This window comes from Colius striatus, chromosome 3 (genome assembly GCF_028858725.1).
Source record: "Colius striatus isolate bColStr4 chromosome 3, bColStr4.1.hap1, whole genome shotgun sequence".
In the NCBI taxonomy this organism is placed as follows: domain Eukaryota; kingdom Metazoa; phylum Chordata; class Aves; order Coliiformes; family Coliidae; genus Colius; species Colius striatus.
This window is the reverse complement of record NC_084761.1, coordinates 73,775,314-73,919,492: the sequence shown is the minus strand read 5'-3', so window position 1 is coordinate 73,919,492 and position 144,179 is coordinate 73,775,314. Positions and strand designations below refer to the sequence as shown.

The following is a 144,179-nucleotide window of genomic DNA, read 5'->3' as shown; positions in this document are numbered from 1 at the left end:
GCTCTGCTTCGCACTCACAGGGCCCGTGGGAAGCCACGAGCTGCTTTAACCCTTTCCCTACACCTTTCCACGTGGTCTTTTGCAAAGAGATAGAAATGCTGTTGGGCAGCTAGGCCACCTCCTCCCCACCCGGTTTTCTCCGACAAGGGCCAGCGAGAGGCCGGGGACCCTGCTTGCGTTCTGCACAAGGGGCTGGGTGTTCCGAGAGGGCGGCTGTGCCGCCGCAACGTGGATGCTTGTCGTTTCTCAGTTGTTTTAGTTGGGAACCTACTGCGCTCGAGTTACAAATGTAATTATTAGTTAAAGCAGCCTTTATCTGAGGAGTAGGAAGCAGCTGCACACTGCAGGTCATTATCCATTAGCAGGGAGTGTTCAGCACTTAGCAAGGCTGTCGTGATCAAGGAGAGGAGAGGAAAGGAAAGAGCTAATGCCTTATATCCTGCCCTACTGTTTCCACCTTCCTCTATCCGATGGCGGCAGGCTGCTGGGGGAGAGGGTGGGCTGGGCAGTGGCAGAGTGTGAGGATCTGGTCGTCTGCTCCATGCCCCCCACCCCGCTTAGGGCAAATCCCCGGGAAACTGGAGGAGTTCAAGCCTCCCAAATATCTATCACTCTCGCCTGCTCTCTTCACAGACAGGTCATTAGCTTCGCTTCGTAACGACGGGCAGGGTCTGGTGAAGTCTTCCCCCAGTCCCAGCCGTAGGAAAACGGCTCCGTGCCTCAGTTTCCCCATCCTGCAGCCTCAGGCCAATGCTTACTTTCCTAAACACTCTCCAGACTGATGCCCTGTGCTGATGATGCTAACGGTGTCTCCACACCTCCGCGGGCCTCCCCTACGACGTGAGCTCCCTTTCCCAAGCCCGCCCAGACATGCGGAGCACCCCACAGGTTGGACTTTCCTCCTGCGAGACATTCCTCCTCCCCTCTGCCGGGGGTGTGGGATTGAGGCAGGGAGCGGTCAGAAACCGGGGAGGCAGAAAATCCTCTCCCAGCCCCACAGCACAGGGTTCTGCCAGATGTGGGAGGTTGACATTATCCACTCAAATCTCAGCCCGAGACTCTGAGGGCTTCTCCCCCCTTAGATGAAAGGCCATTCTCCCAAGTTCAAGAACACTCTGAGAGAAATCCAACAGATCTGGCTAAAACCTCGCCCGGGCCGCTCGCCCATTACGGCACTCTGCAGAGTGGTGAGCTGGGCTGAATCACCTACCATCTGCTTAAGCCTCGGGGTAAGAAGAAGCAATCTATTGATTTCGTCTCTAAAAGAAAGAGAGGGAGGAGGGAAGAAACCCAAAAACAAAAAACATCAACCCCAAAGAACCCTTTTCTGTACTCTCGAAGGAAAAGGGGGGGGGGGGGGGGGGGAGAAAAAAAAAAAAGCACCTCTTCGTAGCTCAGTGGGGAAAAAGGTCAAGTTACTATTGACAAGTATGTAAAGACATCTTCTAACCATGGGAAAACATGTATAAATTGTTTCGACTCACTGCATTCAAAACCAATGGAAGTGAATTACAAAACTGCACTTCTTGCATTGTTGGAGTGAAAGGATATCTATTTATCATCTTATAAGACAGCTCGAACGATCTTTATCTGCTTTGCCCACTTTCTGACCCAAATTCAGGGTTTTTATGGAAAATTGCAGTCAGTTTGATTGATGAAATCCAAAGATGTCTAAAATGGCACCAAAGATCTCCAACTGTGCAGACTCCAACCGAGGGCTTCAATGTTGGCATTGTTCCTACGAAAAAAGTTGAGAAAACGAGCAAAAGTTAGGGAATTTCTGTTTAAAAACTTCAAATTTCAATGAGGATCCTGAACCTATTATCCCTATTCATCGGGTAAACTGTGTGAACATAAAAGTATTTCCCACACATTGCAAAACAACAACAACAAAAACCCCCTTCGTTTTAAGCCACGCCATAAACCTTCTTTGTAAAACGCTGAATAACCCTGCGTGGAAAATAAACCCAGTCGTTCCCGTTCAGAAATCAAATAAGTTTAAGTTTACATCGCATAAAAGGGAAACTCACAAGAAGAAGCGCTTCGAGACAGTGAAGGAACATGTATATACATATATATATATATATTTCATCTGTGAGTTTGAAATGAAGGAGAGCCTTAATCTAAAATTCGGAGGTGCAATGAAGGATGATTTTTTAACCCGATATATGTCTTCAAAGGGCTGAATCCAAGGTTGAGAGGAGGCAGTTCGGTGGAAGCAGCTCTTTCCTATCCCTTCTCGAAAGCGGGTAGAGCTGTGCCTGTCAGGATTTAGTTGGCAATGCCCTGTGCTGCGGGCTGGGAGCTTCGTAGGGAGAGGATCCCTCACTGCCCCCGGACCCACTCGGGACTGCTGGGCCATGGATGTGTTTGTTAACGGCTCCCTGTCTCTTTCGGGGCCACCCATTATTGTGGAATACTGTCACCTGCCTAACTGTGCTAAATGGCCATCTCCTATTATTAATAATAGCTGGAACGTGGCTCCTAGACACGTTACCAGGGCTGGGAAGCTGATGAATGAAACCCCTACTAGGGAAAATCTTGGTAGCTGTCTTCTGTCGCGTTACCCAAGGGGGCCGACTATAAATCTTCCTTCATTTTAACCACGTTTACCCTCATACTCCTCCAGGCTAGGGATGCTGTGTTAAGATTGCACTGATGTGCCAATGCTTTGGACCAGCTGCTCCTAAATACAGACAAGTCCTTGTCAATTAAGCCATTGAGGAGCAGGGCCTGGGAGCTCTGGGGCATTTTAGCAGGCAGCAGCATGCAGCCCCAACAATTAGCATCCATTTTGAAGGGACCTCCAGGGCACAACTGCACAGGCAGGGAAGAATCAAAACACCAGGCAACTTCAATTCTGAAAACCGGTCACATAATGATACTGAACAGACCGGCCTAGGAGAAGGGAGCCAATCTTTCTTGGGAAGGACGACTCCCAGCTCCCCTAGCCAAGCTGCAGGGCCGAGGCGCGCCGCGAACCGTGGAGTCAGAGGAGATAAATGAACACATTCATGTGCCTGTGTGAGCCGAAGTTTCCTTTGGCGGTTCTTCTTTGTAACTCGGTGTCACCTCAAGCAGCTGGTGGCATGCAATGCTCCCATGATCCTGGCCTTTGGCCCAGGCGGAGCTGGACAAGGCAGCCCGCTCCAAGGAGAAGAGCTGCGATGTCTCAGGTCAGAGAGGCCACGCTACCAGTGGGACAGGCAGAGCACCAGGAGTTCAGCTAAACAAAACCCCGAAGGGATCGGGGAGCCCGCGGGATCATTAGCGAAGGTGTTTGCTTAAGTCATTAGGAAGCCGGTAGCCAGGAGAAAAAAAGGCTTGTTCCTCAAGGTACCTCCCCAGAATCGCCCGGCTGGAAATGCGGAGGATATCACAGCACAAGACTATGTGACCCTACCAAGTTCAACAACAGAGCAAACAGCACATGCCATTAGGGACGGCAGTCAGCCGGGAGGTAACAAAGAGGAGAGAGCACAGGCAAAAAACGGTCCTGTATTAAATATGGAAAAGTATGGGGACAAGGGCAGGGGTCAATGAAAGTCAACAAGAGAGCAGGCTTAATGACAGAAAGAATTTCATATCAAAAATACATAAATCTGCGTGGGAGGCAGCCCCAGAATGAGCAGAAAGGAAGGTGGCCTTGGAGTCAACATTCGCTTGAAAATAGAGCCGGAATGGATGCCGGGTTGTTAACGCTGAACACAAAAGTTAGAGGGGAATAAAGGACGGAGGGCTGTCTCCTTTAACTATGGGTCCGATGAGATTTCCATATGTCACAGTGAATGGATAGCACCAGCTCCGCTCTGCGAGGCTTCTGCTGGGGAGTCACTTCCCCTTCTCTTCACCTTCCTCCCCGCTTATTTGTTGTGAATCCATCCCTCTCCGCCACCTCCGCGGATCTCCCGGGGAGGGAAGGAGGTGAGAGAAAAGTCTGGTCCTTGGCACCAGAGGAAGGGAGAGCAGAAAGGAGCGGGAGCGGTGGCTTGCGGGCAACCTCTGCCTTCCCAGGGCTTCCCTGCCGTCTCTCATCTAGATTGTCACGACATGAAATTTAACTCCTGCCGCGTCCTAACGTTAGGGAAGCACCCTAAGGGAATGATGAGGTCGGAGGAAAAAGGATCCCTATGCGTCCTGATTCAGCACAGCGGGGAGAACCGGCCGGGCCCTGCTGCCGCCCCTGCGCGGGGACCGGGCCAGGCCGGGCTCGGGGGAGCGGGAGGGCCCGGGGACGGAGTAACTGGGTCTTCAACGACCAGAAAAGAGGGAAAGAAAAAAAGAGACACCCCCTCGCGCCCCCGATCAATACGGCAGTGTTCCCGCGCTAGTTCAGGAGGTCAGGCGGGCGTAGACACAGCATGGAGAGTTATTTATGTCAAGTCGGGTTATTGTAAACGAAATCCAGCAAATTGCACATAAGCTCCTCGGGGCCGCCAGTGGGCTTGTGGGCAGAGGTCAGTGTCAGTCAGTCTGTCCATCCCTCTGGAGACAGTAATTGTCCGGGGGCTGACACCGCGTCGGGGGTGATAGGCGGCTTCATCCATCTCCATCCAGTTACCGCGGCGCCCGGGCCGTGGCCGCCCGCTGCTCCGCGGGTGCACGGCGCCCATCCACGGCCGGACTCGCTGCCGGGAGTGACACGGAGGGAATCTCACGGCTCCCACGGGCCATGCCAGGCCGTGCTGTGCTGGGCCGTGCCGGGCCTGGCCGTGCCGGGCGGCGGAGCCCCCTCCGCCATCCCCGTGCCTTGTGCCGCGCCGCCCTCCAGTATCCAGCTCCATCGCTCCCCCATAATCCTTTTATTAATAGGGAAATTCTTCCTTTCTGACAATTTAATAGTCCAAAGTAATCATCTGCGTGACATCGTCCATCCGTCTTCTCAAAAGAGAAAACAAAGGGGATGTTTTTTTCTCTGGGCCTCTCCAGATCCTTTTCTATTTTGAGAGGAGCTCCCCACAATGGGGTCCTTATGAACCATAATGGTTATGTTTATGAAGCCAGCGATACCAGTGTATGAAGACAATTTTATGCCTAATTAGAAAATGATGTAAGCAAGAGGGAGACAAAGAGGGCTTGTTTGCCGTGGCCGGGTCCCTGGTCGTCACTTCTGGGCGAATATATCGCCTCTTCTGTGCCTTACGTCCACTATTTTTATAACATCTCGTCCATTAGCTCCTCAAACTGTTTATGATATCTTGGACAGTTAGTAAAACAGCTCAATTTAGCGGTGGATTAAAGCAATTTTGAAACATGTTCCGAAGGGAATCGCACGGGAGGCGAGCAGCAGCCCTCCCCTCTTTTATCCAAGGGGACCTCACCTCTGGGAAGACTCCAATAACTGCAGCCCCAGCCCCACTCGATTAAGGGATAATTTTTAATATATATGCAATAAATGTTCACTTTGTTAGATTGAATGACAGACAATAATATCGGCAAATCTTCATATCCATCCATTACCGGCAAATGAGCCGCACAAAGAACATATTTGCTTTTGATTAATTTATTTGCAGACTCTGTTTGATAAAGCAATAACTATTTGGTTAAACTTGACATTCGGTCTTCGGGGGGTTATCAGACCAATTCCCTCTCGTTCGTGGGTGATAATAAAGCTGTTTAAATGGGATTAATTATTAATTGGTTGCAATTAATTTCCCCTTTCTCCGCTTCGACAAACAATGAGGATCACTCACTCCCAAACAAAAGCCTGCCGTAGGAGCATCCTCGCTCCATCCGTATCTATCTGTCTGTCCGTCCGTCTGTCTCTCTCCATTCCTCCTGCTTCCTCTATACGGTACCTCATCTTTCCTCTCCGAAGCCTTATATCTGTTCTGTGGCAGGCAGATCTCTCCCTCGGCGGGGAGGGGTGGGGTGGGGTAATGTGGGGGGCAGACGGTGCCGGTGCTCCCCGGCCCAGGGGTACCAGCCTCTCGGTGACGACCGTCCCTCCCCGAATTACGACGGGACTTCGGGGCAGCCCCAGCCTTTCGGGCTAGTCTGGGACGGAGGTGACCGAATGGGGCTCTCTTGACGGCGACCGGGGGAGCGGGTCGCTGGAGGACAAAACTCCCCGATTCAGACGCAGTGATGAATTGCTCTGGGGAAGAGGAACAGAGCTCCTCTCCCCCCCTCTCTCTGCCTCTGATGAATGGGCCCGGAGGATGGATAGTCCAGAGTGTGTTATATCTTCATCAAACTGTGAAACCCCTCCCTTTACTAATAATCTGTCACAACTTTACAGAACACACACTGAGACCAAAGGGAAGCCCCTGCCCTGCAGCCTGCCCCTTCCCTCCCCTGTCAGGAAGGGCTTTATCCGGGCAGGGAGCACGGGGGAGGGGTGCTCCCGTCACAGAAAGCTTCTCTCGGCTGCTGCCCGGCCTCTTCCCCTTGGCTGTCTCGAGAGTCCCCGGCCGCTGAGTCCGGTCCCTCCCGGCCGGCCGCGGGAGGCGAGACAGGTTGTACTCTGGCACAGCCGTAGTAAGGGTGAGCTGAAAGTTCCCCGGAAAAATTGGCGACTTCCTCGGCAAGATTTTTAGTGGTCGGAGCCATGACACTAGGAGCGGGGAAGCCACCCGTTTTCCCTGGGCAAACGGAGGAGACACAACTAAGGCGAGATCCAGTATCTTCCTCCAGCAAGAGACCGAGGTCTTTCTGCTGGCACTTCTCTCGGACATAGATAAATCTGCCTTTTCTGCTGGGCATTTACATTTCGAGCAGATGCATTTTCCAGCAGCGATGTCCGCCCGTTACTCTATACAGTTAAAAACAATAATCAAAACTAGTTGCTTTAGAGCCAGGAGCGCAGCGGGATACACGGTGGGTGACAGGCGGCAAACGCCCCCCGGCCGCCGTGTGCCCGCGCCCTGCGGCTCCCAGCCCTGGGCCTGCAGCCCCCCGGAGCTGCTCGCCGCCCTCTCCGGCTCCTCACCTACAGAAAGGGTCGTTCCGGATTATTCTACTGTTAGCGGTAGTCATTGCTCTGCCCGGGCATAGTTTAAGGCGTAAAAGTGAGGCAGTGAAAGACATTAGTCTAATGGGGTTTGTCGTGTAGAAGCTGTTGATATTATGTTGTCATTCATCTCATTTAAAGTCCGAAGAAACGCATTCATGAGATTGTTTCTTTATTTTTTTCCCCCCTTTCTCCCCCTTTCTTGCTGTTTTAAAAACATCGCTTTCTTTGCCTGTTTGCTTTAGGGGCTTTTCATCTGCGTGTTTCAGATAAGAAAAGAAATCAGATTCTTTTATTTTTCGATTGGATCCGAATTCCTTTTGATGTCCCCATTTAGTGCCTTTGACTTCTCCTGTGAATGGCAGCCTTTTGTTGCCGTCCCACATGCCCTTTAAGAAATTCTCCCTTAAACGCCTGGTACCCGCTGATGGATCCGTTTTCAAATGGACCAGAAGGAAAATGCAAGGAGCGAGAGGCCCGTTTCCTTAGTAATTGCTCGCGTTTGGGTGAAAATGCAGATATTTTTGTCTGATGCGGACTATCGGGAGCAAGAACATCAGCAGGGGTTTAAAACAAAGATTGTCAGCTGCGATCCCGCTGCACAAGACGGGCAGCTCGCTTGATTGCCTTTGGTGTCAAAGTTGGGGTATCCTCCAAAGTGGGGAGAGACGTGCCAAACCTCCCGATGGCCACGGCCGCGCCGGCGGAGCTGGGGAAGCTCCCAGAGCCGGACGGCCCCCGGCCGCCTGCCCCTACCTGGGCTTCCCTCCTGGCCACACATTTGTGCACAGTTATTTCAGCAGCACCCCTAGGAAAAACAGTTAATGTTTGTGACGTCCATACACATATATATATATCTCCATATATATATGCGGACTTATTAATATATATAGGAACGGATGGATGGACGGACGGATAGTTAGACGGATGGTTGCCCGTGTGTATACTCAAATATTGTTGTCACTAAAGAAAGATTTGCGCCTTCCAAATGACAGTTCGGAAGAAGGTACTGTAAAATAATATCGCCATCCGAGAGCGCAAAGGCTACCACGCTGCGCGGCTCGGCAAGTAACGAGGACTCCACGCCCAGCCGGAGGTGATCAACAGCTAAAAATCACAGGCATTCTCGAAATACATCTATATTTTCAGTTTTAAACACGGAACTTTCCCCCTATTGTGCCTCCTGTAGCTGCATATATCTTTGAAATAATGGGTAAGCAATAAGCAACCGTTTTCAAGAAACGACTTCAAGGTCCGTGGAGCAGAATCGGCCCCGCGTCCTGCAGCGATCCGTTCGCTAAACCTCAGCCCAATTCCTCCTGCGAGTACAGCATTTTTCCTTGTCACTCCCCAAGGCTACATCCTTGCAAAATCATTTCCCGAGCATTTGCCTTTTCCATCTTTCCTCGTTTAAGCATCTTCCCTTACACCATCAGATCTCTGGACACTGGAGGATAGCTAAGCGCTAACAGAAGTAGCAAAAGGTGGGATATCTGACTTAAGAGCAGAGAGATGGGTTCAGGGCTGTGACGGGAAAATGCTGGAGAGAGTCATTGCAGGGTCGAAGGGACGGCAAGGCTAGGTCCCCGGGTAGGTAGTGAAATCTCAGTCCCCCCTTTTCCCCTTCTTTCCTTTTTTTTTTTTTTTTCCCTTTTCCCCCCCCTTTTTTTTTTTTTTTTTTGGCGAGACACTGCAGCGGCCGATCTGAAAGCATCCCTGTTCTTGCGGGGACCTCTCCGGGACAGACACCTTCTCCCTGCAAGCTGCAAAAGCTAACCAAGTCCTGCAAGTCATCTATTCTCCAAGGAAAAAAAACCTCGCACTGAGACAGAGGGGGAGGGAAAAAAAAAAATCAAGCAAGATTTTCTTTAGAATACAAACGCGGGAGAAAAGGTTGTGTACATTTGCAAACAAATTTGTAGCCATACATAACATTTCGATTCTGCAAAGACAATGGCAATAAGAGCGGAGCGAAAGGTGCCTTACTTACGTTTTAGGCGAGCGCCTTCCCTTCCGCACTGACCTGCCTCCTGTGCTGTAGATTATTTTATACATTTCTCCCAGATACACTTATAAACAAGTGGAAATTTTGCATCCTACCCGCACCATTTTATACATGATGAGCCATCAGTAATAGGATTATTAAACAAAAACCGTCTGAGGCGCTGGCGTTAACCTTTTTTAAAACGGCTAATTAGGTTTTGCACAGAAAAATTAGATTTAACATTGCTTACATTGCCTACATTTTCAGTTGATGCTACAATAATTTGGGGGGGTAGGACGGGTAAAACAATCCGAAGACATAATAAAAAATTAACTATTTTAACATACATTATAGGTTCCCTACACTAGGATAAGGCAAAGAATATTTTCATGATCAAATATTATATACATAAAACTAATTATCTCTCGCTGCTGCCGCCATCAATTACGCGGGAGAACAGAGCGGCGCAGAGCGCCCTCTGGCGGATGACGGCCGCACCGCGCTTGGCGCAGCCACACCACCAGCTGCTTCCTCCTCTGCCCCTTCGTCATTTTGCGGGGGAAACGTCCGTCTCACTTCTTCTTCTAACAGCGAGACCAATATTCGTAACAGAACATAGGGACGACGCTGATTGTTTGGTCCGAGCTTCTGCACACATCCTAGACAGAGATCTTTCTTTCTTTCTCTTTCTTTCTTTCTTTCTTTCTTTCTTTCTTTCTTTCTTTCTTTCTTTCTTTCTTTCTTTTCTTTCTTTTCTTTCTTCCCTTCCTCCCTTCCTTCCTCTTTATTTGCCCTCCTCTATTTCTGGAGAAACCCATCAACAATTGCCCCAGAACCTTTTCCCTTGCGTGCGCTTCCGCGCACTCACGAGCCGGGCGCAGCGGGACGCGACGGTTTCACATCGCTTACAGTTTTCCCTTGCCCCCGGGGCCATGCTAGAGGCTGTTGGCAGCGGCCGTATTCCCGCCGCGCCCACCGCTGACCCTCCAGCCCCCACCGGCGGCTGCCACACGTTAGAGGGAGTGGACCGCTGTTCATGCTGCCGGGGCCACCGGGCTGTGTTTGGGTAGGTTTTGAGGAGAACAGAGTTTTCCAGAAAGCTCAGCGATGCCAGGAGAGGTAGGTCAGCAGCGTGTTCACCCGACTGTGAGTTTTCACGTTGTCCTTTTCTCCCACCGTTGTCAGGAACAGCGTTTGAATTTACTCCTGCCCTTGAAAACACTTGCAGGCAGCTGACATTACCAGCGTAACCTCAGAAGAATTTGCAGATAATCCGAAAGGAAGAAGCCCACCTTCAATGCCTGTTCTATCCCTTCCCCTTAGCTGTTTACCAGACATAGCTTGCTTTTCATGGTGGTTTAACGGGCAACACGTAGACCACTGGAAAAGGCCATGAGAGGAGGAACAGGCTTTCAGCTGAAACTGACTGAAAAATGTAGGCAGTTTCTTCTACACAGAAGCATTCATTGCTCAGTTGCCTGCCCGTTTCTCTCCAGTTTGCTGGGCTGTTTGGTTTACAGGACCTTTGCAGGGGAAGACAGTAAAATGGAGATGTTTGCCCTGTGCAACAGCAACAGAAAGCAAAATACATCAGAAGGCACCTGACTGAGGTTTTCTTAAATGGGAAAGATGACAGAATATTAGTCTGTCTTTTTTTTTTAACAAAAAAAATCTATCAGAATAGATAACAAAGTCAGCCAGTAATATGTGAAGGTGCAGTATTTATAACAAACAAAACATTATTCAACATTTAAAAAGCACCATTAAAAGCATTTCATCATCAATGTTAAATGCTTACTGGCTGAGCCTATTCTCGAGGCACCAGAGTGTCTATCCATTTTTACAGATTGCTCTTCCCCTATGAAGGTTTTACTAAAGCTCCCGATGTCACCATCCAGGCTCTTCATTGTGTCTTTAGCATTCAGTCTCTCTAGGACCATACTTCATGCTCCTCCTACAACCTTGTTTTTGGTTGTTTTGTTTTGTTTTTCAGGGAAGCCCCTGAGTTTTGCTGTTCTGAGCTGCAGGATGCACTCAGGGACTCCTGCACCAAAAGCAGCATTTAGTTGAAATTTGGGTCACAAAGGTGAGCAGTGAAATACTGTCTGCAAACACCTGAGCCAGCTGTAAATTATCACATTTTGCTTTGGCTAATTTAGTCTTCTCAGAGAGTTTTTGAGAATTGGAATTATCTTGTTTAGAGGTATCTTTTATGACACTGTACTGAGCTCTGTAGACATACCCTTAGGCAGGAGAGCAACCCTCAAGACTCTCCTCTGATCCATAGGCACCACAGCTTATGAGAAGGGAGAGAGAAAGCAGCTTCTCCCTATGTGGCCCAGAACACGTGTTGCCCTCCACAAAATCTGGTGAAGTACCTAACAGATACAGATAACTACATTTTCTCCACAGGCACATCAATCTCTTTACTATCATTTCATGACTTCCCTCCTCTGGCACATACCTCCCAGCTAACCACTACTGGCACTAACAAACCAGGTATCTCCCCACCTTGTTTTCCTAGGAGGCAGGTGCTGGTGTTGGAGCATAAAGCACACCTGCTTCACATCTCCAGCATATTGTATTGCAGATTCTTACCTGCAGGTTCCTTCCCCTAATTTCATCTTAGGCTGTTTTCAGGAACTCCATCAGGAGCAGCTAAAAGCTGATAATGTAGTCATTGGTCTTCTGTAGCACCCTTCTGGGCAGAGACAGATGGTACTTAATAGACTGTATATTCCCCAATTTGCAGGCTAATATTTGCTTAATCATCCAGGAGGGTAACAAACCTTTTTGTACTCAATCATTATCAATATACCAACAATAAATGGAAAAGGTGTATCATGCATACTTGCTACTAAAATACAGGTCTCCCTTACTTTCACCACACACAGCATTTATCTCAGCCACATTCAGCAATGTGTTACAGATGGACATTTTGAAGGGAACTATGCAAATATTTGGAATATAAGACAGAAATATCCTGTTTTTCTTTCAAATTTTGCTCTATTACATTATCTGCTGCTGCTAGAAGAGACTACAAATACATTGAGCTTAACAACTTTCTGTAAGGATCCTAAATCTTGATACACAATGCAGAAGGTTTTTTATTGAAAACAAACAACTGAAATGGCCCATTAGGACAGTTAGCCCAGAACCCTGCCTTGCCAGGTTCATTGCTTACAGTCAGGACCAGCAGTATAATGTAATTACGTGGCTGTGCACTGTGCAGCATCTTAGGAAAATGTATCTGATCATATGTCTGTTTTTCTCTGGCAAAAAGAGCTTGTGGACAGCTTGATGGCATTATATGGCTGGTCTTTGTGCGTGGCGATAGCCAGACTGATGGTAAGGATTAAGCACGAAACACTATAATTGCCTGTGATTTTATTTGGTTTTGAGTAACATTTTGAACAATTTTTTTGTCCAAGTGGTCTATATTTGCCTATACCTATTAAATTGTTACAGTGCTCATTGGCAGGTTTTTGGCCCATTCCCAGGGGTGGACATAATTTTTTGGGGAAAATATGTACCTGTGACTGTTCTCAGTAGGTAGTCCTGGCAGAGTATACCATCAGGCATTGTATATTTTATCTATACAACCAGAGAACAGACCCTGGCCCATTTCATTTGCTTATGTTGACAGTTGTTTTCTCATACAGTCTTTTATGAACACCTGAAAGAAGTAAGTTCTTCTTATCTTGATTGTCTCATTTTGAGTGGATCTTGAAAAGTTATTAGGTAAAAGCCTTGGACCACATTATTTCCTACCATGCAGTCAAACATCCAAGAGAAACTAATTCCATTCTCTGATGGAATCAGAGTTTAGAGTATGAATAAGATTTCAGTTGGTTAGAGCTTTCATAAAAAAAAAAAATCTTGCAGCAGAACAATCTTTAATTAGGACAACAATTACTAAGATATGAAGAGCAATTTGGATCTTGAGCAGGAAATTTCCCTTGTGCTGGGAAATTTCTTTCAAAACCAACAGGAGCTCTGTAGCGTTGATAGAGTTGATTTCCCCAGATAAAATGTCCCATCGATAAAGCCACTCTGAGTCCAGTGTGAGATATGGATGTTGAGAAAAGGGGCCAGAATACAGAGTTTGTATTATCTTTAAGGCTTCTTAGTGTCAGTAATAGGGAAGAGCCAAGTTTGCTCAGGATAAGTTAGAATGTGCCTGTATATTAGTGTCTTGGTGGTACAGGCTAGGTAGTCTGTACCGCTCAATCAAAAAGGACTAAGTAGTATGACTGAGTCCAAATGACCAAAACACTCACCTCCACATTGCTTTCTGGCTCCTCTACAAGTTTGTTTTGGAGAAAGTTAATGGGAGGAACCAAGGAGTGAAGTAGGAACTGGCAATGTGTATGACCTACCACAACTGCTCAATTTCACTTTCTGAGTATTTCTTGTTGAACAGCTCAAGTGCACCCAGCATCACCCTGACTACCCTGGCTTCCTGGTGCAATGAGAAATGATGGTGTGGAATCATCATGTGAATCTGTGTCATATTTATACTTTTTTTCCTAGTCCAAGGTGTACACAGTTATCTTCAACATAATCTTGTCTAGGGACTGCCAGGTGACTATGTGGAATGGATCACAGAGAGATCACAGAGATTTAGGGAAGTCTATGACTTCCCTAAATAGGCAGGAAAAGGATCTTTGCAGATAGGTCCTCAAATTAAGATTGTCATATGGATGTGTTTCATCAGCCTCATTACCAGTATGATACCAAGGCACAGGACTACTTTCATTGATGCTCATCTAATGGTGCAAGTCAGTAGCACAAAAGGATTGAAATCGAGCCTCCTTATCCATGGGTTCTTACTGTAGTTTAAAATGTAACTCAAAGTCTATTTCATCTTGAAAAAGATTTGTCTTTGCTAGTCGCTTTTACTTTTGGACTGATAAACACATGGAATTGTGTGGTGATTTTGTTACCTAGACAAATATCTACAAGGAAAAAGTATGAAACCACTAAAGTGATTTTCACTTATGATTTTAAAACAAGATTTCACAGTAGATCTCTAGAGGCAAGATCTAACAAAAGATTAATCCCAAATCATCTAACTGTTTGGTACTAGCCTGAGGAAGTGTATTCTTCATAAAATAAAGCTCTATTTTTATACAAGATGTTAATGCCTTTGCTCCAACTGATCTCATCTGATAGCATTACTGAAAAAGCTTTTAGCAACTGATTGAAATTGAAGAACTATCTCTATTTATGTATAACTAATACATATGATAGGCATCATTTAAAGTATTTCTCAAACTAGATAGCTTGATACTCAGTGCTCAATAGGAAAGAAAAACTATTCACACTGATCTCCAGAGCAGAGTGAAATCAGAGGACTAGTAACCCAACAAGCTAGGTTCATGAAAACAATCTTTGAATATTATGGGTTGAATATAAAGAACGCATAGAACAGATCGAATCCAAAATGCAATGCTGTATTTCTATTCACTGGGTATCAATGTGCCCCTTTTATTGGTCTTTCAGAATCCGAGGAAGTCGTGATTAGATGGCATGAGCGTTCCACTTTCAAAAGAATAGATAAATAGCATGAAAGTCCCCTTAACAGTTTAAGAAGAAATCCCCCCCCATACTATTTCTGGTTCCTAGTAAACTTCGCTGTTCTTTGAGCAAGATATCATGCAATTCTACATCTGCAAATGCCAGAAATACTTGGATGCCAACACCACTAACAAATCCCTTCAATATATTAAATGCTTCTCCGAACTACCCTTCTTGTCACAAATATTATTCACTATTCATTTCTAGTGACCTTTTTTTGCAGCGTTTGATTGATTTATACTTTAAACAAGAAGAATCTTAGTGTGAGGGTCTCCAATGAAATTTTGAGAGACAATTATGCAATAAATGATGAACAGAACTTAGCACTATTATTTGGCTATCATCATCGTTCTGTGCTTTACTGCTTTTGTTATCGCCACCTCTAAAGGCCTCAAATGAGGCTATTGAGACTTTGCTGAACACTGCACATACTCAAATGAGAAGAAATCTTGGGCTTTTTTCCTGCCTGGGCTTTTGCACTCTGAAGCCCTGGCTGAAGTAACTGGGGTCATATCAACCAACTTAAGAGCATCTGGAGGTGTTTACTGAAAAAAACCCCCCCATATATAGTGCCCTGTTTGGTTTTCAGGAACACTGAGCAGACATAACCCAGTTCCTGTATAATTAAAAATCTAGATTATCATGAACAAACTTACTTGAAAGCTATGGTAGGTTACTGTTCCAGTACATTTGGAATACAAATCAGCAGAGCATAATGCTCCAAATCCACACTAAATCAAACCCCAAGAAAACTGTAGAAAGAGGAAATCCACCCAAGTTTCTTCACCCATTTATCATGTAAGAGGTCTTAATAACTCCAGAATTTCAATACAAATTTACTAGTGATTTGCTATGCTACTGAGGTTGTGTTTCCCAGCTTGTTCATTCACTGGGGTTTAGTTAGAGGAAGGCTTCAACTGCATCTATATCTGATTATAACAGAATCAATGGTGAGGTTTTCCAGTGCTAGAGGGGACACAATGAAAACAGATCTGTTTTCTGACCTTGCTATTTCTTGCAGAGCAAGATGTGGCACCTTCAAAAGAGATGAGAAACCACAGCTCTTTCTTTTGGCATAACACAATACATTTGATCACTAACCATGTCTCTCCTTTTAGCTGCTATTTCATCCTCCATTTTCATTTTTATAAGTTTTGCAGTATTTCGTCTCTTCTCTGAGCCATGCACCAGTACATGGGATATCATCCTGATAAGAGGATATAAAAGACATTTTTATCCTAAGGATGGACATATATTTGACCAATTATATTCTAATTAGAAGTAAAAATACTTTAGGAATAAAAATGCACTACTTTGATGATTCATTTATAAAGTTAACATTAATCAGAAGCTAGAGTTAGAAGACAGATCTATGTATTCCTATTTATATTGGTTTTTAACTCATCTGCGTTTGATGTTTGGATGATTATTTCCAATTTTACTGTTAAGTGATAAATCCTCTCATAAGTACCACGCAAAGCCAAGACAAATACATATTTGATTGACACAAGTTTCATTTCATTTCATTTCATTTCATTTCATTTCATTTCATTTCATTTCATTTCATGCATTGATGCTCACAGGTGAAAATAATTACATTTTATGGTTTATGCCTGAAGCACCTCTAGTTTAAAACAGTTGTAAAATACCCTGATCATATTTAATAGTTAGAAATGTACACTGACACTATAGGATAGGAAGATCATTAGACTAACAAATGTTATCAATATTCTTATTTGTTCTGGAAAAACAGTTGTAATTCTTTCTTTTATGTTGCGGTCTTCATAAAAGCAGGTGCACTGGAAAATATTACTGAGGATTTTGGTTCTATATAGGACTGCAGTTAATTTGGGCAGTCAGACCTGTTGTGGTTACCATATTTTAAACTCTACAGTTCTGACAGCAACCTGATCTTGGCTATGGACAATTGCAGAAAGTTGGTATCTTGTTAACTGGGTGAATAATTGTCTTGGCCAAAACTGCCACATCCTTATTGTAGATCTCAAGAGGGCAAGCTCCATGACCCGCTCTCTGTTTTTATTTCAGGCTGTTAGCTTAGCTGTACCTTAGCTCAGAGCATCCATATGGTACTGAGAAAAGGCTTTGGGATTAAAGCTGATGAACAAGGCTCTGACTTTCTTGGCTTGGATAGTGTCAAAACCAGGTCCAAATGGAATGTCAAAGCCTAGGACTTGACCTTTGGAAAGATTCATAGAATCATAGAATAGTAGGGGTTGGAAGAGACCTTTAGAGATCATCTAATCCAACCCCCGTCTGCAGAAGCAGGTCAACCTAGATCAGGTCGCATAGGAACATGTCCAGGTGGGTCTTGAAGACCTCCAAGGAAGGAGACTCCACAACCCCTCTGGGCAGCCTGTGCCAGGGCTCCCTCACCCTCACAGTGAAATAGTTTTTCTTATATTTAAATGGAACTTCTTGTGTTCCAGCTTCATCCCATTACCCCTTGTCCTGTTGCCAGATACAATAGAAAAAAGGGGTGTCCCAACTTCCTGACACCCACCCTTTAGATATTTGTAAATATTAATGAGATCCCCCCTCAGTCTCCTCTTTTCTAGACTAAACAGCCCCAGTTCCAGCAGCCTTTCCTCATAAGGAAGATGCACCAGTCCCCTGATCATCTTGGTGGCCCTGTGCTGGACTCTCTCCAGAAGTTCCCTGTCCCTCTTGAGCTGAGGAGCCCAGAACTGGACACAGGACTCCAGATGAGGCCTCACCAGGGCAGAATAGAGGGGGAGAAGAACCTCCCTTGACCTACTGGCCACACTCTTCTTGATGCATCCTAAGATGCCATTGGCTTTCTTGGCCACGAGGGCATATTTCTGGCTTGGAAATTAAGATGAAAGCCAAGATTTTACCTTGTGCTCTGAGACAGCACTTGACAGACTGTTTTCCCACCTGGTAACTCATATTCTAGACTCTTCTAAGAGGGTCTTGTTTCCAGCTCCAAAGTGAGGGGCAAGTTTTTAGGGAAATGCTAATCATTTGACTATGGGAGCCACTATGGCATCTCATTTTAGTCACAGAATTCGAGAGATACTTTTTTCCATACATCCTGCAAAACTGTTTTCTCTCAGAAATTGCAGAGTATGTTTTTTGGTTTGAGATTATTTACCAGAAAAAAAAAAAATCACAAACTAATCTGTTTGAATAAAAATCCACATTGGAGAAACATTTGTGCTCTGAAAAAATAATCATTATACAGGATGTTAATATATCAGCACTACCAGCATTTTTTTTTTTCAAGTAAAAATGAAAATAGCAGCAAGTCTTGAAGGATGCACTAGCCACTGAATTTTTCTTCATTTTGCAGATATATTCATATTAAACAAAACCAGTAAAACCAGTCATGTCTGATGCTGTTCCATGCCTCTCAACAAATAGATATAATTAACTGAAACCCGTTAAGAACGTCTCAAAGAGAGTTTCTCATTAACATCCTGGGAGAAACCATCAGGGTTGTCAAGCTGTATAAACATACTAAACTCTAAATATTTTTAGAGTATTTAAGTGTTTTAATTCCACTGTTCTCACTGGAAAGCTGTTACAGATGCTGGTTGTTTGGTTAGGAGGCTTCTTCCTGTTTCTACTCTAAATGCATGAAGAGTAATTTATACCCATTTAATTTTGTATCCACTTCAATTTAACTAATTGCATGCCTGTCCTGTTGTTACCTGGCTAATACAAAGCAATTCTCTTCCACTGTCCTCTCATAAGATCAGCTATTCCCTTGACGAATACAACTCTCCATGCTTTTGTTTCAGTTCCTTATTGTTCAACTGATGTTGCCAGAACAGTACAGGATGTTCCAGGGGAGGTTTCATCTGTGCCACATACAATGGCAATCATGTTTCCCTATTTCTTCTTATTGCCCAGAGCTTCAGATTTAGTCCTCACATTGCCTATCATTTTTGCAGCCCGTATCTGTGCTGTGGTGATCTAGTAACTTCAGCTGCACCTAGGTGAATTACAGACAATGATTCTTTCCACTAGCAGTTTTCTTGAGACCACAAGGTAATGATTTTGCGTTTAGTACTGCTGAATTTGATCTTGTTTCTGTTTCTCAAGCCCTTGAAGCCATCCAGATTTTTATGCGTGGTAAAGCAATCTATTTGTCTTGAGGATGCTTCCTCTCTTTGCAACACTGCAGATAACCCTATCTCCATACTAATATCTATGCCATTATGCAATTATGAGCATAATGAACACAAACAGTCTTGCAATTTATCTCTAAGGAACTACATTAGTAAGTACCCATCAGTCTTCCCCTTTTAATCTTTGTCATCTTTGCTAGAGTAAGTTCCTTACTTAAGAGTAGTTCCTCCAGTACTCTTCTCCATTTCCACTAGCACTGCCATGCAGCATCATGCCTTTTTTTTTAACTGATGAAACAGCTTTCTTCTTTTTATAGAAAAAGAACTCAACTTGACACCTTTCATAAACTTGTATTGACATTTAGCTGATTTACAACTTAATTGTTTTATTTTTATTTGTTTATTACATTAAGAAATCTCATCCATTATGTTTATTTCCAGTATTTTTTTTTCTAGTACATACTAATTCAGATCTATGTGAGGGTGGTGGTATCAGCAGAAACCTCCCTCTCTTCCCTCCAGCAGCATACACTACCTAAAACTGAGATATCTTTTTAATTCCTGCACATTTTAAGATACTGGGGAAGGAATTACAGCCATCCTGCTATGGCATACATAACATTTATTTTCTTATTTCCCCTTTACTTGAAGTCCTCTCTACAAACTACCTCACTAACCATTTCCTTAATTTATCAGTGCGTATTTCTGCAAAATATAAAAAGCTTAGATAAACATCTTGTGTTTATTCTTCAATTTGTTTCAAACTGTGGCAACTTGTAATTGCTCAGTCCAAGGTTATTTTCAATAGATGGTTATCTTACAATATTTGAATTATTTCCAAAACCAAGATTGATGCAGCAGCTCAGCTTGTTGATGCAGTATTGATGAGGAAGTTTGTGAGCTATAACACTTCAGAATAGCTGCACCGCATGATTACAAATAACCTGCATTCTTTCATGTCTATCTTAGAAATCAACATTTTTCATAATGATGGAATTCCTGAGACCATCTATTATGTTATTAGCCTTCACTGTTACTCATCACTTTAATTTCTATGAATCCTTAAAAATCCTCATCCTTCAGTACCCCTTAACAACAATGCCTACTATTCCATCATGTGTTTGTTATCCTGACAATACCGACGTCACATCCATCTCTACTTGTTCCAATTTCTTGATTTTTGCTGCAGAAGACCCTCATTTTTCATAGGATGATACAAACATTGATTGGAAGGGATCTCAGGGGCCAGGTGGTTCAATCTCCTTTAAAATAGGAACATAGCTGAGCCTTGAAAATCTCCAAGGATACAGATTCTACTACCCCTGAGCCATATACTGTGGCATGTAAATTATTCTCTTGTTTCTTGTTGTTCATCTTCCATTTCTTAAGCACATTCCTGTCACTAGGCCTCACTACCTGCTACAGCTTTCTTCCTATGCTTCAACCTTCTGACTGATGTTCCTTTCCCTATTTTAGGACCTCTATTTCTCTGATTTTTGTTTGTACTTATGATACAATCAGTATGCAAATTACACCTTTCCCTTTCATCTTCTTTTCCCATTTTACTTTTTATCCACTCTGCCAATCTTAATCCTAGAATGCTGCTTAAAATCCTTAACATGAATGATTCTTAGTGGCCAAACATCTTCATATCTTTCCTACCTAACTCATCGTGAATTTTCCTGCTGAAGACACCTTCTCATAGCTTCAGCCTTCCCAAGAGGAATTTTATAGAACACTGGTTGGGTTCCTCTCCTTTAAGCATCTATCCCATGATATTAGTTACCTATGAAGTCATTGAATTTTGTTATGTCAAGTGAACTTCCAGAACTTTTTTTTCTGTCTCCTGTCAGAATTATTTTAAATTTTATACCTGCACAGTGTTTCTTCATGCAGATAAATAACTCTGGAGGAATCACATGGCAAGCCTGCCAGACTTTTTAATATTTCAAGGCTTTTAATAAAGACTCTCTCCCTAATCTCATTCATGAAGATTAAACTAAAGGTGCCAGACAAGAACTATCCATAGTGGTCTTGGACAAACGATTATGTGAAACAATCTTACACAAGACAAAGAGATTTTTAAAAAACTCCAGACAATCTCTCTTTTATCTCTTCTTTATGAAAATGAGATCAAGGACATTTGCTTACTTTTCAGAAGTGTGCAATTCATCAAAACACCTATCAGCAAGAATAAGTGGTATAACTCACCAAAAGTCTCATTAAACCTCAGTGAGGAAGCAAATAGTGAGTATTGACAGTGAGTATTTTCTACAGACATGCCTTGAATTCCCTGTGCTTCTCTTCCCATGCCACTGGCAGATACACCATTGGCTACTATATTTCAGAAACTGTCATCCATGTCAGTAATCTTGCTCTGTGTTTAACTCTTCATTTTACTTTTGACCTTCTCTTGACTGCTTACAATTTCCTTTCTATAATGTCAGAGATCTCCCTTGAACCCTAACCCCCTTGTATTCTACCTTCCTAATAAAATGATTACTAGTGGCTATATATAAGCAACTGAAGATTGACAAAGAAGAAATGTAAGATAGCTCTTTTCTGCAGAAGTCATGACATGGAAGGTTGAATTCAATAAGAAGTTACAAAGCTTAAATAATATGCTTCTCTTACCAGTCACTGTGGTCAATATATAAATCAGAAGCATTATCACTGAGTGAGAAACTTATCCTTGACTTATCAGTAGACTATCTGACTAATTGGTATCCTTGAGGATTTTTATATCTCAGTAAGAACATTTTCTGGGATATGGACAGCTGGATTTCATTCAATTTGACGGCACTTCAGCACATGATTAGATCAGATTTAAATGGATGGACTTTACCTATGATTGTTTGGAAGGACAAATCTAATTAATCTGATTGTCTTTCCACGTATTCTTTATCTTTTCTAAGTTTTAAGCTCTTACGGATTATCAGTAGCCACAAAAAACAGCTGGATAAAATATACATATACTATTTTTTGCAATGATTATAAACCTAGATTAATACAATTAAATTATATAGAATAAAATTTTAAAAATAAAGAGATTAATTATATAAACTGTAACCCTCAACACATTTGCTTCCTTTGTTTGGAATTGCATATGCTGAGAACGAATAAACACCAACAAATAAAAGTATCTCCCTCCAAAAAAACCCCAAGAAAATGTCTACAGAAGACACACCAGTCCACTGTGTTAAAACGATCTAATATCAAATGTTAAAAATATTGCCACATATACTTATCATGTAATCATCCATCCAGTTTTCTGTGACTGTTCAGATACATTTCTGAATGGGATATCACAAAGAATGAAGAAAGTTACGGATTTCAGAGTTTATTTGTACCACAAAATGCTTTTTAAAATTCATCATCTGGAATATCTGGTAAAAGATCATGAAGAATGCTATATAATATAATAAATGAGACCACTGGAACCTACTCTGCATAGGAAGAAGTACTAAATTGTGTAAAAATTGTCCAAAATAAAAAGTTTCCTTCTTAAGCCTCCTTTAATGTTAATAAGGATTCCTATACACCTGTAAAATATTTACTGCTTAGCTACTTCTGTAGTGATCTTGAAAGCAGAGATAATGACTGATAAACATGAGCAAGCATCTAAAGATGCTTGTGGATGAAACTAGAGGCAGCTTTATGGGTGCAGAGAACAAACAACATGCAGTCCCCACATTTGCTGAAGTTGTGAGAAACATTTTGTGTGTGAATGGGCTGAGACTCCCCACATTCTGACTTGTACACTTAGGTCAAGGGAGGTCTTTTGGCTTATGTCACCTTTAGATGAAAGCACAGAATTTCTTGGTGGTCCATTTTTATTCAGTTTATACAGCTTGCAACCTATATATTTATCTGAAAACATCTACTTACTCTGAATGAGTGGCAGAGATGTAATCCTGTTCATGAAAACCTCTGCTGGAAAAGAGCAGACCACAGATTATAGTGTTATTGGTCCTTAGTTATTACAGCGGTATCATGTCAACTGCTACTGTCACCAAACTTTTTTGCTCAGTTTATATTTCAGATAGGGAATATTCTTTGCACTTTTCTTTGCACACATACAGCTAACATTTTTTCGTCATTAACTGAACTTCTTGGGAAAGCTCACAGCTTTGGGGGTTTGTCCCTTGTCCTCTTTTTATTCCTTCATTTTAGCCTGTTATTAATAGGAGAAGATGAGCCCTTTACCAGCAACTCAGTACTGAGTTCAGCATTGATCAATACACTTCCAGATACTCCTTCAAGCTTCAAGAGGATGCTTATCAATCTTTCCTGCTGTGGTATTTCTAATCAGGTAGAACAGGTAGTCGAAAGTTCACATCTATAATTCACTGTGTTGCTGATACGGTCTCTTGCTGTAGAATTCTAAAATCTTCCTAACCTTCCTTGCATTTATTAAAAGGACACTTGCCCATCTTTTTTTCCATTCTTAAGTTTCCAATGTTTTTCACGTCCTTAGTGGGTTGGACCGCAAATAAAATACACTGATAAGGCTGCTCTCTGATTCAATCACATGCAAAGCCTTATGCCATACCTTCAGTTTTAATAGTTCTTTGTATCATCTCAACCTTACACTTGTGGCTTCTCTGTCGCATATTTCAATAACACAGTGATAAGCCGAAATGCTTAAAGTTATTGAAATGCTGACACAGAAATCAACCGTAAGGAATATCTTCACAAGATTTTGCACATCTTCAGAAAGGTTAGAAATTCTCTTTCTCATAGCTTTGGCAAGCACTCAGTAATTAAAAGGGCAATCCTTACAGGAAGAGTGAGTAAATGGAAACTCCAGCTGTGAGGGAAAAGAAAGAAGACCATGGTTGATATTGCTACAGACCATCAAGCAAAAAAATCACAAACCAATCTGGTACAGAGAGACAGAAGACTTCTGTTTCTTTTTCTCAAAAATGTGTCGGGCAGTGACCCGATGTCCTTTATTGTTTCTTGAGATTTGGACAGCCAGCTTGAGATAATCACAAACAAGAACCAAATTGTTCATTACGACTTTGCATAAAAACTTGTCTTAGCTTTGTGTTATATGCTACTGATAGAAATAATGGAGCCAGTTTGGCTACGAGGAACTGTAATCCTATCAAACTTGGAGGAATGTTCTCCCTTTTATTCAAAATAAATGAAAACTTTATACAGATACTAGCAACAGTACCTTCTTTCAAATCAAGAAGGAAAAAACAGATATATCATTATCTGAATCTCAACTGCTCCATGCTGCAAGGTGGTGAACACAATCTGAACAAAGCCACATCAACTTCTGTTAGAATGACTGAGAATCGAGGCCACTGGAGACCACAAAAGACTCTGTGATGGTGATGCTGTTAAAAACTCAATAAAAAGTTCACATTTAAGAAAAACTGTAGTGTTAAATACTATTTCTATAAAATATTTATTATGGCTGTCAAAATACATTCAATAGTAATTGATATTTATAATATGTTTCCATAGTGTCTGTAATGAGGTTCTCAGTAATTAATTTGAAACACCATAAAAGCCTCTTTCAGATATTCAACCTGTCTTCAAATTACATATGGAGTTTTGCATATGATTTCATCCAAAACCACAGAGTGACAAAGAAAGAAACTGGTAATGGAGGCTCGGGAGTTGTGGATTCCACTTCCAGCCCAGCAATGCTACTGCTTGTATGTCTACAAGCAAATTACTGACCTGCTTCTCCCACAGTCTTTATTGAAGAATCTAATGAATAGTGATGTTGTGAGTGTTAGTAAATTTGCACTGTGTCTGGAGACTCTCAGCCAGGTCTAAACAAATGCAAAGCATGGCATATTTTATTTCATGTGTTTCTAAAATATGTGAATTATTTTGCAGACATACTAAGGTGTTTTATATTTTTGACCTGAGACTTCAAAATGGAGTAGTGGAAGTAGGTGTACATGTTTGGGGCCAAAGGTCAAAATGCATCCCTTTGCATCCATATATTGTGGATTTTTAATTGGGAGGGAGATGATCCCAGGCATAATTACTGATTCTCTGATAGACTTTTAAATTTACTGAGGGGAAACAGAGAGTTGTGTTAGTCACAATTTCAGGTATGTCTGTGCCGACCACGTTGGACTGACATATAGGAGAAATGGGACTATAGCACTAATGAAGTAGATAAGTCCTCAGCAATTTCAGTGATACTCTTCTAAATACCTGAGCTATCAATCATCAGTGAAAGCAAACAGGTATCTTGATGGTTCATAAGAATCCTCTTCAAACTGCCAGAAATCAGATTGTTAATAACACTTGAATCAACTTCTACTCCTCTCTTCAGAGGAGATGCAGAACAAGAGAGAAGGGGAACATCTGGAAAAAGAGAACTGATATAAATTGTAGTGACCTTCTTGGCAGAGTGTGGTAACATTAAGTTTTCTAAAGTATGGCACTTCTAAAGCTATTAACTTCTGGGAATAAGCAATGATTTAACATTCTATTTAAAGGAAATTAAGAACAATCTGTGAAAGACAACTTTTTCTAAAAAAACCCTAAAACTTTAGTGTTATGACTGATAGCAAATCAGACTCTAGAAATTAATGCTTTGCATATGTGTGTGTATTCAGTCCTTCCTACATTACAAATATGCTAAGAAATAAATATGTCATCATGATAAAGACTTTCATTTGTCATCCTAGGTCCAGAAATACATAAATGGTCTTGAACATTGATCAGGTTTTTCCCCATGTGACATTTCAGCTTGGTAGCTTCAAACATCTGGTGATCTTTAATGTGTATTTCCACATTCCAGTTTTTGGTGGTTTAGCCCTGGCTAAATGCCAGGTGCCCACCAAGTTGTTCTTTCACTCCTCCTCCTAAACTGGACAGGGGAGAGAGAAATACAAGAAGGGGCTTGAAGGTTGAGATAAAGAAAGGGAGATAACTCAGCAGTTACCCTCACTGACAAAACAGACTCAACTTGGTGAGAAATTGATTGATTTATTAACAAACAATCAAAACAGAGCAGGGAAATGAGAAATAAAAAATGAATCTTAAAACATCTTCCCCCCTACTCCTCCCTTCTTCTCGAGTTTCTACCTCCTCCTCAACAGCAGCACAGGGAGCTTGGGGAATGGGGGTTATGGTCAGGGGGAGGACCTTTCACACTTACCCCTGCTACAGTGTGGGGTCTCTCCCATGGGAGACAGTCCTCCATGAATTCCTCCAACATGGATCCTTCCCATGGGCTACAATCCTTCACAAACTGTTACGGTGTGGGTCCGTTCCATGGAATCACACAGAATCACAGGATCTTAATGTTGGAAGGGATGTTGAAAGATCATCTAGTCCATATCCCCTGCCAGAGCAGGATCACTTGGAGTAGGTCACACAGGAACTCATCCAGGAGGATTTTTAATGTCTCCAGAGAAGGAGACTCAACAATCCATCTGGGCAGCCTGTTCCAGTGCTCTGTCACCCTCACAGTAAAGAAGTGTTTCCTTGTTTCTTTGGAACCTCTTTTGTTCCAGCTTGTACCCATTGCCCCTTGTTCTATCATTGGCCATCACTGAGAACAGCCTGGCTCCATCCTCCTGAAACCCACCCTTTATGTATTTTTAAACATTAATGAGGTCACTCTTCAATCTCCTCTTCTCCAAGCTAAAGAGCCCCAGCTCCCTCAGCCTTTCATCATAAGGGAGATGTTCCACTCCCCTAATCATCTTGGTGGCCCTGCACTGAACTCTCTTCAGCAGCTCCCTGTCCTTACTGAACTCAGGGGCCCAGAACTGGACACAATATTCCAGATGCGGTCTCACAAGGTCAGAGTAGAGAGGAAGAAGAACCTCTCTCAACCTACCACCCACACCTCTTCTAATACACCCCAGGATGCCATTGGTCTTCTTGGCCATGAGGGCACATTGCTGGGTCATGCTCATCCTGCTGTCCATCAGGACCCCCAGGTCTTTTTCCCCTAACAACTGTAACAGTTCATTCCCCAACGTATGCCCCAACATGAGTCTCATCTATGGGGGAAACAGTCCTTCAGGAAGAGACTGCTTCAACTGGGTCCCTCACATAGAGTCACAAGTCCTGACAGCAAGCCTGGTCTGGGCTCCTCCCTCCACCTTTTCCCAGGTCCTGCAAGGAACTTGCTCCAGCATGGGTTTTCCAAAGGGTCTCCTTTGGGCATTCACCTGCTCCAGTGTGGGGTTCTCCACAGGCTGCAAGTGGATCTCTGCTCCTCTGTGGCCTCCATGGCAGCAGGGACAGGGCCTGCTTCACTGTGGTCTTCACCATAGTTCACAGAGGAATCTCTTTTCCAGTGCCTGGGCACTTCCTACCCCTCTTTCTCCATTGACCTTGGTGTCTGTGGGAATGTTGCTCTCACATTCTCACTCCTTGTTGTTGCTGCAGTTTAACATCTGTGCAGTAACTTCTTCCCCTTCTCAAATATGTTAATCACAGAGGTGTTACCTCCATCGCCAATTGGCCAGGCCTGGATCAGCAGTGGGTCTATCTTAGAATTGACTAGCACTGGCCTTGTCAGATATAGGGGAAGCTTTTAGCACCTCTTTTTTAAAGAAGCCACCCTTGTAGCCCCCCACTACCAAAACCTGGCTACACAAACCCACTACACAGTTGCATCTAAAGAAATCTCCTGAATATATTAATATTTTGTTTTCTAAGAAAATAATCTGGTAACGGTTAAACAATTTACTACTCAAAGCCGTAATTTTTGTTTTGCATGTTTGTCAGTCTATTATAGATTTGGGAACAGTCAGCAGATAAACTTCTTAACGCTCTAGTGCTGTTTACTAGAGTCTCCTCTACCTATTGAAAAATTGTGCCAAAATAGCAGGTGGTTCTTGCATCTACTTTGTAGCCACTTTAGAGCGATAAGTGTTTGGAAGAAAAGTGGAAAATTGGGTTCTGCAACTTCAATTTTAAAAGTGTTAATTAGCCTAAAAGCTTAGTTTACTTCAAATTGTTATTAGAATCTCTGTCAGCTGACTCTCCTTTTCCTCCTTCACCATCAACATACTTCATTACACATTCTCCTGATGTCTTCCTGAATCTCTTCTAACCAGTCTTCAAGTTTAATTATCATATGTGAGAAATGAGGCTGACCGTTGATGTATGTTCCAACATCCTCACTCACAAAAATGCGTCTTTTTTTTCTGCTAAACAGTAATTGAAAGTATCTGGGAATTATTAGAAACTGGAGCCGATGGCTTACTGTCCATGGGTTCATGCTGCCAGAAGGGGGAACCTGCTGCACATCCTTCAGAGAAACCCAGGAGTACAAACCACAGGCCCTAAAAGTCAAAGGTGTCCGCCTTGAGGTCTGCATTTTGTTTTCTTTTACTTTGACAGCACTTTGGCTGATTTACAGACTTCCATCTGAGAACAGAAGCATGTTTGCATCGCTGTCACAGGTAATCAAAAATACCTCCAATATTAATAAAAAGGCCAGATTAATGGAGGATTAACCCTTTCCAAGACCTTGCAATTGTCACACTATATGTTGCTGAACAGAAGGCTTCTGCTTTGTGATGTCCAGATTGGTCCTCCTATCAACATTGCTGATGTGCCTATACTTGATCAAAGCTCCTTAGCTTTAAAGTTTAATGATCATTGACCAAAGACTTCAGAAACTTCTTTCAAAGCTGCTGCATTTGAATATAATACCACTCACTCACAGTGTGAATGTTTCGGCACACATGGCTTTAAAGGGGCACTTTTTTTCCCAATTTTATCTTATAAGGAACCAATGACACTGAAACACGTGAACATAGTCTGAGGCAGTGTGATATTTAATTTGCACATTGTATCATCTTTGTGTGACATCACACATCACATTCCCACAGCATCTGGGAACCTGAGAGCCTCCTGTCTGGGACCTGTGACTTCAGGATTCCCATTTACATTGCTGATGCCAAGGACTTTGTCAGTGCCTTGTGAATTGACTCAAGAAAGCCTGTGGGCCCTCGCTGAGCAAACATTGAGCATTACTGAGAAAAAGTGAGCATTCATATTGTTGTGTTACTGCCACTGCCCAGAAGCACCCCTGTATGGACCTGGACCCCACAGAGTAAGATGAGCTGAGCTGAGCAGGCTATTGTAGGCTGCGGGGCCGGCATGGCAGCTCACCAGGGAAGGAGCAAGGCCCTTCCTGATGTTCCCCTTCTCTCTAAATTTTGCACCTGTTGCTGTGTCTTTCCAATATAGCGTCTCTTGTTGAGCAGTTCAGACTATGCTGCTGCTCACTTTAATCTGAGAGAAGACATTAAATTCTATCTTTAGAAATCAAGTGTCAGCTACTAGCTTCTCCTTTTACCGGTTCTCTTGTGCTATAGCATTGCTGCAGAGAGAGGGAGCAGAAGTTGATTCCAATGCTATTAACAATCTGGTTTCCTGCAGTTGCAAGGGGATTCTTCTGGAACATCAAGACACCCTTTTGCTTTCATTGATGATTGATACTTCAGGTATTTAGAAGAATGTCACTGAAACTGCTGAGGACCTAACTACTTCTTTAGTGCTATAGTGTCATTTCTCTTCTGTGTCAGTCCAACACAGTCAACACAGACGTATCTGAAACCATACCTAGCATGGCTGTTTGCCTTCAGTAAATTTGTAAGCTTGTTGGAGTAACAATACCTGAGATCATCTCTCAATTAAAAAAGAATATATGGATGCAAAGGGATGTATTTTGACCTTTTGGCCCCAAACGTGTACACCTACTTCCACTACCCCACTTTGAAGTCTAAGGGGAGAAGACACAAAACATCTTAGTATGTCTGCCAAATAATTCACGTTTGACAAACACACGGAAGAAAATATGCCATACTTTGCATTTGTTTAGACCTGGCTGAGAGTCCCCACACAGTTCAAACTTACTAACAGTCACAACGTCACAACACTGTCCGCTGAGGAGGCACTACCCAGGGTCTAAGCGGGGCTGAGGCCCCTCCGCAGGACGCTTTGCCCGCCCCCACCCATCCGGCCCTGTGATGCGGCCAGGCGCGGCCGGAAGCATGGCGCCGCCAGGCCTACATTACCCGTCGGGCCCCGCGGGCGGGTGGAAGTGACGTCGCGCCGCGTTCGGGCAGCGTGCGGTGGCGGATCGCCGTTCGCAGCGCTTGCGGTGGGTGGCGGGCGGCCGGGCTGGGCCGCGCCGGGAGTCGGAGCTCGGGAAGCGGCGGTGGCTGCTTCCATCTCAGGCATAGCTCAGTGAGGCGTTTCTCCCCCTAAAGGTGCAGCCATGGCGGACTCCACGCAGAATGGGCCCATGCAAGGCGGGGCTGGTGGCGGAGCCGTGGTAAGGAGCCCCTGGCTGAGCCGGGCCGGTGCAAGGGGGATGAGGAGGGTGGCAGGCCTTGAGGCTGGGCCGCTTCGGGGTGGGGGCGGGCAGAGGCCAGAGCCCTGGGCCGGCCACGGCTCTTCTCCAGCAGCACGGGAGCCCTTTGTGTTGTTCGGAGGTCCTGGCGAATCGCAGTATGGCCGGCTGCACCCTCCCGTCCCGGGTACGGAAAAACGGCTCTTCCACTTTCCCATTGAAAACGTGCTGTTGCTGCGCCGCCGCTCTTGGAAATGTCTCGGGCGAAACAGGTTCCGCGTGGCAACGGTGGTATATCTGTAGCTGTATTGTGCAAGTAAGGCAGTGGATGATGATATGAATACGCTTGCAGATTAGTTAGGTTAATTTCTGGTCGCTTTCATAAAGAGGGTCGAGGAACATAAGAAAAGAGCAATCTTTAAACGCAGGTTCATATTTGGGAAGAAAAAAAAGAGCACTCTGAGGTGAAAGGATGTTGATATTTTGATTCTTAGGCATCCCCAAACCATGCTATATTTCATTAGAGCCTTTCTGGTAAAGGGAATGCATAAGGAGTGAAGAGGGCCGTGTTTAAGAAAAACTCACGAACAGGAAAGGTACTAGATGGTTGTTGAAAGCTCTTTGCTGTTCGGAGTCCAAGAATATGTATGCCAAAATGATGCCACTTGCCCTATGGTGCAGTTGTGGTAACTTTACCTGGCCTCTTAGTGTTGTTTTTTTTTTTTCCACCATCATCAAGAATTGTGGCGATTTGGCCTAAAGTGTGTGCACTGTATTCTAAAAGGAACTTGGATGCAATATATGCAAAAGTCAGATCTAATTACCTGGTGTGATAACATTTCTGAATCCGTCTACTTAACGAGGTTGATTTACTTAGAAAAACTACCCCAACAGAAGATGTTACCGCTGGGTTTGGTTGTAGTGTACAAAGGAGCCTTTTGGTTCTGAGGAAGCATCACTACTTTTGATCTGGTTAGTAACCTCATGTGAGTCGAGCATCACAGAGTAAGGAGATGCTCTTTGCTTGAAGCAATAACTTGCTTCTATTCAAGGTTAAAACAAACTTGCAATGTGATACAGAAGGGAAGACTGTTCATGCTATGCAAATATTAAGATGCTAACTTCTGTGGGTTTTTTTTCTTCTAATGTAGCAATTTATGATGGCTAACAAGTTGGAGACAGCGATGTGGATTTCCCGCTTGTTCACAGTTTACTGCTCAGCTTTATTTGTTCTGCCTCTTCTAGGGTATGTATTATAATACTGTAAAAAAGCTTTAAAAATTGATGAAGTAATTACACTCCCTTTGCATAGAGTTGTATTTTTTATGGAAGGATAAATTTCTGTTATTCGCTGGACTTGGATGTTCTTTGTCACAACAGTGTATTTTTTTTAGATTGATTTACATCACTTTCAGATGTGTTTGAAAAATGTGTTGAGCATTATTGGCAAATGCATGTCTTTCTGTGTAGCTTTGAGGTAATATATGGAGTTGTATACCTTTGACACCTGCAGTAAGTCATTGTTACCAGTTTTTTAGTTGTATTTTGGTAATAGTGTTTATATATAATAATATAAATGCTTCAGGTATTGTGCAATTGTGATGCAATTCTCAAGGGTGAAAGACTTCTGAGCAGGGGTTTGGTTCATATGGTAACATCTCCTCTGATGATTTGCAGGTTGCATGAAGCAGCAAGCTTTTATCAGCGTGCCTTGCTGGCAAATGCTCTTACTAGTGCCCTTCGACTACACCAAAGGCTACCACACTTTCAGCTTAGCAGGGCGTTTCTGGCGCAGGCTTTGCTGGAGGACAGCTGCCACTACCTGTTGTACTCTCTTATCTTTGTGAATTCCTACCCTGTTACAAGTATCCTTTACTTTGTGCCATCCTGGTAGTGTTTTTAAATATCTTCAGAACTTGATTCATTGAACCAGGTGTGCTGAGATTTGAGAAAGTAGTTTAAACTAGAATATGTTTGCTATTCATAGAACATACTCCATGTAAAATAGGAGCGGCTTTTGTTGGTTGATCCATATTCAGGTTAATCAGTTCTGTAACTGGTACACTGCTATCTCTGGCTACTCAGACTTTCTTTTCCTGAGACACAAGTTTGGTGGATTTTATGACCAGCCTCAAGTGATACTTCAAGACGTTGGTGACTTCTCACTGTATGTAAAACATACCATGTAGAGACACAATTACTTCTAGTGGCTTTTTAAGATATATTATTAAACAGATGAAGTCTCAAAAAGACTTTCTCCTGTGGCTTGTCAAGTGTGACGTACAACAACTGACTTTGTGCTACTTTGTGTGTGTGTAGATATATATACACACACACACACACACACACACACATATATATATATATCTCCATGCGTAATGTCTGACTCTTAAAATGTCTCTGGCAGATATTCTTGCTCTCTAAAATCTGAATGGCTGGCAACTGCATGTTCTGTGGTAAATCAATGCATTTTGTAGCCTCTCTTAATAAAAAATACTATGACAATGTGTGTTTGATAGACCATTACATGTATGAAAGATTTAAAATAGTAACCTCATGTGTGCCTATATTGTGCTTTTGTGTACCTACATTCACACACATTCTGAAGTTAATTAAGATGCATAGTGGAGAGGTGTAAGAAGCTAAGGGAAGAGTTACAAATGTAGATGTTAGACATACATGTGTCTTAATTCCAGCCAATCTCTTGGAAAGAGCCATCAAACTTTGACTTGCATACTTGCTTAACATCATGGAGAAGCTAAGCACTTGTGTAAGTTTCCTTATCACTTGCTTCAGTGAGTATTTTTCCAGTTCTGCTGTTCTCTTTGCTTCATGCTGCAACATATACAAAGAAGGTTCTTGATGTAAGTATGATACAGTTAATGCTGTTAGAATTGTCAGGGTTTATTAATAGGTTTGATTTGCAGCTATGTTTTTCTTGAGCTATGCTGCAGGTATTAGTGTGAAATTGTTGTATGGATTTGCAACACAGAATCTGAGAAGTCACAGAATCGTAAGGATTGGAAAGGACCTCAGAAGATCATCTCTAGTTCAACCCTACTGCCAGAGCAGGACCTCCTAGAGTAGGTCTCACTTTGGGTTGGTCTTTCGCCCACTCTCATTTTGGAGTTGGTACTATTTTTCTTCAAATGCTGTTCTTTGGAGGAAGCAAAAGCTGTGTAATGGTTAAGTTGAAACTTAAGACCTATCTTTTCAAGCTAAACCGTAGCCTGCGATATTTATGTTCTGTTTCAATAGTAAAATAGTAAACTGCAGGGTGAGGTTAGCAGGCAAGATACTTGCCAGTTGAACCTGCTGCTCGGTGAACTACCTTGTGTAGCTTAATGTAACTCTAGCTTCTGATGTTCTTAACTGGGTCATCTTGCTGCTGTAGCTGCTTCCTCTGAGAAGGCTTAAGGCCATCTCTTTGCAGTTGAAGGTTAAAAATGGGTGGGTGAGGGAATTCCAGTACCTCATGTTTTTACTGGAACTTTATATGATTATGGAGTTTCAAGCTTCTGACAGTTTTCTTTGGGATGCTGGTCTCAATACTGTTGAAGGATCTAGCCTTAAAGTGCTGAAACGAGTCATGAATTGTAATTGTTAGTATTCAGATTTCTTTGTGCTAGAGAAGACAGATGTAACTTGTGTGTCTTCTGTCAATCTTTTTTTTTTTTTTTTTGTCTTTAAAGGCACGAAGTTCAAACAGCTTGCCCTTTCTGAGAAATCTTCTGGAGAAACTGAATGCTAATCAACAGAATATTTTAAAATTCATTGCTTGCAATGAAATTTTCCTTATGCCAGCTACAGTTTTTATGCTCTTCAGGTAAGGAATACCACAAATATTTTCAGAATTAGAAACATACTACCCAAGATGACTTGCAGTTGAGTTCTCTGTAGGTCACGGAATATATTTGATTCCTCGACTTTTTAAGTTGGTCCATCATTAAATCAAAAAGTATTTGCTCTGATACAACTAAGCACTGAAAAAAGCCTCTTCACTTTCATAGCACAGATGACACTGTTGATTCAAATAAAAGTTTTTCAGGGCTGTAACTTGTGTTCTCCTACATCATTCAGTGAGTTTAATTTTGGTGAGTGTAATAGAATATTAAGGTCTTTGGTTTCACTGAAAGTGAGCTCTTATTTTTGACTACTAGATTCCAGAAATTTAAGTGTCGTGAAACTTCATTCTGCTAAATGTGTGCAAGTGAGAGGAGGTTATGTCTTCTCCTGTGTTACTTCTGACCAGTGTCACTGTTGGGTCATCGCCTTTTAATATTTGGAGGGGCAATAACACCTTTTGTTTTATACAAGTCATAATTCGGTGAGAGCATCTGTCTTGAGTGGTCTCACAGGCAGCAGAAGGGAGGATTTATCTTCTTAGAACTTCACTGAATGTTTAATTTGTCTTTATCTTTTGATATGTCAGCTGAGCACACCAATACTTCAGTCCTGGAGGATCCCATTTAAGGCCTCTTACCAGCTGACAGATACACTTTGTATCCACTAGATACATCTGAAACTTTCAGGTGCTTTCAAGGTCTCTTTAGAATTGTTTTTCTGCTCTCTCTCTATGTGAACTTGAGTATATGAAGTATTGCTACTTGATATGTTATTGTTGTGGTTTAACCTCAGCCAACAACTAAGTGCAATGCAGCTGCCTCTCCCACTGGGATGGGGAGGAGAATCTGAAAACAGTGAAACTCACGGGTTGAGATAAGAGTTTAACAACTAAAATGAAATACAATAATTAAAATACAATAATGAAAAGGAATATAACAATGAGAGAAATAAAACCAAAGACAGACAAGTGATGCACAATGCAGTTGCTCAGAACCTGCTGATAGATGCCTGAGCAGCAATCTGCGTCTTGCAGCCAGCTCTCCTCAGTTTGTGTACTGGGCATAATGTTCTATGATGTGGAATAGCGCTTTGGCTAGTTTAGGTCATCTGTCCTGACCATGCTTCCTCCCAGCTTCTTGTGCACCTGCTTGTAGGCAGAGCATGGGAAACTGAAAAAATCCTTAAATTAGGATAAGCACTACTTAGCAACACCTAAAACATCAATGTGTTTTTTATTTAGTGTGAAAATTATATTAACACAGCCTTGTACCACTTTCTAAGAAGAAAATTAACTCTTTCCCAGGCAACAGGATGATCATCTAATAGATAGTGAGTCTTATAAAAGAACATATAGCAAATTAAAAAAATGTGTAATGGTTAAATGCAGCTATTGTGAGAATTTGTTCTTTCAATTGCTTGTAAAAACAATCTGATATGCTAATACTGTACATGTGAAAGATTTTCTCTCGTCTCTGTCCCACAGCTCACTTTAATTTTTTTTTTCTTCTGGGTAGAGATGTTGCTCATACATGAAGGAGGTCTAATTATTGGAACTGTCATATTCAACTTCAGACAGAGCTTTTAAAAATTATGTTATGTAAAGAAGCTTCACTCATTAAAATTAAACTCATGGTATTTCTGTGTTTTGTATAGGTATGTCTGCTACCCTTTCACTATCAGCAGCTTTGTCAAGTATCTCAACCTGATTTCGGTGTAACAGGAATAGTTGGATATCAGCTTGGCATTAATATCTTAATACAGCTGTAATAGTCTCCAGTGTGTTCTCAGAAGCTTTGCAAAAACTACTAGAAATACAATCTAGATATCCCAAGTGCCACAATTAGAGCTGAAAAAGTTTGCTGTCACTTCACTGTTTTTGTCATACAATTTCTGTGCTTGACCAGCAAGCTTTTTCTTAATACTGAGCAGGCATCCGTCATCGCTTCTGTTGTTCTTTGCTCACCACCAGAAATGAGGCATGTAAAAAAACTTCCTAAGTGCAAAATTGGTACAGGAACAGCACTTTTTTTAACTGCTTCAATGAGGAATTTTATTCTATGTAAGTTTCTGCTTTTTTAAGTGTATGATTTTGTATTTTTTCTCGTCAAATCTAGATTATCTGAACCAATGTGACTCCAGTCTAGCCTTTTCTACCTAGCGAGCAAGGTAGTTTGCTTGCTATTATTGGGAAAAGTTCTGGTGTGTTTTCTTTTGTCAGTTTTACTTCTCTATTGTCTTTCAGTGGGCAAGGGAGTCTGCTTCAGCCATTCATTTACTATAGATTTCTTACATTACGCTACTCCTCTCGACGAAATCCATACTGTCGGTAAGCATTAAACTGAATTCAGAGATTGATGTTTAACTACATAGTCTCTAGGCATTCAGAATTTTTTAATTCTAAAATTTATGCATAACTCATTACTAAATCTTCAAGTGGTAATGATAGAAGTGGAATGCACCTGGATGATAAAAAAAAAAAGTGGGTGGTTCAAGGTTACATTACTTTAACTGCACTTCTGAAATGCACCACCATTCTTGAGTGGGAGCTTTCAGAACATGCTTGTGTAACTAAAACTACACTTTGGGAGAAGAAAGTAAGTCTCTACGTGAACAGGTACTTAAGAACTTGTGTAATTTTGACAGGAAAAAAAAGTGTGGATGATGTTACATGTGTTTGTTACCTCCTTTAGTTAAATTCCTAGGTCAGGTTAATTGATTGAAATAGAGCCTTACTGATTTTGTCTAAAAGCTGGTCAAGCGAATACTATTGCTTTAAATGTTGAAACCATAAATATTTCTATGAAGATTGGCTCAAGTCAGTGCTCTCTCAGAACTTTTTTTTTTTGAGAAGCATTGCATAGTATAAGGTTTTGTGAACATTCTTTCCAGTCTCCACTATTTGATTAGAAAATGGCTTGTTAAAGTATGAAGGAATTGGCTTTGGCTGCCATGGTATGCAAAGGAAAGTCTGAGAATCAATCACCTGCTGTTTTGTGTGAAATCAATTGTTCCGTCTTGGTGTATGTGTTTAAAAAAGATCTATGAAAATTCTTTACTACTTTTTTTCCCTAAAAATAAACTTAAGTTATGCAATACTAAAACTAACTTTCAATAGAACTAGTTTAACCAAGATGTTCTTCTGCCATTTATGTAGTTTTAAGGGAAACTGGTGATGTGGATCTTATTTCTTGTGTCTGTCTGCTAATAGCTGCACTCTAGCAAGAAGCACCACAAACACAATATTACCTCCTAACTCCTTACACTATTTCTGATAAGCTTTACTCCTTTTTTTTTTTTAATATAGTGCACTCTTTGTTGGTTTGGGTTTTTTTTGCTTAAATGTGGATTTTTTCTTTCTGCTGTCTTTATATCTGTCCTCAGCTGAAAGCTGCTGAACTGAAGTTAAATAAAATGTTACTGTTTAAAGGACAAGAATTCTGAAAGTCTTGCAAGATACTGCAACTCTGAGTTGACATAAAGAACTTACAGACTAGAGTGTGTGGGGGTGTTGAGAGAAAAAAGTGAATAAAAAAAGATAGATTTAGATGATACTTAGTTTGGGTAAATGCATAGGATTTTAACACTCTCTTTAAATCTGTTTTCAGGACTCTCTTTACTGAGCTGAGGATTGTTGTGGAACACTTAATAATGAAGCCCTCATGCCCTGTTTTTGTAAGAAGACTATGCCTCAGCAGCATTTCGTTTATAAGCAGATTGGCACCAACTGTTGCATAGCCAAATTTCAGGCACTTGTGTTTTGTGAACATTATGAGCAGCTGGCACTTCTGATGATGATTATAGATTCCTGGTTTTACACTGATCTCACTCCAGGCTGTATAAAAATGTGTATATGCTTTTCTTGGAGATACGAAATTTAGCATATTAAGAGCAAGTCATGGAAACTTAAAATTACTGTGCTGTATTGGTAAAAGGTAGAAAAAAGTGGCTGCATCCTATCTGAAACATGCCCAGTCATACAGAATTGTGGCTTTTAGGAATCAAAAGGTTGGTTGAGGTTAAAATGTTAAAGTCAGTAGATTTCTGTTATTTGGAACTATATCCACTGTAGGATGTCTCCAATGGATAACAGTTGGTACACATACCTATGCATTATGCTTTGGACAGTATTCTTCTGTTTACTTAATGTATCTGTAGAACAATGTTGTCTAAGCTACTATTCTCAGTGTAAAAAGTATTTCCCCCTTGGAGTGTAACACAAGGGATTAAAATCTCTAAGATTACATCATTAACACCTTTTCTGAAAGATAAGTTATTTTTATTAATACTACTAAAGAGCTCCTCCAGGTTTCTGCCTTGTGACAGTCTTGCGTTCTGTTGTTGGAAAAAATTTAAAAACTCTGATTGTGGAAAAGTCTGTGCAGTTATCTGATCATAACAAAATGTTTTACTAAGCCAAATTGCTGACCTGTAGGCTTTTCAGACAAAGATGCAATGCTTAAACTTTTAACCATCTCTTAAGTGAACTAATCAATGTAAATGAAGTAACTTTTGCAGAATCATTGCGGATCTGTTCTTGTGTTTACACAAATGTGAGACTGCACTAATTCAAGCATGTCAGCTTTTTAGAAAATTAATCTGCAACTAGCTCTGTATAAATTGTTCTTCCAGTTTCCAAGACTCTCATTGTGATGGGATATTTGCAAAAATCATTGCACCTGTTTAGGCAGCTTCTGAAACAAAGGGGTGTAGGGTTGTTTTTTTTGGCATAAAGCCATCTGATGACTGTTCCAAAGCCAGTGTCATGACTAGAGGAGTGAATATTAAATTGGGTACTGATTATGCATTTACGTAGCAGCTGAATGATAGGTTGTAGAAAAAGAATATTATCTTTCTGAATATAACTTCTTTACACAAATTCAAGGTGAAGTATTTGCCTAATCTTAGGTAGTAAATGCTAGTATTCTAATTGCATAAAATTAAATGGGTTTCATTGACCTTTTGTAAATTTATTTAGCACTGTACTTAACTATTCTTCCTCAGTCAGAGACATCTTATGGGAAGCTTCAGAAAACAGTCTTGAAGCAAAGTATTTTTCTGTAACTATTGAGTTACCTTGTTTGTGATGTGGATATCATTCAGACTTTCCGGTTGTATTAGTTTGGTAGATCAGAGCCATGTATTTATAAACTTATTTCATTTTTTGCTCAACCTCTTGGTACTGATGAACCAATTGGTAGTTGAATATGATATTCTTTGACTACTTGTCTTGCTCTCTGAACATGATTAGCTATTTATAGAACACTTGCACACTGCAGAAGCGTCTGCATGCAGTAATGCTCTACAGCTGCTAAAGACTTGCAATGAGATTCACTATATGTATATCCTGTAATTTGAGAATTTTATAAAACCCTAAAATTTCTACTGCAATAAAAGGAGTGTTAAATGTAATTTGCCAGGCTCTTCAAGCTTATTTTCTCTCTAACAACATACTGATGCCTGAACCTGGAAGTTGAGCAGAATGCTGGCCTGTGTGTATGTGTGCATGTTCTTGTATTCCCACTGCTGCTTCCAAACTGGAATAAGGGGTGCTTCTAAACTATTTTATAGGGGGTTTTTTGCTGTCTAAAAAAATGTAAAAACTTACAACCTTTTCGTTTAAAATTTAACCCAAGAATAAGCAGTGAAAAGGTGATAACCTAATCAGAGCAGAAATTTGGACCTACATACTGCCATTTCAATTATCACTGTTCTAGATGCTCTTTCACACTATGTAGTGTATTTTTCTGGTGACATCAGACTCCTTCAGCTCTTTCCACCACTATGATTTAAATGTTAATTTGGTCATGTAAGTTGGACTTCCATACTGGCAGGGGAAGGCAAATACTTTTGGATTTACTGTAAGCAAAATAACATGTTAACTTTGTAGCAAATTTTTCTGGTTGAAGGCGGCTGTTATGAGTGCAGTCTACTGGTCCTTTAGTTGTAGGCTGTTATTAAATTAGAGAAATCTGAATTGGATCAGAGGTACTGCAACTAACTAAAGGATGCTATATGTTAATGCAACTCTATGAAGGGATGAGGAAGATTAAAAGGAATACGTGAATGGAATTCCAGTAAGAGTTAAAGTAGAGCTTAAATGTTGTTACTGAATTTCTTGTTAACTTCCTATTAAGTCTTAAAAATGGATCAAGAGGAGGAAGATGTTTCATAAAAGATTATTTGATTTGGCTAGTAGTATATTGGCTTCGTAAGGAGTTGCTTGACAAATGCAGCCTGGATTTTACTTGTGGCCTGATAAAATTTACTTCTGCTGTGCCAGGAAAACGTGGAATAACAGGGTAAGAATAACTGACAAGCAAAATAAATAGGGCAGTTGACCTGCACTCTGCATTAGTTTTGAATTTTTTCTTTTTTCTGCCTAAGCATTAATACCAAACTTCCTCAATGCTGGCCAAAACAATGTGTCCTTGAGTCTGCTTCCTTAGCACAGTTTGTCACTGTTTGTATACTAACAATTAAACCAATAAAATGCTGGTTTTGCTGTGGTAGCTTTTTTTTTTTCTGGTGAAAAAAAAAAGGATGCTCATGCTGCTGTGCTGTCAATAGCTAATTGTCATGCCAAAGCTCTTAAGTGTGGTAGAGAAAGTTTTCCACCTGACCATAAAATGCCTAAAAAATGCATAAAAAGCCCCAAATGTGAAGCAGTGGTGTTTTTGTCCTATTGAAAGGTTGTCTACCTAATGCAGTAATTGTTTCTGCTGGTATAAATCATACTGGTGATTGTTTTTATTGTCTTAGCTTTCATAAGTGAAAGTGCTGTTATGTAGTCTCTCTGGTAGACCTACCCCTTGCTGTGCACAAGCTTGCTTTAGAAGTGATCTCCAGTACAAGACTTGTCTCACTGTAGGTAAATAAAGCACTGGAACTCACCAGGTCTGTTGGAGCAGATAATGCCAGTTGGTGTTTCTTATAGAGTTCAGGAATGGATCCATCCTTTCCTTTATTGTCTTATATTTGATTTTATACTTATACTGTCATTTTTATGCTGTCAGTTTTATGTTTTGCATCCTTCTTTGATGGATGTTCAAGGGGAGCTATACCTATTAATATTCTATGTTGTAAGGATTAAAAAATATAATTGAGCCACTATTTGTTCTTGCAGTTTTTGAGCTGCTAAATATGTGATAGTACTGTCCAGACAAATAACATAGCTGTCTGTGCTGGACCCTCTTATTGTTAGGCACCAGTATTGTAACATTTGCAGTACAGATTCCTTGTTAATTTGGGAAGTTGAGTTCTTGCCCATTTTACAGACAACACCTAAGGCATAGAAGGAAAGACTGCTTGTCTGAGGCCATGAAGAGCTTTGCCAGAGCAGAAAATAGGAAAAGAGTTGGACAACAGTCCAGGGGTTAACTGATTTGTTTCTACACCACCCATGGCTTCTTGGTCCTATTTCCAAAATGATATATTAACTGCTGCTTAAATAGCTTCAAAAAGTACTGTACCTAGCAGTGCTCTGATAAAGAGTAGCAAAGATCATTGAGCTAATGTTAAAACAGTGTAAAAAATTCATTCCCATGGGGAAGAGCTTAACGTAGTCCCTGGTATTGTCCTTTTTCTGGTGAGGGAAAAATAATACAAGAGTAAGATGGCAAGATGTTAGTGGGGTACACTGATCTGTTGTTATTGACTATAATTCTTAATTGGTGCAATGTGAGTATCTGTGGTTAAACTAAATATACTGAAATTGGTTAGTGTATCTTTGTACTGTAACTTTCATTGTGCTGTAATTTTCTTAAAATCATCAGGAGAGTTGGGCTTTGCTGTTTTAAATTGCCTTTTAAGGATAGAACCTTAAGCAATCCTTTATTTCAAAGATGCATTATCAATATGGATAATGTAATTGAATTTAATCTTAAAGTGGATTCAAAACTATCTTTTTCATAAAGTGTCAGCATTACTTATTATCTTTTCTGCAGAAGCTAGCTCTGACAATAACAGATATTGTGCAGGTAAGGGAGTTTCATTGCATAGTTCTGTGCCATCCAGATGGTACAAACTTCTGAAATGAATTGAAAAATTCATCTTTTACTTGTATTTGAGGACTGAGGCACAAAATGCTAATATAAGGGCTCAGAGGGGAAATATAGTTCTCCTGCATATTTGAGAAAATGTGAAGCCCTTTCAAGAAAATCTAATAAACATAATAATAACCGGCTGCTGACACTAAGGAAAAAGCACCTCATTCGCTCTTTCTTATATGCAGCGATTTACTGGTCCCTACTGATTTTCAAATTGGATCACTGCAGTAAATTATCCATGCCACTACCTGTGAAAGAAAGCACTGGGATCCATATTTGTTTAGTGCTGTGCTTAAATCAGCAAGAATGATAAATTTGATGGTATGAAATTGGAAATATCAAGGGCTTTTCTCAGTGAATGAGCAAGTATCTCCATTTGTAATTTATTGTGACCTTTTTTCATTGTATGTGCTTTCTATGTCAAGTATTTATTTCAAAGCAAATTAAATTGTTTTCTGTATTGATACAGCTATGGTTTGTTGATGTTCTTGAGACAAATTGTACAGAGGTTTCTTTTTTTCTGGATTTAAAATAGTACCAATGTTGTGTTGCAAAAGAGCACTTAAGTTCAGATTTCCGAGTTTGAGTTACTGACCGACAGCTTTCCATATTAAATGTTACAGGTGTGTGTTGGATGTTATAGGGTCTTGTGTGTTTAGAATAATGAAGCATGCAGTGAGCTACTGTGGCTACTCATGTGCTTTTTCTAGCGAAAATGGAAGATTCAATTGTACATCAAAACCCCCCAAAAAAAGCTCATCCCTGTCTTTAATTCATTGGACTCCTTTACACCTAGCATAATACCAGGTACACCAAATCCTGTGGAAGATTACCCACGAGTTTAGTTTACTGCACTATTTTCAGTGCAGGTGCTAATAGAGAAAGTTGACTGTGTTGCCAGGAGTCCTGTCCCTTTAATCTTAAAGTAGGTTACTTTGTAACTATGATTACATCCCACTACCTAGATAAGTGCTAGTGCTGAACTGAAAGTGCATCATAGCTAGTGCTTGATTACTTGTAATTTATATCTGTATAATAATAATTTGGTTTGTAGCTAGTAAGCAAAATTGGCAACCAGTAGTGTTCATAATGTGGCCCTGTGTTACCCTCTTCTTGTAGGCTAGGCTTAGGTAATTTGCGATAGCATGTTAAATGCCAGATTTCTGTTCAACTCCAGTGCCAACCAGATGGGCTTTATTCTACCACAGCTGGCTACCGCCATACAGCTGCAATTTCACAGAATCACAGAATGGTAAGGGTTGGAAGGGACCTCTAAAGATCATCTAGTCCAAACGCTCTGCTAAAGTACATCCATCTAGATCCTGTCACACAGGAACTCATTCCAGATGGGTTTTGAAGCCCTCCAGAGAAGGAGACTCCACATCTTCCCTGGGCAGCCTGTGCCAGGGCTCCCAATACCCCATGTCCTGTCACTGGATGTTACAGGAAAAAAAAAGTTGTCCCATCTTCCTGCCATCCACTCTTTAGATATAAGTGTTGATGAGGTCCTCCTTCAGTCTTCTGTTTTCTAGGCTAAAAAGCCCCAGGTCTCACAGCCTTTAGGCATAAGATACTTCAATCCCCTGATCATCTTGGTAGCTCCGAAACAGTCTTGTGGGTTGTTTTCTGACGAGCTGTGAAAGACTTAAAAGAAAGCAATGGTTAATTTGGTTTCATCTCCCTTTATTCTGGTTTCCAGGTGCCTGACCTCAATATCTCTGGCTTTTGAGGTGAGTGAAGTATTGCGGCAGTCCAGACTTCTGCCTGGGATATGGAAACTGGTTTCCTTGAGCACAAGTGCAGATCACTGTGTTTTCATTTGCTGTGCGTATTTCTGTGATGTTCACTCATGCACCTTTGCCAATGTGAAGAGCAAGAGTATGTTCGATGAAGATGGTGCAGCAGTTAGTCGAGCTATTTCACTGGAAAATTAAGCTAAAAATTAGAAATTAAAAAGGTGCAGGATGAGATTGTCTGCAAGGGTCAAAGTTGTGACAACTAGAGTTCTGACAGAGGTCAAAATGTAGTAGAAGGAAGAATAAAGAGAGAAATGAGAATGCAGAAGTTCATATCTATGTGATTAGAGGAGGTCTGGAAATCCTTCCAGGTGCTCTGTTGCTTTCACAAACCCCAGTTCACCATTCATGGTTTCATGCCATCAGTATCCTCTGGATAGTATTTAAGTTTTCTAGCTGTAAATAATTTCTAATTTAATCTATTAAAATATTACTGGAATAGCATGTTCAGATGCTGTCTGAATGTTGTACAAGAGCTGACAGGCTGTTCTTAGTTTTACTTAAAATGGAAAACAGCTGCAGTGGATTTAATGTTCTTGTCCATTATATTTGAAGCTCCTGTAGTGAAAAAGCAGAGAAACAAAAACTTCCTATGGTCTATATGGCTACTGGTCTTTTTGGGTTTTTTAAGCTTTTTCTCTTTCCATGCTGCTTTGCTACATTTTTATATTGGCAATCTCAGGGAAGACAACAGCTGGATGTGGTTTTGTCCTGGTGTGCGTTTGCTACTGTGTGCGAAGCCACATGTAGAACGTGATCTTTGTAACTTTGTGTGTTAACATTTTTTTATTTAATTTTTATAAATGTTTTACTCTATAAAATCTGACCAAACAGTATTTTGAGATGACAGATGTTTGCTTATTACAGTCCCTTCCAACATGCTATAGGAACTTCAGTTAGGTTTTGACTAAAGCACAACAAAAATCATTATGAATCCTTTCAATGACAAAATTTAAATCAAAGCCGTTATTAGCAAGATTTTTTTGTAATGGCAGATGGAATTTTGCAGTTGATTTTCTGATTTCTTAGGTGTCCACTGCCATTTTATCAGCTGTATAATACAGCTGATAAAGCCTTAGACACTACAGTTAAAGCATCAAGCACTAGTTCAGAGTGTCTTTGAGCATCCAGTGGTTCTATTCACATTTTTAGTTCAGTTTTTTAAACATTCCTCTGGGAGATGTGCAAGTTGTTCAGTTGTATCAATATACATGTGCTGTTGATTGGTGGTCTGTACGTACACTTACAGCAGCAGATAAATGACTGAATAAAACACATAATATTTTTGAGGTTTTTTTGCCATTTGGATATGTTAATACACTTTGCACTTGATGATTAAAAAGTCTTTTCCTGCCCTCTGCCAGCTCTCTCTTCAGTGTTATAGATTTGTAAGGAAAAGAGTTATTTTAAAAGATTCTTGCATTGCATAGGTACTTTAATATCCTGCCTTTACACACTTATACAAGAGTACTAATCAAACTTACTTCACCTTCTTGTAATGACTCTTTTGCTTGTAAGAAATAGAATCAAGCTGTTTTTAAGCTGATCCTTAACTTTATTCATGTAAGAGATTGTAGGACAGGTGGAGTAGCAGGGGACTAGACAGATGATGCAGGGAAACTTCCTTAGTCCTGTGTTCCTGGACATGTTTACACATTACTGTAGAAAGTAGTTTCAGTACGTTGTTACATACGTAGCATTGTTTTTAAGAATTTAAACTAGCTTTCTGCTTTAGGATGACAGTAAGTGCTGTTAATCTTAGGAGTTTTTTCTCCTCACTCAAGGGGTGGAAATTTGATATATGGTTTGGTCATTTGAAACTCAGTTCTTCTATGTGCTAGTTTTATTCCAAACCACTGACCTCTAGTGGCTGGTTTGCAACCACGAAGCAAAACATTTTAATGCTTTAATGTACTCCTCATGTGGCTATTTGCTACGGGAAAGTCTTTTTCCCTTTAAATTTTCCCAGAAAATAATGCCTCTTCATGACCTCCCGTCCTTTAGTTTTGCAAGTGTCTATCCTTATGCATCAGGAAGGAGATCAAAAGAAAACCAAAATTGTGATTAAGGTTTTTTAAAGAGGTAACTACTTGCAAGCCCAAATGTTTGTTGTGATTGTTAGGAAGCTAGAAAACCCTATGATCTGTGACAGCATCACATTTGCAGTCATAAACCACAGTAATTATATTAATAGAATCCTGGTACCTTTTTGCTTAGGAAGTTGCTGCTTTACAATTGAAGTCTTTCCTATATGTGTGGGTGTGGGATTATTGATCCGGGAACAGTAATATTTTCATCTCTTTCCTGCATAACTGTGAAGTGCACACTCCTGGATATATATTTTATGTATCTTTTTCTCATTCCCCTAATTTTATTGTAGTTGTCCATGTCCCAGTGTAACTCCCATTGATTTTTGTTGAGATAGATGAATGACTTTCTATTCCTCAGTGGGAGAGCAAATTCTTTGAAATGCCTCCCTTTAAGGAAAATAGAGTATTGAGTAGCTATAAGGAGTGTCTGCATTGACATGCTAAATCAGAGCCATACTGGGTTTTTTAAGTCAATCTCCTGATTGTTTTCACCATGAAACCAAACCAGACAGAGTGAGCTCTAGTCTCTGTCACAGATACAGAGCCTGACTGGTGTGGGGGGTGCATTACTGACAAGTTCTCACATATGTACCAAGTACATGTGGCAACTAAGGGCTTTTTAATCATGGAGACAACACATGGTGTCCCGAGGTCTTTGAAACACTAAATAAAAGGCCAAATTACATTTTTGCCTCAATGTCTGCTGTCAATCTCTGCCTCCAAAGTCTATTACATCTTTCACCTATCCTGATACTCATTCTTTACCTGGCCAATCTCCTGTTACTGGCTCACGTGAAACTGCTTATCTTCAAGAATTCTCTTCCTCTGCTTTATTGTACTCCCAGTTCAACTGATTCTGCAGTACTGATGGCAGCTTAGACTCCCAGAAGATCTGGCACGTGTCACCTGGATTCCTGAAGAAAGGATGTGTTTGGCAGCCTATACAATGAGAGGACTTTGAGCTGCTCCAGCAGCAGCAGGAGATCAATTAGCTGCCTAACTGCTGCTGGGGTCAAAAGTGCAGGTTGAACACTGTTGCATGCAGTTCAAGAAACTGGAGATGACTCCGCTGGTGTTCAGGTGACTGAACTGCATATGAATAACGGAAAACAGTATCCCCCTGCTGGAAATGAATGATACTCTCTTCTAGTTTAGGTTGATCTTTGACACAGTGACCATGAAATAACTTTACAAACCTATGTGACTCAGAGTGGTGCCGTGCAGGCTTCTGTAGATTCACAATTTTGTGCTTCAGAAGAGTTATTTCTCTCATGCACCTGCCTGCCACAAAATAAGATATTTTGGTTTTTTTTTTGTTTATATTTTTCTCTGTTAATGTAAATATTTCATCTGAAAAAACTTTGAGGTCACTGGACACTTTCTGTATTGATACTTGTTTGAACCATTGGTATGGATTTGCTTGCTATTAATATTATGTATAGGATCATTTTAGATTGTGTGAAAGACAAACAAGGTGGGTTGCTATAGGAATCCCAAAGAGTAATTGCCACTGATCTGGGGACATTGCAAGGCTCCTCCACTGCATGAACTTGAAATCTTTGATGAATTTCAGGTGCAAAAATACTCAGATTTGCTTTACATTACATCATTTTTCATGTAAGGAACACTAAAATCCATCACTGTATACTAACCTTTACGTATCATGGATTTCTTGCTAGGCAATAACATTGGAGAATTTCATCATGATGTACTATTACTTATTTCTTTTAAATAAACATGAAGGAGGAAAAAAGTTTCAAAAGGTTTATATTTCAGTTTAGTTACCTGTCTTTAACTGTAGGCAGCTCTAAGTAAAGTTGTCAAGTGTCTTCATAAAGCATATTCTAAAGCTTAAAAGGTTGGATTAATATTAGTCCTTGTTCTTCCTGAAGACCTAGTAAAGCAACTTAACCTTCTAAGTTACTGCTGGTAAGATAAGATGCTTTACACATGAACGTTCTAGAGTTTTTGCAAATGCACATCTGAGGAAATAATCCTGGTGGCAGCTAGACTCTTACGACCAATATATCAAGATCTGCATGTGATAGGCATATAAGCAACATCTGTCCCCTAGTTAGAGGTTTAGATTGCACAGAAGACCTTCTATAAGCATAGCATATACATACATATTTTTTTAAAATCAGGTCAAAGTTTAGCAATGTGAATGAGGCTTTTTTTTTAAATTGGCTTTCATAAATTTCATGAAATATGGCTTAAAATAACTGTTGATTAACCGTTATTCAAAGTCAATTCTTTAGGATGTAGTTCCAACTATATTGAAAGAGAAGTTGCCACTCAATAAGAAACATTCTCATGTATTTGCTGTGGCTATATAAAATAGTCTTTGCCATAGGCCGAAAATAGAGTTTGGATGTGCTGAAATACATAAACACTGTCCTATGTTCTAAAGTGTTTCTCTGTTCATTACTAATGATTAGGGAGCATCACTAATGGTTGTGATATTCATAAACATGAATCGGAGATTTTCACCCTAGGATGCTGCAAGCTACATGCTATAAGACAAGGTAATTCATTATCAATTGCTATTCCATGCTGAATATGCTGTTATTGATGCTCTTTTGCTTGCTTTATCTTTGTCTCATTCCTCATGTTTCAGTGTTTATCAACAGAAAGGTTCTTGCAGAGCCTTTGAACCTGCAAATCCTGGTTGGCAGAACTTCTGGAGAGAGTCCAGCCAAGATGATCAGGGGACTAGAATATCTTTCATATGAGGAAAGGCTGCGGGAACTGGGGCTGTTTAGTCTGGAGAAGAGGAGACTGAGAGATCTTACTAACATTTACAAATATCTAAAGGGTGGGTGTCAGGAGGCTGGGACATCCCTTTTTTTCCTCTTGTAGCTAGCAACAGGACAATAGGTAATAGGATGAAGCTGGAACACAAAAAGTTCCATTTAAATATAAGAAAAAACTTTTACTGTGAAGTTGATGGAGCCCTGGCGTAGGCTGCCTGGGGAGGGTATGGAATCTCCTTCCTTAGAGGTCTTTAAGACCCATCTGGACATGTTCCTATGTGACCTGATCTAGGTGAACCTGCTTCTGCAGGGGGGCTGGACTAGATGACCTCTAAAGGTCCCTTCCAACCCTACCATTCTATGATTCCTGCTTTATTTTCCTTCCTGTTCCATGTTTACAACAACACAACCAGACAAGGCAAACTCAGTTATTCAGCTGGACAAAAAAGAATATGAAATAGTTTAGTAATTCCATTTTGTTTTAGAGAGGAAACAATAAACCCAAATAAAAGTATTTTTAGTAATGCAAAATTAGCATCTCTTCTAAAGTATAGCATTTAGTCTTCAGGAACTACAAACGTTTCAAGGATGTCTATATTTTTTCCAACATCCTTATGTAGGCAAAAGGGAATTCTATTAACCTCATGTTTATTTTTTTTTTTGTTTTTTTTCTGTTAGACTCTAGCTAAAATAACAAGCAGCCAACAAAGCATATGTCAGCTGTGTGTTAGATCCCAACTAAAATGGGTAAATTGACCTCTCCTTTGCTACTTTCCAGCTTTTTTTTTCAATGAATTTAGTATTTTACACCTTTGCTGTGCATCTGGTACTTAATGATACAGCATCTGTTGTAATACTCCTGATTCTCCTGGTATGGCTGTGATTGGACTACTGGGAAGACGGGTGTTAATTATTCAGTGCAAGTATTTTACCTCAATCTGCCCCCACTGGGCTTCTAGGAAAACTCATATTGGCAATGCTGTCAGTAGCAGGTTGGTAAAGAAGTTACGTGCCAGCAAACCTTGTTCAAAATCTAATTGTGTACGTTAAAGGTAGGGCACTGTAATAATTCTCTTCAGTGATCAAACACTTTGTCGATTATCCGACATGTTAATTATCTAAATTCCCTGCCAAGCTAACTTCTGGTGCACTCTCATGTTCTTCCCAGAATGCAAAGGAAGACAAGGAAGCCAGAAACACTTTGTCAGAGTCATGTAAACTAGCATCAAAGTTACTGTGGAAAAACTTGTGGTGTTTTTTTTAATAAAAAAGTGTGTAATCTGCTGCCAGTGGGACTAATGCCATACATGGGCCCCAGCCTGCCTACAGAGGGGAAGAGCAGGATGGTTCAGGGCAGGGATGGGTACATGAAACCATCGCTCTTCCCCCTGCAGTAGGATCATCCGCGGGGCACTCTTTCTCCGGAGAAAGAAACAGTTTTTTATTAGATCTTGTTTCCAGCCCTGATCCGATAAGCACGTTTTAGGAGAGAGCATTTTCACGTAAAAATCTTGCCAACAGTTTTAGCATACATGCGTTAATGTGATGGCTAAAAACACAGCTGCGTGTTTTCACCTGTGCTAACAAATGTAACACACACACCTCCGTGCTATTTACTGAGAGCAGCTCCTGAGCAGCAGGCGCTTGAGCCGCCGATCTCAGGTCCAGCCTGGGGGCAGGTGGACCCAAGACGCTTTGAAGCGTCGTCCTGCCCTTCCCCTCCCTCCGTAAGTCTACGCAGGCCCCGGTCGGAGCTGCAGCCCACCGCCGCGGGCCCGAGTTGAGAGCCGCCCTGCCAGCGCAGGCGCCGCGGGCGGGGCGGGTGAGTCAGCGGCGGCCGCTGGGCGCCGCGCCCGCCCGGCGGCCCGCACGTTCTCCCCGCACATCCGGGTGCCGCGGCACCGCCCACCGCCGGCCGCCCGGCTACCGCCGCCGCCCGGGGCCCGCGGGGCCGCGCCGCAGCCCGCGCCGGGCTTCTCCGATGCGAATCGGCGCCCGTTGGCCGGCCGCTGGCGTGCGGCGGGGAGCGGCCGGGCTCCGAGAGCGGTCGCCGCCATGATGCCGGCCCTGGCCGCCCCGCGGCGGGGCTGCCGCGGTCTCTACCGTCTGTACCTGCGATGCCAGGCGGCGCCGCGCCTCCGCGCCTGTCACGGTGAGTCCCTCGGGGCTCGGCGCGCCGTCATGCGCCAGCGGGAACCCGCCGGGGCGGGTAGGGCCTGGCCAGGCCTGGCTGGTGGACCCTCGCCTTCCCCGACCGAGACTCGTAGCAGTGATCGATCAGTGTGCTGGCGAGAGGAAACGCGAATACTAGCGCTCGCAGGCAGCGGGTGGCCGCCGACCCGGGCGCCCGCAGCGGCAGGAAGGGATCCGTGTCGCCGCCGGCGGCCCTCTTGGCATCCCCGAGCCGGCAGCCGCCGGGTATCGTGAACTGACTACACAGCGTCGGCTTTAAAAGGAAGGAAAACGTTCAGGTCGTGGTCGGCGAGGTGTATCCTGAGGCGCGTTATGCCTTAACACGGGTATTTTCGCACGGCGTTTGTAGGCCGCCGGCCTCGTAAGCCCCGTGCTTATGTAAAGCTGATGCTGGTCGTGGCCGTGCTGCGGGTGAAGTTTGCGGTCATCAACGAAGCGCGGCTTTACAAGATTCGTGTTGATCTGAGGGCTGAGCTCACTCCTTTAGGCCACAGATCCCATGAAGTTTAAATCCTAACGACTTTTACCTCTCAGGGTAAAACGCTTAGGCTTGAATTGCAGTAAATATCCTTTAATGGTTTAGCGTGAATTAGTAGCAGAAGCGTCCTCTAAACATGCTGGTGAAGTTTCCCTCTTTCAAGTGCTCCAGTATCAGCAAAGCTTAAGAAACATCCCTGCTCACCTTGTGCCGTATATTTATTGGAGTGTTTTATGAGTTGTAGTAAGTACACTGAGCTGTGTTTAGCTGACTTCTGGGCTTTTGTCAGCAACAACTACTAGTCAGTAAGACCTTATCTGACTTAGTTTTTTTGTGAAATTGTTCTTCTGTAAAGTGCAGACTAGTACATATACACATCCAGGTGCTTTGGTACTATAGAGGACTAAAAAGAAAAGTTGTTGAAAGTTTTATGGAATAAACAGTTTTATAAGATATTATCATTCTGGAAGTAGTGCACTATTCGTATATGATTAGTCATCCTTCATATGTCTTGATTTACCAGCACTGCTTTGTGTGGGTTTCTTTTTCAATGAGTGCTTCCCAAAGTGGCCACTTTGCCAGTTGTATTTCTGGTTCTACAGAAATGTTTGTGCTGCCTCAAAGAAACTGGTTGCTAATACAGGTTGTCCTGTACGGTATACAACTCTACTTTTGCCTTGTTTTTTGAAATTGAAGGTTGCCCACCCAGAGTGATTTCTCAGAATTTTAAAATGTTTATGCTGTAATTTGTCTACTGTAAATATTACAATGTCTTATACAATGTGTGCTTTTTCTATGTGATTTCTTTAGCAAATTGCTCTTAATGTGTCATGTTAAGTTTTTATTAATTGATAAGATGTGGTTTGTACAGAGTGTAACCCGTACATTAGAGTGATGCTTTGAAGCTGATGTTTGAAGGGAGTCAGTGAAAGTGTGCTGTGTACTCCTATTTAGTCATTCCTAAACACAGGTAAAATAAGCACAGATCAACACTTAAAAGGTAACTTTCCATAACTTATGCTGGTGTAACTGGACCACTTTCCCTTCTTTTTCCTTCCACTATGGTTGCCTGAAGCATCTTTTTTTTTTTTTCTCTATTAGGATGGCCAGCTTCAATGAAAAGTGGGAGTCTGTCTTATATTCTACCATGCCATCGTCTGCCTGTGCAGTTGATGAGTCAAGTGAGAGTTTATACCTCCAATGGTCAGAAAAAAGATCTTGGATCAGAAGATAAAAATGGATCAGCCTCTGAAGAAACCCTTCGTAAAGTTGGCACAGGTAATGCTAAGCTAAAATAGAGAGTGTTTATGTATCTAACAGTTAATTACTCCTTTTTTTTCCCCAGTTGTGTGATATAACAGTTGCAGAATTCTTAGTATTTGTTGCTTATGGGCATCTGTATATACATTTCAAATGCATGGACAGGGAGGAATGCTCAAGTTTTATTTATTTGACTTTCCAATATTTAAAGGACTTAAGTTTAGAGTAATCAAATTTAAAGTGGTGACGGTAAAATGTAGATGTCAGAAGGGATTAGGTAACGAGATAGGAAGTGGAATGTATGACTTGTCTTTCACCATTTTGTTTGCATACTTGAATTCTTTTTGTAGTATTGCAGATCTGTTGTGTGAAATGAACTAATAGTAAAGATTGAATGAGCGTTACTGCTGAGCACTGCAACTTCTCTGGGTCAGTCTATAGATGACTTTAAAGAAGGTTGAGCTGTTTCATCTGATTAAGCTTTCTGATCTCACAGTTGTTAGAACTGCAGCATTTGCATGAAACACTTGATATAATGGACAAAAGCTGATACTTCTTGCTGATCAGCTAGATTGTTAGTCTTTTGCAAGTTAGGTGCTTGTGAAATTCAGAACTATCTTGTCCTTGTTCCATTGTATCATCCTCTGTTTTTTCTGCTTATTAAGTGTAGGACTGCACGTTGTTTGGAAGAGTAGCATGCTTAAGAGATAAATGTGTTTTAAAACAAAAAGCTCTAAGTGGTCTAGTAAAGAAAATATCCTCTTCCTTGTCAGGTTGGGAGTTCTTCATTCTCCCTGTAATAACTTTTAAATTCCTGAGGCTTGCAGCAGTCTTTAAAAGTTAGTAACAGTAACCAGCTAAAAGTATATTTTTTCTGATGTTTGGAAGTACAGAAGTGGACCTCAAATGTTGTTATAAGTGTAACAATTAGATATTGTTTCTTAAGTCTGTGACTGGATTTTAGAAGGTAATACTTAAGATAGTTTATGTTTCTTGAAATGTCTTGAGCTCAAGGTGTTTGTTAGAGGGTGAGATTCTTGCGAAAGAATGTTTGCTTGAGTACAGTGAAAGACTATAGAGCCAGTTGTAGGTATTTTCTGGGTTTTTAATGTACGGTTACCGGCGTTAAAAAATCAGATGTGAAGATAGTCTAGCACTATTGCTTTCATGGTTGGTTTAAATTGATGTGTATGATTGTTGAGTGTCATCAGAAGGAGTGTTCCCAGCTTCTCTCACCCCTATCTGATTATTCCCTCTCTAATGCTGGCATTAATGACTCTTAGGCCTGTTTTAGAGTCGTAGAATGGTGGAGGTTAGAAGAGACTTCTAGAGATCATCTAGTCCAACCTCCTTGCTAAAGTAGGTTTGCCTTGATCAGGATGCGCAGGAATGTTTCCAGGAGAGTTTTGAAAGCCTCCAGAGGAGACTCCACACCCTCCCTGAGCAGCCTGTGCCAGTGCTTCATCACCCTTACAGTAAAGTTTTTCCTTGTGTTTCAATGGAACTTTCTGTGTTCCAGCTTTTGTTTGTTACCCTTAGTCCTGTCACTGGAGACAACAGGAAAAAAGTGCTTCTCTATCCTCTTGACACCCGTCCTTTAGGTACTTGTGTTGATTAGGTCACCCCTCAGTCTCCTCTAAGCTAAACAGCCCCAGTTCCCGCAACCTTTCCTCATAAGGAAGATGTTCCAGTCCCCTGATCATCTTGGTGGCCCTGCGCTGGACTCTCTCCAGAAGTTCCCTGTCGCTCTTGAGCTGAGGAGCCCAGAACTGGACACAGAACTCCAGATGAGGCCTCACCAGGGCAGAGGAAAGGGGGAGCAGAACCTCCCTTGACCTGCTGGCCACACTCTTTAATGCATTCCAGGATGCCATTGGCCTTCTTGGCCACGGGGGCACATTGCTGGCTCATGGTTTATCATCAGCCAGGACTCCCAGGTCCATCTCCGCCGAGCTGCTGTCCAGCTGGTTAACCCCTAGTCTGTACTCATGCATTGGGTTTGTGAAAGAGTAATTGCTCGCTTGTTTTGCAGAGCTAGGGCAGAGGCAGGATGATCAATGACGTGATCCTGCTCACTGTCGCTACAATGGCTGAAGGAGAGATGCTACCCTTTGTGTCAGCACAGCCTTGAACCACAGTAAGCCTTGAGTGGAACTTGGCCACTATGACACTTGACTTTGCTGAGAGTCGGTATGAAACTGCAGCCTAGAGATACTGTGCATTGATGGACAATGGCTTTGAAGTTTATTTTGGAATGCATATTGTTACATGCATGCTTTGTATAGGGGGTGTTTTCTGGGGCCTAGTGAATAGAAGGTTGTTACACACTATGTGCATATTACTACTGTGTATTTAAAAAACAGAATTATGAAAAGATAATCTACTATTTGTAAAGATTGCCATAGTTTTCCACTAACTAAGGTTATTTACTAAATATTGATCTCTTTCAGACCTCCCTTTATCAATAAACTTGGGAAATGCTTTTCTGGTTAATGATATTGAAAATGTATTCATCTTGAAAGTTCTATCATATATTTATTTTGTCCAGTCTCTTTTCTGAGGTAGTAAACTTTAAAAGGCTACTTCATGTACATACATAGAAATCTTGATACTTTCGTGCATTTTTCTTTCCCCCTCTGAAATCTTACAATCCAATCTTTTGTTAAATAGCGTTGGTGATATTTCTCTTAATGACAGGAATGGTTGCACATAGTTTCTGTAAAGAAGCTACTGCCCAGTTTTTGCTGAACAATCTTAGCTGAAATTTTTTATTGCAAAAATTAATAAATTGGCTGTCTGGTGTTTCAAACCAGGTAAGAAAACAAAGGAAAGGAATAGCAAAGAGTTTTTTGCTTTTGTTTTCAAGTCAAACAATAACTGATAGGGATAACTGTTTTACAGGTGCTACATATTTATGGTCCAACCTTATTTGTTGTGTAATAAGATCAGTTTTGTGAATTTACTGGTTTTTTTTTTTCAAGAAAGTATACTTAGATTGTTATTAGTCTTAGTCTTCAGTTGCTCTTAAGGCAATAATTAATTGCCTGGTAGAAAGATTGTTATGTAGTCCAAGCTTCAAGAATATCTGACATTCAAGTAATATGAGTAGTGTGTTAAGCTGGAAGTATCTCATTAATTTACACAAACCTATTTGAAAAATCTTTTTTTTTTTTTTTAAATCTGTCACATTTAATAAGGTTTTAATTTTGTTCATGACTCTGGATGTGTGGCAGACCTCCAGTGTTAGAAAATGGTAGGGCACAAAAGAGTGGGTATGTTGGTTCGACCTGTTAGAATCATAAGCTGTGCTGAGATTTATATACAGTGTTTGTTTGTATTTTCAGTAAATACTTCTCATTTCTAAGTAGAAATCTCACTGAAGTTCCTGGAGTTTATTATCTTCCAAGTATTAAGATTCACTTAATAGTACTGTAAATTATGTTTTATTGTTTTTTATTGAGTCATAACCTCAAATTTCAAAACCAGATAAAATACTTTGTTTTCATTCTAGCTTCAGCTTTTGACACAGGAGTCGTGGATTTTACTTTAAATATTCTGTATTTTCAGGAGACAGCTTCAGTCCCTTAATGCTGAGTTAGAGCTTGAAAGCTCTGCAAGACTTGAGTGATCAGTAGCCATAAACTATATATAATTCATCATATTTCCTAATCTAAAATTTTTCATAGAACTCACCCCAAACTCTAAGTACATTGTTAAAATATTTTTTTTAAAGTTCAGGATACTTTCTTAAGTATGTTGCAAGTTGGTGCCCTTCTGCAAGCTGCTAGGAGTTTATTTATCAATGCTAAATTAAGTGCCTTTTTTTTTTACAATTTTTGTCTTTTATTTTGAGAGGTTTGTATGTTGAAAATCTAGCAAAAAAGTTTTTTAATTGTCAGGATGGAAGGCAATATTAAGGTATATTCTTACTTTATTATGGGAGGTTCTTCTCCCTCTCTACTCTACCCTGGTGAGGCCTCATCTGGAGTACTGTGTCCAGTTCTGGGCTCCTCAGCTCAAGAGGGACAGGGAACTTCTGGAGAGAGTCCAACGCAGGGCCACCAAAATGATAAAGGGTATAGAACATCTTTCATACGAGGAAAGGCTGCGGGAACTGGGGCTGTTTAGTCCGGAGAAGACTGAGGGGAGATCTTATTAACAGTTATAAATATCTAAAGGATGGGTGTCAGGAGGTTGGGGCATCCCTTTTTTTCTATAGTAGCTAGCAACAGGACAAGGGGTAATGGGATGAAGCTGGAACACAAACAGTTCCACTTAAACATAAGAAAAAACTATTTTACTGTGAGTGTGAGGGAGCCCTGGCACAGGCTGCTCAGAGGGATTGTGGAGTCTCCTTCCTTGGAGGTCTTCAAGACCTGCCTGGACATGTTCCTATGCGACCCGATGTAGGTGAACCTGCTTCTTCAAGGGGGTTCGACTAGATGATCTCTAAAGGTCTCTTCCTACCCCTACCATTCTATGTCAACCAAACTCTTTACTAAAAAGAAAAGAGGATGCTTCCACATTTACAGTGAACTTTATTTTTATTTTACAGGACAAGATACGACCAATACAGGTCAAAAGCAGTCTTTCCTTAAAGAGCCAATACAAGTAAAAGGTAAAGAAATATTTATTGTATTGAAATTTTACTGTTCTCTGCTAACAGTCAACAAAAGTGTGTGAGGAAATTGTGGTTCAACTGTGTAACAGGTTATGTGAATAACATTTTAAAGCATACGTGTATGTCAGCTTTATTTAGTACCCAGATGTTTGAAAATGACTCCTGAAAAAACAAATGTAGCAACATTCCTTCCAATGACTCACTCTTCTATGTCTGTTTCTAATTGTTTCATGTAAGCTGATGAGTTTTTCAGAAAAAGGCTAATTTATTTTCTCATCTGTTATCATAACTTGTCCTCCTTGCAGGTCTTAGGCATGTACATTCACCATCTCAGACTTAATGTGGCTAAGAGAAATACTTGATCTTCCCCTGTTATTTCTTCTAAGTCTTCCTCTGTTCCTTCTTATTGCTGAGTTAATCTAATCAGTGTTGATTCTAAATGTGTTTTGACCACATGGACTGCCTAATCTGAGTCCTGTGATGTTCCCAGCTGTGCCTGTAGTAATGTGTTGGGTTGGCCTTGGCTGGATGCCAGGTGCCCACCAAACCACTTGATCACTTCCTCTTCCCTCAATTGGACAAGGGAGAGTTAAAAACAGAATGAAGGGCTTGTGGGTCAGGGTAAAGACAGCAACAGGCAAAACTTCATTGAGGAAAATTGAGTTTAACGTACTAGCAATCAAATCAGAGTATGATAATGAGAAATAAAGCCTAAATCTTAAAACACCTTTCTCCCACCCCTCTTCTCCTCCAGAGCTTGACCTTACTTCCAAATTCTCTACGTCTTCCCCACCAGCATTACAGGTGGGTGGGGAATAATGGGGGTTGCGGTCAGTTCATCAGTGATTATGATGAACTCCTTACTCCTTGGGAGCAGGAGTCTTCACACTTCCCCTGCTCCAGTGTGGAATCTGTCCCATGGAAGACAGTGAATGAACTTCCCCAATATGAGTCTTTCTGATAGGCTATAGTTCTTCATGAACTGCTCCAATATGGGTCCCTTCCCTGGGTTAGAGTCCCTCAGGAACAGGCTGCTCCAATGTGGGTTCCCCGTAGGGTCACTATACTAACAGCACACATGCTCCAGCATGGGCTTCTCTATCCGTGGAGTCAAAGGTCCTGCCAGGAGGCTCCTCCAGAGTGGGCTTCCCACAGGGATCACAGCCTCCTGTGGGGACATCTACCTGCTCAGACTTGGTGTCGTCTCTGGGCTGCAGGTGGATTTCTGCTCCATGGCTGCTGGGGCATGGCCTCACCATAGACTGCACACAGGCTGTGAGGGAATCTCTGCTCCAGTGCCTGAAGCACCTCCTCCTCTTCTGCACTCACCTTGGTGTCTGCAGAATATGAGTTCTCTCACATGTTCTTGTGCCTCTCTTTGGCTGTCATGGTGCATTTTTTTTCCTCCTGGCTTTTGAATACAGTATCCGTGAGGCACCACCGCTATTGCTGATGGGCTTGGCCTTGGCCGTGATGGGTCAGCCTTGGAGCCCACTGGCGTTTGCTCTGTTGAATGTAGGAGAAGCTTCTAGCAGCTTCTCACAGAAGCTACCCCACTACCACTGTGCTAGCAAAACCTTGCTATGCAAACCCAATATAAGTAAATATGTGCTTTTGTCTTTGTGTTGTTTAAAAACAGAAGTGGATAAAATAAGAGCATAACTTTTTCATGTTTTTAATTCATCATGACTTGATTTCACTCTAGTAGTTTCTGTTATGTTATTAGATTAGTAAGTGTTTGATAAATCCACAAGTTATTTTTTACTACAGTTATTACACTTTGGATATATATCTATTTTAAATAGGGAAAGGTGGGGAGGTTTTTTCTTGTTTAAAAATGTTCATGTTCTAACCTTAGTAAATGATGGACTGTTTTTAGGAGATCTCTAATTTTTTTGTCACCCTTGCTCAGGAGCGTTGTGGAATGAATGTGATTACTCTAGCATTTTAAAAATTGATTAAGTTCAAAGTGGATGGCAGAAATCAGATTATTATGGTAAATATTGAGATCTGTTGTGTTAGTGCTTTGTTGAGTGTCAAGCAATACATTTTGCCTTTAGGCTTTCAAAACTCAGAAATAAGATAATGTAGAATTCCAGGAGTTTTTTCTCAAAGTCTTTAAATGCAGCATCTTTCTGTAAGTATCCTGTGACTTAAGGTAAAGTTCTGGATTATTGCTGAAATTGTATTAATCCTGTGTTAAACTGGAAGTTCATGTGTGTTCATAAGTCTTCTGTACTGCAAAATTTGAGCTTTTTGGTTTTAATTATGCTTTTTAATATTGTATCCTTCATCAATTGTAACTCTTCTTTCCATAAGCATAAGGCTTTTAGCGGAAGTGACTGTATAGTGACTTACATTTGAAAATAAGACAAAGTTTTGTACCTGTAGAGATGGAGGAAATAATGCCATGAATTTAAAATTCCATTTAATTTTTCTGAATATGTATGGTGTTCTTTGTGCATTAAAATCTGATAAGAGTACAACTTCTAGGCATACAGAGCACTGTAAATAAAAAGTGTATATTTTTAATTGTTATAAATGGCCAATATTAAGTGTGCTAATTTTGGAAGTAATAGTTGGGGAAAATAATGTATACAGTCTGTTCTCTGTATGGTCTGCAAAGGTCAAAAATACTGTCTGAAGAAAGTGGAATTTCTGAAGTATTGAGAAAAAAAATTGAGCTTTCTAGAACAAGGGTTTCCAGATTACCAGGTTTGAATGCTAACTTAGTGGTCAAACACGATCTCTGTCATCAAAGTTAAAGAAGTAGCCACATGGCAGTTAAGTGTGTGATGTATGAGAGCCCTAAACAACAACTTAGCCAGTTACATTTTTGGAGGTAAACTGTTCTACTTTTACTCACTTCCACAAGGAAGAATGTACCTGTCTCTTCAGTGTAAGTTTTCTGTCTTGCTGGGAAACATTGTTTTCCTGATCTCTACTTAGAGATATCGAGATAAGACACTAGATTGAATTACCTTTTGAAGTTTCTACTGTAGTCTTCATGAATGTTTTAACTTGCTTATCTTTTTTTGTTTTTAAGTGAAAGCTGTCCTTAAAAAAAGAGAGTATGGACCAAAATACACACAGAATAACTTCATTACTGGAGTCAGAGCAATAAATGAGTTTTGCCTTAAATCCAGGTATGATGGGTTTGTGTTGAAATTTAAATTGTGAATAGTTGCTCATTTGTATGTGCTTCAAAAGTAAATGTGATTGTAGAGTGATTTTGCACAGCAACTTTTTCGAAATGCTTTTTTGGTATACATAATCATAAGTGGCTGAGGTTAGTTCATTCTTACTAGTGTTAGAGTGAATTAGGAACTTGCACTTAGTTTGCATATTTTTGTAGTTACTTCTTAATGTAATAGTTCTGTAGCTACAAGGAGGACAAATAACTCTTGTTTCAGTACAATCTATAGAAGAGAAGGCTCTGGCGAGGCCTTATAGCAGTCGTCCAGTACCTAAAGTGGCCTACAGGAAAGCTGGAGAGGGACTTTTTGCAAGGGCATGTAGGGATAGGGCAAGAGGTGGTGGTTTTAAACTGAAAGAGGGGAGATTTAGATTAGATATTAGGAAGTTCTTCACTGTTACAGTGGTGAGGCACTGGAACAGGTTGCCCAGAGAGGCTATGGATGCTTCATGCATGGAATTGTTCAAGGCTGGGCTGGATGGGGCTCAGAGCAACTTGGTCTAGTGGAAGGTTCCCTCCCTGACCATGGCCAGGAAGTTGAAACGAGATGATCTTTAAGGTGCCTTTCAACCTAAACCATTCTAGGATTCTGTGATTTCGTGAGCGTGATAGGTTGATGTGAACATCTCTAAAAGATCAGAGAAAGGTTTGTGTTTTGTAAGGTCTGTAATTTGGAATAAAGTATAATCTAGTTCATTGTAACCTAACTATTGTTACTTGGTCCACATATACTGCCTTTTAGTATGTGCTATGCGTGTCAGCAGGTCTTACTGAGTATTCCTGTGGTTGAGGAGGCTATTGGGTTTCAAGCATGTTGTATGTGTGACCCAAATTAGATCTAAAGGCTTAGCAGCTTTGTTTGTAATTTTATATTGTCACTGTTCCTCCTCAGTTTTTACATACAGTGTATGTCACCGGGCTTGGTCTTTGCTGAAAATCCAGTGACAAATTATACTTGTCCCTCTGCTATGTTTTTATCATAACTGTCTTGTTGTGAAGAGAAATAACTAGCTAAAGTTTTGCTGGATTGACCAAAAGAAGGAAAAAGAAACAAACAAAGAAAGAAAAGAACCAGTTAGTTGATTTGGCTAAAAAAATAAATGTTGGTTTTTTTAAAATAGAATAAAGAACCAAATCCCTGATGCTTCTCAATGTAGATGCCGCAATGTGTAGCTCAGCACAGGAAACATGTCTGTTCCCACAAGTTGTTTTGTAATTTCCAACCTTGTGCTGGATGTGTAGGTTTTGAGGTTAAATTTCTTAACCTTTTTGTGTCACGTGACTTCCGATTTCCATTTAGAGATTAAGCTTCTTGTTTATCATTTGTGCATGAGGTCAGATAAATGCAGGTTGTTCATTGGATGTTTTATTACTTTTTCTTCCATATGTAGTATTTCATAGTGTAAGGATGTGATTTGGACTTTTGAGTGAGGAAAACAGTGACTTTCAGTAGCATCCTAGAGATTACTGGTGTATTTGTTCTGTTTGGCTCAAGTAAACAACTTCACTCTTTTTTGGACTGCAAATTAGTAACATCAAAATTGTGAAAGATCACCTAGACATAAAAGTAAAATTACAATAGTCTGAACTTCTTCTTTGCACTAAACTGTTTGTATACTTTCCTTAGTGATTTAGACCAACTGAGGAAAATTAGACGACGAAGCCCCCATGATGACACTGAGACTTTCACTGTGTACCTGAGATCGGATGTGGAGGCCAAGTAAGAAATGTTTTTATGAAGGAAAATATTTGGATCATTTAATATGGATTATGTGAGAGAGAGTATGAAACAGCAATAATTTTGTCTGTTTTCTATCTGAACACATTTTATATCCTCATTATTGTAATAATTATGAGATGTATATAAAATTGTGGCGTAAGTTTTTGTTTGTCTAAAGATTAAGTGCTTGTCTTCAACCCCCTCTTGCCCAGCTTTTATTCTGTAAAGTTGTCTGCCTGGCTTCTCATCAGAAAGAATAATGTGATATTCTGCTTTTAGGAAAGACATCTGTAATGTAGTCAAACTGAAAAGATATTGTTAAGTTACTTTTACTCTGTGCTGCAGGTCTCTTGAAGTTTGGGGTAGTCCAGAGGCTCTTGCAAGAGAAAGAAAACGCCGCAAAGAGGCAGAGATCAAGTACAGAGAAAGTGAGTATGGAGTTCTCAAATAACTTTAAACTCAAACAGCAAAGTATGATTGTTGGAAATCCACTAGATGGTGTGTTATTTCATTGAGAACATACAAATTTGGAATTATCAACTACCAGTTTCATAGCATAGTGCTAGGGTAGTGCATTGCTGTCTATGCAGATATAGTTTGTTACTCTCATGCAATGTATCATCTATGTGATATAGCAAAGATTATCCATTCAGTTGAGATCTGTAGTCATACATTGTTTTTAGGAGCACTGACAGCTTTTACATGATAATTAACATCTTAAATGGTTTTGAATTTTTTGATTGAAGTTTGAAAAGACTTAAACCAAATCCAGATCTTTAAACCATACTGTTACTCATTTATTTTCCTCTGAAATCAGTCTACCTTTGTAGAAAATACCCCTAAATTATCTTTTTGCTTAAAATCATTGTTATCCTTGCGGTATTATCAATAACAGTCACAGTCAAATCAGTAGTTTATAATGGATTTTGATCTACCTAGTCAATTGAAAGGAGGGATGTTATTGCTTCAGTCTAGTTATTCCAATTATGCACGTTAAAAGTAGAGGCGTTTTAGGTTTTTTTTGAAACAGTTGTGCCACTGGAACATCCTCATAGTAAAAAAAACCTAGTTCTGCAGGAACTTGTATAAGGTACCTGTAAGTGTTTGTATTGAGAGTGCTTAAGATTTTTAGTGACCAGTGGAATAGCTCTTGGACATAATAATAAAAAAAAGATAATAAAAAACCCACTCTTCAGTTGTCATAGCATACTGAAACATTGTGTTCTTGAAGTGGTAACTCCCTTCTTTTGCCACCTATCCTTGCACTCTACTGGTTGTTAACATTGTGTACAATGGATTTTGTGTAACTTTGTAGAGTTGAACCTAGCACCTACAACTTCTAGGTACTGTAGGATAGCAATGTTTATTTTGAAATTACTGAGTATCATTAGTGAATGGAAAAATACTGATGTCAAGAGATTTTCTTTGAAACATCCTTGCTGCTCCTTCATGGTTCAGGGGTGGGAGAGAGGCAGTAGAAGGCTTGTATTTGGTGCAGTGTATTTTCAGTTTTCCTCTCTGTGTAGCATCCTTTGTTGATAGAAATGACAACGATGTATAGGATCTTTCAGCATATTGTATTTGGCACTTAGCATGTGTATGTAAACACAATATGTGTTTCTGATTAACAATACCAGAAGAGGGGTTTCTCACAAAGAGGGACAAGACACATAGCTAGAAGTTGAGTGCTGTGTAAAAAACAATAGACTTCAGTTCCTGAAACTACTTGTTACTAGTATGTATTCAGGATAAAAATTATGTATTGCAGATCTGTTTAGAAACCAAAGGCTGTTGAGGGAATACAAGGAGTTCTTTGGAAATACTAAGGTAAGAGCTGTTTTAAAGATTTTGGCTAGAAAAATGCCATGAGATGTACTGTGACACCTTTTGAATGAAAAAGCTGTTCAAAGGTTGCATAAGCTTAACTAACTGAATGTTATTGGAACATGTATTTTCACTGGAGTATGCCAGACCAATCACTGGTTTTAATGCAGTGATAAATATTGTGATGCTGATTTAAATGGGTTCCTACTGTGGCACTAATCTGTCAGTGAGGTGGTTTTTTTGGTTGTTTTGTGTTTTTTTTGTTTTTTTGGGTTTTTTTTGTAGTCGTCTTCTTACCAACAAAAGTAGCTGTATTTATGGCCATCTATAGCCTATAAATGTGTATAGTAAATATAACAATTATAGTAAATATATTGTAAATATAATAAATTTATTGTTAATTTCAAAGAAATTAAATAGGTTTCTTAAAGGAAAAAAAGCCCAAGATATTAACAGCTTGATCTGTGCCCTACTGGCCCTTTCTCTTTGCTTATGTAGACCCATTCCTTAGATCCAGGTGCTCTGCTATGATAGAATTATTTCTTAATCTCCCTGATGCAAATCTGTTTTTTTGTTGTTACGGATGCAGTGGCCTCTGCTGGAGACTTTGTTGGTTGATTGTCATTTTTATGGCCATTCGTTTGTAGAAATGTGTAAGACCCAACTGCAGTTTGAGTGAGATTCAGTAGTAAATTAGTAGGCTTCAAGGACTATAACTTCACCATTGCACCACAGGGCAATACAGAGTTTTTTATTTAATAACTTGTATGGTAACTCCTTCATGAGGTTGTGATTTGGTTATTTTAACAATCTCTTATTTCTTTCTGTAGCCACGGTCCAGTGCAGCAGCTATGTTTTTCAAGGGACCAGGGAAGGTGGTAATGGTAGCTATTTGCATGTAAGTTTAAAAAAATAAATTTTTTGTTCATGCAAGTGTGAGATAACTTATTTTTATGATCCTAGAAATAAGAACAATCTGCATATTCAAGCTAAACGTACCTGTGTCTCTGTAACTGAAGTTAATAGATTTGTTTATTCATTGTTGATGGGAGACACTTTGGATAAATACATTCATCAGTTTATAAGGATCAAGGATAGAATGTATCTCTGATCAGAGAAGAGCAAATTTTTTCAAGTTGATCAGACTAAACAGTTTAATGAAGTAAAAACTAAGATTTTGAAGGACATGGAGAGGCAGGCATTTAAAGTCATCTTCTTTTCTTGCTGCTTCTTGTGAAGAAGCTTTTTATATGTTTTAGACCACCAGGAAATAATTAACTTTTTTCTTCCTGCTGTTATTCAACTCTTTTCCTCTCTGATTGTAAAAAGGGATATTTGAGGAGGTTTTTGCCCTTTATGTATCTTACAAGCAAGTGAAACAAAACTAAACTAGTAGTCCTGATTTAAAGCAAATGAACACAGAGACTATCTGGCATGAAGAACATAGAAGTGTTTTAAGTTTCTCTCAGGGAATGATATCTAAAATATACTTGTCATAAAATATGTGATTTTTTAAATGAAAATTTATTTTATAAAAGGTATTTATTTGCTAAGATGCTGAGAATATAAGGGAGCAAAATAGGAACACATGATGAAATGTGTTTAGCTCTTAGGTCTACAAATGTTTTTCCATAGATTTGTAATGGCTCTGAATATTTTAGTCTGATGTTTATTTTTTACTGTCCTTTCTTCAAAAGCCTAAATATTTTATGTAGATAGATGGTGATGATTGTGTAAATCAGACCAGGGCCTTCTAGACCATTATGCTGTTAAACAGAGTATAAAAAGTGGAGAATCACATGATGCTACAAATCTCTATAAATATTTTTCTTGATTCCCTAAGATTCCTGTTCCCTACATACATCTTGGAATTTTGAGGTGGTTGTCTTTGAAACAAACTTGGGATGATAAATACGTATTAACGCCCTTCAATTTTTTTAAGTTTACAGTTCAATCAGGATAGATTTGTTTTAATTTGTTTTAAATGTAATTTAAATTATGTTAGGAACCTCAATTTAAATAATTGATTTTGATTTACTTTTGCAAATATGCATTTTAATTTTTTTCCAAAAAAATACTGATTCTGTTCGTGTATCAATATATTTTAAAGATACACATTACACTTAGACTTGACATTAAAATTGACAAGACTCTGACAGCAAAGATGATGTACATCTGTGTCAAGACTTTTTTTCCCTCCTTTTTTTGTTGGTGAATGGCAGCCTCCTATGTGAGCTTTGGAATACAGTTATAAACGTTTGTGTTGAACAAAACCGCTTGTTTTCTAACTGCAGGAGACAGGCTTATTAGAAAATGCTGTGTAGTAATAGATTTAATAAGTAAGAGAATGTACCTAATAAATCATGATTTGGTTTTGGTTTTTTGTTGTTTTTGTGGTGGAGGGTTTTTTTTGTTATTGGCTTGGTGTCCCAAACTTTACAAAAAGTCTTTTTCAGGTTTTACCTAGTTTTGGTTTAAAGTCTGTTAAGAATTCCTGCTCTTTCAGATCCATGCACATAGAAATGGGGTAGCTAAATCAGTCTCAGTATAATAGGGAAAATACTTTCTGAATTGATGGTCACTGATGTAAATTTTAACTTTACTTTTAAACCAGTTCAGACTGTTTTAGCTGCTTTCTATGAATCTACTGATTTTGGATTATTTTTCTGTCTTTGTAGTATTTCTTCAGCAGAATTTAGGCTTTCACAGGGCTTATTATTTTCAAATGTGGTGGTGAATTTGTTTTTTAAAGCAATACATATTTTGCTTGTAGAATCATAGAATGGTAGGGGTTAGAAGGGACCTTTAGAGATATCTAGTCCAACCCCCTTGCCAAAGCAGGTCCACCTAGATCAGGTCACACGTGAACATGTTCAGGTGGATTTTGAAAACCTCCAGAGAAGGAGACTTCACATCCTCCTTGGGCAGCCTGTGCCAGGGCTCCCTCACTTGAAAAGTGTGGTGGGGATTTTTTTGGTTTTTTGTTTAGATTTCTAAGATGTCAAATTCCCCCACAAATTCAATTTATAGGGGTGAAGTAAAAATACTAGCTGAGTGCCTGTTCTATCATCTGAACAGGTGAGGGCCCCACAACTGAATTGTACCTTCAGGTAAGCTGTCAACTCCATTAATACAACACTGAGAAAAAAATACAAAAGTCAAGAGACTCTGCTTATGAATCCCACTGTAATTTATTTAATTTCTTTCTATGTGAGAGATGCACTATGCTGTGAATTTAAAGAACTTGTAATTAACTCAAGGAGATTAAATTATTGTTTAGTGTTACAACAGCGTTCTTTGCTTCTTAGGTTATCCTTTAACTTACATGGGTTTTTTTACTTCCCACCTTTAAAGTATGTTGATGTGTCTACCATCTCATGAGTTCATATGACTAAATTAAAAATTGTAAAGCACATTCAGGTCTTTGGATGGAAAGAGGTATAGCAAGCCAGTGCTACTTCTTGCTTGAAGAACTGGATGTACTTTTCACTGAAGTTCTTTAAGGATGTCCATGAATCTTACTTAAACGACTGTGTAATTTGATGTGTGGCAAAGGGCTGAATTTTTGCATCATCTAACTTAAATATGCTTTCTTGGCATGTAGTTCTTCAAAATTGCAACTACAAGATGTTAATATCTATTTATAACAATTTCATACTTATAGCAATTTAATTGGAATACTTTTAAAAACTGCCAAAATGGTAAACTGAAATATATAAAAAAGAGAATAATATTCTAATCCTCTAGTGTAATGTTCTTACAATATGATTGGAATTAACCTACTGATTCTGATAATTTTGAAGTGAGAATGTGGACTCAGGTTTCAGTGCTAACAGTTACCTTACTGTATACACCATAACAATGCTTACTCTAGTGAACTTGTAACCTGTAAAAGACTTGACAAGTCACACTGGACACCTTAATGGAAAAGTTCCAGAGATAATTTTTGCAGTGTAATTGGATGACAGCCTTTTCTTACTGTCTGTTGTCTTATGTTTGTATACTGCTGGGAATTGCCCTAGATGAGACTGAGGTGGGGAACTTTGCACTTCAGGATTAGGAGGGGATATATAGGAGGCAAAAGATTAAAGAAAGAGGAAAGGAAATCATTAATGTTTGTATTCTCCCACTGGGAGACAATTAGTTTGTCTGAGTAGTGAATATGATGGTAGTTTTCAGGAAGTGGAACTTACTCAGGACTGCTCTAGAAATTAATGATTTTTGGAAGAATAATTTGTGTTATCTTTTACATACTAAGTTTAGCTGGAATGGCTTTTTAACAGTAACCATGCGGAAAATGTGTATGCCTTATCTGCTTGTACAGGTCTCTAATAATTAAACTGATTATTGGGTTTCACTGCTTGCTGGCAGGTAATGCATGCTCTTACAGCACCTGTGGTTTTGCTGAAAATGTTAAAGAGCAAATATTCTTATTTCTTCTCTTGGTTTACAGAAACGGGTTGAATTTTTTCTTTAAGCTACTTGCTTGGGTTTACACGGGATCTGCAAGTATGTTTTCAGAAGCCATACATTCGTTAGCAGACACATGTAACCAGGTGAGTGCTTAAGTTAGAAAGTATAATAATTTTTCAGAAATAAAGATGAGTAAGTAGCTGTATTACACTTGAAAGCAATAATTCAATCTACTAGTGTTCCTTAGTTTGATCATACTGTCTAACATCAGAGAAACAAAAATAGTCTATTTAGGAGGACTAGAGCCTATGACAAAATACTTTGTTTGCCTTTGCAAAGTCTGCTCATAGATAAGATCAGCATAGTAGAGAAGCCTAGAAATTCCAACTTTATTAGCCACAACTCTTACTAAAAATGGGTCAGATTTTGCTGTGGCATGTATTTAAAAGTGCTATTCCTGCTCGTTACCCGTGATCTTGTTTGTTTGGTTTTATATAGCTTAGATGCTTCCAAGAATTAATAGGAGTATATTCTAGGAGAAAAAAAGCTAGTACTTTAATGATCATTTAAGTAACTTTGAGGCAAAACAGTCTTAAAGGCAGTTTCATCTAGGAGAGGATTTTTCTTTATTATGAAATAGTTTAATTCATTCAGATTACACAGCCTGCCCAAGGTGTGACAAGCTCTGTGTGCGTGCAGTGGGAAGATAATGTACCCTTTTCTGTGTGTATATGTATATTTTTTTTTTTTAGCTTTCCAGAGACAAAAATGATTTTCACTTGCAAAGTAATGTTACTGTTATATACAGTTTCTATAAAACTTGTAGGCAGATGAAGGCATATTTTGGCAGAAATTCACATTACTGCAGAAATATTGCTAAGCCCAGAGCAGTTCATCAATTAAGTGCAAAGCTGTTGGTACTCTGTTGCAAATTGACTTGCTGTAACTAGTGGTTTTAGCTAATGGTTTCAACAGGTTTGTCTAGCTAGGTATTTTTTGCATTAGTGCCAGTAATTTGGTGGAGGATTTATAAGGTAACAGTGTAATACTTGACTTAGTCTAGAAGCCTTAAATGCTGAAGGAATCTAGAAAATGTCACCTATAATTATAAATAAGAAAACCATTTGAATGGCATCTGGACTAGTGTTTCTGCTAATATACTACTATTTGTAGTTCATCTACATTATTTTAAACTGCCTGTACCAATTATTTCTGTTCTTGTTTTCAAAATGGTTGTTTTTGTTATGATTGATGTTCCATACTTTAGTTGCAATTTATTTTCCTTAAAACTGTCAAGATGAAAGCGCACTAAAGAAGGTTTAAAGGGTTATATTATTAGTCAAATATGCAAACATTAGTCAGTAAGTCCTGGGACAGGCTTAATTTAGTCACAGTCCATATGCATAATGTGACCAACCTTATCTTTAGGAAGTGGTGTCAAAACAAAATCTTCGTAATTTGACTTACATGCTTATTACTCTTTGCCGTGCTCTTTGCCCCTCCTAGACAAGGCTGATGTGTCTGTTGTCTTAAAGTACTATTGAGTGCCTGTCTAGATAATAATTGAAAAAAAAAAAGGTTTTAAAATGTGTATTAGTGTAAGAAAAAGAAGTCAGAATGTAGATTCTGAAGTATTTTTTTAGAAATGAGTCAAAAGACATTTGTAGTAAGCAGAAATGTACTGACATACTTCATGGCTTGTAAGTGGATTTGAAACTAAGATGCTGTGCAAAGTATAAACCGCTTTCTTAATTTGATTAAATGTTAACTTGAAATAACTTTTCCTGTCAGTTATTGTAGCAGAATGACAGACTTTGTTGCTTAGTCATCCCTTGATAGAATAATGACGAGAATGCAGCTGATGTCTAAAGGTCCCTTCCAACCCCTACCATTCTGTGATTCTGTGATTTGAGCATCTCGGTCCCTTTTTCTATTCCTAGACTGCCATGGCAGATTCTCACAGCACATGTAGCTATATACCTGGCACATTTACTTTGACAGATGGCATGGCAAGCTCAGAGCTGGGCATGTAATATTAGTGTAGCAGTTTTTGATATAGCAAGGCTTTGGAAATAAAAAAAAATATTTAAAGTTGAGTAGCTGAAGCCTTCCTGCAGCTCAAGCAAGAGGAGTCCTTGGATACTTATGACTCTCATAAGATGCAATAGCCTTCTGCTCTGTCAAATTTGAGGATTATATGGAACCTTAGAGCAGACTTAATATCTTAAAAAGCACTTTAAAGTATTTTTGGCTACCTTTTTTGCTTTAGTTGTACATAGTATATTTTTCCGTCCAGAAAGTCTGAGTTGAGGACTCACATTTTGTTTCCTACTCTTCTATAATGGTTTTGCGTAACCTTTCAGATGTTCAGTTGTAAAGTGAAGACAGGGGTTCTACTAACTCAACTGATAACACAGGAGAAGTCTTGCTGCCTCAAAGCAGCTTGTTGCCGTGAAAATTTTAATAGTTGTCATAGGTTTCAGTAATTCACAGTCCTAAAACAAGGCATGGACTTTGCAAAATTGAGGTCTAATTAAATATATCACAAATAGACCATTTAGATAGCATGAGGTTTATATTTCTTCCTTCAAAATACTTTTTTCTTTTATTTTGAAGGATATAAAGTTCACCATTGAAGAAAACTGCAGTGTAAAATTATTGCTTTGAGTGTAGCATGCTATCACCATAGTTTCTGTGTAATTTTTATTTGGGAGGTTTATTTAAATAGGTTTGTTTCCTGAGCAACTCCATTTCTTCATATTGAAGCAGAGCAACAACGCTTCTGATTGCCCATAATGTTCACTTTTTGGTTGTGATTCTAAAATGATAATGAATAGTGATATTATATATATATATACACACTTTGCATAATTACATATGTGTTATATACATAGATATAATTAACAATTTTGGGGGGACAGTAGATTTAGATGTGAATTTTGAGGATTGTATTGCAACTCTAGTAAAATATCAGTGGCAAAGCATATGTAAAGGTCAGCAAGTTGCATCTTGCTTTATCTTTCAAGTTCAATTTATATAGAATGTTTTAAAATTTTAAAATATTTTTTAACAAAGATTTTTTTTCCTTTTGTTCCAAATAGGCGTTGCTGGCTTTGGGCATCAGTCAGTCTGCAAGGACACCTGACCCTAGTCATCCGTAAGCTTTTTGAGTAAATAATGATTTTGGTAATTATATATAGGGGTAAGATCAGTTCTTATTTGTGTGTCACTGTGTGCTTTTTAATCTGCTGTTTTGTATCATTTCTGAAATGCTTTGGCTCTGATTTTGCGTAGATAATGTAAGAAAAATGATTTCTTCCTGGCTTGATGCATGTTGTATTTCATTGTATTTGTGGTATGTTTTTTCATGTGTATTATTTTAATTGGCTTTATATTTTTTTGAGTTACTCTGGACTCTTCTACCTCTTCCGATGAATAGATTTACTTCATTTCTAAACACTATTCACATGAATGACAAGATTGTTCAAAAGTAAAAAGTACTGTCTGTTTTCAACAAAATGCTTTTCTGCAAGATGACTACCTGAATCATAAGGAGATGTTTGACTTAAAATACTCTTTGTTTTTATCAGAGTATTTGGGATATTATTGTTAAGTTCTTACAACTTCATAAAAGTTAGAAACTGTACACGATTTTTTCTTGATATTGGCCTGCTTTACACTTAACACGTTTGGGCAAGTCATTCACACTGTAAGCACTAGCTCAATATAAGTCCAATTTACAGGATTAGTTAAGTTTTTCTTCATTAAGAGTATCAGGTAGTTTGAAAAATGTTTTAATCTTAAACTTGTCTACGTATTTGTTGGATCTCCTTCCCCTCTCTCACTGTTTTCATTTTTTTCCCCTCATGGGGTTTTTGTACCATTGTTTTTTGAATGTTGCCAAATATATGTACTGTTTGTAGTAGGTACACTTTTAGTATTGCTTTATCTCTTCTCACAGCTCTTAAAAACTGCAAGTGTTGAATGTCTGCAGTTAGCTGAACTACTTAAAGATTTCACAACTTTTATTCCTTTTAAAATTATAAAATATGTAGACTGGCTGCCTCTAAGGCCAGAGCTTTTGTTTAGAAGTAGCATTTAAAAAAAAAGGTAAAAGTGACACAAATGTCCTGGTGTATTTTTTTATTGCACAGGAACTAATACATCTACATATATAGCTTGTTTAGAAACAAACTAGAAAAATGTCTGTACTTAATGTCCTTGTGTGCACTAGATACCCCTTTCCAGGTGACTTTTTTTTTTTCCTTGAATTGGGTTGGATTTAGCAGCTTTGTCTTAAATATGCACAGTCATATGATGATAATTGAAGACATGTAAATAACTAATGGAAAAAAAACCCAATCATGTAGGTATGTTTGAAGAGATATAGAATCTTATTTTCCTAAATAATTTTCTTTGTTTTTGTCTAGGTATGGTTTCACAAACATGCGCTATATCGCCTCCCTGATTAGTGGGGTGGGCATTTTCATGATGGGTGCAGGACTTTCTTGGTATCATGGAATCATGGGTTTACTCCACCCTCATCCTATAGAATCTCTTCTCTGGGTAAGCTAATCTTCTTTAATATTGTATCCAACACCAATGACTTAATAGAAAGTAATGACACAGTCTGAAATTGACTTCCTGAGTCAGCTTGAATACCAACACAATTAGTTCAAACAGTCCTTAATGAGAATGCGTTTAAATTATGTTAAACTATGGCTGATGTTCCAGCAAAATGAGCTGTTCTTTAAATCCTGCATCTTGCCTTCACACCTCCCAAGAGGTCCTCCTTTCCTATTTTGTGATATATTGCATAATTCAAATATGGTCAGTTGCCTTCTGTTTAAGGACAGCACAGTGGGTAATGGGGTTTTGTAATGCTGTGTTTGGAGAGTCTATCTCTTCAAGTATGCATATAACATAGTAATTGAGATTACTTTTGTTTTTTAATACAGGCATACTGCATTTTAGCAGGGTCATTGGTATCTGAAGGAGGTATGCAGTTTCAATAAATACTTCTATTTAAGTATTTGTAGTCTCTTATGAGTATGGTGAATTACAGTAGTAATTGGTCCTTGCTTACATAATAAAGTTTTGAGCTTTGTTCCAAATGCTGTGTTGTAAACAAAAAAATGGAAGAACTTCTATTTTTATCTGTCTATATAAGAAGTTGAAGAACATGTAATTTGTAAAGTATATGTAAAATGCCTTTTTGGTATTAAACTGTCAGTGACTGTAATTTCTGATTTGTATGAGACACATGTAGGAAAAGAAGGTAGCTTCATTCTTCATCATTATTCCAAAGTATCAATAATCTGATCTTTCTTGATGTGCTGCTATGATATAAAGTTCCTTTTTTTCAAAATGGAAACAAGTCTTTTTGGTTCTAACCATTTTCAGCAACTACTTTGGTGTTGTTTCAGCTACCCTTCTCGTTGCTATAAATGAAATTCGCAGGAGTGCTCGAGCCAAGGGTCTGTCATTTTATCAATATGGTATGTGTTGTTATAGCAATAAGGTATGTGCTTATTTAAAATAGAACCTATGTACCAGTATTTACAAAATGATAGAAACAATACTGTCTGTTTTCATTTGCTTTATTGATTTGTTTTCTGTCTTAGTAACTAATACATTTTACAAACCAGGTGAAAACCCATTAGGTAAAACTAGTGAGATACTTCTCCTAAAGTACTTGCATTTTTTCAGGATAAATGCCTCTAAATTTTTCAGACATTTTGGAGAAGCTTCCATATTTGGCACAGGGCTTGTTCTGTGTGTTTGAGTCCTTTCAGAAGTGTGTGCCTATGCAAAAATTCAGTTTCCACCTATATACTTGTGGATTTTTTTTGAAGTAGCTAGTGTTAGTATAAAGTACTGTGCATAATGTAGTAAAGCTTAGCTTTACAAAGCAAGTTTAACTTTTTTTTTTGTACACAGTTGTGCAGAGTCGTGATCCCAGTACAAATGTGGTGTTACTGGAGGATGCTGCAGCAGTTCTAAGTGTGGCTGTAGCTGCTACCTGTATGGGTCTGACTTCTTTAACAGGTAAAATTCTGCCTCAGACTGAGGCAAGCAGGATGTGAATTTCCTCTTGTGCATGGTGTGAATACAGAACATTAGTTTATTGATGATATTAAATACCTAAATACATCTCTATTCTTTTCTGATACTTGTACTATCTAAGCTTCTTGTGGTTTGTATCATACTCTGATATGATTTCTAGCAGTTCAAGTTTAAAATATTTGAAATACAACCCCCCCAACTTTTGTATCTATTATTGGTGGGATTAATCTTGAAAGAGTACATGTGGATGGGCCTAGCCTCCTTTTGAGCTATAGTGTCATAGAAACTAAGGTGGGTTTTTTTTTTTTGCTAAAAGTGTATTTATTGTAGCTTGTTTGCATAATTTGAGCTTTCTTATTACGTGATGTGTAACTTCATGTTTACGTGGGGAGGGTCTAAGGAAGCACTTCTTTCCTCCCTTTTGATGTGTACTGGTATTAGTGTTATCCTTTGATTACAATAGCTGATCCTGAACAGTGTGGCAAACCTAACTCATGCAGGTAGGATATCTATCTGGCAACTAATTAAAAATCTATCTTTGCTGAACAGTTAAGTTTTCTAAAGAGAGAGGATCATTTATTTGTCACTTTTTTAAGTACTGGCTTTGGCTTTTCAGTTGTTGAAAAGTAATTTTGCTTCTTTGTGGCTTCTAATGAGTTTACTGCAAGTTTCATTTTGTATACAAGTTGGTTTTTATTCCATCTATAGTTTCCTTTTTCTTTTTTCTTTTTTACTTTTTCTACAAATTAGAGTATGAATGAACATGTGTTTAAAGTTTCTAGAAGTATTATATTCCAGAAATGGTTAATACTTGCAGATCTTCTAGTTACTGATAAAAGAACACAGACTTTTGCTACCTCTGTGTTTAGGTGTATATAATATTGTATTTATAAAAGTAAATCTACACACGGAAACCCAAATAGCTGACAGGAGTTTGGAGACAGGAGTGACTGAGGGACAGGAGGGATCTGAGACTTTGTCTTAAGATAACTTGTTTTCTTCTAGTTTCATCTTGTTTCTCGGTAGGAAAGACTTTCTAGTGCATTGACAAAATTGAATCAAAAAGCGAAACATAAATCCCCCCAATGCTCTGTATTCTTTTTAGTGTGAAATCTGAATTATCGACTATGTTTTAGAAATACTCTGTGAAACTAACTTGACATGTCTTGTTTAGGAAACCCTTATTATGACAGTGTGGGGTCTCTAGGTGTTGGAACTTTGTTAGGAAGTGTGTCAGCATTTCTAATCTACACTAACACTGAAGCCCTGCTGGGACGATCCATTCAACCTGAACAACTGCAGCGACTCACTGAGTTACTGGAAAGTGATCCTGTAGTAAGGTAAGAATCTTTACAGCTCAATCTCTACTAAGAACAACAAAAAAGCAAGAAAACAACATTTGGAAAAAAATAGTTCAGACACTTTAAATGAGAAAAATGTGATGTGATTGATTATTTTTAGGGTGAATTCTTCTGTATTGAGATTTTAGGATGTTAATTATTACTAATTTCTGTATCTTAGCTAAAAGTTTAAATAAGTGAATACTTGTATCTCTCAAATGTTCCACAACTGAAATAAAATTTCAAATATATTCCCACAGTTACATTCATTACAGGCATTGATAATATTAATACTCAGTGTCTGGAATTCTGTAGCATTTGACAGTGAAGTGTTGCAGTAGTATGATGTAATAGATTCTGCATGTTAGATGCGTACAGAATGAACTCAGTGCCTGTTTCTCTTTCTTTTGAAATCTACAATTTTTAGCAAAATAAACTTATAGCTCATTGTAATCCTGAAATCTTGTTTAAATGCTTTTATAAAGAACTATTTTAGCTTACTTTAACCCTGTTAAGCTTGATTTAGAAGCAAACTCTTTTGTTTTCTTTTTAATCTTTATTCAGGAATATATTTCTGTATAAATCAGTTGGAATATTTTAGTGTAGTGGTTTTTTTTTTTTTTTTTTTTTTTTAACTGTAGTCATTACTGAGCATCAGAGGGGAAAAAAAGCCCAAGGCCATTAGTTAACACAAGAGTGCTTGAAAGCAACTGGTCTGAATGACACGCCTTTCATTCCAGGAGCTAAATAAAGTTTCTATTTTGGATCAGAATTGTGATAGAATTTTCACATGTCAGTAGCTCAGCTCTCTTAAATTATTTGTGGTTGGCCTGGATTAGTGTCAGTGGTGGAGCACCTGTCAACAGTGCTGTGTGAGAGTAGGTGGGTTCACCTGGTTGTTTGTACACACCTTCTGCAGTTCTTTTTTCCAACGTGCACAGGTGGATTTTGCTTGTATCAGGCTGGAATTATGAACTTTTTCCTATCCGAAGGATGTTTTTATGTTATGTTCCATTTTGTAGATGGCTATAAACTTTAGGTAGACTTAGTTCATCTCCTTGCTGTGGACATATTTTTAAAACAAAAAGTAACTTAATTTTAAAAATCACAAAGAATGAAAAAAGTGAAGATTTGGTAAGAAAGTGTGTGTTTCTCCTGAGGTTAGAAACTGGAACAGGTTTAAGTATTTCTCATAACACTGTTATAGGACCTTCCGTATGTAATTTGTCTTGCATAATCTTTCTTATATGTTACATACACTGTGACTTTTTTAGGCCACACTTTGTATTTGACCAAGTTCTTCTTGTAATAAGCCCAGTATTTGAGCTTGATTAATTTCATCTTCTAAGACAACACCTAGTCTTGATCTCAGAATTCTCTGAGGTCTAAACATATGTTACCTGTGCTTGTAGCTAGACATAATTTGGGGAAAAATCTACTCTTAATATTTTGTCTTATTCTAACTTTTGGTTAGATTTTTTTGATTGTCTTGTTTGCAGCCTTTTTCTATGAAATGAGTAAATCTTTTATCATCAAATATTTCTTCGAAAGGCTGCTTGTTCATTTCATTAACATAGCTTTGGGCTTATAAGAGTTTCAGCATTTTCTTGAACATTCAGACTCTCTGATTTTCTTAAATGGAGTTATGTAGTAGTATTTCCTACTCTTGAGATTCTTTTCCTACTGACACCAAATGTAAAAGAAAAAGCTCCTGAGTACTGGTCTGCTTCTGAAACTGTCACTAATATTTGCTCTTTTTTTGTTGCAACCTTTCAGCATTTTCAGCTGTCAAATTGTATCTGAGTTCTCAATGCAATCATTTTGTAGTTGCAGCTTCTCAAAACAATACTCCCGTGTTCTTTCAGGGAAGGTTTGCAGTCTTTGTTTTCAGATGTGTTCTGCCAGATATGAAGGGGACATATTAGGCAATGATTTAGTATTCATCAGATGGTATTTTCAATCCAAATTAACCAAAGGATCCAGAAGCTCTGATTCCTGCTCCCCCATGCTCTTGTCAACACCATCACAACTTCACTTACTGTTCCAGCAGTAGCTTTCCTGAACATCATGATCTATTGTTAATTATAAAGTATTTGATTTATCAGACAATACTAACTATACTACTAAAATAAAAAAATCTCTGTTGTTCTGATTTTTCAACTAAGTCTTGATTTTTTTTTTTACAAGGCTGTTTGACAAAGCCTATATTCCCCAAAACCTTGATGACTGCAATTAATAATTAATGTTCTTAATATAGTTAAATATATTTAATATATAATTTTACCCCCTACCTTTTTCAGCCTTTTTCCTTGGGTCTTCATGTGAAGTTGTCTTTAGTTAAATGGATTGCCTCGTTTGCTGTTCTTAATTTTTGGCACAGTATTTTCAATCTACTCTTTTTTGTATATTCTCATCAGTATTACAGGATGAGAAATTAATTTGCCTTCACAGTTATGCTTAGATCTTTTTACTCTTGAACGCAAGTTATGGAGGCAGCTAAAGTCAGAGCATTTTTTTCCTTTTAAATATCCAGTATGCTTCTCTGCTACTTAAAGGGAAATGCTTTGTTGTACTGATACGTTGTTTTTTGCTTTTTTAGATCAAGAAAACAATGATTGTTCCATGTTTCTGCTTAGTCTTTATCATCAGTAACAATTTTACCATTTCCATCTAGTAGCTGACTTGTTTCCAGGTTATCCTTTGGTTTTGCTGTATTTTAAAAATGTTGCTTTGTATCAAACACAGGATCTTTTTTTTATGCCTCTCCTGTTATTTTGTTGGACTTTATAATTTCGTTTTTAGGCTCGTGGCTTTATTTTTCCTTTCTTTTAATTTTGCTTGGTAATGTCTAGTTGAGTTTAATTTGTGATCTAGAATGGACTTTTGGTCAGAATTGTTCTCAACTGGAAAATTATTTGATTTTATTTTTTGCTATACATTCAATCCTTAACTGTCATTCACACCTTTGGTTCCTAAGTCTTCGTTGTATTCATCTGAACTGAAGTGTAGGAGAGAGGCTTTCAGAACTGTGAAATTAAATATATTATGTGGTACAGACTGTCCTGATTCTGCTCTTACAGAATGTAATCACAGATCCCTAGGCATAAACTATTCAGTTTCATCTTTAATTTTTACTTTGTTGTAACAACTGTTGGGTAATTGTGCTACTTTTGTGCTGGAAATCTGTCATTCTGCTTCGGAGCTACAAAACCAGTATTGCAACTGATGGCTAAAGCCCGATCACTTGATGTCCTCTGACAAATTTGTTTTTCGTGTGAAACTTGCTCTTTTCCCTAGTTTGAATTGTTGGTGTCTCCTAGCCATCCAGAAGCTTCCGTAAGCAATCTTTGCAGCTTAAGTTTTAGCATATACGTTTGTATTTTTGAATTATTAGTGATTTTTCTCCTCCTGACTCACTGTTTTTTCTTCACATTTACAGAGTATGCATTTTTATCTGAATTTTATCAAGTTACTGTTCAATGAGAATCTCAAATCTCTCTTGATATCTTCTTGCTTAGCTCTGATAGGCACTTGATATATCTTCAACGTTTTTGAATTGCATGGATTCAAATTCTCTTCAATAACCCTCATTGAAACACATCTGTTATCTTAAATACCCTCTTGTGTGAGGAGGTAGTTTGATGCTAGTTAGGTTACTCCTGTTAATACTGTTTTGATTTGGTAGCTGCACACTGAATAGCTGTGTAAATTTGATTGGAGCAGGAAGTTCTCCATTGCCAGCAGGAAGATGGATAGTTCTTTTAGTTTGCTTAGGTGTTTACTAAGATGCATTTTTGGTGTCTCTATATTTAGTCCATGTTCTGTTTCTTTTTTAATGTGCTTACCTCTCCTCCACCCTGAGTATTATAAGAAATATTCCATTAACATTTTCTGTAACTGTTGAACTTAAATTTCTGTTTCCTGTTCTTTGTCGGTTGTTCACTAGCAGGCTACTTCTGCTTTATTCCTACATTCCAACAAATACACATTTTCAGTATTTACAAACAGCTGTATTGTAATTAGTTGCAATCAGTAATTCATTACAATAAAAAATGATTTCCAAACACTGTGTCCTTAACTTTTTCTTAAATATAGGTTTGAATAAAAAATTCTCCAAATGAAGAATCTCCTTACAAGTCGTAGTTATCTAGGAAATAATGTTTCAGTAATTGATGGTAGAGTTTTGTTCCTTTCCTCAGAATTGAGGATACTTAAAGATTGTGAAATAATTTCATGTGTCTGTATGCAGAAAAACTTTTGTGCCGTAGCAAATAAGTTGAACTAAAAGTTTAACTCAGAACAAGGGAATTCTTACTTTCTAATGTGAGATTTTTGTTTTAAACACTGTTGGTCTAGTTCTGAATCTGCAATGCCTTCTGTAGTGTGTCTTTTATTGCAGTGAGCCATTTATAGATGTGTTGGTATGGCAGATACCTGTGGAAACGGTATAACTAGTTAAATCATTATTAAATGGAAGTGTGTGGTGGCAAAATGAGAATGTGTTAGTCAAATTCAGCGACTGCTTTTTAAAATTACAGGACTATTTTACTGTGACAGTATTGTTAGCTAGTTGTTTGTTTTACGTTGTTCTACGTTTTCTTTAAAAATTGTGTGTTTCAGAGCAATTCATGATGTTAAAGCCACAGACATGGGAATGAGCAAAGTGAGATTCAAGGCAGAAGTAGACTTTGATGGACGGGTTGTTACTCGTTCTTACCTGGAAAAACAAGACATTGAACAGCTGCTGCAAGTATGTTTAAAAAAATGATTTTGTAACTTCCAGTATTTTTTATGTTTACTTTCCAATTTCAAGTATGTCTAAACTCAAGATTTTCACGTAAGTGAGATGTATTCCACTTCTTCATTCTGAAGGCTTGCATATGTTTTTACTTTGTGTTAGTCTATTAAGTATCTGTGCACAGACTCATATTATGTGCTCCTGAAAGACACTTCTGGGCTGAGTAGGGCCTGGATAGGGGGAGGGCAGGTTTTTTTTTTTTACATTGCATTTTTTCTTAGCAAATGCAGGTATGTCCAAAATAATTTTAATGAGAACCTAATTGTTGCAATAAACTTTTATTGAATTACAAAATCTCTGGTTAAAACTGCAAATCTGTCACCTGAGGATAAGCATGTGTTTTGGTAGAGCCATTCACCTTGTGCTGGAGATGCAGTTAGGGATTACGGATCCTGCTACTCAGCCTGAGCTTGGGTCTGGAGTGCCTACATCACATGATTTAGCATTTTGGCAGTGTCTGAGGATTAACCACCCATAAGTAATTATCTGTCTCTGATTTTAGCATTGTTCAGAGTAGGTTTTCATAATCCATCTCTTCAATATGGAAACTCAGAACTGCTTTCTTCTGAATTTTACATGGCAAAGCTTTGAAGTATGAAGTGAAGAATCATCTGTTGTCATTGCAAGGAGAGCTTTGAGTAGGCAAAATCTTCTGCTTGCTTACCTGTTCTCACCACTGACTTGCTTATATACATTTGCTTGTGTACCTACAAAACTTCTTTCTTTGCTACCCTTTCAAAATGAAAGTAGATGTCAGATGCCTGCATTTTATGTCTATCCATTAATCACAACTTAAAAGTTATCTGAGTTTAAATTACTGCATTTCTTAAAAACCATTAGTGTCCCAGTTTTAAGGACCCTCTAAAGTCAAAACAAGAACGTATGTGTCATATATCTAGTGCAGTAAGTGATCTGTTCATGTATCAGATTTCAGATTAATACATTTTTGACAGTAAGAATGCGATCAGCTTTGTACAACAGAGGCCTTGCAGGTTTACTTGGTTTTGTATTGTCAAGTCTCAGTTGCTTTGCTGTTGCAGTTGTTTAGTCTGCTACTTTTCAAGGACTCAGATTTTTCTCTTTTCACAATTACTTTTGGTGATTGCATTCAAACTTTTCTGTTTTTTCCAGCTGGTATTGTTGGGAAAGTTCTTCCTGATTGTTTCTAGGTTGACAACTGTTTCTTACACAGGTCATTGTAGTTTTGTGTGGTAACCTCAGGTCAGATATAAAACTACTGTTGCAGAGTGGCCACTCTCAGCAGGACTCAGCCACCCAAAGTCAAGGGCAAACATAGTGTTTGCCTTCTGTTCTATAGGTCTTCAAATAACTAGCTCATTCAGCTCGCGTTACTATCAACATGACTCTAAAGTGAAATACTTGTTGAAATGCTATCATTTGGATTAATGTTGTTTGTTTTTCTTGCTTTAGACTTGCTGTGGTTGTATTCATAGGTTATCGTGGTTAGGATATGTTTTAAGCTCACTTAATTACATTATTTCTTTTCAGTTTTAGAGTGGGGGGAGGTGTAGGAAAAATGTTGTGTTGTAGTTCTGCACACAAGAAGAATTAGCTATTTAATAAGTACTGTTACCAGTAACCTATTTGTCCTATGCATACTGCAGCTGTGTGGCCTAAACTGGCTGAGATATAGAGGACAAATAGCTTATGACCAACTTGAAGTGAGACCTCTAAGGAAGGCTCATGATAATGCTGTAATACCTACTTTGGTGCTTCTGATGTCTGTGTTTTGGGAGGGAGGAGCATAGCATCCTATCTTCCCTTAACTTGTTACTTCAACCTCGTATGCTACAGATCTGCTAGTCTGAGCTCCTATCACCTGTCTTAAGTTTTTTGGTGTTACTGAGGAGCTGTATTTAAAGCAGTGTTCATAGTAAACCTTGTGGATTTTCAGATGAGTTGTGATGCCCAGAGTATGCAGTGAAATGGAATAGCAAGAATGTATGAAAATGAGGGAAGAACACACAGGGGTACCCAGCTCTGCCTTGCTGAGACCAAGGGATAACCCAGAAACTTCTAGAAAATAAATGGGATTCTCTAAACTTATTTGAGAAAATTAAAGAGGGAATCTATTAAAGATAGAAGAAGGTTTTGTATCAAGTACAAGTGTAATAGTAAGCCAGCTGTTTTCACTGAACAGACACTAGTCTTTGAAACATAAGGACAGATGACGTTTTGAAAGGAAATGGCAAAAGCTGGATAGTGTTTGGGGGTTTTGTTTTTTCTCCTCTCCTTGAAACATGTCTGGACTCTTTGTTACGTTATTTCTTTCTTCATTTCAAGCTTTTAAATTTGCTTTATTTCTAGGAAATTCAACAAGTGAAAACCCTTGAAGAATTAGAAGCCTTCATGCTTAAGCATGGTGAGAATATCATTGACACTCTGGGAGCTGAAGTAGACAGACTTGAGAAGGACCTAAAGGTAAACTTTATTTGCTCATTAAGGAGTGCTTATTCTGTGAAACATTTACAACAATATCGCTGCGTCCACTTTTTGGAAGAGGAGAAGAGTTTGATAATCCCAGTGCAAATTTTCTTCCCGTAGCATCACTAAATTCTGACCATCAGTAAACCCTTACTTTGCAATCAATCCATTTGTCATGTATTTTGTTCAATTTTTTACTACTGTAGATCAATATTTTTGTAAAATGGGACCTGATTGCATCTTTGCTACTTTATTCTCAGAATGTCAGGTTATTTACAAGCTGCTGAATTCCATTTTGATTGTAAAGAAGCAAATTTCAATTTAAATAATTTCTTTTTCTGTAAAAAAAATCTGGAACTTTGCATTGTATCAAAGATACCAGTGTGTGATGGAGGCTTTACTCAACGTATTTTTGCTCTTGTTGAAGCAGTACAATGTTTGCTTCTATAAGCCTGTCATAACTTTCTTACCATTACTTCTTTTTTTTTGTTCCTCAACTTAAGTATCCTTTGGTTCATTCAGCAAAGGGTTGGTTTCATTTTTATGTTTATAATTATATTGTACCTGTTTATCTATGCCAGAGAAGTAAGATTGAGAGCTATATACTGACTGCCGGAAAAATACAGTCTTGTCATAACTGCCTTTTCTGGTAATCAAGAGATAACTGCTCAAGAACATTGTCCTTGCTTACTGTATTTAATAATTATTCTAGGTTTAGTTTCTATGCCTAGAATGGTGCTGTTTAAAAATTAAAATATTATATTGGGGCTTAATTGCACTGACAGTTGCAGTTCTTCAAGGTTTTTGAGGAGTAGGATCATGACTAATTTTTATAAACATTAATACTATGTTTCTGGTGACTGTGTTGCTGTTGAATGTGCTTTACTAAGTAGACTAGTCAAATTCATGTGGTGGGTGACTTTGGGGTTGGTGACTTTCAATAAACCTCTTGGGGATTGTACAGTCCGCATAATGATGATAACATATTCCTGCAATATCAGAAATTGCATATTTTTTAATAGAAACAGTATTTTGAGTCTTTATAAATAGCTTAAATGGCATAGAACAAATTATTTCAGCAATCTTACCCATTATTAAAGAAGTATCTGTTAACATTTTCTTAAGAAAATTAGATATATCTATATCCATATCTATATCTATATCAAAAGATTATTTGGACAGTTTTATAGAAAAAAATAACTGCCTTTTAAAAATCAAGATGTTTATCAATTAAAAAGATGTCTTTACCCATACATAAGGACATATTGAAGGCAGTGTTGTTTGAAGCTATCCCTGGTGTTAAAATAGTTCCTGTGTTAGCAGAAAAGGACATTTGTTACCCAGTTGCCATCTTCCTGCCAGAAATACGTGTATTCATGTGCAAAACCGGGTTTGAATATTTTTCTTTTTTTTTTTTTTAATAATTGTATTTCAGCAACGGAATCCTGATGTTCGTCACGTGGATTTGGAGATACTATAGACTTGGCAGAAGAAACCTTCAGGTTGCCACCATTTTGGAAAAAAGTCACATAAAGGACTGAGAGGCTTCTGGACTTGCAGTGACCTCAGCACCATACCTCACATGGTTTGGCTGTTGGCTTCCTGGACTGTTAGCTCTCCTTCTGCTTCTGGAAGAGCGCTGGACTCGCGGACAAAAATTTCCATGGCAAAATCAATTTTAGAAAACTACTTGACTTAAATTCCACAGGAGAGTCCATCAGAGTGTATTTACTACCATTCAGAACTTAAGACTTGAGATTTAGGTAGGCAAATAGAGCTGCCTGAAAGTATACAACACGTTTAGGTTTTTTTTTCCATTTGTGTTCCTTTGCAGTCAGTTTGCACTTCTTTAGTTTCTTTCAAGATATCGTTAAAGGTTCTTGGGAGATATTAAGATTAGGTAGGAAGAGTTTTTGTTCCAGTGGAACCTGCCAACCTTAAACTAATTGTAATATTTCAACTGTGTGATTGTTTCACAGTTTTTCTTTTCTATGAGAGAAATTGTTTTAAACAGGTGTTGGCCTTCTCTCAAGTACCATGACCTGGAAATTGGCTTTTGCCACCATTGTGATTACCAACTGCACTTAGAAAAATAAGATTTTTCTGCTCAGTGGAGTCAACTATACGTGGTTAGCCAGAGTATGGGAAGTTACTGTGAAGAAATTACTGTGTAGGGATGTCGGTGAACTTCCTCTGTTTCAAATTTTGTTCTTTTTTCTTTACTTTGACACTTGTTCTCTTATTTCTAAGTATCTTCATATGTAATCTGGGAGATACTTATGGTAATGCTTATTAAATGTTACCTGGCACTTCTGGCTTTTTATACTTCTAATAAGGTGTATTGTCAGACATGGTCTTTGCTGGAAGGTGGAAAAGATGCAGTTGGAAGTTACAATAGTAAAAAATGTATTAGAACTATTTATAATTAAACAAATGAAGACATTATATTTTTAATTTATTTACCTCTAGACGTTATCTGAATTCTAAACTGCTTACTTTGTGGGTGCGTTAAGAGTTGATCTTGTTTGTTTGGGAAAGTGACGTAATTCTACCTGTGGTCCTCCACAATTCTGAGATAAGTGCTTAGAGTTGGTAGCTTTGAAATGTGCAGTTCTAGCACTGTATATAATCATAGAATAATTTCAGCTGGAAGAGACCTTTAAAATCATTGAGTCCAGCTTTTGTCCCAGCCCTATCAACTACTAGACCCTTTTCCAAAATGCAACATCCACCCGTCTCTTAAACATCTACAGGGATGATGACTCCACCACCTCCATGGGCAGCCCATTCTTTCAGTAAAGAAATTCCTCCTAATATCCAGCCTGAACCTCCCCAAGTGCAACTTGTGGCCATTTCGTCTTGTTCTGTTGCTTGTAACTGGGGAGAATCAGCCTCAAGGCTTTCCGTAGTAGGCACCAACATTGTACCAGTTTCTTTGAGACCCAGCCTTTATTAAAAAGACCATGAGTACTTATAGTGCAAGTTGAAATATAAGTGAAATAACTGCATATACGTAACTCTGAGGAAATTCCTTTATGCACTTTAATATATTTCAATAAAATGAGAATTGCTCACGGGTGAGAGGTGGTAATAAGACCCTCCTAGTGACTCAGTTGCTGACTGATGACTGACTTGAAAGAGGAAATGTTGATGCAAAACACAAGTTGTCAAAAATCGGTTTAAGATTAAATTATAAGCAAGCAGCAAATAATGATTGTGGAGACCAATGTGTCCAGATTTGACTAAAAGCTTTTTAGAATGTGGGGATTTTTTTAAGCTGTGTCACTTAGCAGCGAATGATTGGAATTTAAAATATCATGCCTTCTGACAATTGCAAAGCACTTTGCATGCTGACAATTTTAAGTAGAAAAACATTCCAGAGTTTGGTTACAGACAGGACTTTCACATACTGTGATCACGGGTGAAAGGATGCCATTAACGCCCTTATTGTTATCCCTTATTTACTGGTAGCTTCTTTATAGCATATTAGCTTATTGTGGCTGGTCCAAAAGAAGGCTTATTTTATTTGTTTTTTCTCTTACTGTAGAACTAGTTAGTATATTTAAGCCTGGTGATTTGAGATGCACTTCGAAGGAAATTTGGAAGTGTAGTGTATCAAGTAAATAAGGAATATTATAGCATGTAAGTTGCTTGCCTTTCTCCTCACCCTTCCATGTCAACTTGATCTCATCTCAGTATGTAGTCTGCTGATGTTAGTCTAATTCATGAAGAGCACTGGAATCTAATAGTGCATAACTTCTTTCCTTCTTCCTAGAATATTTATACAAATTTTGAATTTGAATAAACTTAGTAAACTTATAGTTCGAGAAATCTTAAAAAGCTGAAGAGAAGTAAAACTGGGAGAATGTTCTTCCTGAGGAGGTTAGTGGAGACAGCAAATGTGATCTGTGTAGTTTGTATGCTGGAGTTACTGATGAGTAAGTAGTGTTAGTATGTACTTTGCAGGGCAGAAATTTCATTGAGAGGTTAGTAAATGTTATCTTGACACAGCAGTGCTCCTGTATCTTGTTTAAGAGGAGATGTGAGTTTATATTCTTATAGGGCATTTGCTCCAAAAGCCTGTAAAAATGTTTTCTTACTCATCAGAGATGTAATCTATATGAGTTCTCATCTGAATTTCCTTATCTGAGTCAGAAGTGTAGCCACCTACACACCTTTTGTTTATATTCCAAGGTAAAATTCAAGTCTTTATCTCCCAGTTATGTTATTGACTATAGCATCACAGCATGTTAAATTTAAGAAGCTGAAACTTCAGTCTTTTTGAGTACATAACAGCTGCACAGTTTGAGGACCTACTTCCGTTTTTAAGAACGATCTGAGTGTTGGTGTTCCACAGAAAGGCAGGCAGACTGGTTTTGGCAGTACCTTGTAAGTTTACAAGTCTGGCACTTGGATGAAAATACTGATTTATTGAGCCTGTCTGGTTGGAAAGGAAAGGCAATTCTAAGATGTCACATTTTAATATATATTATAATTTGCAGATTGTTTTAAGTAGTTTTGACATTTTTACTTTTTATTTTTCTTAACTGTCTTTATGGTCTAAAACTTGAGGTGATGTGGGTCCAGTACTTATTTTACTTTGTTTTAGTGATTTTGGGGAAAATGTTTAGCTAATAATTTCCATGCTAGAATCTTCAGAATTAAAGAAAACTTACAAAGTGTGGAGAAGTGAATTTTTGTTCTGTATCAGAAATGCAATTACGTAATGTTCCTTTTAGATTGATTTTTAAGGAAGAGGAGTGAGGATTTTAGCTAACAACAAAGTGATATTCTAGGACTTTTCTAGTTAGTGTGATGTTTTAAAAGAATTTATTTTTGTAGGCTGGCCTTGTAGATTCTGTTTTTTCTAATTGTCTTCCAAGTACTACCGCCCTCTGCCTTGTGAAAGGCTGCTTATGTGTTGTGTAACATCTCATCACTCTATAAAGCTTGCAGTAGTTTTAAAAATAGGCTTAGTGTTCCAATATACTGAGTGATCTTAATGTATCTTAAGTCAAAGTTGGCTGGACACTAATAATACATATTTTCCTGCAGAATTTGTTTTTCTATGAAAGATAAAATCCTGAAGTTATTTTCTTTTCCCCCATGAATTCATTTCAAGTCTAAGTCATCTTTTATATGCAGTGGAATTCAATATTTGATGTGGCCCTTCAGTAAAGCATATTGAAAGAGTAAATACTGGACTACTGTATCACAGAGACTGACTGCTGTGTGCTCTGCTCTACAAGTAGCAGTGATTCAGGGACAAGATTTTTTTTTTGTAAGGACAAGTTCCATCCTTTACCCTTTGTGACTCATACTCAAGCTGAAAGTTTTTTAGCCTCTGCTTTTCTGCTTCCTTGAATCCCCACACAGATATTATTATTTTTTTAGTAACTTGTACTTTTAGAGGAGGAAGCCAGTATGAGCAGCATATGGTTTCATTAGCAGGGCTAGATGCTACTCTTGGTGTCTGGATTTTGTACTGACTTGTTCATTGGTGGTTCACCATAGTGATAGCTGTTTTGAAAGCTACAAATCATGTCAGCTAGAACTACCACAGTTTTCTGCTTCTAGTGGGTGCATTTTTTTTTTCCAGTTTTATCTGGAGACTCAGTTTTTATTGAGAGATTTTTACCGACCCATCTTTGACAAGGGGGAATAGGGGGAAGAGTTTTAGGTATGTTTTGTCTGGTAATATGCTTGTTGTGCTTCCATGTTCTCCTTATTTGTTAGCATTTTAGCTGACTTATCTTTATTTTCTGTACAAAGAAGAAAAAAATGATGCATTATGGAGGTACCTCTGCTAATGACGAGTGCATCGAATACAGGCTTCCAGCTAAGAGTTTTTAGGCTTTTGTGTATTGAAAGTGTGGCAATCTTTGAAAATTCTCAATTAAGTAATCCTTTTGGAAAGTTGATTTGGATGTGTTTCTTACAAAAGAACCCACAGAAGCGTATTGTTTAAGATTTGAAAGAAAGGTATTTCATTTTACGGCCATATGTTTTTAAGGCATTTTGGCTTGGTAGAATAGAACAATTGATTAATATTGACTCCTGTACAGAAATTGAGCTTCTGTGCGTGCCCAAAGGCTTACATTGCAGAAGTGAATATAAAATGACTATGTGCTTTTTTTCTTTCTAGCTTAAGTATTGTGCTGCTTCTATTCTTAGTTCTGAATAGGGAGTACAACTAACATCTCTTTTGTAGTTTACCTGCGTAATGTAAATGAGAAGTTGAGGTGGGTGGGTTCTTTTTTTTGTAGAGGGGTTGCGTAGCTTAAATAAGTAATTTTTCCTTTCTTGTTAGTGAGACACAAATAATTAAGATCAAAAGTAGACTATATTACATATAAAAAGAAATAGGAATCCAGGCTTTAAAAGCACAATAGTCAGATTTTTGAAATGCATGTCCTTTGAGGAAAATTAAATGTGCCAGGAGCTATAAGTGGTTGTATGGACTGTAGAAACTGCAGTCAATCAGGCTTTGCTGAAGCAAAATAAAAGAAACTGTAACAAAGTGTGTGGTAAAAAGAAAAGAATACAAGGAACGTAAAAAACCCTAAGGTGTGGAGCACTTGTGAATAGGAGAAGATGAACACAATCTAAAAAATGTAGCCAGCAATAAGAAATGATGATTGCAGAGTAGAAGAACAATTTGAAATGATATTTTATTAGAATGCATAAAACTATGTAGTAGGATCTTCTTTTAGCGATATTCAGACAGTTGGGTGGTTCCTTCCTCCTACCTTCAGCAAAAAATTACCTGTTTTTTCCTGTAATAAAAATCATTGTTTCCATTTAACTGTTTCCTAATACGGTATTCAGTCAGAATTATCAGTATTGCAGGTAGGAACCTTGGCCTTACTGCTAAAAACCTAGTTTTATTGCTAAAGGTGATGGGGTAATCTCAGTCTGGAGCTTTGTTGGTGAGGTATGTATTTGGTGAGTGGAGAGTGAGTAATTTTAATTGTGAAAATGGGAGCTGGAGTGAATTAGAGAGAAAGTCAGTTTATTCTTTCAAACAGAAAATGATTGCAACATCATACTGAAGATGTTAGAGGAGGAGGAAAAAAGGCCCAGTGTTCTAAGCCTACAGAATTCTTGCCGTGAACTGCGGTCATTGGTCAATAGGTTAGTCTGTATTTTTCAAGTTACTTAAATGTCTGTGAATAAGCAAAATTTTTATTTGAAATGTTACATTCTGAAAAGGAGTTAAAGATACAAAATGGGACATGAAAGGGTATACATCTTAAAAAGACCACTGACAGGAAATTGACATTCTATGCTATGTTAATTGAGGCTCTTGAGGACACTTTTTCTGTGTAAATGAAAGCAACCAATTAAAACAAAAGGTCTTGGTTGCTTTTTTTAAGTGTTACACTAACTATAAGCCTTCTCAAATTTTTGTATTGCCAGCATTCATAGTGCTGTTATGGGCAGAAGGTATCTGTTACAATAGTGGAATACAGCTCCACACTCTAGGATACATTTGCTTTTTGTTACCTAAATTTAGACTGTATTTAAACTTCTGAGTTTGTGATCAGCTGCTTCAAATCTGAAGATGGAAGAAAAAAAACCTGCAATGTTGTATAAATTATTTAATACAAAGGATTATTTTTTTTGTAAGTTTCTTTTACAAGTAAAGATGCTGAAGAACTACATGAGAAGAAGTGTTTGAAAAATGCCTAAAGAATTTGGAAAGCATTTTGACTATTGCCAGAACTGTATTAAATCTGAAAGTCAGTAGTGAGGATTTTCTCTTGTGGTAGAACTTTCAAAGGGCAGTCTCAAGGCTGAAACATGTTTCTCCATGCAGTCTTTCAATCAAATGTATCTCCCCCCCTGCTTTTTGGTGTATTGGCTTTTTCATTCTATGACTTGATTACTGCATATTAGGACGGGGAAGTTATTTTGATTTGGGAGGTGTAGACATTTAAATATTTCTCTGCATATGGTTTTTATTCCTTCATAATTATACTTGAATTCAGTAAATCCTGTAAAATATCTGGAAGTGGTAATTACTCAGTAAAATGTTACATAGCCAGTAAAGGTGACTTTCTGTTTATTTAAGAAATGTTGTATTTTTTGTGAAGGTAAGCAATAGCACTTGCTTTAGGCAGTTGATTATTTGCTGTGTTTCTGAATTTGAAGTGCGTATAATGGTACTTTATGGATGCAAACCAAAGGCTAAATCCATCTATTTGTGTTAATTATTCAATTTGTATTTGTGATGCTGATGGCACACGCTGTTAAATAGCATGCATTCAGTACATGAGCAGCCTGCCTAGGAGAGCCAAACTGTTTTTATTAATACTCTCTACTTCCCTGGCAACTGTGCCTGTCATCCTTTTGCTCCCAAGAGTGCTGTTCCTTCCCCTAAGCTCTTTCTGCCTGGCTCAGAGGTTCTGCTGACTCTGTCTCTAGTTCAGACTACTTGATCGAGATCTAAGGTAATAAGGCAGATGGGTTGCATGTCTGTGTATAGTCAAAGGTATGGAGGATTTCTGTAAGAGCTTGGATGTATGTATTACACTTCTATAACTAGTTTGATAATCCCAGCAAAGCTGTCCTGGCGTCTTGAGAAGAAGTTATCACAGAATGTTAGGGGTTGGAAAGGACCTCGAAAGATCATCTACCCAAACCCCTGGCCAGAACAGGGTCACCTAGAATAGGTCACACAGGAACTCATCTAGGTGGGTTTTGAATGTCTCCAGAGGAGACTTCACAATCCATCTGGGCAGCCTGTTCCAGTCCTCTGGCACCCTCACAATAAAGAAGTTTTCACGTATGTTTCTTTGGAACCTCTTATGTATCATTCACTTGAGTCAGCTCAGAAAGGATTTAACATAGTTTCGGGTTCATAAAAATGTCATTTTTTAATCACTAAAACTATTTTTTACGTAACTCTTTTCCAGTTGTGGAAAAAACTAATCTGGCTAAAAAAAATCTGTATGTGACTGGAAAGAAGAGACAAAAACACAAGAAGTCTGGGTGATACAGTAGGGAAACTCAAAAAACTGGTTTTGTCTGTATGGGGTCAGATATTGTAAGTAAGGTGATCAAGCAACATTTCAGGAAAGATTTTGGATATGCAGCACATGTCGTGATTGCTAAAGGTGTTCCATAGTTAAGAAACTCTGTTTCTCAAGGGATTTTCTTGCAGGAACACAGGACAGCAATGTGTGATGTTCAGATTGCAAAAGTCTCTATCACAAACTCGTCTCCCATGTTCAGCAACGTTATTTTTGGATGGTCTATAGGTTACTGCTTTTGGGGCTTTATTTTTGTTGTGTTTGGGTTTGTTTTTTTTTTAATGAACCAAATAACACAAAATCTACCTGAGCAGGGAGGTGATAGACTTTAGTATCATATCTGAGATCAAGTCCAAATATTGGACTGCCTTTTGGACTGTCTAAGTAACCAGGCAGATAGTCTTGGAAAAAGACAGATTTCTGTCTTTTTATGTAACGATAATATGGAATGTTTAAAGTCCTTTATTTGAGATTTGTTGTATTTGTTGAAGGGATGTTCTTAAATAATTTTGTTAAATGGTTGGTAACAGGTTGAAGTGAGACCTTACAATCAGCTGATTGGAGGTGATCTTAAAGAGTTCTGTTCAAAAATCAGTTTTGTCTGTCCTGATATTTTATGGGGCACTTCATTAAAAAATCATGGAAAGTAAATCTTCCTTTACCAACTACAGCTTTTTGAATACCTTAGGAAAGGGACATCATTTCTGCCTTTGCAGAAGCCATGCCAGGTTGGCCTCTAGTGAATTACCTATATTGCCTTGCCAAGTTCTGTAGGGATTATTTTCTGCTTTTGCTTTTTTTTTTTTTTTTTAAATTTAGGCTCCTTCAGCTCTTCTAATACTGAATTGGGGCTTAGTAGGTTCTTTTCTAGGCCCCCTTTCCTACAAATAAGGTGGCTTACATGTAACTCAGTGCTGTAAACTGATATTTAGTGTCACTCTGGATTCACAAAGCCAGTTTAAGGGTCAAAATGTTGGTTGTTTGGTTTGTTTGTTTTTTTCCCCATAGCAAGCTGCAGTAATAAAGAAAATTCATCTTTCACTTGATGCACATACAAGCACATTCATATGTGAACTTGTATCTCTGCATGTTATAACTGTGTGTTGGTGTTATTGGTTGTAGGTTTGTACCCCGTTGCCTTTGTCATGAAAGCAAACAGATATCTTAGCAAACAGAAGAACTAAATACCCTGGAAGATGATGCTAATGAATTTGGACAACTTGGAAATCTGGATGAAAGGGAGACATTTTGGTGAGACTGTGGCTTTGAGAAGACCAAAGTTGCAAAGTTCTCTGTTCATTTGTCTGCTGTCAGAGATGACAGAGAGCTTTAACAGATGCTGTGTGGCAGCTTTTATACCTTCAGGCCCTCACAGACTGACTGACGGAGGAGGAAGGAAGCAGAGAAAACTGAACAATGGAACAGTTAACTTTACAAGTATATTAAGCAAAACACCTTACAAGGGGACACTTGAAATGTGCCATTCATCTGTTACAGTGCAAGCTAAAGAAGTTAACAGTAGACGGAAGGGATACTCCTCGCAGGGAGACTGTATGACAAAGTTTATTGCTTTGATATCCTCAGTCTCCAATGTACATAAAAGACAGAATTTTCAAGTGATTTGGATAGATATTTATGATTTTTTTCCCTACGTTCTTGCTCACTTTTGCTTGCTAGGGTTGCGTAATTTTGACCTCTGTATGCCAAGGATAGATTAAAGGTACATCAGTGCTAATCCTTACCAAAAGCTGATGCCTCAGCAAGACATGCAGGGCTGAGCTCAGATGAATTCCTCAATGGGAGAATACTTTTGGCAGCTCATGGCTTCTCTTGGCAGCCCACTTTGTAGCCCCCTTTCACAAATGAAAATCATATACCTCCCTCTGGGCACAGTCTCCTTTCAGCCCTAGTCTTAGACTAAGGTGGAAGCACTGGCAAAGCACCCCAAGTGTAGTCCTGAGGAGCTAGTTTCTCATGGAAGTATTTCTGTGGCCTTTAATTTCCTTCAGCGGGCATTGGTCTGTTAAATACAGGAGATAAAAATAGGAATGGGATGAAAGAGAAGGAGCCTTGTGTGTGGTGGTGTTTTGTTTCTTAATGTTGAATGAAATCTTTGCCTTTAAGATTTGGTCCTGTGGTGACAGATGTATTATGTTTGCATTGGTCATTGTTTGAGTGAAGAAATGTTCCTCTCACAAGTTATGGTTGGGTGAAATTTCTGATATACTTATGACCCCAAACACATCTATTGCTGGAGTGAAGTTCTCGAATACATACACTGTTTGCATTTCTTCTTTATCTCTGAGCATAAATATTGAGAGCATTTGTTCTTCCTTCTGCCATTGAAGAAAGCCAAGCTTTCTTAGAGCCCAGTTGTCCACAGTTGCTCTAAACAGATCCGCTGCTTCTGCTAAGAGCTTAGATTTTGATCGAAGGAAATAGGTAAGTACTCATCATAATGAACTTAGCGAAAGACAAAAGACGGCTACTTTTAGGTAGGCCTATGAAAGCTGGTGGACTTAGACCCATTCTGTTCTTTCCCCTTTGTGCCTTGCACTGATTTCCATGGTTCTGACATTCATAGCTTCAGGTGGTTCAAAAAGGGATTTGAGTGGAGGAGACTAATTCTGTATGTTGCAAGAGCTCCATCTGCTCAGTAGACAACTGGACACTTCTGGATCATCAGGGGAAATGCACAGCAATGCTCTCGTTAGTGTTTAGTAGGTTTATGAACACGCCGAGGTGAGTTGTGTTTTTTTTTTCTTGGAGGTGTCACTCTGGAATAATCTTCCTGCTGCTGTGAATGGGAAAGGTATAGAATCATAGAATGGTAGGGGTTGGAAGGGACCTTCAGAGATCTAGTCCAACCCCCTGCAGAAGCAGGTTCACCTAGATCAGGTCGCATAAGAACATGTCCAGGCGGGTCTTGAAGACCTCCAAGGAAGAAGACTCCACACGCTCCCTCGGCAGCCTGTGCCAGGGCTCCCTCGGCAGCCTGTGCCAGCGCTCCCTCACCCTCGCAGTGAAATAGTTTTTCTTATATTTAAATGGAACTTTTTGTGTTCCAGCTTCATCCCATTACCCCTTGTCCTGCTGCTAGATACAACAGAAAAAAGGGATGTCCCAATGTCCTGATACAGGTAGCCTGGGTGTTTCCTTCACATTCCATTTGTCAACAGATAGAACTGCTTGGTGCTTGGCTTCTCCTTTTGGATTATCCTTCAGGAGGAAAAAAAAAAAAAGTTTCAATTCAGTAAGTAGTTCAGGAGTTCAGACTCTTTCAGGTTCACATTCTAGGTTCACATCCTTTTGCAGGACAACTTTACAGATTCATATCCACATGTTACTACAAGGCATTTTTGAAAGGCTTAATTAGACTTTTTGTGTAGCACTGCTGACCCTGTTCCTAAATGGGAATTAAATTTAATATTAACTTTTCTAATTAAATGACTTTTGAGTCATTAGCAAACCTGTTTCTTTCCATTTTTGTACAAAGACTGCCTTAGTTGTGGCAATTTCATCTGCCAAATGAGTTGTAGAGTTTAAAAGTGTTTTTAAGGGCAAAAGTGTTTTTAGGTTTTTTTCCAACACTCTTACAGAATTCCATATCAGATTTTTTTTTCTCTTTGGCTCAGGTAGTTAATGTGTTGGTGTGGGTGTTTTAAGTTTTCCTTAATGCCATACATCTGTAGTAGAAGCTGCTTTTATACTACAATTGTTGAGGCATCTTTGGAGGAGGGATTTTTGAATTCACAGAGCAAGGTCATACACAGAGATCTACCAAGTATTTTGGGAGGATTTATCCCTGAGAGCTGTTCATGTATGTGAACTTGCTAGGAAATCCAGAGCCTTTGATTGAAATAGGCCTCACTCCAGGAGTGCTCCTCAGTGGTATTGGTTTGCCCTATCAATAACTGAGATTTATATGATCATCACTAGGAGTTGTATTCACACTTTGCTGAAGCACCTGGGGACGGTTTGAAGTCACCCATGGTGCAGAGAAGTGGAAGCGCCAGGTAAGGAAACATGAGTTCTTCCCCGTTTTTTCTGAGATATCATCTATTGCATGTTTACAAACTGAAGCTAAACTTTGCAAGTCAGTGCTCATCTTGTGTTGTCAATGCTGTGTGGGCTACTTGGCTGCAAGACTCTTAGAACATTGTGAAGGCAGAATCGTAAGGACACAGGCGTTAGGAGAGTCCTGTGCCTGGAAGTCCTTGCATCTCTGCTACGCTGCTGTGGCCCAATGCCCCAGCCTCCTGCCCTCCTTCCACAGTGATTTATTGGTTTGGTTTATCTCTTCATTTGATCTGTGGCCTGCTTTTAGCTACTGTGTGCACTCAGACTGCTGATTCCATAGCAGCACTGTAACTCTAGTTCTTCAGTAGCTCTCATCTTCACACAATCCCTGTGGAGTCAGAGGAAGAACCATCCCAGGTTTGGGCACAGTGGGCTGAAGGTTGAAATGTGCCACCTCATGCTGTGTTCCCTGGAGCTGGCATGTTCCAGCCTCCTCACCATGACAGAAGCGCTTCCTATCCTAGAATGGTAGGGTTGGAAGGGACCTTTAGAGATCATCTATCCTGACGCTCCTCCTTCCACTGGCTTCAGTCACAGAGGTGCCTCAGCAGAGGGAAGCTGGCAGAGAAAACAGCAGTTCCTGCCTTGCTGAACTCCTGAGGGATAGATTTTGCAACTTATTAAAATATTTATCACAAAGACTTTTATAATGTGAGCTTGCACATGAGTTTGTTCTAAGAAAATGAGGTAAAAACTAAATTCCTTCATAGGCATGAGATCCAATGGCTGGCTTTGACCTTACAGTTCCTTTTCAGGGACGTCCCAGTACTTGAGCAGAGGCTAATTGGGCTGTGCTTCTGAACAGCCCAGCACTGGGGCACAGAAGGAGCACAGGTAACTATTGCTTTTGCAGTGTGGTGAAGAGGTAGGTAGGTAGTGGAAGAGTGGTAAAATGTGATACTACTGAATTACACCCCCAGTTGTGCTGCCTGTTCCCCTTCAGTTATTTCCAGAGCCTGGTTCTCCTCCATCCCAGGGACCTCTTCCTTACCCCTTATCTTTCCTTTCCAGCCCAGTTGCTGCCTCTTACTCTCGGCAGCTTCTTATAGACTCTGCTGTTAGACCCGGTCTCTCTTAAGGATCTTTCCAAGCTTCAAAACCCCATGTGCTGTTTCTAGTTCCTTACCTACATGCTTTCCTTTCCTGCCAGCTTTCCCTGATGGTCTTCTGCCTGTGCTGCCCCACTACCCCACTGTTTTCCCCAATAACCCATCCTCATTCACTCCTGCCTCTGGATGTATGCTCTAACATTTCATTGCCCAAAAGCCTAGGAAGTCAGAGCTTTCAAAAAAGATTTTTTTTTTCTCTTTCCCCAGGGGATTAACACCGTTTTTTAAACCTAAATTTCTCAGAATCACCTTGAATTATTTTGGTGAGCATTTCACTAACAAGGTTTTTCACTAATGAGGATTTTCACAAAAAATATAGTAGGCTGAAGCCTGTGATTAGAAAATACCAACCTCAGTTAGTTTTGTGACATTACAGGCACCTGCAATAGATTTTTAATAATGGAAATATTTGGCAATTGTTTCTCATGGATGCCACTGGCCTGTGCTCTGGCTCACAGCGCTCCACAGCCCAGTGGAAAGAGTTTGTTGTGAGGAATGTGTGCCACCACAGTTCCCACACAAATCATCTGCAGTTGGGTTATTCTAAAGCGTTTAAGAGAACAAGAGACATTCAGCCATCACTAAATTGTGAATTAAAATGGGATTTAAACTTCACCGCTTGAAAATCCAGGTCTTAAGATTGCAGATGGGCCCTTTCTCTGAGTGGTCCCTCTGTCTAACCAACACATAAATATACACGGTTGTATTTTGAGGTGAAAATGAATTATTCATGCTTGAATTCTTCAAAAATCTCTGTCTGCGCTTGCCAGAGATTCATACCAAACAAGCATTTAATGCAAAACACAACCCTCTAGCCTTTAATATAAATCTAAAACTTTTAATATATATTCATGGTGAGAGCTAGTTGTGACGGCTGTCACGCCAACACAACACCACCTATAGAGAAAAGAGAGAGAGAGGTTAACCAGAGACTAACTTTTATTGTGCATTTTTATGCAACAGAACAAATGAAACTGGAGGTATGCAGTAATAAAACCAATATTCAAATTAGAATTGACAGCTGAAATAGTAAACTGTAGGTAACAAATGTCTTTATAATTAAAAAATATTGACTTTAAAAAATTCTCTAAGATTTTTATATTCTTTAAAAGAAATGTGTGTTGCCACATAGAAAACAATTCACACATCCTATAGAAATTGTCACAAAAACCTTACTAGTCTATATTACACTATGCACTTCTTTTGTTTGTACAATATCCGGTAAAGGTCTACCCCTAACCTGTACTTTACTCTACACAGTACAATCATCATTGTAAAGTATTCATAGAATTAACTACACCATAACAATAAAAATATCAGGATTAATGGGTTTTTAATCACAGTTTCTCCACAAATATTTGTCATAGAAAATATAGCGAAGGCATGTTGGCACAGATGGGCGTGCAGTACTGCTACACAAGTTTGAGAGAAGGCAGATACATAAATGACAGTAAGATTAAAGAGTATGGAAGGATAAGACAAGAATCTCTATCCTCCTGGGACTTTCTGGAGTGACATGATAGATAGCGGTTTCCTTCTGTCGCATGCCTGCTGTCTAACAGTCAGAGCTCGGAAGGGACGTGCTGCCTTACAAAGCACGCTGCTTAAATATGGATATCTCGCTCTGCAAGGACTCATCTGCTATCTATTATTTCAGGTCCCATACAGTTATACCTAACATCTTGTGGATATTTAGACACATCAATGTGTATGAATTGATAATGCCTCATAAATACAAATTAATCAGAATAAGGTGAGCAGAAAGGTTTGGGTATTTTCAATGAAATGGACGGGTCAAGAATCAAGTGGCCAAGACAGCAATTAAAAACAAAGACAGAAAACTGAGAAAAGTTGTTGTAGTCTGTTATTTTAGAATCAAATATGAACAACAAAAAACCACAAATTCATGTCTGCCAATGGTGGTCTGGGACTATAATTCATGTCACTGGCCAGCATACACAAGCAAATGACAGCAAAATTCTGTTCGTAAAGAAAGGCCCAAACCTGCAAAGCTGTTTCTAGTGCACAAGCAGCTTTCAGGATGAAACCATACATTTGGTTATTTTGCACAATATGAGAGCAGAGGACTGTGAGTGGTTCCAGGAAATGCTTTTTACACTAAAAATAAAGCTAGGTAAAATCCAGCAAATCTTTAGGTTATTAAGTGAGAGGCTTGTCCAGTCCAGGAATTATGTTCTGTAGCTATTTAAAAATGAAGTGTTTGTATTTTTAACCTCATATGGTGAAACATTTGAAAGAAAACCATCACAATGTTTACAAAAATACAGCATTGATACATATCGCCATGGACAAATTTACAGTATAATGTTGACTCACACATTCTGACATGTTTTACCAAGTAGTTCTGGCAAATGTCACCACATTAAACATAGACCAGCAAGACTTACACCATCTGAGCAATGTAACATCATCTATTATAGTTCTTTTAAAAAAAGTGTAAGTTCAACACTGAAAAGCTACTATAGGACATTTGTACCATTGTGACATTTCTATACACTGAGTTTCTCCTCTGGAGGCCACCACCACACACCAGCAACTGCTGAAAGAAAAGCCGTCTCCTGCCTGTAGTGAGGGATGTGCTGTCCCAAACCCCTGGGCCTGCTGAGGTCCCATGTGACCAAACTACTTGTTGGCTTTCGGAAAATAAACGAGTTATTCTGGGGCGAGCGCGCCTCTTTCACAACTCCCTTTTAAAAATCACCAAAACGTAGCGAGAGGTATCGGACATTTAAGGGCCTAAAGTGTATCCTGCCTGAGCGACATCCTGTCTAGGCCAGGGTGCAGCCCATGTCCTGAGGCATGTACCACTTGCAGCTGCAGGCCGAGAGGAGGCAAGAGGCGGGAGGAAACTAGGATGGAGGTGAGCTGACCTTTGACTGCCTCAGTCCTGCACCCATGCTCAGGCTGGAGCTGAAGGACCCCAGAGGGTCCTTCCTGATCTTTGAGGAAGGGACTGGGTGCTTCCTGCCCTGCCCGGCACATGTGGAGAAGGTAGGGAAGGAGAGGAGAAGGGTAAAAGGAGCTATTAGTAGCTTCTTTTGTGACTTGCACAAGGCAGTTAGGAAAGCTGGGGAGTATGAGAGACGCGTTCAGGAGAGCCAACGCTGATGAGGTAGCACTAAGGATGGTCAAAAGTGAAGTGAACTTTCTTTCCAAAAGCCAGTTCCCTGTACCTGCCCACAGAGAAATGGTGCCTTGAGGAGAGCTGGTTCAGGCTGTGAAGGATGCCAGCACGGGCCCGAGCAACTGGACAAGAGTAAGGAGATGAAAAGACCCTGATGTGGAAAGGAAAGGATATAATTTCTTTGGCATTGCATATTTCTGGAGTGCATCAATTTAGAAGGACAATGGACTCCTAAGCCTTTAAAATGAAAGGTTTTCAGTGGACTGATATTTTGGGTGTTTTTTTTAATAGTTATTGGTTTCCAATTCTGTGCCATTGCAAATTCTGCTTCAGCACGGCTACTCTCTTACAGCTCTGGACTGTCCTACTAACTCTGGAACCCCACGTTTACTTATAGCAGAAGCATAAACCAGACTCTTCTCACCCAAGCCCTGCCTGAATGCAACACTGAGCATCTGACTTAAGACCAACGCATTGCCTCATCTGTTTCAGGGAATGGGTATAAAACATAAATGAAAGCAAACCGGGAAAAGGCAATTTAAAGCCTCTAAAGCTACATAATATGGCTGCAGAACAGGAACAGACAAAGCAAAACCTGTCTTTTGAAATGGCAATTTGTTTTTAGCAATCTTGTTTTAATGAAAACTGTCGTGATCAGCTCTAATCCCCTAGAAATCTAGATAAATATAGTGACTATCTGATATACAAAGCAATTTTTATCTATTAGAAGTGCCTGTTATTGTTCTGGGTCTTTGAAGGATTCTGCTGTTGACGAGCGCTGCTGTTTTACCCAGGAAGCTTAATTTCCTGGCAGCGTTGGCTAAAGGAAGTCCTCAAATTTTCCATCTTGTGCAGTGTTTTAAGGTAGCATTTATAATTGTGTTATGCTCAGTTCGGAAATGGGAGACCACTTCTGTTTTTGTTATAAGCACACAGACTTGTTCTTACATTTCCTACTCTGGGAAAGCGAATAGTACCCAGCTGTTCTGGGTCCAGACCTGGGCTTGTTATCAAGAGGCAGACGAGATAGTAGCTGCTGTTTCTTTTGACGCTTTTATGGTTTTTAAATGACCTTTCCTCTAAAACTAGACAAAATGAGCTGCAATTTCCCTTTGAGGGTGTTATGAAGGATTTGCAAATAATAGGCACTGAGAGGTCCAATAGAGCAGGTCCTGAAATGGATTTCTGTTAACTGTGACGTGGTAGGATGGAAAAGCTGAAATGTATGCAGTATGTGTTCAAACATGCTTTGGACTCTTAAATGACAGCAGGGTAAGTATGTTTAACAAATAGTCTCTCCTAAATCAAGTGGTTGCTACTGTTGGATGAAGTTGTTCTCACTGCCATCAATCGCCAGATCCGTCTTGCATACCTCTATTGAAGACCTCGTCCTGCGATCCTGGGTGGTCAGTCCCTTCGTAATAGGAGTTCCCATTGTGAAGGAAAGTCCCCACAGCACGCCCCTGACGAGCGTGTCCTACTGCGTCGCTGAATACTTTGTTAATCTGCTCTTCGGATGGCATCCACCAGTCTGGGTTGGAAGTACAGTGCATCCTAATGAACTCTGCAGGAAAACACACAAGGATAAAAACCAACTTGTCTCTGCAACATCTGTTCCCGACCAGACGTCAAAAGCTCAGGGGAAAGAAGAAAGGGGGCATTACTGCTCTGCTTAAGCCAAGCTTTATGGGGGATGCCATGATAATGCCGGTTGGAATTATTTCATTTCAGTACAAGTATGTTTCTCCGCATGCAGTGTATGTTGTCATATGGGATCTGGAGAGAAAACCTCTTCTTGTGGAAACCAAAGGAACTAATCTGAAGTGTTGGCTGTGTTTTAATACGTGTGCGACACGCGTGAAAGTTAACGTGAACCGGGATGCGCCCCGTCTGAAACCTGACTTATGCCTCGAGGTGATTAGTCTGGTGGATCTTGATGCTCTCCCTCTGCTGTCTGCTTCGACATCTGCAGGCTGCAGGAGCCCTCAACCTGCCTGAACATATCGCTACCGTTATTTCAGTTTGGTGCTCTTTTCTCTTTGAGTTCTGTTCTGTCCATCTTCCTGAATCTGACACCTATTTTTCAGAAACTAAATTGGCCTTAAGAATAGCTAAATGATGTGAGAGAGCTAATTTGGGGAGCCTTGCAATAATTTTCAATGCAGGAGAGAATGAATTGTGCTGCCTGTAATTTGGCTACTTAAGTAGCTGCTGCTGCCACATATGGCCATTTGTATCTGATTATTACTTTTTATCATTTATTTTTCAGCTTCTTTGACATGCAACGTGCTAAACTCACAGAAGGCTCCTTAACAATTCTGGAGTTGTAACTACTAGACATAGCTCAAATAGTTGTATCTGTGCTTTGAAATGTTCAAATATGATTTTAAATGTGAGGGCAGCTTATTAGATGTATTGGATACACTGTACCTCAGACGGAAACTGAGCTGCTTCTTTATTCTGTAACATTAGTTATTGCCTCATGCAGTATTGTGTGTCCCAGGATATTTTTAAATTCTATTTTCCACCGTTGACAAGCCAACAGCACAATGAGTGGCAAGGAGAAGGCAACTTCATTACTGTCACCACATCCCGAGACCAGGGGATGTTGTGCTTTTACGTGAGCTCCTGTGCCTGCAAGGTATCTCATCTGTTGGACAATTAGGATGTGATTTTTGCATAGCTCCTCCAGCAGTATGTCTGCAAAACTGATAGCTATCTTGGTTTTAAATTCATTTCCCTGGAAATCCACACAAGCAACAGTAATTCCTACCTAGTTATGTTCACGTGGGGCTCCCCAGACTGGTGTCTTTCTCAGAGAAATGGTTACGGCGTAAAGGTGAAATGCTGCAATGTAAGCAATGTCAGGCTGTTTTAAAGCTGGTTCCAGACATCAGTCACTTGTAGGAATATATTTAAAATGTTTCTAGATATTTAGGCTACTCTTGAGTGCAGAGAGATGCGTTTTGTACTCCGTGCTGTGGTGGGAAGGCATAATTGGATGTGCTGAGAATTAGTCAGACACCTGTTACCTTGGCTTGCAAAGGAGTAGGAGCCAGGGGCCATCTCTTGGCACCAGAGAAAGTTGCCATGTTCCCCACCCACCCACAAAAGCCCAAAGGGAGAGCTGTCTATTCTGCTTTCTTAACTGGTCCTTAGATACTGAATAGTTTGGCTTCCTCTTCAAGCTTCTGAAAATCAAGGAAATTGGCCTTTCCCTTTCTCCCACGGAGCGCTCCACATCTGTGTCTCCAGGACCTCAGAGAGAAGAGTGGCCATAAGCAAAATTCTGTCTACAGGTGGATTTACTGTTAGGCAGGGGGATGAAAGGGGGAGAAAAGGGCATTAACACTCTGCTGGTGCATAAATTATTCGGTGAAATTAGAAGTAATTTAGTAAAAAGTCATTTAGTAAATGATTAATGGACTTGTATTCAGCCTTCAGTTTCCAGGAGAACTTCTGGGATCCTGAATCTTGCTCCAAAACTCTGTGCAGCACTGCCTGTAACAGACTTGCCCTTCTATTAATCTCTGATAAAGTAAAAGGTCTGGTAGAGTATCATATTAACAGGCTAACCGTTTCCTCTGTATTAAAAGAGAAGAGCCCCTTTGTCTCATGTGTCTGTAAAACCTGAGTTCATTACCTGGTTACATCAATGTACCCTAACTACAAGTCTTATCTACTTGGCCTTGTTGGATTCTTCTACCCTAGACAGGAAGAGTCTAGAGAGAGATATAACCACTTTGGACTCCAGCTGGATGCCTGAAGATAATTTTATCACTGACTGACCAAAATATAGCTTTTTGTGCTGCATTGATTTGTAAAACATTCTTGAATTCAGTTTAACCAAAATTTTGGGTATGTGCTCATAAAACACTATAAAGTTAACTGTGAGGTAACTAAAGAAACAATAAGCACATAATTTATGAAATGTAGATGCTCATACTTCTAACATATTTTTAATTGGGCTTTACAGCATCCTATTTTGTTTTTCTATTAATAAAGCACAGTACCAGGCCTCTCAAGCCATTTTAGGAAACCAAAGTATGACCTGCTACCACAGGTAATTCTTCTCCATCTGCATGCCCTCTTTGTATTGTCCAACATCCTCGCTCTCTGACATTGAAGTCCTTGCACAACTGCCCCTCCTCTTCAGGCTAAACTGGGGGAAAACTCTTCCCTAACTTTTTCCAGTCAGTGTTGCATCAGTACTCCAAAACCAAAAGACAAGTAGAATCCTTGACAAGGTGTTTGTATGCACTTCTGTGTGTGGTTAACCTGTAGATAGTCTCAGCCCTACAAAATGTTCAAACCTATTCTGAAACTCAGTTAGCTTTTGACCCCAGCTGTGCGCTGTGGCCTTGAGTGCCACATGTTTACTACCATTTAGGCTATAAGCATTCCTTTGGTTAACTTTGTGTGCCAGTGTTAAAAAATGCTTGTTAGCTTATTGTAAAGGTGTGTGATCAGAATTATCTGGCTTTCCTTCTTTGGTGTTTCAAGCACATCGGTGTCATCTGCCCTTGTATTTGCCTCCTCTCATGAACAGGCAGCCATTTTTTCCCATTCAAAAAAACCCCAAACCCAAACACATATATAATACATACATACATATATATGTATGTATAAAAAAAAAAAAGGAGAGGGTTTCTGGCTGCTTGTCACCTGCCTGCGAAACCCCTTCTAGTTTTGTGACCGTAAGCCAAATGCTTCTACAGAGCCAATGTGGTGAAATGAGATCACGTATAGTGGACACTGAGCGAAAAGATGCAGTACCTCTGAGACATGTTACTTTTACTGGATCCAGAGGACGTCTTTCAGGACCTGTCTCTCCTGACTGCACTGACCTTTTCCTTTTTCCAAGGCCGCATGAGTACTTAAGCTCATCGGTTGTGAAAACAAATCTGATGAGATAGCGAAGGAGCCGTCGTCCATCTTTCTTGGAAGAATTTACAGCCTCATCCCACTGTTTACTAGTGATGTAGACAGGGTAGTTGTTCAGCAACTGCTTGCTCCCCTGAAAAAGGGAAATATTTCCATTGCTTATTTTACAAGGCAAATGAGTAAAGGTGTCAGTTGCAATAGAAAGCACACTTTTTACCTAGCCGCAGATACTGTCAGCGAAACACACCCTGAAGTGAACATGTAATTGCTCTTACTGAGAAGAAGTGCTTTTAAAATTGCATTTCCACTTTCTAGAACTCGGATTTGGTGAGGTACAAGGAATTTTTTTGAGTTTGGAGAGGTGGCTATTGATAATTTCCACTTTAACAAGCAGGTTAAAAAGAGTTAAGAATCGGGGACTGGGTGTGCTATTTAAATATAACCTTTCTTCTTAATCTGTTAAAATGCATAAAAAGGGCTCTTTGAAGAGTGTGATCAAATGGATCACTTCATGGCAGCTGACAGTTTACTTCAGAGGTGACTCTTTTGGTCTATTTTTATAATAAATTTATTGCTTCTGTAGAACACACCTGAAACTTGACAGCAGTTATGTTACTGTGAAAAATGTAAAGAAAATAAATAAGGGACCGATGAAAACTAAAAGCTTCATTATTATTAATGAATGCTGTATTAACCCGAATTACAGCTTTACAGAAATGCCACCGTGTCAGCTGGAAAGAAATTTTGCTTTTAACCTTCATAATTTGTGTGCTTCAATATTCCAACATTAAATGAACGCTGTGGGACTAATTATGGGGATTCCTGTAATCCACACACACTTATAAGCCCTCTTTAGTCAATGGTACCTAAATTGTATTTAATTCTTGTTGGCCATAAAATGCTATAGATCAGGATTAACCAATTAACAGAAGATGGTACCGTTAACACACTTGAAATCATTGAAGTACACAAAAACCCCTGATCACACCCTCCTAGAGACTTGTTCACTTTCACAGCTACACCTCTTTGTTAAAACATATTAATCTGGAGACCCAATTAGAAAAATCTTTGTATAGCCCCCCGGCTTAGCTTGGAGCTCACAGCGAACTAAAGGATTAAGGGTCTGATGCTCATCAGAGGCCATCAGCCATGTGCTGCCCTTTAGGGCAACTTCTGCAAAGTTATCCTCCTTGCTTCCGTATCTTTGATATCTGAAAAGTATCTTTAAGGACTACCCTCGCCTCCTCTCATACATTTACTATACCATCCTGGGAGACACCTCAGGAGCATCTCTGAAGTTCTTCCTCAGGTATTTGCTTTTAATTTTTTTGCAAGTTTGATAAATACATGGAAGGCTGAGTTTAATGAAGACTGTGGTGAGAGCTCCCTAGAGGCTATTAATTGGGGTATCACTGTCTCCTAGGGTGGGTTAGCATCACTGGGACCTGATCCTGTGTGACTGTCTGATACTTGTTTGTCTAAGTGCAAACTGCTGGCAAAGACAAGCGAATATAAATCTCTGCAAAGGAAGCCAAAATATAAAAGAGATAGGCTTTGTCTGTTTAAAGGGCCCCTTCACCACTCCCCAAATCTCAACTCTCACCCCGTGGCTTGAAAAAGAAAGGCCCTTTACCTATTGCCCAACTCTGTTATCATTTCAGACTTTCTCTTTGCACTTCTCCCACCACTGCAAAGGGGACAGGGTCACTTCCTCCCCTGCCACCCATGATACAAGGAGCTGCTTTAATTTTTGCCAAGTACGAATGCTCCTGGGAAGCCAGTAATATGTCTGAGGAGCTGTGTCATGGAAAGAACATTACCCTACATCCAGTCCAGCTCCTCGTCCTCTCCCAACATGTTGAAGCGGCTAGTGAAGGAGGAGGAGCAGGGATGCAGCACGGGGGTATTATGCTCTTATGCTGAAGCAACTGTGACCACTCCATCTAAGAAAGAGTTGACAGTAGTATTTCCTTGGCTTATTCCACCACAGAAGTAATACACAGGGCAAACTGATCCCCGTGGTGGTACTTGTTTTTTTGAGCAGCTAGCTCTGCATCTCTTTTATATGAAGCCAATTATTTTCTTACATGAGATTTCTGAAACCTGTTTTTTTTCCTCTTAAAAAAACCTATAGTGAAGCACAGATCTTTCTCACTGATACCGGTGCAAAGTACAAGCTGCAGCTAACTTTGTAAGCACTGCCTTGCTTTTAAGCCCTGGCAGCAGGGAGCAACACAAAGTAAGCCCAAAACAGCACAGGTTAAGGCTCCAGGCTTGCTTGTGTGCCTTAGGGATGGATGCTCACTCGTGGCTTTGCTAAGTAGCGAGCTATCTTAGAAGCTACCTCTGCGTTTAAGCATATTGCACAGATGGAAACATGATGAAGAAAGGCCCAACACCTAAATTTCATGAGAGCTCACATCAGGACACGATAATAAATTTTGTGTCATTTTCTCAGCTCTGATTTTGTTATACTTCCTTCTTATTCCCCCTGAAATTTCGGACATTTTTCCTCACTCTTCTCCAAACGCAGGATATAGTGCTGTGCTACTCTGTTACAATTACTATGTTCCTGCTACAGATACACTTCCATTACTTCAACTGAAAGTAAAGCACTTCTGGGCAAAAGATTCTCTGTAAATATAGGATGCAGTTTGGTATGTCCAGCAGTCGCTAAACTAAAACAAACAGAAAACCTTCTAGAAATGAAATAAGCGGCCCCTGAAGGAAGAACCAAAGTGCAAATGTGTTCATGCTTGTATTTGTATGTGATTTGGCTTATGAATTAAAGATTAGCATCTATGTGTTTAATTGAATAAAAAATTCTGTCACATCATGACAAGCTATTCCATGGGGGGCAATACAGAACAGCCTCAGTTTCTGCAGTGCTTGAAAATTTTAGTTAAGAGCATTGAAAAGAGGACGATGAATCCTCGCAATATTATGTCGGTGATGACAGTTAATGACATACATAAACATAAATATATATATAATTGATTTGCACAGGATAAAACAATGCAGAACCAAAGTGATGCACACCCTTCAAAGCATCTTCAGTGAAACTATGGTAAGTTGGAGCGGGTGGGGCTTGAACTGCACATCATTTATGTGAAAGGGAGGTCAGACTAGACACAAGTCTTCCCTTTTCTGTTTGTGAGAATAATGGGTAGTGACATGTATACAAAAACATGTATAGCAAGAGCCTCAAATATATATAGTCTAAACTATGTCTTAACAAAACCACTTCATTTGAGGCATTTGTTACAAGCCTGGACAGAAACACTAATGCAAGTTATACCAGAGCTGATAGATAAATCTATACATCTACCTTCTAGAGAAGGGGAGGGCTTAAAATTCCTGCTTTTTCACTGTAGCACTTTTAAACAGATTGAAATTACAAAAATCCCCACACTCCATATCTAAGCACGAAATCATTAACACCTCATATTTTGTTTGGGATGCTCTCTGAAAAGCAAGAGCCCTCCAAAGACCTACAAAGGCCTATATTTGGACCTGTCTGCAAAACAAAGGAGATGTGTATTTTAAGTGTTAAACATCTCAGAGCTGCATGAGATGTATGATATCTGTATACATTTGTGTGTCTGTGTGCATGCATGTGACATGTGGGTACCCCCATGCATGCACAGGCTGCAGCCCCCCTGCACTGGCAGCCGCCATGCACAGCTACCGTCAGTCACTCAGCCACGGTTGTCACCAGGCTGGCCTCAGCCTAAATTCTACTCACAAAAGTGTCTCTGGGGAAAGGTGACAGAAAAGTTTCCCAAAACAAGGCAAGTGCAACTGGTGCCGATGAAGTTACACAGTACTCAGTAAAGTTATCCCAGATTATACTAGTGATGAGTCTCCTTCATTTGGGGGATCACTGTACCTAGGAGTTACAGTTTAATAATAGATTTCACGTATTTTCACTACTAAATGTTATTCTCCCAGTACCCACTGATTTATTTGCCAACATGTCTTCAATGAATTGTCAAACACAAACAGCCGTAGCTTGTCTTCACTGTATACTACCTCAGTCGGATGGTCTGCTGGCTGTGGTACCATAAGCTGGTTGTGGTGCTGAAGTACAGTCTTCAAATAATCTAGAACGGTCTGGCAGGGCACTGCATGAAACAAATAGCAATTACTATATATTAGCTACTGAGCACAAAATAGAACAACAATATTAAATCAAGTAGTATTCTTCAGGACCTGTTTCTGTACGTCCGTGAGATTTATTTCAGATAGGAAGTACTTCTCATTTTGATTTGTGCAGACATTTCACTCAAGAAATATACAACAGACGTTGTACTTCCTATGTTGAGATCACAGAATCATAGAATGGTAGGGGTTGGAAGGGACCTTTAGAGATCATCTAGTCCAACCCCCCTGCAGAAGCAGGTTCACCTAGATCAGGTCGCATAGGAACATGTCCAGGTGGGTCTTGAAGACCTCCAAGGAAGGAGACTCCACAACCCCTCTGGGCAGCCTGTGCCAGGGCTCCCTCACCCTCACAGTGAAATAGTTTTTTCTTATGTTTAAGTGGAACTTTTTGTGTTCCACCTTCATCCCATTACCCCTTGTCCTGTTGCTAGCTACTATAGAAAAAAAGGGATGTCCCAACCTCCTGACACCCACCCTTTAGATATTTATAAATAAGATCTCCCCTCAGTCTCCTCTTCTCCAGACTTAACAGCCCCAGTTCCCGCAGCCTTTCACTGGAATTGGTTTTATTGTCTCCCCACTAGTTTTCAAAGTGGATTTTTTTCCCCCTTGTCTGAAATTATAATTATTACAAATACAAATTAGGTCATCAGTAATGACAATGAGAAAAAAAAACTTGTGTAAATACTGTAAACGCTCCAATCCATGCAAAGGATAAAATATTTCTTGGACCTAAATAATGCCCTGATTAACACATAAACATGTTAACAGGAAAATATGCCCCCATTAAATATCCTCAAATGTTTTTGAAACTCCACTCTGATTAACTATACTGAACAGATTTAATGATTCACATACTTTTAATTTCTTTCCCCTCCCTCCTCCTAAGTTTGTTATAAAATTAGATGTTACACAAATTGCTTTATTTCTCTTTCCCTCACCCTCCCCACTTTCCATCCCCATCACTCTTATCCATTTCAACAGTGGTTCCAACATATTATTCCCTTCTGCTGAGGTGATAGGTTAATTAAGGATGATTCAATTATGGGTCTCTCTTAAGCAGATGCTGCCACATCCCTGATTAACTCTGGAGTATTTTTGAGATACAGTGCTTTTCTCCTGAGCCTGAAACACCATAGGAGAATTAAACAGATATTAACCCAACATTATGACTGATTTGTGTAAGAGTAAATAAGCATCATTTTTAAAGCCCCTTATCACTCTCGTGTTTTATATGGGTTGTTTATGTGAAACACTCAGAGATGGCCTTAGTTTCAGCTAAAAATCCAGAAAAAATATTTCAGTGTTCCTTCTTTTTTCAGTATTATTCTTCTTCTTTGGCATTTAGCCTTCACATGTGGAAAAATGTGGTGTTTGGGGCTTTGTCTTAAGCCGGCAATCTGAAAGCAAGCACTGAAATCACTGAGAACGTCTCAAGATAGGATTTACAGGTATTTTGCACTCCCTCCTAGGCACTCACACTGCGCAGAAACTATACCCCTGTCTTGGCAGACAGGGTGCAAACCATCTTCACTCTGTGCAGAACAGGCTCTTTACTAAGGGCTAAGCAGTGTTACATCCAGCAGTCTGCACAGAGAAGCCAAGCAAAGTACCTGATGTGATTAATAAATTACTGTGTGGTTTCACCCCACGTTGACTTCCTCATAAAGACGATCCATCAAGTATAGTTGCTCCTGTTTCACTTGGTAAATCATACTTTGCCATAGGAGGTGAGGAGGTTATGCATTAGGCAAAAGTTAGCATTTTGAGCAACTTGTACCTGTTTTATTTCTCCAGTTACTTCACTGCTTATTGCTAGACCAAGGCTGTGTCTTGGTAGTATTGCTGCTACTCAGGGACATGCCATACAAGCAGGAGAAGAAGTCTGACGAGGAGCGGCTGAGGGAGCTCAGGATGTTTAGCCTAGAGATGAGGAGGCTGAGGCGACACATGATCACTCTCTACAGCTACCTGAAGGGGAGTTGTATTGAGGTGGGTGTTGATCTCTTCTCTCCAGTAATGAATGATAGGACACGAGGAAATGGGCTCAAGTTGCACCAGGAGAGGTTTAGATTGGACATTAGGAAGAACGTTTTTACCAAGAGGGTTGTTAAACATTAGAATGGGCTGCCCAGGGAGGCGGTGGAGTCAGCATCCCTGGGGATATTCAGAAGACACACAGATGTGGTACCGAGGGATCTGGTTTAATTTAGTTATGGGCCTGGTAGTCTGAGGTTAGTGGCTGGACTCGAAGCGTAAAAGGTCTTTTCCAATCGTAACGATTCTCTGATTCTGGAAGAGCCTGGATGCTTTTGGTTTTTGGTTTTCAGGAATAAAAAGCACTTTTAAGCATCATTGGATGGTTTCAGCAAATGTTTCAACTCTCAAAATCTCAGAAGGACAGCCAAGCTTAATAGTCTCACCAACACGATCTGTGGCTTTTCTGTAATGAGAGCGGTGTATTTAGCATATAGCAGCAATCAAAAAAAAAAATCAGTACAGGCTCTTCTGTGGAATAAAGCAGAAAAATAACCTCAGGTAATGTTTTAGTACACTAGGTACTCATAAGGAGATGTAGCAAAAAAAAAAAAAAAGGGGATTTGGCTTTTTCCTTCCTGTTTTTATATACACGAAAGCACATGAGGAAAATAAGTGTCTTTCTCATTTCCCCCCATGTGGATGGGATGATGGGTAAGACTGCATTTTGAGGCCCTTTTCTTAACAGTGTGTTTACTGTAACAAAAGATTAAAGTAGGAATGCCCATGCACAGGTTACTCTCTGATTAAGTAGGTGTCCAAGAAAAAGGTAGAAGGATCACAAAGGCTCGCTGCCCTGGGCAGCACCAGAAACCCTGTGACAAGGTCAGCAAAGCCTCCCACCTGGGTGGAAGTTACTGTGTGCAACCAGCATGTCTTGTGAGATCCCGGCACCTCCTGCGAGCAGATGACAGCAAGGATGGAAGAGGCTATGATGGGTGGTTGCACCTACTGCCTGAAAGATGCCCGATACTTGGACTTGGAGGAGAGTTGAAAGTACTCTTTTCCTGCTCTGTCTAAATGTGTCTTTTTTTGTTTAGCAGTCTCACAGACGACATAGTGGCTGAAGCATCAGCAGTACCTGGAAGCTTTAGACTCCTTTGGTCCCCATGAAGTTGTGCTCAAAGTAGTCTGTGAAGTTTGCACTTGCTTTTCTGGTTATCTCTATTAGCAAAAGTCCCTGGTGATGACCTGATGGCTCTCAGCTACAGTTGGTACTATTACTTGTGATTATGTGGAACAACCTGGGGCCTGAAAGGGAATAGAATATAATACATCAAAAATTTCTAAATTTTAGGAGCTAATCTTACAGCAGGATGGTATTTTACCCACAGTAAGTAATTTCACTGCTGGCTATCCAAAGCTCTATTTACCTATGTTCTTTCAAGGGGATGGGGTGCATGCAAGAAGACAACAGAAAACTATTTAACCTGTTGTGTTCCCAGCAGATGAAGTACAGCTCTACTTTAACTGTATTCACCAAACCACCAGATTTCAAGGGCTGGAAGGGACATAAAAAGAAATGCTTTCTCATTCCTGGTGAAAAATACGAAGCTGACTGAAGCCTGTAAATACTTCTGTCTTTATAAAAGCACTAATATTTCAAGCACAAAATGGTACAATTTTGTTATCACCTTGCTGACTGGAGGACTCTGAGCACTTCTGACTTGTAGAGCCACTGTACATCACAGTGTGCAGTTGGTACAAAAAACCTCAGCCCTTCAAACACCCAACGGTACTTGCAAAGTCTGGCTTCTTGGCCTGCTGTACCAACCGAAGCCTAAAGGAAGCCACAAGAGGACACAGCATGGCCAAGAGTCAAAGCTTCGGTTTTGCTTCTGTGCCTCTCCTATGGCTGTGCAAATACTCTCTTTGCCAAGACAAAGAGGAACCACTTCCTGCAAACCCTGCAGGAAAAGTAACTTTGTAAGAACCTGCAGCTCCCAAATACAAGGATGAAAAATAATTGCAATTTACTAGCTTATTTATTTTGTCCTTCTTTAATGTGATCTCTATAGTGTTAACAAGTTCACAACCCCGAGAGAGGATTCTCTGCAGCCTTATGTGTATCACTGACAACGCCAAGAGAGATCTGTCCCTACTGTAACCAATGGGAAAGATGCCAACATTGAAATACCACTTGCTCGTTATGATTTAGTAGAAAGCCTGTGGTAATTTTCCTGACCATTAAGAAGAAGCTTCTGTGGCCTTTACTCTCTGAAAGTGCCAGTGTCTCAGAAAAGACTCTGGAAGTGGCAAAGTAACTTGGCTTGCAGTGAGTGAAAGAAGAGTAAGATCTCTGTGGGAGCTAAAGGGCGAGGCAGGGTTGTGTGGGGGTGCTACAGAGGACTTATCATGCTGGGGAAGACGGGTCTTGCTAATCAGTGAGGCAAGCAGGACAGGCTTAAGAGGTGGCAGGTCTTCGTTGTTTATTGATCCAAGTTGTAAGACTTCATTATTATTCTAGGCATCTGTATGCTGTAGCAAGTGCTGCTTTGGCATAGCTTGTCATGGCTTTCTCTGCAGACTATCCCAATTTCTAATGAGTGGGATGGTGTGGTGGCTGCCGACTGTGCCGATGACAAAAGCTGGGCTGCGATCTCTCAATCTGACCTGGCATACAGCACAGCAGCTCCCCAGGCTAAATCCTCTCTGCACCAGGCAGTGTCAGTGGGTAAAACACAGCCTAACTCAAGTCATCGTCTTACAACAATGAGGTTTTTTCTGCCCTCTGCTCGTTGTTGCAGCACGTGCTATTTAGCCCTCAGGAACGTACACCTTATTTGAACTCTGTCTTTTGTCCTTCTTTGATTGGGTTTTACAAAATCCTCGGAAAATAAATGAGAAATGCCTGTCACTTGTTATGTACTTCTATTAAGTGCCGAAGTCATTTCTCCATCTCCTCTTTGCTAAGCTCAACACTGACCTTCCTGAGATGCTGGGCTCACACTGAATGCAGACTCCCTACACCTACCTCTGTGTCCGTGCAGCCAGAGGCCAGGCCAGCCCTTTTGGCCATGTTGAGCATCAACGCTCAGCCAGAAAGCCACCAAGTCCTCCAAAGCCTTTCTGAGTGTCTTTCCCAGGGGCTGAAACCAAGTTGAGTGATGTTCTCTGTGTCTCGACACATGGTTAACACTGCACTGCATGAGGCTGAGTCTGTCACCTCTCATCTTCATAGAATCATAGGGTTGGAAGGGACCTTCAGAGATCATCTAGTCAAACCGTTCACCTAGGTCAGGTAGCATAGGAACATGTCCAGGCGGGTCTTGAAGACGTCCAAGGAAGGAGACTCCACAACCCCTCTGGGCAGCCTGTGCCAGGGCTCCCTCACCCTCACAGTGAAATAGTTTTTCCTTATGTTTAAGTGGAACTTTTTGTGTTCCAGCTTCATCCCATTACCCCTTGTCCTGTTGCTAGATACAATAGAAAAAAAGGGATGTCCCAACCTCCTGACATCCACCCTTTAGATATTTGTAAATGTTAGTAAGATCTCTCAGTCTCCTCTTCTCCAGACTAAACAGCCCCAGTTCCTGCAGCCTTTCCTTATATGAAAGATGTTCAGGTCCCCTGATCATCTTGGTGGTCCTGTGCTGAACTGTCTCCAGAAGTTCTCTGTCCCTCTTGAGCTGAGGAGCCCAGAACTGGACACAGGACTCCAGATGAGGTCTCACCAGGGCAGAGTAGAGGGGGAGAAGAACCTCCCTTGACCTGCTGGCCACACTCTTCTTGAGGCATCCCAGGATGCCATTGGACATCTTGGCAACGAGGGCACATTGCTGGCTCATGGTTAGTTTATTATCAATCAGGACTCCAGGTCTCTCTCTGCAGAGCTGCTCTTCAGCAGTTTGACTCCCAGCCTGTAGTGGTGCATGGGGTTGTTCCTTCCCATATGCAGGACCCTGCACTTGTCCTCACTCCCTGCTACCTCTGGGCTGGCCGTAAGCTGTGAGCAATGGCTGCACACTTCCTTTCACAGATGAAAATCTTAAAAACATGGGCTGTGAACAGTTTCACAAAGAATCCCTCCAGAAATCCATCGGCATCATGGTCATTTCCTGAACACAAATACATTTGTGTTTTTCAAATTGCTCTTTGTAACATAATGTTACGTAATGCCCTGAATACCTGCAATACCCTCATCAACCAAAGTTTTCGTCTCGTCAAACCATAATTTGGCAAGATGTTGCCTGCCACTAAGTCCATTATTCTCTTTTAGTACTCTATTAATTGATGCTGGCATCAGCTGTGCAATTAGTTTGTCTGGGCTCAGTATCAGGCCAACTAGCCTAAATTACCCAGGACATCTCATGTACCCTTTTTAGAAAAAAAAATAATAAATCATAACAAATCAATATTTGCATCTTTCGGTCTACTGGAGTGTCCCAAATATTCCAGAACATAACCATAGTGAGAGCTGTCTTTGTCCACTTCATTTTTGTTTTAGCTCCTGAAGTGTGTTGTCCAAACCTCACGATTTTTGATAGCATTCACACTTTGGTAGCAGCTGCCTAATGCTTTTGGGATATCAACTTGGTGTGCACTTAGGGTTGAAATGCTGGTGTGTCCGAGCAGTTATTGCTCTTAGTGGCCTGTGCTGCTGCTCTCCTGGTGATGCCAGTCTCTGAAACTGGGATTCCTGACTCTGCTCTTGAACTGCTCTGTCTTACAGCCTGGAGCATCTCTTTATTCATTTCCAAGGTGGCTGGCAATTCTGGCACTAACAGGCTCCTCAGTTGCCCAAACACTGGGAGGGAATTGTGCCAGACAGCTGAGGTTGCAGTCCCACCTAAAGCTGCTGCTGAATGTGCGCTAACACCCAGAGCTATGGTGGCAATGGAAAATATTTCTACCTGCTTGCCACCATCAGCATCACATTGCTGTAACTGCACCACTTTTCTCTCCACGAGTACCAGAACAAAAATACTTAATGAGCAGTTCCATATTATTGACAAAACCTACTATTTCAACCTGATAAAGGCATAACACTGTGATTATGATGCCATATTTTTTCCTTTAATTTGCCAGGGAGAGAATTCCTCCTTGACAGAGTGCTCCAGGTTTCATCTTATTAATTTCCCACTAATTCTAACCTCTGCTTTTTACTCAATTTCCCCTCTACTCCATTTGTTGTTTCTAACTGTTCCTTCGCTTTCCCTCTAAGCTGGTTGGTTTTGTAAAGAGCATGAAACGTTTCCTCCTTAACAAGTCTTTTGGGGCCTTCAACATGTTTTTAATGCTTCCCAATTACCACTCACTCTTTTTTTGTTTGGCTTTTTTTTTAACCTTTGGCTCTAAAAATTGTTTCCAACTTTTCACGAAGTGTCAAGAACATCTGTTATTGATTTGGGCTGGGGTTTTGCTCATTATAAATGTTCTCGAGCCACAATCACTTGTACGGCTATTTGTGAAAGAGGCCTCCCATTTATCCTCCCCAGGATGTGGCCTCCAGTGTTACAGACTCCGGGACTCTTTATACTTCGGAAGCACAGCACTGTGAAGAGATACCTGGGCTTGCTGAAAATAAGGCAAATCTCCAATGTAAGAAAGATGTCTCTCCAACCTCTCCTGCAGCCCTATTGAGAAGGGATGGCTCATCCCTAGCTCAGCAATGTGCCTCACTGTGGTGTCCCACAGCAGATAGTAAGAAATCTGGTAATTCTCTTTGTTAAGGAGATCACCAGCCAGTACTCCTGGTGTTTTGCACAGCAGACCAATCCTTTAGCCATCCAGACCATTTATTTCTGAGTGGCCAGTGAGAAGGAGAATTGGGAAAGGTGTACATTTCCATCCACTCTGCTCAGACTGGCAGCTGTTGGTTAAGACCAGCTCAGCACTGCAATGTGTCCTCCTTCGCTTGACCTTGAGTGATGCTTCATTTCAAGTTCATTGCAGGGCATTTCCAAATTGATGCCTGACTGTCAAAAAGATGTAACAAATGACAGGGAACCTGCTGACGAACTACAACGGCAGTGTGAGTTTCTTATGCCATTAATAGAGATGCCTTCTCTGCCTCCGATTGGGATAAGTGTGCAGGATAACACGGCTTGGATTATTTTAGCTCATGCACTCATTTATTTCAATAGTCAGCTGAAAGCCAGCGAAAGCTGCATGGATGAGCTGTGAAGACAAGTTGTCGGGATGCGATGAGCTGGAAAAAGCGAGGGGCAAGGCGAGATGGGGATTAGTAAAGAGGAACTGATCTCGATACTCAAGACTCTACACATTTGGATGTTTGTAACTGGATGGTAAAATAAAACCCACACTCACTTATAGTGAGAGCTGCCAGCAGCAATCAGAAGAATCGATATTACATACAGAAGGGTGCTAAAGAGTGGCTAAGCCGACCTACATGCCTGCCAAAAGCAGAGAAGGGAGGAGAAATTATAGCAAATATCCCGTTACTTTCAAAATCCCTCTCAGTTGTGTTTTCCAAGTGGAGTGGAAAACCATTTTACTTCTGTTAATTCACATCTGAAAAGCCATTGAATGTCTTTTAATTATCTTTTGCAAAAAATATTTCTTCCAGAAAGAAGAAAGAATGTGGCCCTTCCCTACGCCCCTGGGATGTACACCTCTGCCTAAACAACAGAAGAGACAAAACATGGCACCTGTGCATCTCTGATTTTAACGATGCTGCCACATGCTCCTTAACTTTTATTCTTGTCCATGCTCCCTCACTTTCCTTCTGTTTAACAGAGGGTACCTCTTCTTGTCCTCCCTTTCAGCCGTGAAGCCTTGAGCACGAACATCCCCTGTAAACCCCTCTACACATATTGGTAACTAACAGGGAAGCCAAGGAGCCCCGGTGAGCAGGGATAGCAGTTTATGTCGCTAAAATGCCAAATGCTGACCTGCAAAATGCAGCTGCAATCAGAGGGTTCAGCCTCTACAGGCTGAATTGCAGCTCCCCACAAAACTCCCATGACCTCTCGCTCCCCGAGGTAGACTAAGAAACTTGAACCCCCAAGTTCTCGTGGGTTTTTACCCAGAAGCACAGAGCAAACAGATCAATGAAGCCCTGTTCTGCTGCAGTTCTGTGTTTTAGTAAGTTTTTGTACTCAGGCTGATTTAGCAAACTAATCTGGCACTCCCAAGCTGCAGAGCCGTGCTCAAATTCAAAGGGGTTCTCATGCCAAACACTGGGCAACCGCACTCGAGGCTCTCTGTTCCTGAAGTAACTTCACGCTTTGAAGCTGAACAGCAGAACGAGGCCAGAGATCAGACCAAAACATACAGAACATCAAGGGGAAACCAAAGAAGTGGTTAAATGTGAACATCAAGAAGGAGGACAAAAAAAAAACCAAACCAGAAAAGAAAGGAGATGAAAAAGTGTTCGTCATAACCCTTGATGGCTGCTTTATCTACACTGCGGCTGCAGTAGGCTCTTTGGAAATGCGATGCTCTCAAAGTATAAAGGAGACAGGATTTGTAGGGAAAAGTAATATCTTTTATTAGATCATCCGACATAGTCAGGAAAAAGAGTCAAGCCTTGGGCACACAAAACCTCCTAGAAAACTTGTCTGACTTTTTCAATTACACATTCACTCTACCTGCAAATCCTGCTTTGCTTTGGCTACTTGCAGCCACCACAAATGTCATCGCTCCAGGTGATCACCTCCCTACATCTGGGAGGGAGGGTGGGTCATCTCTCCCACAGTTTGCTGGAGCATTTTTTTGCTGCTGAGCCAACAAGGTAAGAATAATTACTGTATTTATCACACACCGCTTCATCTTATTTGTATCTTTTCACTACTTTCAGGCTGGATTGCCCAAATCCACACAGCAAAGCTTGGAACACTGGAAGGCAAACCCTCACTCATGACTCCTGGCTTTTGCTTTAACCACCTGCAAAAATTTTCTCCCAATTTTAGGCTCAAAGCTGTAAGAAAATCCTGCCGATGACAACGAAAGAGAACTGCTTAATATCCTTATATTATAGAGGGTCTAAATCCAGGTCTTAAATGCAGTCTCACAAATAAGTCTTTAATTTTACTATTGGGAACGCACCACAGCTCTGGTAGGTTTTATACAGAAGAAAGAGATTAAGAGACATTTTTTTTTCCTCATACTGATGGATTACTTCCCTCTGTTCTTGATGGTCTCAAAACCTTAAAGAGCCAATGACAACTTTGCCAAATTCCTTCCAGGAATTATCTAACCTGTAAGTATTTTTCTAAACAAGACAATGCACTGAATGACAATATTTATCTTTTTTTCTTTTCCAGCTGACTTGAAAACTGAGAAAGTTCAGTTAATGTTTTTACCTAAATAAAAAAAGAACTATTGGGGAAAACTACACAAATTGCAAGACATTACATTGCTCCAAAACCAAATCACTGAAGTATGAATTTTTCTTCCTTTATTCCATAGCTGAAACGATTAAGATTTCACACAAATTTAAGTACTGTTTCAGCCAAATCAAATGGGTAGTTTTAGAGAAAAAAAAGCCCTCAACAACCAAAACATATGCAATATTTCAGCCATGTAATTGTTTTTCTGCAGTGGTGATCTGCCAAAGAGTGATGCGAGGCTATGGGCAAAAAGATCCTACAGGACTGGAGGGCTTCCACAGCAATGAAGCAGTCCTGAAAACTGCAAAAAACCTTATTTTCTGCGTTCAAAAGCTACAGGAGGATATGTCTTCTCTAATGTTTGTTAAAAAAAAAGAGAAAAGTCCTTGTCTTTACATCTGCTGAGAAAACACTCTTCTTCCCGGTAGTCTCTTTGTGAGCCATGCAAATGGTGCTTTGCAGAGCTAGAGGCAGAGATGTACAGCCGTAACTATTTTTAGATTGCACACTCTCATGGATTTTAAAAGGGCTTTTGCATATGGAAAGTAAAGAAAAAAAGAAGATGTAAAGTATTTCAGGAAAAGGATAAAGTGATTCATAGATGGCTACAGAGCAGAAGGGAGGAGTTGGGGCTGTTATCTTCTGTTGACAGGGTTGCTAGTAGGAGCCCCAGCGCCCGTGAGGAGGGAATGGTGCACACCTCCCACTGCCCCACCTCCCTCAAGGATGAGAGGAAAACCCCTAAGTCAACCCCCCCTGCTCTTTCAGCGGCTTAACGGGACAGTATGGCAGCCTCCACACTCATCTAGCTGCCTCTGCAGTCGCTTCTCCACTGCATTAATTGGCTTGCCTTCCCCGGTTGGATGCCCAGTGTGAGGTGTGACAGACACACAGGCAAAAAAACGTGTGCCGAGATTACTCTGATTTGGTAGACGGTGGCAAATATCACTGAAACCCTCTGCAGAGGGCTTTCTGACTCTCTCTCGGAGGCATGCAGCATCTTGATGGGCAAAACTCAAATGCTCAGAGAACAAGCATTGCACCTGTTCACATACAGAGCTGGGTGCTTCGAGTCACGGAAAAATTTCTGCTGGCTTCTGTGGTAGCAGAAGCTAACTGGAACAAAATCAGCACTGGAGACTAAAGTAATTAGATATTGCCTTCAGCTGATTTTTGATTAATCTTACTAAGTGGTAGCTGTGGGACTGCCTGGGGAGCTCAGACCTTTGTCCTAAAATGTAGCATAATCTGAGGGCACCTTCTGTGGCTTTTACTGCTTCCACAAACACCTGGGTCACATCAGACCTATCTGTATACGTCACTCAGATAGCAGCAGATGCATTTGGTGACAATTCTGTGTTGTCTGATGAAGTCATATGTCCTTGTACATTTAATTTTAGTTTGTCTGCTACCTTTGATGTACCGTTAACAAGGGGTTTCATTACTCCTGGTGGGTGGAAAATGACTATGCCTGTGTATGTTTATCTCTCTCTTAAAGAGTGACTGTGATGACCCAGGTAAATGCTGGCTGCTTAGCCTGGCATTAGTCTGAGCAAAATACAGGCAACAGGATTCAATTGACTAACAACTAAAGACTATGAATATAATTAATACCAGTCAAAACGCTCTTATGAAAAGTGGATCTTGTCAGACTAACCCGATTGTCGTTCTTTGATGAGATTATGGGTTTGCTTGAAAAAGTTGGGCTGAACAGATGTAATATACCCAGGCTCCTGAAGGGCATTTAACTTACTAACGAGCTATCTGACTGCAAAGGTAGCAATACACAACATCAGTAGATGGTAGCACATATGGATTAAGAACCTGTTATCAGCACCTCAAGTATTTGTCATTGGAAGAATCACCACGAATAGATGTGTTTCTAGCAGGGCTAAACAGGGACTGACAGCAGCCTCCATACCATTCAACGTGTCTAACCAAGAGCACAAAGTTAATTTAGAAACAATCAAAAAAAAATCAGGTGCTACAGAAACTGGTGAATTGACAAACAGTGTGCAAATAGGGCAGCCAAAGCAACCTGGATCACTCAGGAAATGAACACAGCCAAATGCAAAGTACATACGTCTAAGAAGAAACGCGCGCGGAACGGGAACCTCAGCTGCATGACTGATGGCCAAAGGCCCAGGGCAGCCGTGGGTGGAACAAAGGGACTATTCACCTTTCCTCAGGCAGATGGGAACATGTTGCACGCATTTCCAGTGCCCAAATTTTAAAGAAATGAGTATATGGGGAGAAAGGAACCGCAAAGAAGCATTCAACTAATTTGTGGAGCTTTAAACAGCTCTGTTTGCTGAGTTTATCTCAGATGGACATTAAATCAGCTTTCAATCTCTAAGTAACTTCAATCAGAAAAAGTAACAAGTCCTATACAGCACTTCACTTGCTGGACCAAAGCATAAAAGTCAATGGCTCGAAGCTGATTTCAGGTAGTCAGGCAGGGAATATGGCACGTATTTTCACCAGTGTAATTAACCACTGGCGTCAACTGTCAGGGCTAAGAAGTACGGTCACTGCTCACTAGTCTCAAACTCAGGACTGGAGGCCACTGCGATATTACTTGAGTGAAATGTGACTTTTTGAAAAGTCAAAAACATTACTGGGTTCAATACAGGTGACTTCATTAAAGCTGTAAATCAGATTACAGACCCTAATGGTCATTTTAGGTCTAAGTTATGGGGTTTGCTTGTACCCCTAGGGACCAACACACAAAAGAAAATGACAATGTAATACAAATAACACATGATACATTACTGATGGCTGGAGAGAAGAATGATGAAAACTGCTGCTTGTTTTTTGCTCAGATTTTGCAACTACACCTACATGACGGGGCACTTGTTGGTTACTGCCGTCTTCCTTTCTGCATAGTTAGCAGCTTGGAAGTATTTTTTCTCTTTCAGATCATGCTGTACTGTCTGTACTTTTCTGCCATTCAGGGATTAGTTCAATTAACTTTGCATGGATCTACGCGAAGCATGTCAAACTTTAGCTAGCAAAGGTGCCGCTCCCTTGCATTTAGACATGTCAGAAGCACGTTGCTTAGTTTTTTAATTTGCTAAATTCCAATTTGCTTTTGGTATTATTCTTTGAGCTGTATTTTTGCCTGTGCTTAAAGTTGGTAGGATACAGGTCCAAGATACTTTGTTCTTATCTGATACCACTCTCCAAGTATCTCAGTGCACCTTAACTGTGAGAAGTTGTTAAGTTTAAAGGGGCAAGAAAAGTCAGAAGGGGCACAGAGAGGGTAACTTTTTTCTGTCTGCTTTCTCTCTCCCAGGGGCTGCTAGGTATTGCTGAACTGGAGAAGTTGTTGTCAAGCTTTTTTTTTTTTTCAGGTTTTATATGAAGATGAATGGGAGGAGATGTATTTATGCATCTCCCTGAGCTAACACCAATTTAAGGGATGTTGTTCAAGGTAAAAGCCAGATTATTTCAGTTAAAAGTATGGATGTAACTTTGAGTAATGAAAAAAGCAGCCTCAAAAGGGAATTAGATTTATAAGCTGCAATATCACTTGAAGCACAAAACAGATAATTAGGTATAAAAGCATATGTTTGAAATTACTGTGACAAACCACTTGATGTTTAGAATTTGGGATTACAAGCACATACCATCCTGAACACAGCTCACCAGTCTAGGACTCAAGATTCATATGGATGAGTACCAGCAGATAACTTTCCAGTGGGCACAGCTACAGGAATTTTGGCCAAGGACAAACTCCAATGTTTGATCACATGTGACAGCAACCTTAAAAACCGGCTAAAACTTAAACCAAACTATTACCCTACCTATTTCTGTCACCAACTGATAATATTATATGGCAGGGAATTATTTACCTGGAATGCTCTCCAACTTTCTACGTAGTTCTTCATTTTCTTGTTGCAAAGAAATTACCTCCTGCTCTAGCTCTTGACACCGAGGGCAGTAACCTTCTTCTTCTTCCTCCTCTTCCTCCTCTGGAAGTGTAGAAGATGATGGGTGACCATGAGATTCAGATGTTGCGGGAGATGTCCATCCACCTAAAGTGTGTACTGGAGAGGTTGAAAGTGGATCCACATCTGCCAAATGGCTAAAATCATTTACTGATGAGGTGTTCTGAGAAGGGAAACTCCCAGAAAGCAAATAGTTCTGAAGAGAATCGGTAAAAACTCTCAGAAAGGCTGAGGTTTGCTGTTTCTTTTGCATGTACTGCATCTCTATGTCTAAAATGTCTGACGTCTGGCTATGGACCATCTTCCCAAGCTGACATTGCTCTTGTCTTTCACTATAATTTGGGTTTTCCTGCTTTATACAAGAAATCATGGACTGAGAGTGATTGTTGTCCAGTAGTTTTCCACCACAATTTAAGAGACTTAGAACCCGGCTGCATTGTTGGGCAAAGGCATCCAGGATCATTCGACTCTCTGCAACAAAAGAAAAGATGAATCACAGAAACCTAACGCAAAAGGTTACGCCAGGCAGTAGCAGCTAGATGAATGTATACAACTGTTTAAAGTACCATGCATTTTATTTCTGAACACATTAAAATTATGGCTTCTGCTTTAATACTTCTGCAACACTGTGATTTAAAACAATCCTGACTTTGCTTCTATTTTGAGAGTGCCCTCATGTCCTTGCTGTTAATCAGAAATGCATTGTGATCATAGTCACTGCTTACTGTCATCCTCTTTCAGAGGGATTAAGACAGGAAAAGGGGGAAAAAAATACAAATTCCATCCAATTCGCTACAAATGAAAGTTCAAGGAAGTACTTCTCTGGAAACCTATTTCAAGCTACTGGTGGGCACTGCCTGTACGCATTTGCAGGACTCTGCACTGTGCTTGTGTCCTATGCCGTGCTCCTGCCCAACAAGGCTTCTGAGCTTTATCTCTTTGTTTTTTGTGCAGCAAAAATCTGCACTTGATTGACACTGCGCATGGGACACTTTACGTGACCCACCCCCAATTCTGTAGACTTTGCTGCTGTTCGTTTTGCCTCAGGTTCCACAGATGTACAAAACCAACTCCACAGTGTTAACCGCAAAACCCTCTTCTCGTATCAAGGAAAGGCACCAAACATAAAACACAAAGCTCCTCTGATCAGAGGAGGAATTATTTTCTGTCCTGCCGACCTCCTGCGAGTTTGTGGGCAGGCCAGTATCCCCCAATGGCGAGTACTGCAGAGCACAAACTCTGGAAGAAACTCTACATGGGGCTGTGCAGCAGTTTCTGGAGGCAGCAGCTAGGCTCTGAAGTAGGAAAAGGATGCCAGACCGCAACCAGTCAGCCTCGTCTCTAATGACAGGAGGTGTCATGTCTCAGGGAGCAATAGCTGCTACACCCTGAACAGCGTGGTTGATTTCTGCAGTGTCTATGAATATACCTCAAGCCGCTTTAACAGTTCTTGGACCCAGACAGAAAATGACCAAGACATTTGTGGTACAACTTGTTAGGCTGCCCAATAAAAAGAAAGCCCTTAAAAAAAAATCTTCTAGCTTATTCACAGCCAAGTTCCTTCCTCTAGGCATCTCAAAAAGATGTAGATAACATTTTGCATGAGATTAAATAAAAAAAAAGGCTGGTAGGTTTAAGCGCTGCCAATTTTGGAGAGCTCTTCTCAGGCAGGCTTGACTTTTAGAAAGTGACAAACGCATTCACTTTTGAAAAGGCAACCTGCTACAGATGCAGGAGGCTAAGCACCCCAGACCTTCATTTATCTTAACTTCACCACTAGAGATGAAGACGTAGCCTTATCACACTGATAATATGCAAAGAACAGAAACATTCAGAATTCAGGCCTTTAAGAGGTGACACTTCACACAGTACTTTTCCATGATCCAGAAGACAGACCTTCTGGTGAGAAAACCTACTTCACGTTGAGGTTAGTACAGCTGGCCTGATTTGCTAATTTGCATTTTTACCTTCCCCCAGATCTCTGCACAGAGGGCAGTGCTGAAGATGCACAGGAATGCTTCCACTGGACGCAGCCAGAGGAGAGGTTCCCATCACAAGAACCAAGGATGCGATCGCCCAAGGCTTTAACTGTAAGAACAGGGCTGTGAGGCAAATAGAGTGAGCCAGGCGTGCTAGGCTACCAGGCTGCCCAAGGCTGAGCAGAGCAAGCCCACTGGCACGTGAAGGGTTTGAGTGCCCTAAGACCACTTAGAGCATCCTCGCCATCAGCCTCCTGTGGGTGGGTGCTGGTGAGGTGCCAGGTGCTCTGTAGCCTCCACATCTGCTGTCCCTCCCTCCCTTTCACCGAATTAACCTAAGGACAGCTGTCTTTAACCCTTAGGATGAAAGTGCAGTGCAAAGTAACACAGCACAACACATGCTACACAAATTAAAAGAACAGGAACCCCGGTGGCATTGCAGCCTTCTAGCTGGGACCTGATAAACCAAAAGAAAATAAAAAAAAGTCAAGTAGCATCACCAACGACCTCAAGTTGTGCTGTCTTTGCCTTATTTCTCTAGTTCCCATGTCTTCCCTTTAAAATTATTACAGGATGATATTGATTGGAACTTTGCAATCCTACTACAGGGCAGTTTTTTCATTCATTTTAATCCTATAATCCGATTCCAGACCTGAAGTCATATTTACTGTTTGTATTTTAATCATTATGGTCCTTGTTGACAAAACAGTTACTCATTCCTTGCGTATCCTTTTTGCAAAGGGACAAAATATGAATGAAACAACTGAAACAGGATTAGATTAGTATAAGAGACGTTAGTCTAATATTATGGTTTCTCCTAAAATATGGCAAAAAGTAACCTGACATTCAAACACCGTTTTTGAAGAGTGCTGTAATACACACTAACATCAGCAAAGATAAAATTAATGATTAGTGGTGTTGCAAAATTGAATGCATTAGGCACATTCACTGTGATAATGGCTTAAAATGTAACTGGAATTTTATTCAGAAATTACACTATTGATTTAATCTTCAGTATCAGATCTACTACAAAGATGCAATAACAGCAATTACCGTTTCTTTCTTAAGTTTAACTCATACTCAAAGATTAAAAAATGAAAGCCTTGACAAGGCAGGCCTATTTTGAAATGCTGGGACACAGATTCACAAATGCTTTTTTTTTTGAGGGGTACCGCCAGGCAGCATTAGTGAGGGTGCTCTCAGCATGCATCCTCTAAACAGCTGGCTCTGCGTGGAAGCGGGTACCGCCTTGAAGCAACTCCTACACCAGTAATGGTACACATACCCAGGGTCTGAGCAAGCCTAAATGAGAATGATAACTATGGTTATTGCTTGTGATGGAGAAAAAATAAAAACAAATGCTGCCCATTTAGCATATATCGCAGAAATTGGGATTTCAGCTTTTACAGACTGCCTGTAATTAGAAATGCAATCACTGTGCAATGCCTGATCACTGAGAAATGACAAAAAGTTGGCTTTATGTAATTACTACTGAATAATCACCGATCTATGATTCTTAATTGATTAAATGTAATGTATGTATTTTCTAGGAAAGGAAGATTCTATTGAAATGACTGCACCAGACAAAAACAGTCTAAACAGTTTATTAAAGTCTTATTGCGATACTCCTTCTCCTCATTATGATGCTCACTAACCATGTCATTCTCAGACCCCGCAGCCTTCAGTCTCACACAACTTCTATTGACTTTAAACAGACTTTTGCCTTTAGGTGGACTTGCTGGATTGGGCCCATAAAGTGCTAATAAGAACAGTATTAAATTGCTAAAAGTATTCCTAACCAGATTATTTGAGAGTGCAAGTGATCAGAAGACACTATCATGTGGCACCATAAGGTACCAACTCCCAGATATAGCATTCATCTTCATGCCATTTCCTCATTGATGCTGAACTACGCGGCTGCTTAGCTATCCAGCTGCCAGACTAAACCCAGGGTTTTAGGAAGAGTAAACTTCTGAAACTCAACCTGAGGATTTACAACGATGCATCAGAAAACATGTCTGGAAAGACTGTCAGGTATAACATCAGCTTTTCCTACACCTGAGGATCTTTTCAATGCTTACACCAGACAGCTATATTAATAGGGCATTGTTAATGTCAATGGCTCTGGATTCAGGTCATGGCTTTTCCATGGTTTCCTTTGTAATCTTGGGAAGCTGGTTTAAAAAGTCAGTGAGTGGGTCTGAATACCGTACATTCTCCCCTGCAGGGAATGTATTCATTGATATTTAATTTCCAGAAAGATTTGAAAGCCCAGGTTCCTTAGTGACTTCAATCACCTCACTCTTCACCTTAGAGCGTTTCAGTTTCAGATCTGATTATTTGCATTTCTTGATTTGTTCAATTATATTCTAATTACAGAACCACAGATCCTGGTACAAGCAGCTCTATACCCCCCAAATAGCTTTGTCCATGCATATAGGCTTTGTGTTTAGATATGAACACTGCTGCAACTATCTATGAAATGGCTGTCCCTACAAAATGTGACCTATAGCCCTCCATCCTTTCACTCAAGTAAGCACTCAAGTGCTACAAGTGAGCTAAGTGTGAAAACTATGCAAGTCATGGAGAGTGACTGTCTGCCTTGTGGAGAACACCTTGATGGACCTGCAGGCAGACATCCGCTAAGGGAAGGATCCTTCCCTCCCTCCAATACTCACCACTTGTGAGATGAACCTCTGCCTAAGAGCTGTTCTGGGAAGGGCCCATGCTGTGCCCCTTGCTGCTGTGGGGAACCCAGGCACTGGGCAAAAGGCAGAGTGACTGGTGAGTGAAACACATGCAAATGCTCCCACCCCCGAGGGGTAAAACCCCAGCTCTGCCTGCCTGGTGGCAGCCTGAGCTATAAAACTAGCTCACATATTTGTTAGGAGGCTCTGGATGACAGGATGGAAGTACTTCACGTACGTATAGCCCCGAGGTCCCAAGTAGTTCACCCTCAACAGCTCCCTGCTCAGTTTAGCAATACTATGGCTCCCCCAACTCCGGGTGCCTGGTGCTTCTCCACCACCGAGCAAGAAGGAGAGGTGCATAGCTCAGCAAAGCCCTCATACCTCAGGGATTACAACACCCTGGATGTCTAAACCTTGCCTCTTGCTTTATCAGGCTCTGGTAACAACTCGTACAAGATCCCACTTCTGCACATTGTAGCAAGTTTACGGTTTGTTTTCTCCTGCTCTGTTTTGCTTGGTATTTAAGTCTTAGCTGAGAGATGGGTATGCTGGGACCCATATGGAAACCTGAAGTAAAATAAGTAAAGCCTGGATGTGCAGGTGACAAGACAGGGACTTCATAGAACCTCAGTGCACAAACAAGAGGTCCTTAGCTGTATTTATTTTCTTTTTTATCTTAGCACAGGACTGAATCAATGACAAACTTTGAAGCCTGCTCTAGCGCCTGGTTAGTACAATCTAGAGAAGCAGAAGAAAGTCCAAACTTCTGCTCATCTAAGCCCAGAGGGCTTTGCTGCGAATATGGCCTTGTACATCATCTACCAGACAGCTGAATGTTCTCCATGGCGTAATCTGCTTCTGAAAAGAAATGTAGGTGTCACATTTATCAGCAGCACTTTGATTGTGGGCCACAAAAATACCAAACTAACACCATTTGGGCATTTCAAATAAGAAGCAGTTGGAAGAAAAAACCAAAAGACAAGATGACCTTCTGCCACAGGTCACGGGACTACACATCAGAGCCATAAATTTTCAGGCTAATCTATTCAAGTATTAAACTTTTTTCAGTGAAGTACTTGAATTATTTGTAACGAGACATGATAAATTCATCCAGCACACGGCTGCTTCTGAGCAAAAACAAGCATTAAAACACAGCCATATATCCTATTAACTAGCATATCTCCCTGTTTAGTAAGAAAATGTCATCACATTTGTTACAAAGGCAAACAGCAACATACCAAAACAGGATCCAATTTTTCTAAATAAATAAATCAATGATGTGTCAAAAATTAACAGATGAGTTAATACACCCGATGTTATCAAAACCAGATGGTGCTTCATAATATTCATCCTGTTCAGTCAAACCCTGAATATATTCTGGACCATCAGTATATAAAATAGGATGCTGCTATTTGTGATGGCAAACAAAAGCAATCATGCCTGCCAAGCACATACTATAACAGGCAGCATTTCAGCTCTGCTAGACAGAAAGTAATTAGAATGCTTTTAATGTCCAAAAGAATGATGCTGATAGGCTGCCACAGATGTGTAGATTTATGAATATTTATATGGTGGTTTATAGCTGACACTTTTATCAGTTGAAGAAGATAAAATATCTGCCTGACTCAAAAGCTTGACAGTCAGGTTAATAAAATCTCATTAAAGAGAATGACCTATGCAATTATATAGGATTTATTGTAATTCATTTTTGATTGTACTCTGCTTAAAGATGCAATTTCCCATTTCTTGATGCCAAATTTAGGTTGCATATCAAGATCTACGTGGTTTTTAACTCCAAGCCATCACTAGAAGAAAGATACGCGTTCAGCATCTCGGTGTCTTACACCTTAAAAGAAAAAAAATAATAAAATAATCCGATCTGTTCCTCGCTGCATCTTATGAGACCGGGTGCAGGCAGGCAGCCGATCTGTTTTCTTTCCGTCAAAACCGCCACCTCCATTACCAGCGGCTCCCTCCGGCAGCCAGCCCCCGCCTGCCTCGCTCCCAGACCGACGCCGCGCCGGAGCGGCCGGAGCGGAGCGGGGCTGTCGTCCCGGGGCTGTCGTCCCGGGGCTGCCCCCTCCCCACCCGTCCCCTGCCCCCCTCCCGCCTCGCCGGCGACACCGCCGCTCCCGCAGGCGCGCGCGCTCGCCCCACCAGCGGCTGTGGGCACAGCCCCGACGGCGCCGGTCCCGACATCCCCGCCTCCTCTTGGCCCCCCACCGCCCCGGGGGCTATGCCGGCCGGGCGGCCGCCCCCGCGAACTTTAGCCATACCCGACACCGCCCGTCCCGCGCCTCTCCGCCGTCCCCAGACCCGACGCCGGGACGATCCCGCAGGGGGCCGATCCCGCCGCTAGCCCCCTCTCCCGGGACAGGGACGCGTGTCAGCGGGAGGGAGGGAGCCCGCGGCCCCCATCCCGCTCCCGCCCGCCGCAAAGTGCCCCGCGAAGTTGCGCGGCGGAGGAGAGGAGTTCCGGGTACCTGCGCTCAGCTCCGCGCCGCCGCCCGCCGCCGGGCAGGGGCCGTAGCGGGCCGCGGAGCTCGGGGCCGGCGGCGGTCGCGGGTGGCCTTGGACAGCGCCGGGGGCGGCGGCGGGGCGGCCAGGCCCGCTGGGGAAGGGGCCGTGCGGCGCGTAGGGCAGCGGCTCGGCGGCGTGCGGGAAGGGCTGCCCCGCTCCGCGTCCGCGGGGCACCTCCACCATGGTGGGTCTCTCGTAGCGCTTGGCCAGCGCCGCCCGCTTCCCGGGGAAGGTCTTCAGGACGCTGTAGGGACCCCGCTGCTTGTAGATTTTGGGGGTGCTCGGCCCCTCCTCCGCCGGCTGCATCTCCTCCTCCATCCTCTGCCGCCTCCCCCGGCGCGGCGCGGCTCCGCTCCGCTCCGGGGCTGTGTCTGCCGCCGCCGCGGCTCGTCTCTGTGGCACGGCGGAGCCCCGGCGCGGCGGGGCGCCGGCCTGATTGACAGGCGGCCGCGCCAATGCCTGGAGGGAGACGGGCGGCGACCGGCAAGTGTTTAGGGTAATCTCTGCTAATGGCAGCGGGGCGGAGAGGCGGGCCCTCGGCGGGGCCGCCGCTGCCGCTCTCGGCAGCCCCTCCACGGGGGCAGGTGAGCCCACGGGCTCTGCTGCGGGGGACGGTCTGCCGCCGAGGCGACCCCTGTCCCCGCTCCCCTCTCCCTCCCGAAGAGCCGCCCGACCGGGGCCACGGGGACCCACCCCGCCCGGGCGGAGCGCCGCAAAAACTTTGTAGCCCCTCGGTTGGGCGCGCAGCCCCGCCGCGGGTACCAGCCGGGCGGACCGGCCGGCCTTCCCCTCCTCTCGAGGCGCGGCCCGCCTCCACGGTTATTGGAGGTGAAATAAATAATGCCATAAATAAAAGTATTTGGGAGTCCAGGACCTGTCAGAGTTGATTAGGGCGCAGAGGACATTTTCTTTCTCATTATGCAAAAGCATTTCATGGCGAAATAAAAGAGGTTTCGCTGTAACTCATGCATGTCAGATTTCCAGGAATCCAGGAGATTAATCACATTTAACATTATTTGCAACGTCCCCGTGCCTCCCCCCTCCCGGCTTTTTGCAAACTGCTTAAATGAAGCGGACACGTGGGGCGAAGGCTCGTCCCTTTCCCCTCCACCACCACCCCCCTCCCCTCCGCCTCCTTCCCAGATCCTTTCAGGGACAGTTGAGAAATAATGAAACGCCGGTGAAAGACAGGAGGAGAAGGAGATGCCATCGAGAGACGTTTCTGAGAAATGGTGGAGATCTGTGTGAGATGCAAGACGGCTGAAATGGAATGATATGTTGAAGAAAAATAAACGATAACAAACCGCTTGCTCGCTTTCACCATTCTTTTCTGCAAGGCAATTTTATATTTTGCATTAACATTTCCCTCCTTCTGTCCCACTTCTCTCTTGCTTCTGCTGCTATAATTTATCAGGATTACAATAAGCCCTCTGGCTTGTGGAAGTAAAATTACAGAACACCTTAGTTATATTTAAGCAGTGGTGCGAGAATCACGTGGAGTTTCGGCCGCTTAATTGTGGTCATCGCTCTCCCACTTCAGCTTTATTTATTTAGTTGGAGTCGGACTCACTGGAAATGAAAAGCGACCCTTTGCTACAGATGTAATTAAGCCCCTCGGTCTCCAGCCCCTCTCCTGCAGGGAAGTCGAGCTAACTTCTACAAGCCAGGCATTTCTTTCATGCTGTGGAAGATGTCAATGTTGTTTTCACAGAATGCAGCTGTGTGGCTGCAGAATGCAGCTGTGGGGTGAGATATGGCTGCCAGTATATGGCTACGTCTGTGAGACATAGATGTGTCTGAAAGATGTAACTACTTTTGTAAGATATAGATTACTTGCGTGAAATATAACGGGTTTTGCAGTACAAAGCAGATGTGACAGGGATCAGGATACAAGGAGGCCTTAACATTAATAATAGTGGAAGTCAATCAATGTGTCCATGATCAGGATGTACAATTAAAATCTTATGATAAGAAGGAACAAAAAAGTCAAGGGGGCTGCAAGACCTAAGAAAGCTCATAGGGATTTGAGGGGTCCCAGTAGGTTGTATACCTTGGAGTATCTAACCAATGAGGAAACAAGGGAGGGACCTGGCAGAGGGGAATAGGGAATAAAAAGTCAAAGTTTTATCTACCAGGTGTGCCTACTATCTGGGACACCTGCTCTTGCAAGAATGCTTAATAAAAAAGTGCTTCACTGCAGAGTCTGACTCGAGTCTTTCACAAAAAAAACCCTTGTTTGTTTCTTACAGATGAGGGCGTACAAGGAGCTGGGCTGTTTCTGATTTTGATTTTTTTGACAAGTAGAATAAATCGATTCCTTATAGCAGCCAAAAGCCTCTAAGTAAAGGCCAGTGTAATAGAAATCACTATTTTACTTAAGCAAAATCAATCATCAGTCTTTTTGTTTTCTGACTCTTTGATTGCCTGTGCTTTAAAAAAAAATTGTACTGTAACACAAACGAGTGAGTGGAAGTAAATGTGAGAGAAACTCACACTCAGAAATGAAATGTGTCTTGCACTTTGTCTCACCTGACTGGACTCTACCACAGTTCTGGCTCTCACCATCAGCTATTGGAGGTCCATACAGTAATAAAATTGTATAAAGTTAATATCTGGCTCTTAATAGTTGTATTCAAATAAACATCCAAAAGTTACCTGCTCAGGTGTGAACTACATTCGTAGGAGCTCACTACTCTTTGGTGTTGATGCCGACCCCTCTGCTGCTGGTGGAGGAGACAACCCTTGCCCTACTGTGAGACTCAGACAGACAGATAATCACAGCTGGCTGCTCATGTCCTCCAAGCTGCCTCCTTTACTGGGGGTCCCTGCAGCTCATCACGCAGATGCCAGGTCTCTATGAACATGAAGAGAAGCAGATTTAGCATTAACAAGGTCTAAAGCCACTGAAATGAGGAGGGGACCTCAGCCAAGAAGAAAATGGAATGCGTGCTTTTTGCATTGAATTTCTTTCTGCTAAAGTTTTTAGATAATGACAATCATTAGACCACCAAAATGCCCCTTCAGTTGTTTTAAGGAAAGCTTAGCTTTTCCTCTCTGGGTATGCAGACCTAAAAATATGTTGTTCTTCTCCCCTTCCACCCAAGGCTTTCTTTCTATGACTCTTCCCCTGACCTTCAGACCAGAAATTCTGGTGCCATGGCTCAAAGGCTGTGTGTTGTGCCTAATCTGACAGGCTCCTGAAGCTCAGCCCTGTTGGCAAAAGTATTTAATCCCAGTGGTCCCACCTTTGGCTTTGTGGGATGCCCCTTTTTAGGGGAACACAATTTTACTCATAAGCTCTTTACAGACATGCAGTGGCTCTTGCAGGAGGACTAACATGGCTTTGCAGTTGAGGAGCATGGCCCTAGACTGACAAAGAGGCAGACTGGGTGAAATCATGGTCTCAAAGTGTGGGGAGATGTGGCTGTACCTACTGTGAGTGGTTGTGGGCTGCCCCCTTCCATGGCCACTCCCTGCGCCACATCCTCCAGCACCAGAGTGATCCCATGAGTAATAGCATGTAGTCAGGAAATCATTAGCCAAACATTTATCTCTGAATCTCAATCCCATTTTAGTTGCACTGTGGATTAAAACAGTTAATACATAGCCCTTGCCTTGAACAAGTTAAAAAACCAAAAAAAGCAAAACCCTTAGCTGATACCAGCAGCTCATTTCAAGAAAGCCAAGCACCTTCATTTCCCTTAGACTGTGGCACCACTTGGGATTTGACCCTAAGCCAAGGTTGTGTCTTTCCCTACCCATTTATTGATGCAAGTTTCCACTGTTTCACTGATGCTAAGGGCTGGAGATCTGTAACAGGATTATTTCAGAGAACTCTGAGTGGAAAAAGGATGGGAAGTAACTGACCCCTGGAAAAAAAACCTAATCAAAACAAAGACAAAGGGCACAATGAAAAAAATGAAGCCTAACATTGCTGCAGTGTATACTCTGCTCCTAGAAATCACTGCAAAGAGAATATTTGTCAGTATATAGAAAAATACCCAATCTAGACACAGGCTATCAATCACTGAACATGCCTGTGTTGAAGGTACTGTGAGGTACTCAAAGAATAAAAGTGTGATTCATCTCTATCTTCTGAGCAGGGGCTAAATCTTGCTCCACTTATTCATGGAAGCAGTGCTCCTGTGATAACTAAAGCATGCAGGATTTGGCCATGAACTGCCAATATTGCTCTGCACATTTGGAGTGCATGATGAGAGCTAAGATTGGCAACTCTCCTCTGTAATCTAAACCACTCTGCAAGCAGGCTAGCCATAATTTGCTGCCCTAAACCTTTAACCCCAGCTAGTTAATTTAAGCTTAGCTCAGTTGCTCATGTTTATGGATAAAGAAACAAAAGGGAAAGCATCAAAAGGAAAAGATGACTGTGGAATTCAATATTTCAGCAGCTGTTGATAGGTGAATGTTATTGAAGTGTGGCATTCAAACCAAAGGCCTGCATTTATGATAATGAGCCTAACAAGGAAATGAGATTGACACAGCAATTCTCTGTTTTTGTTGTCCCCTGAGGTTAGAGATTATGCAGCGCATGGTGCTGTTTTTAGCCTCTTTGGTGATTCCAACTGTGAGAGATGAGGCTGTGCATATTTGTCAAGGTTGCACTTTAATCAGGTGACTCAGGAGCTTTTTGAGGGAGAACATGAACTGCTGGTCTCACTTAAACCTTAATCCACATCCTATGTCAGGGATCCATGAGCCAAGTGATGCAACTTGTAACCCCTGCTTCCCCTTACACTTACTCAGTGCTCTGTGAAAATGCTTTGAAATAATTTAAATGTATCTATCAGTGTTACATTGTGTTTTGAGAATTACTGGAATGTTTCTCAGTGACATTAATTGGTTTTAAAATATTTTTGTCTTTCTAATTAGTGCAAGATTGATGAGTAGTGGAAAGGGCATTTATACACAGGTAGACACATATTTACATGCTACATTTGTGTCCTAAAAAAATGATAGCTAACCAGATTCTTGTGCTGAGTAAACACTGGAAAGGAAGAAAATATCCCATAACTTTAGGAGGAGGAAATATCCTGTGTTTTAAATGGGATTGTACCATGTGAAGGAAAAAAAACTGAACAAATGGTCTCCCTGAGAGCTGGAAAATAGATAAATGAATTATTTAAATATAGTTAAAGGACACATGGGGAAAAAAGTAATGGCTTTGATACTCAATGAAGGGAAAATTATTAATATTTTAAGGAATCAATTGTGGACACATGGAAAAGCTCACTTTAATTAAAGATCTTTAACGTAAAGCAGTTTGAAGAAAGGAGAAATAGTATAAGGTACTTGCTGAGAATTTTTTAGGAATACGTCATGGATAAAACAGCTGACGTAATGTCATCTGAACTTCCATCTTCCTAGAGAAGCTTTGCTTGGAGTGCTTTGGAGTAACTTTACCACTCAGGTGCATTAGCTCTTGCCCTAGCCTTTGCACTGGCTTGGTGCTCTTATCTTGGCCAGTGCCATGTAGCATAGAGTTGCTCTATAATGTGCAGTTGCTCTTTGCAATGCTTGGTCCTCTTGTGGCACTTGGCATTTCGAGAGCAGCACCTGAAAAGGTCTGCTGACTGTGTGCTGATTGAGAGCTGCTGCTCCTCAGGTGGGAATCCTACTGTTTTGCCAAAGCTAGTCCTGCTGTTCTCACTCTCTATATCATCGAATCATAGAATGGTAGGGATTGGAAGGGACCTTTAGAGATCATCTAGTCCAACCCCCTTGCAGAAGCAGGTTCACCTAGATCAGGTTGCATAGGAATGTATCCAGGTGAGTCTTAAAGACCTCCAAGGAAGGAGACTCCACACTCTCCCTGGGCAGCCTGTGCCAGGGCTCCCTCACCCTCACAGTGAAATAGTTTTTGTGTTCCAGCTTCATCCTGTTACTCCTTGTCCTGTTCCTAACTACAATAGAAACAAGGGATGCCCCAGCCTCCTAACACCCACCCTTTAGATATTTGTAAATATTAATAAGATCCCCCCTCAGTCCTCTCTTTTCTGGACTAAACAGCCCCAGTTCCCACAGCCTTTTCTCATATGAAAGATGTTCCAGTCCCCTGATCATCTTGGTGGCCCTGTGCTTGACTCTCTCCAGAAGTTCTCTGTACTTTCCAACCATTGTTATCCAGGCTTGCAGAAAAATGTGGTCCTTGCAGGACAGAAATCACACTGAGCTAGATCTCAATTAGAGCAGAAAACACTGTTTTCCCCAAGTAGAGATGTTACTGATATCTTCCCTTACTGAAGTGTGACATTTGGGCCCCATATTTACACAGCTTGGTGGCTGTTCAGAAATGCTGTCAAATTTTGTCAAATAAGCTGTCCACAACCGTTGCAGATAAAACACAGATGAGATGGACAGAGAAAAACAACTGGAAGAGGAATTCTCCTTAAACTCATCTAGATGGGGAACTTGACTGTGATTCAAATACAACAGGTTATACATGATCAGCCATGCAGCGTCTACCAAGCAGAGAATCGACTAGGCTTAGCTTGATGAAAACCACAGACCTGACAAATGCCTGGAGATACCACCAGTGCTGGAAGTATGGGAATGACACTTGATTCTCTGCTGAAGGTAAGCTTCACCACAGATTAGATGCTTTTCCCAGCTTGAAAGGGGGCCTATTAGGAGTTGAAGGGTGTAAAAATCCTTCCTGTGTTTGCCTTCATAACTATTCCATTCTCAGGCAGCCTGTAAACCTTACATGAAATCATGACAACTTAACAGCTCATTCTTAAATGCAGAGTTCAGCCACTTCACAGAGATGAAATGAATTACTTCCTCCACATTAATAATCTTCTAGAAGTAACACTGGTAATCCCGTGGGAAATGCCAAAGAGCTGTCCTCAGGAGCAAAATCGTTACTTACAGTCTGGAAAAGAGGAAAGTAATGGGCAAAACCTGTAGTCTCCCAATACCTTGATTGCACGCTGCCTGGCAAGGCACAAAATGTCTCAAGTGGAAGAGGTGCTAAAATCTTTGAAACACAAACTAAACTGAATGCCACATGAAAAGAAAAGAAAAGAAAAGAAAAGAAAAGAAAAGAAAAGAAAAGAAAAGAAAAGAAAAGAAAAGAAAAGAGAAAAGAACCTACCACCAGACCCAAACAGTATGTAAAGGCAAAATTGTGTGGGATCAGGGTATGGAAGATGCCAATGTTGTTTTCACAGAATGTAGCTGTAGGGTGAGATATAGCTACATCTATGAAATAGTTGTGTTTGAAGCTGTGTCTATACAGGTGTGGGGTGAGATATGGCTGCCAGTATATGGCTACATCTGTGAGACATAGCTGTGTCTGAAGGATGTAACTATTTTTGTAAAATATAGATTACTTGCGTGAAATATAGTGGGCTTTGTAGCATAAAGCAGGTGTGACAGGGATTAGGATGAAAGGAGGCCTTAACATTAATAATAGTGGAAGTCAATCAATGTGTCCATGATCAGGATGTACAATTAAAATCTTACAACAAGAAGGAACAAATAAATCCAAGGGGCACTGTGACACCTAAGAAAGCTCATAGGGATTGGAGGGGTCCCAGTAGGTTGTACACCTTGTAGTACTTAACCAATGTGGAAACAAAGGAGGGACCTGGAAAAGAGGAAGAGAGAATAAAAAGATCAAACTTTGTATCTACCAGGTGTGCCTACTGTCTGGGACACCTGCTCTTGCAAGAATGCTTAATAAAAAAGTGCTTCACTGCAGAGTCTGACCCGAGTCTTTCACAAGAAAACTTGTTTGTTTCTTACAGATGAGGGCTCAGCTGGGATCCTAAGTTGTCTTCCTGATGACCTCTTTCACCAAAGGACGGGAAGATGCACCCCGTTGATGTCAACAATCTCATGAGTCATCAGCAGGGCTCTAAAGGAGATTCAGTGGATCCTGCAACCAAGTTTGAAGGCAGATCCAGTGAACCACAGGGGGAAGGATAGGAGTAGTAGGCATGATCGTATTGAGCAGGAAACTGTGCGCTGACCAAGGTAAGAAAATGGACTGTTAAGTATTACCTTAGTGGTCAGGGCATTCTGAGAGACTTTCTGTGTGTGAGTGATTGGGATGTACAATGGGTACGAAGTAATTGTGGAGTCCGAATCCACGGTTCTGTTGTTCCATGAGGAAAACAGCCAGGGAAGGACAAAGCAAACAACAGAGTGACAGAAAAGACTCGGGAAACCACAATGGGAAAATAAGGGGGACTAGGGAAAAAGTCCCAGGAACATTCCTCCAATCAGTTCTAGGGAAGGATGTTGGGGAATTGACATGTCTTGTCTAAGGAACAGGGATAAGAAAAAGATGATATAACGTTGTTGTTTTATCTGGACCAAGGGAAGACCTGTCAGTCATTAAACTTCAGACTATACTTCACATTAGATAGGCATTGTAGGAGACTAAAGAGTATATATATAATTTTGTTTAATTTTTTTGCTGCTTAAAGTGTAGTGGGCTTTTTGTTGTGTCTGAATACATTGTCTGGGGTTTTTTTGTGACATTTTGAAGTAGATGGGAAAGTGAGACTAGTCTTTTTGTTGGTGTCTGTGTCTTTCCTGTCGTCCCTGTCATTTGACAAAATAAAATTAGTGTCATGGAGAGGATTGTTTAAAATGTCACTTTTTGAATATAAACAAGAGGAGTCTGTTGAACTTCACATTTCTGAATGCAAAAAAAAAACCCAACCCACCAAAAAAACCCTTAAGAGTTTGCTAGCTCTTAAGTGGGCTAAAGTTGAAAAGCTGTGTAAATAGTTAAAAGATCATCTGAAAGATGTTGAGTTGCTGGATATATTAAAATGAAAAAAATAAATAATTTGTCTGTAGAAAAAGAAAAAAGAAGTTGTGGGCTTGAGAAGATGGGGATGGATTTTGTTAAGAGCATATCGAAACCAGCCCAAAGAAAAAGAGATGTTATTAAAACGTTCTCATACAGAATGACAACTATGTGATTTGTAAAATCAAATTGTAATATTACAATATCAAAACAAACCATTTGCTGATAGGTTAAATGTTTATTAGACTGTAGCCGAAAAAGCTGCAGTTTAGATTATATAGTATAAACATAAGAGGAAAAGAAAAAGTTTAAGCTGTAGCAATTATGTGTACTCTAATTAAAGGTGCCCACAGAGCTAGTCTCTGTACACACCCCTCCCTGCTATCTTCACTTTCGTTTTCACCTCCAGTGTATCTGTGTGAAGTTTTTTACTGCTGGTTTGTGTGTCTCTCTGAAAGGTTTTAACCCCTTTCTGTGTTACATGTGCGTGGAAATCAATGTCTATTGTGATCTTTTCTTTGGTTGTTCAGAATATAATCTAAAGTTGATGTTAATTTGTATATGAAAATTATTTTGTCTGAGAAGAAAGAAAAGATAACTGACAGGAATGTGGAATTGCCTCTATGAAAAAAAGAATGTGTATTGGGATGACTTTAATTGGGACTATAATAATCAAAACAGATAAATATAATTTTTCAAATAATGGTTAAAAAATGAATATGTATTATTAGAGTTTAAAAGGAAACAAAAACAAACTGACTTTGCTTCAGTTTGTTGATGAGCTTTTGATTTTAGGGAAAGAAAACAATGTGGTAAAAGAAGCCACAAATACTTTGTTGAAATCTTAAAGAGAACAAGGACTCAGAGTATCAAAAACTAAGTTGCAATATGTCAAAGATGAAGTTAGGTATTTGGTGTAAGGAACAAACAATTTTTCTTGGGAAAGACTCAGGTCAGACTCTGCAGTGAAGCACTTTTTCATTGAGCGTTCTTGCAAGGACGGTGTTCTAGCTAGTAGGCACACTTGATAGATACAAAGTTTGACTTTTTTTTCCCTATTCCCATCTGCTAAGTCCCTCACTAGTTTCTCTATCAAGTACTCCAAGGTGTATAACTTACTGGGATACCTCAAATTACTTAGATCTTGCAACTCCACCTTTGGACTTATTAGGTAAAATTTTAGTTGTACATCCTGATGGTGGACACGTTCATGAATTTAATGTTCAGGCCCCCCTCTTATCCTCATCCCCATTGCACCTGCAAAACCAGCTATACTTCACACAAACAATCTATATCTTACAAAAATAGTTACATCCCATAGTTATATCTAGCCCCACAGCTGCAACAACACAGCTTCAAACACAACTATATTTCATGGATGTAGCCATATACTGGCAGTTATATCTTATCCATAGTTATCTAGCCCCACAGCTGCATAGACACAGCTTCAAACACAACTATATTTCATAGATGCAGCCATATACTGGCAGCTGTATCTCACCCCACAGCTGCATTCTGCAAAAATGACATTGGCATCTTCCACATTTGGGACATTTGGTCAGTGAAGGGAAATGTAAAATTAATCCAGAGAGAATAAAGGGAATTGTGGAATTGCCTCTCTCATGAACAACAGAAAAAAGGAATCAAGAAAATGTTTCAGATTGAATGACTGTTTGCGATTGAGTGGCTGTTGCTGTCTGTGGACAGATTCTTATGCACAGAAAACAAAGGGGTCTTATTCGGAATTACTCAATGACAAACCAAATGTGTTAACTTGAACAGAAGGGGAAATAAAAGGCTAATCAGAGAATCATAGAATCACAGAATGGCAGAAGTTGGAAGGGCCCTTTAGAGATCACCTAGTACAACCCTCCTGCAGAAGCAGGTCCACCTAGATCAGGTCGCACGGCAGCATGTCCAGGTGGGTTTTGAAAACCTCCAGAGAAGGAGACTCACCACCCTCCCTGGGCAGCCTGTGCCAGCACTCCCTCACCTGAACAGTAAAATAGTTTTTTCTTACGTTTAAATGGCACTTTTTGTGTTCCAGATTCTTTCCATTACCCCTTGTCCTGTTGTTAGATACAATAGAAAAAAGTGTTTCCTCGACCTCCTGACATTCACCATTTAGATATTTGTAACTATTAATGAGATCCCTTTGCTGTCTCCTCTTTTCTAAACAGCCCCATTTCAAGCAGCCTTTCCTCATAAGGAAGATGTTCCAGTCCCCTGATCATCTTGGTGGCCCTGTGCTGGATTCTCTCCAGAAGTTCTCTGTCCCTCTTGAGCTGGGGAGACCAAAACTAGACTCCCAGTTTGGGCAAAGAACCTCATGAGATTCAACAAAAACAAGTGCAGAGAGTCCTGCACCTCGGATGAAACAACCCCATGCACCAGTACAGGCTGGGGATTGACCTGTTGGATAGTAATGATAACTGAAATGAAAAAAACTAATACAGACATTTTAAATTGAAACAGGATATGGAGATTTGAATGCCTGGGTTGAGTGGGTCAAATATACAGTGAAAAGCCTGAATCAGAGCAATTGCCATGCATATGCCTCAGGAAGACCTACTGCACAAGTAGTTCTGCTTCCATTAGGATGGAGTAAAGATCCACAAGGAATGAGGTGTATGATTGCCTTATACCAATAAAGAACTGCATGGGGAGATGAGACCTGCAAGTCTCTCTCACTGTTATTTCCTTCTCTGTTGACCAAAAATGACAGAGTACCTCCTGCTTTCTCTGCAGTGTCTGGTGGTAATCACACAGCTTGTCTCTCAAGACAGGGTGTAGGTGCTACTGGATACCTCAGAGAATGAGAGGTGTGTACTGAGTCATTAGATGTGACTGAAGACAAAGCAGGAAATTATTTAGCTGTAAGTATTCCCAGGGCATATCTATTGTGGTATTGTGGAGGAAAAATCCTAAGGTCTATACTCCCTCAAAATTGGAAAAGCATATGTGCTCTTGTTCAGTTGGCCACCCTGGCACTTGAAAAAGGATCCCATATCCTAGGAAAAAGAACGAAAAAGGATCTGGGAGTGTCATTTGATGATAGAATCTATAATGATTCCATTGGGGACCCCAGAGGGGTTCCTGATGAACACAAAGCAAGAAATCAAGTAGCGTCAAGTTTTGAATATTTTCTGTTTTGGTGGGTTACAATAAACAAAAATGTGTATTGGATAAATTATATTTATTATAATCAATAGCAGTTTCTAAATTACACAAGGGATGCAGTTAAAGGAATAGCAGAACAATTAGATGCCACCAGTAGATGGGCATAGGAGAACAGAATAGCTTTGGACATGATATTAGCAGAAAAAGGAGGTGTTTGTGTGATGTTAGATGGTAAATGTTGTACCTTCATCCCAAAAAACATAGCACCAGATGGAACCATAACCAGAGCATTACAAGGTCTTACAACATTAGCAGAAGAATTGGCTAAGAATTCAGGAATAGATAGCTCTGTTACAGGATGGTTAGAATCATGGGTTGGGAAATGGAAGTGGATGATAGTATCGATTTTTACATCTCTGATGGTGGTTGCCAGAATATTAATGGCTGTTAGATGCTGTATAATTCCATGTGTTAGGGCTCTGGTTAGGGGTTACAAAGATTGATAGAAATATCATTGTGTAAACAAATGCCTTTGGAGCCACCACCACATCATGATGAAATGCTCCCACTTAGAGAACAGAAGGAGAATCAAGAGGATTTATCATCAGAGGATAAGTGTGCAATAATGCTGTCTAACTTTGAAGCCTTACATAGAATAAGGTCTTAAAATGCAAAAAGCAACAATTGTATTTTGAAGGAAAGGGGGAAATTGTGCAAGATGCCAATGTTGTTTTTACAGAAGGCAGCTGTGGGGTGAGATATAGCTGCCAGTGTATGGCTACATCTGTGAGATACAGTTGTGTTTGAAGCTGTGTCTATGCAGCTGTGGGGCGAGATATGGCTGCCAGTATATGGCTACATCTGTGAGACATAGCTGCATCTGAAGGATGTAACTACTTTTGTAAGATATAGATTGTTTGCATGAAATATAACGGGTTTTGCAGTACAAAGCAGATGTGACAGGGATCAGGATACAAGGAGGCCTTAACATTAATAATAGTGGAAGTCAATCAATGTGTCCATGATCAGGATGTACAATTAAAATCTTATGATAAGAAGGAACAAAAAAGTCAAGGGAGCTGCAAGACCTAAGAAAGCTCATAGGGATTTGAGGGATCCCAGTAGGTTGTACACCTTGGAGTATCTAACCAATGAGGAAACAAGGGAGGGACCTGGCAGAGGGGAATAGGGAATAAAAAGTCAAAGTTTTATCTACCAGGTGTGCCTACTATCTGGGACACCTGCTCTTGCAAGAATGCTTAATAAAAAAGTGCTTCACTGCAGAGTCTGACCCGAGTCTTCCACAAAAAAACCCCAAAACCCTTGTTTGTTTCTTGTAAGGGCCAGGAGACTGCTGTGGTTTCAAGTGAGAACAAATTCTGTCACCCTGCAAATCTTTGTGCCTGGGAATGCGTCCATCACAAGTGTCATCTGCTTAGGGTAAAAAAAAGAAAAGAGAAACCATGTTTGCTCAATGGTAAACATACAGATGTTGCATTTGCAGAACGATCTACCTCTGGCCCTCCACACACAGATGAGTTGCACCCAAAAGACATCCAGAGATTATCTCAGA

General features: G+C 40.4%; 3 protein-coding genes across 4 annotated transcripts; 2 read left to right on the top strand and 1 right to left on the bottom strand.

The window, feature by feature from the left end:
- Positions 1-29,687: 29,687 nt before the first annotated feature.
- Positions 29,688-39,188, top strand: TMEM33 (transmembrane protein 33). The gene is made up of 8 exons (XM_061992807.1): positions 29,688-29,741; positions 29,851-29,915; positions 31,085-31,179; positions 31,611-31,798; positions 32,730-32,797; positions 33,626-33,759; positions 36,022-36,105; positions 37,385-39,188. The coding sequence occupies exons 2-8, from the start codon at positions 29,859-29,861 to the stop codon at positions 37,512-37,514; spliced, it is 756 nt and encodes a 251-aa protein (XP_061848791.1). The 5' UTR covers positions 29,688-29,741; positions 29,851-29,858; the 3' UTR covers positions 37,515-39,188.
- An 11,231-nt stretch (positions 39,189-50,419) lies between these two features.
- SLC30A9 (solute carrier family 30 member 9) lies at positions 50,420-94,617 on the top strand. 2 transcript variants are annotated; one of them, XR_009818383.1, is made up of 19 exons: positions 50,428-50,615; positions 52,236-52,412; positions 56,950-57,012; positions 60,062-60,161; positions 61,839-61,931; positions 62,277-62,359; positions 63,700-63,758; positions 64,586-64,653; positions 68,209-68,311; positions 71,270-71,325; positions 72,599-72,734; positions 73,127-73,166; positions 73,595-73,666; positions 74,109-74,216; positions 75,409-75,574; positions 80,195-80,324; positions 82,701-82,814; positions 84,253-84,580; positions 92,975-94,617. XR_009818383.1 is itself a non-coding variant. In XM_061991982.1 (18 exons), exons 1-18 carry the CDS (start codon positions 50,519-50,521, stop codon positions 84,295-84,297), a joined length of 1,710 nt encoding a protein of 569 aa, XP_061847966.1. In that variant the 5' UTR covers positions 50,420-50,518; the 3' UTR covers positions 84,298-90,869. The 2 variants fall into 2 exon arrangements, 1 of the variants encoding a protein (XP_061847966.1); XM_061991982.1 differs by lacking the exon at positions 92,975-94,617 and having other exon boundaries at positions 50,420-50,615; positions 84,253-90,869.
- A 4,696-nt stretch (positions 94,618-99,313) lies between these two features.
- BEND4 (BEN domain containing 4) lies at positions 99,314-131,095 on the bottom strand. The gene is made up of 5 exons (XM_061992898.1): positions 130,668-131,095; positions 123,420-123,986; positions 109,103-109,194; positions 104,963-105,203; positions 99,314-101,750 (listed from the first exon to the last, which is right to left on the bottom strand). Exons 1-5 carry the CDS (start codon positions 131,020-131,022, stop codon positions 101,533-101,535), a joined length of 1,473 nt encoding a protein of 490 aa, XP_061848882.1. The 5' UTR covers positions 131,023-131,095; the 3' UTR covers positions 99,314-101,532.
- Positions 131,096-144,179: the final 13,084 nt, after the last annotated feature.

Coding starts and splice junctions, on each gene's coding strand:
- TMEM33 (XM_061992807.1), top strand. CDS start 29,859: ATGGCGGACTCCACGCAGAATGGGCCCATGCAAGGCGGGGCTGGTGGC. Junction 31,180..31,610: donor TTTGTTCTGCCTCTTCTAGG/GTATGTATTATA, acceptor GATGATTTGCAG/GTTGCATGAAGCAGCAAGCT. Junction 31,799..32,729: donor GAATTCCTACCCTGTTACAA/GTATCCTTTACT, acceptor CACTTGCTTCAG/TGAGTATTTTTCCAGTTCTG.
- SLC30A9 (XM_061991982.1), top strand. CDS start 50,519: ATGATGCCGGCCCTGGCCGCCCCGCGGCGGGGCTGCCGCGGTCTCTAC. Junction 52,413..56,949: donor CCTTCGTAAAGTTGGCACAG/GTAATGCTAAGC, acceptor TTTATTTTACAG/GACAAGATACGACCAATACA. Junction 75,575..80,194: donor GAAAGTGATCCTGTAGTAAG/GTAAGAATCTTT, acceptor TGTGTGTTTCAG/AGCAATTCATGATGTTAAAG.
- BEND4 (XM_061992898.1), bottom strand. CDS start 131,022: ATGGAGGAGGAGATGCAGCCGGCGGAGGAGGGGCCGAGCACCCCCAAA. Junction 123,987..130,667: donor CGGCGCGGAGCTGAGCGCAG/GTACCCGGAACT, acceptor CTTTTGTTGCAG/AGAGTCGAATGATCCTGGAT. Junction 109,195..123,419: donor AAAGTTGGAGAGCATTCCAG/GTAAATAATTCC, acceptor TGTTTCATGCAG/TGCCCTGCCAGACCGTTCTA.